The 127,860-nt window shown below is 35.2% G+C and overlaps 4 protein-coding genes across 7 annotated transcripts; 2 read left to right on the forward strand and 2 right to left on the reverse strand.

The window, feature by feature from the left end:
* The first annotated feature begins 27,271 nt into the window (after positions 1-27,271).
* LOC133310859 (two-component response regulator ARR9-like) lies at positions 27,272-39,042 on the forward strand. 3 transcript variants are annotated; one of them, XM_061511864.1, is made up of 8 exons: positions 27,272-27,679; positions 27,836-27,939; positions 28,091-28,159; positions 28,536-28,606; positions 28,840-28,944; positions 35,402-35,586; positions 35,892-37,699; positions 38,581-39,042. In XM_061511864.1, the coding sequence occupies exons 1-8, from the start codon at positions 27,577-27,579 to the stop codon at positions 38,638-38,640; spliced, it is 2,505 nt and encodes an 834-aa protein (XP_061367848.1). In that variant the 5' UTR covers positions 27,272-27,576; the 3' UTR covers positions 38,641-39,042. The 3 variants fall into 3 exon arrangements, with proteins under 3 accessions (XP_061367848.1, XP_061367849.1, XP_061367846.1); XM_061511865.1 differs by lacking the exons at positions 35,402-35,586; positions 35,892-37,699; positions 38,581-39,042 and having other exon boundaries at positions 27,295-27,679; positions 28,082-28,159; positions 28,840-29,462; XM_061511862.1 differs by lacking the exons at positions 27,272-27,679; positions 27,836-27,939; positions 28,091-28,159; positions 28,536-28,606; positions 28,840-28,944 and having other exon boundaries at positions 34,366-35,586.
* Positions 39,043-50,975: 11,933 nt separating this feature from the next.
* On the forward strand, positions 50,976-52,444 carry LOC133310860 (trihelix transcription factor ENAP2). Its single transcript, XM_061511866.1, has one exon. The coding sequence runs from the start codon at positions 51,221-51,223 to the stop codon at positions 52,145-52,147; it is 927 nt and encodes a 308-aa protein (XP_061367850.1). The 5' UTR covers positions 50,976-51,220; the 3' UTR covers positions 52,148-52,444.
* Positions 52,445-74,376: 21,932 nt separating this feature from the next.
* Positions 74,377-74,757, reverse strand: LOC133310851 (uncharacterized). Its single transcript, XM_061511853.1, has one exon. It carries the CDS (start codon positions 74,755-74,757, stop codon positions 74,377-74,379), a length of 381 nt encoding a protein of 126 aa, XP_061367837.1.
* A 9,448-nt stretch (positions 74,758-84,205) lies between these two features.
* Positions 84,206-116,976, reverse strand: LOC133310847 (chromatin modification-related protein EAF1 B-like). Of its 2 annotated transcripts, none has more exons than XM_061511848.1 (23): positions 116,753-116,976; positions 113,878-114,068; positions 113,726-113,780; positions 113,546-113,643; positions 112,029-113,400; positions 111,799-111,918; positions 111,382-111,645; positions 110,963-111,154; positions 110,650-110,730; positions 110,424-110,481; positions 109,834-110,330; positions 109,494-109,544; positions 104,645-104,702; positions 104,344-104,540; positions 104,193-104,246; positions 104,002-104,082; positions 103,526-103,663; positions 103,294-103,410; positions 96,215-96,315; positions 95,898-96,113; positions 95,420-95,792; positions 93,272-95,063; positions 84,206-84,653 (listed from the first exon to the last, which is right to left on the reverse strand). In XM_061511848.1, exons 2-22 carry the CDS (start codon positions 114,018-114,020, stop codon positions 93,354-93,356), a joined length of 5,976 nt encoding a protein of 1,991 aa, XP_061367832.1. In that variant the 5' UTR covers positions 114,021-114,068; positions 116,753-116,976; the 3' UTR covers positions 84,206-84,653; positions 93,272-93,353. The 2 variants fall into 2 exon arrangements, with proteins under 2 accessions (XP_061367832.1, XP_061367831.1); XM_061511847.1 differs by having other exon boundaries at positions 95,420-95,801.
* Positions 116,977-127,860: the final 10,884 nt, after the last annotated feature.

Consider the following 127,860-nt stretch of genomic DNA (forward strand, 5'->3'; position numbering starts at 1 on the left):
GGCCAATGTGGTTGAGAATTGAGCAAAGTCCGACTCCCAGGGAAGAAGCAAGAGTCGGGGTCGTGACAGACGTGATAAATCCATAGGCCAGTCTAGGCCAAAATACGAGCTGGAATGCTTCTATTGTGGGAAGCCCGGTCACAAGAAGACAGAATGCAGGACTTTGCAGAGAGATGAAAAGAATGACGCTGTGAAGCCGAATCAGATCATCCCAAAGAAAAAAGAGGACAAGAACACCACTACAGTAGTTGCCAATGCTGAAGCCAAGATTTTTCTACTTGAAGAATACAATTTCTTGAATGTTGCCTATGATTACTGCGCCTGAATTGTTGACTCAAGTGCCTCTTTCCATGTTACCCCTCACAAATTTTTTTTCTCATCATACAGAAGTGGCAACTTTGGAGTTATGAAGATGGAAAATCAGGCGACGAGCAAAATCGTTGGAGTCGATGATATAACCCTGACATAGGATGTCGGGTGCCGACTTGTTTTGAAGGATGTAAGGCATGTGCCAGACATGAGACTTAATCTAATCTCGGTAGGCAAGCTAGATGTAGGACTTGCGTATGGGTGCATGCCTGGCTAGGCGTGTAAATAAGTCAGTTGGCCTATTATGGGCCTAAGGTCCGGCCTACATCAAGCCAAGTTTGGCCTATTATATCTAGTAAAGTAGAACAAGCTCAAACTTTTAAAATAACTTTTTTAGAAAGAAGACCATAGGTTTTCCTTTATAATGTTCGACCTATAAGCGTATAGGCTGACCTACATCATATTATTTATTTAAAATAAAATAAATAAAATTATTATTTTAATAATTTTGAATAATAAAGTAATATCATTTTAATTATTTTTTAATTATTGAATACCTAATAGGGTTAAACAGGCTAATAGGTCTAGGCCAAGCCTTTTATTTTTTTAAATGTAGGTCATGCTAGACTTATAATTTGGGCATACATAAGGCAAATAGATCAGGTCAGGTCAAAAATATTTTACCCAGGTCTAACCTATTTAAGTCAAAGCCTTGACTGGTCCAACCCATTTACACCAGTGCGTATTCGCCTATGCGAAGGTCGCAATTATCCCTTGTATGGGACTATATTATTTTGATATAATTTTTTAAATTTCACATCAATTCAGTAAAAACTTTCCAATTTTGCATAAGATGGGTCAAAAGGCCACGAGAATAAGAGTGCGTTTGAACTTTTTTTCACCAAGAAATAACTTTTTTTAAAAAAATAAATGTGATTTTTATTACATATGTATGTTTGGATTCAACTTTTAAATATTAACAAAATTCATAAAAAAATTAAAATGATGTTTGTTTTTTTAAGCCTCATTGCTTTTGAAAAAAACAGAAGCCAAAAAAATCAACCATTGTTTGTGAAAATTTAATTTTGGCCCAATCCTACATCAAATACGAGGGTCGCGCACGCCTCCCGTATGCAACTTGCAATGCATCATCCCTATGTATCTCACTATATTATTTTGATAGAATTTTTAAATTTTACATCAATTTGTAAAAACTTTCCAATTTTGCATCAAACGGGTCAAAAAGTCCAAGAGAATATAGGAGTGAATTTGGATGAGCTTTTTTCCACCAAGAAATAACTTTTTTCAAAATAAAAGTGATTTTATTATTATATATCTAAGAAATGACTTTTTAAAAAATAAAAGTGATTTTAATATATATGTATGTTTGGATTCAACTTTTAAATAAATAAAATTCAAAAATAAATTAAAATTATGTTTTTTTTTTAAGCCAGATTCATTGTTTCTAAAAAAGTAGAAGCCAAAAAAATCAAATATTTTTTTGTGAAAATCCAATTTTGCTGCAATCCTACTTCAACCATTCTCATCCTACTACCACCACCACTAAAATTACATATATTTTTTTTAGTAATTTTATGTATAAAAAATGTTTATCGATTTTAGCATCCATTAATTTTTTTACTTAAAAATACTTTTTATGTACTCAATTTGAACCTACAATAAAAATTAAAAATGTCATAAAAATTCCTTATTTCAAAGGCCTATTGCAAACGGCTATAAGTTAAAGGCATTCAATTATATAATTAAAAGACTAATTTAATTCCAAATATTAAAAATCTAAACTATGTATTTACTATAATATTAACACAAACTGACAATGAATCATTTTATTTTTATAACTTTTTATCAAAATCATTAAGCCAAGGCTAAACATTAACTGACACATAGAAGAATGAACCTCCAAATCATAATTTTCCATGATTCAAGGACGTTGATAGGCAATTCAATAGACAAAATGTGCTTCGCTGTGCATTGGATTGGGAAGAGCCCCACAATTCCACTATGTCAATCGATGTAAGATTGCGTGACAGGTTGTACAGTTGAGTATGTATCCAAGCGTGTCGGGGAATCTTAACTGAGTTAGCGACCATACCAGCCAAATCCAGCAAAAACAACGGTCACGGAACATGATGTGTTTATAGTTTATACCATGAGGTACGTTGTTTCATTTTAATCAATAGTTTTAAGCTCTAATTTTGAGTATATACTTTATTAAAAATTTAATAAAAAAAACTTTGTAATCTTTCCCGACTTGACTGAATCAATTAATTAATTCACTAATCGATCAAGAAATCTAAAAAAAAAAATTACCCATAAGCAGTTCCGGGAATATAACATTCTTCTCCTTCTTAATTTTTGTTTATTCCTTCTATTTCTTCCATTTTCATAAAAAAATAAAATCAAAGAAAATAAATAAACTTATAACTTCGGTGCTGTTTTGATTTTAATTCTAGTTTTAATTTTAATTTTCTCTAATATGTTAGAGGATATAATCCATTTAGGATTATAAATAATTTGTTTGATATATATTGGTTTGAACATATGAGGTTCTCGGTATCTGAAAATCAGATTAATTTATGATTAATCCAAGTCGAGTTGGATGAATCCACTTAAAAGGACAAAGCTTTCATAACGTTTATATTTTCTATTCATAAGCTAGAACTTGATACTCTACTTAAATGGAGAACTAACTCCCAAGTAAGAAGTGTTGCTAAATAGTTTGTTTGGTATGCCATGTGATTCTCGAGATTTTGTCTTGTAACTTTTAATATTTAGATAGAGCACACATTCTATATGTAAAATCAACATCATTTTCAAGTGTTTTTTTTTCAATATGTAAGTTATATATATAGGGATAAGATTTTCTTAATACCAAATAATGTTACTACCAATATCACTACCATATTTTAAGCGTTGATTTTCGTCAATCAACGGTTATTATTTTTACAAATCAAACTCATTAATTAATTATTAATTCGCAATAAATGATCATCGTTGATTGACGAAAATTAACGGTTAAGATATAATAGTGACATTAGTAGTAACGTTAGTTGGTAATAACAAATATATATATATATATATATATATATATATATATATATATATATATATATATATATATTAAGAAGTTAATTAAGTTGGTTGCGAGCCATCATCTTGTCATTTACAACACTCACTTAAGGTCAAAGTTACATTAATTAATTAAATTTATTTATAAAAAAAAAGTTACATTAATTTTGATTTTGCTAATAGAATTACTAAGTAATTCTTCTCAACCAGTTGGATGGCCTTACTCGGTTATCTCAATTAGTTACGAGACAAGGCCAAGAATACCTAACACCCAAGAATATTAAGTCCCTTAATACATGTCATTTTTGGGAGTAGATAGATTTTAGGAACGAACTAGGGGGCGAAAATACCAACTGAACCTACGCTTTTTTTCTTTAGACAAGTTATTATTTTTATTTTTATTTTGTTATTTGTTCTTGTTTGACGAATATCTGAATGTCCAAAGCATTAATTCACTCTTTTCTCTCTACATTTTGTGTCTGTTCTCAACTACAATCTTTTCCAAGTCTGCTTTTGTTATTGCTCATTTCCAATTTCTGCTCTTACTTCTACGTTTCCTAATTTCTTTAAGACAAAACTCAAACAACGTTCAAGGGATAAACCCAGTTCTTAGTTATTTCAGAATCATTGACTTTGTTCAATCGAGCTGGTGAGAAGAACTTATTGGCTAACCTTAATCTTAAGACAGTTTGATTCCTTGAAGTTAGTTGCTCTTTATTCTCTTTTGCTCTCATTCGACTTGTTTTTTTTTGTTTACATTTCTTTCGATGCATCTTTTACTACTTTTCCCTGGGATGGTAATCTAGGGCTCATAAAAAATTTATATTACTTTATGTGTACGCTTACACAATTTAAGTAGATTTTCTCTTTAGATATACACTTGCTCCTCAAACATAATACTCGCTCCTCATATTTTACTCTCACTTAACCTTCAGTAGATCTCGGCCCAACAACTATCAATTATAATCTAATTTAAGTTATACTTTTTTAATAATTTATGTTGGTTGTGAGCTATCATCTTATCATTGGCAATACCCAGATAAAGTTTATCAGAATTACATTGAGTTGTGATTCTTGCTAATAGGTTTAAGTAAAAATATTTAAACTTAGATAACTGGTTATAGCTTTTAACTAATGCTAGTCAAGTGTTTAATTCAACAAGAAGAGTTTCTTGTATAGACTTATGTCGTGCTTGGATCAATTTATTTTAGATAGGGTTAAAAAAATCCAATTTCTAGGGAGATTTTTGAAAAAAAAAAGTGTTTATTTTTCCAAAAACTAGTTACCAAATGCAATTAATCCATCCATATTTTGTAGACAAAACTAACAAATATGTAACACATATAATTTTGATTACAAAAATTGTTTGGCATAGAAAATCATACAATAATTATCATTTATTTAATGTAAAATAATAATGTAATTATTTTTTTTAATTTAGTCTAAATAATTGCCCACTAAAAAAAATGCATAATAACTCTAGATTACAATTTCTAGTTCACGAGATGTTTCTACATTTTTTTTCTGTGGAACTGATTTCCACTTAATTGACATTGGCTTGACCCTAAACACAAGATACTTTCACCAATTTCAATTAATTCTGCGAAGTAAATATTTATTTTTGATCAAGTGTTTATCCTATGTCGTAAAATATTATTATTTTACTAAATGATGGTAGCTCAGTTCAGTGGCGGACCGAGGATATTTTTTTTATGTCTGCACAATTTTTTTTATTTTTTATTTGAAAGATCATAATCATGATTCAATTTTTGCTTCTACTTCAAAAGTAAAGCTTTGGTGAATCAACCAAAGTTTTAAGAAAATAATAGATAATGATAATTTTTTTAAAAATAAACACCAAAAAAGACATTTGTCAAATATAGTATAATTATAAGAGTTAATCGATCAAAAACCAACATTTGTCGATGTCTATTTGATCTAAAGTTGGCCACTTTTGTTTCATAAAAAAACGTGAAAAATTCCGTGAGATTCTCCTCCACTTGATGAAGATTGAATTTAGGAATGTTGATGTTTATTAAGATTGGAGCTAATAAGGTTTATATAAAAAAAAAGAGACAAAGCAATGGGCTAGGGTTTAATCTTTAAGCTTTTAATTATAGGAGTTGGTTGGGTTGGACATATTTTTACCTTTTTCCTTTAATCTTCTTTTTTTTTCTTATTTTTTTTACTTGACTTGAAGCACCCATCTAATGTGAAAAAACAAATTTTTCCAATTTTGTGTCTGCAAGTGCAGACACTTGCACTAAGGTGCGTCCGCCATTGCACTAAGGTGCTAGGGGTGTAAGTGGGTCGGGTCGGCTTATAGGGGCTTACGACCTGGCCTATATCAGGTCAGGCTCGCCCTATTACATATATGTAAGAAATTCCATAAAATAGGATTATATGACGTTAGAACACCAAAAGATTTAGGCTTACTTATTGATGATATGATTCTTGATTTCTTGAAGGCTTATTGTTTCCTCTAATGCTCTTGTAATGGAAAGACCATGATCTTCCTCTTCAATTCACACCACTCCCTGATCACAATTGTCGATGGGGCGAGTTGTGGAGTAACGATTTTCTAACACGTTGTGAATGCAGAGGGGACCTAGCCAAACTTATTAACCCTAGTCCCCTTCCCATCATGGGCCTATGGATTAGGCCTACACCGTTACCCACACTAATCAGTTTAAAGATATCTAAGCCCAAACAAAAGGATCACTTAATTAAATAAGCTTTATACTGCACCCCATATGGATCATGACTTAGCCCGATTTTATTAAAACAAGAAAAACTACAATTGATTGAAGCCAACAATTATTATAAAAATTTCTAACATTCTCCCACTTGGGCAAAATCAATTGTAAAATTTTAATTTAAAAGAGAAAAGAAAAACAAGTTATTTGAAAACGACTCTCGGGCTAAGGACTAATTCTTATAATGTGGCCACATTTTAAGAAAACACATGATTCAAGGTGCGATATCTGAATATGAATCCATCCAACTAAAATCAAATAACATTGAATCAGACGGTGATTATACCCTTACTGATATAAGACCTTCCATGGTCACAAATGTTACTTGACTCCGTCGACTAGTCATTAGTGTGGAGTGTAGCAAGAAAATAGCATGCCAATGTGATCCAATAACAGCCAAACTGCTATTTTTTCTGTCAATCCTCAAATTTCTCTCAAATGCCTTAAAGCCAGAGAAATTCCATGGTTTATCAAAAAACCATCATATAATCAAATATTTCGCATTATTTAAAATTTTATCTTCATATAAGTTTCAAAATTTGTTTCATACAACAACCCCTTTGTGCAAGTAATTGCATATAATAATTTTATTATTAAAGAACTCTCACAATTTTTTAAATAACATTACAAATAACATTCTGAAATAATATGAATAACTTTATAACATCATTTTCAAAATTTACAATGCATTCTCTAAACTACAAATTATACCACAAATTCTTATGTCCAACATGAACAATTATACACCTTGACTTAATAATGAAACTTAATTGAGATAGTACATAAAATATATGTTAAATTAGGGACAGTAAATACTGACATTATAATCACCATAATCTATAACAATTTTTTTTAAATAAAGGAGGAACATAAATATTATATGCATCAAAAACTAAAATAAGTATTTCAAGAACATTGAACAAGAAATTATCTAAACACACTTACAAATTGATTCAAGGAAAAATTAATAGAAAGGTATAATCTTAAGGCAAAACAAGAACGTATCAGAATAAATTATAGGGAAATATATACCTTCAATTAAATAAAGATATTATAATGAGATCAATATAATAGTACATTCTCCTTTGGGCAGAATGCACAAACCAAGGTCTAAACCTGGGCCAGAACCTCAGATGAGTTAATCAATGAGCACAACACTGGGTTTGAAAATCTATCCCCTTTGGGCAGATAGATTCCTAGACCAATGGGCCTCCAATAACTTCATCTACAACCTCAAGAAGAAGTTGCTCAGGATGAGTTAATCATTGAGTACAACAGATTGTCATAACAAGGCCAACATAATAGTACATTCCCCTTTGGGCAGAATGCACAAACCAAGGTCAGAACCTCAGATGAGTTAATCAATAAGCACAACATTGAGTTCGAAAATCCATCCCCTTTGGGCAGATTGATCCCTAGACCAATGAGCCTGCAATAACTCCATTTATAACTTTAAAGAAAAGTTACTCAGTGAGCATACACTGACTTCAGAGATTTGTCCCCTTTGGCCAGACCGATTACTTAGATCAATGCACCTCCATTAACTTCATCCCAAACAAGTTTACAGTTATAACATACAATTACCCCATTTGGGTAGGAAAATGCATGAAATAACCAAAATTATTTCTCAAATTTTGCAAAGAAATTTTCACAAATCTTGCACCGAAATTAATTTTCTCTTGCACAAAACCATAACCCAGTCCACAAGAAAGTGCAGTATCTCTACTGATAATGAATCAAAGATAATATCATTTCCAACAAAATTTTACACTCAAATAATTCAAGCGGAAGCATGCATCTCAATAAAAAAATAGTAGAGTAAGCATATAAGGTTTATCAGTTTTTCAGAAAATGATATTTATTACAACAATTTATTTATTTATTTTAAATATATCATAAAATCATATTTAATTATATCACCAGACAAATAATATTTGATAAAATTAGGTCATTATTGGGCTTACAAGTGCCTTGTGCACCATAACCCATGGCTGGGCTTTACTTAAAAAATTCAAATAAATTTTCTTCTCCACAATCAAATCAATCACCACAGAAATAAATTACATCCATAAATAATACCTAACTCTAAACAAAGCAGTTTAATCCAAGATATTATGGATTCGTGCATTTTTATTCATGTTGAATGCAATGTACGTACCCCACATGACTACCAAATAACTTCTATTTTAAATTATTCATTCTAAATGATTTCAAACTAAATATAAAAACACCAAGTGTAATGTATTTATTTTTATCCAAATATTTTCATTAACCCACAAATACGAAATATATCTTGAAGCCTTTCAATCAATTCCATCAAAGGTGTCAAATCAAATAATAATAATAAATTTATCTGAATACAATGTATAATTAATTGATTTGATGACTGTATCATTGATGTTATATTTTCCGTCATATAATCAACAATAATTTCAAATGCAATAGAAATAATGTCATGATATTTCTATCAAGATAAATCACCCAACAAATATTATAATAAAATTTATGTGGAAAACATATAGAAAATCCCGCACTCAATGATAAAATCACGGAAAGAAAACCCCAACGCAAGAATGCACCGAACCAGATTTACAAAAAACGATATCAAATGGTTCAAAACAAAACTTGTAATCGGCTTTACAAAAATGCAATATAAGTTTTATAGATTTTGAAAATCGTGATTAATAAAAAAAACTTTCGAATAAAATTTATGCATTGGGATGAAGAAAGATGCTAATTTCATCCTGAGCATAATCATTTTATCGTCTTTATACATCAATTTTATCACTAACATAATCATGTCTTTCTTGAGCATAACTTTTTATCATCCTGAGCATAACTTTCCAATAATTTTATCATTTTTTTTAAATTCATATATTCAAGGGTAAAGAAGGATGATAAAATTAATCCCAATAACATAATCATGTCTAATAATAAACTATTGGGTCCTAATTCATATAATCTAGGCTCTGATACCAAATGTAATAAATTTCATAAAATATGATTATATGACGTTAGAACACCAAAAGATTTAGGCTTACTTATTGAAGATATGATTCTTGATTTCTTGAAGGATTCTTGTTTCATCTAATGCTCTTGTAATGGAAAGACCAGGATCTTCCTCTTCAATTCACACCACTCCCTGATCACAATTGTCGATGGGGCGAGTTGTGGAGTAACGATTTTCTAACACGTTGTGAATGCAGAGGGGACCTAGCCAAACTTATTAACCCTAGTCCCCTTTCCATCATGGGCCTATGGATTAGGCCTAATCCGTTATCCACACTAATCAGTTTACAGATATCCAAGCCCAAACAAAAGGATCACTTAATTAAATAAACTTTATACTGCACCCCATATGTATCATGACTTATCCCATTTTTATTAAAACAAGAAAAACTACAATTGATTGAAGCCTACAATTATTATAAAAATTTCTAACAATATAGTCAAATAAAACAGGCCCGAGCTTTAAAAATCTTATTTAGAAAGTAAGCCATAGGCTTTTTTTACATGCTGAGTGTAAGAACTTGCACCGTTAAATTAGGAAATTAAATTAATTAAATGTGAAATTAAGAAATAATTCCATAATTTACCTTAATAATTATGAGAAGGATTAAACAATTATAGTAAGTGATTAAGAATGCTGAAAGTCGCTTTTCTGACGAAAAATGCAGATACCAGTTCTGCCTCACAGTATAAATGTGTACCAATGAAGTATCCCGGAAAATTATGAAAAGTATGTATATGTCACTAGAATAATATATAGGACTGGCATAACAAGTTTCAGGTCAAAATAATGAGAACTAGTGTTAGAACTGATACTGGTTAAGTAAAAGCGCATATCGGAAAGGTGCTGCGAAAAATAAAATAAAAATATGAAAAATCTTAGAAAAATGAGTAGGTTCAGAATACTAAGTTTGAGATTAAAATGCTAGGCGAAGCTATTAGTGCTAATACTGCGTGCTTAAGACTTAAACCACTATAAATACTCATTTTGCACAAAACCCTAGGTCATATTGGCTTTCTACGTGTGTTGCTCAGCTGCTGAGTGCCTTCCCATTGCTGTCACCTTCTTCCTCTCCACTTTGTCAGCCAATAGGTCACCTTTCCTCTTGATTTCTTCATCAAATCTCCTAGTGTGAGTGTGCACTAGACTTGTGAGGGTGAGAGGTAGCCTTTTGCTGAGTGCTCAGCCTCTGTTTGTTGGAGTGTGTGGGCTGACTTCATGGTGGGAGTTGAGGGAACCATTGTGGTGGCATTTTGAACTTCAAGAAGCTACCTTTGGTGAGAAAGAACCATTGTGGTGTGCCATTTTCGTGCACCTTCAAAGTCAGAACCTTTGGAGCTGATTGAGAGCTCCAAGAGCCACTTTGCTTCTGTTTTGAACCTTGGGTAAGCTTCACCAACCTTGATCATGAGTTTTCTTAGTTAAAAATAAAGCCTTGGCATGTTTAATAAGAGGAACAAGTAACCAACGTGATAACTGACCAAAAGGGGTTTAAAGATGCATGCTTTAACGTTCTAAGGTGTTAAAAATGGAACCTTAGGAGGGACATCTCGCGAAATGCAGAAATTGCATTCTGTCGCGAAATATCCGGATATGAGACTTGTGATATCCGGATATGATATCCAGATATGTGTATCCGGATATGTCCCCGACATATATCCGGATATTCTGAAAATTTCGAGACAGTAGTTTTACTGTTCATATAGAATGGCATTTTGGGTTTGTGGACCCATGATTGGTTAATGTGGACTTCTGTAATAATTAATCTAAGTCAGAATCAAAGTGATTAAGGGCTTATCGCTTTGTGAGAAGCCTAAAGACATGAAACGTAAAGGGAAAACGTTGTCTTTATGTTATATGCTTATAGATTATGGGGGTTGATATGATTGCTGGTATAAACAGACTGTGAGAGTGATGTTTGTGGACCTTGAGCTTGGTTGGACTCTTATTTGGATAGTTAGCTTGCGAGGTAAGCTTTCGTGTCCTCGGTTTAACCATTGTTGGTTCCACCATACCCCATGGGGGAATGATTTATATGCATGATGGTTTTTCATGTATTGATTTATTGAAATGAATTTGAGCTGTTAAGTGCAAATGTCCTATGATATGTATGTGATGTTCGCCTAGATGAGATTATGATCCTGTGGGCAGGTACGGCATGGGCGTGTATTTTTGTGGGTTGTAGACGTACGTGCATCCTGCATTCCTCTGGCCAGTAGAATAGTTAACACACATGACATGATTATATGCTGCATTGTACTGATTTTGGAACTTATATGATATTATTGCTTGTGAACTTATATTGCACGTGTAAGTGAGCTTGGGTGGAGAAATCCTTGAGGACCCCTTGTCTTACTGAGATTTCTGTTTAGAGATCTCACCCCACGTTTGGGGCACATATTTCAGGTTCAGGTAACTCGGGGGTTGAGACCTCGGGCGGCAGGAGGCCAGAGCTGAGTTAGATATTGCTGATTATACTGTGATGCTTGGATGCTGTTATGTTCTATTTTTATCATTATGTTGTTATTGTTGAGACTCTGTTGGGCTTGTTGCCTTATTTGGTGAGCATGAGAATTGTCCATGCCACATTGATTTTTGCTATGTTAGAGTTTATTCAATTTATATTAATGTATCAGGATTATGGTCCGGACTACGTGTTGTAGTTCCGTGACTTAGATACTCATCTTTATTTATATTATGAGGTTATTCAGTGTAAAGAGATGTCTATTTTGCAATTACTTACAGGCAATATTTTGAAAGTGATTTAAGTAATCAACTTGGTAATTGATAATGACATCATAATTGAAAAGAAAAAGATATTCCGCATTTTTAATTAAGCTTGGCTTAATACGATGACATGATAACAAACCGGGTATACACGGGGTGTTACACTGAGCCTATAAGCCAACAGGTTAGCCTATATCATATTTTTTTTTTAAATAAAATAAAATAATATTATTCATAGTAGTATCAAATGGTGACAGCTCAGTTGGTGCATGTGAGCTGAGTAGATGGGGGAAAGACCTGGTTCAATCCCCATTAATTCCACCTTTGGGAGGGGCATAAGATCTGTATCAATCTCTATAGTAGCATCAAAATCAACGTTTAGTGCTGGAGGAAGAGTTATTGACACTTATCGTTCTGCCTTGGATGAAGATACCATCCAAGCTTTAATATGTGGTGGAGATTGACTATTTTGCATAAATTTAATAATTGAAATTATTTTATAATTTAATTATATTTGATTAAATTTTACTTGAAATCTGAATTTATTTCTTATGCAGGAGGAACCAACATCTCAGCATGTGAGATTGCCTATATTAATATATTAAAAGGTTTTATTTTTCTTAATTTTATTTTTTTGTTTCTATTCTTTAATCTTATTTTTTTTGTTTCTATTCTTTAATCTTATTTTTTTTCTACATTTACAAATTATTTGCCAACTTATGTAACCTTAGAATTGTATTTGCAGAGAAGAGAAGATGATAAGAGGTTTTTGGCTACTACAAGCATCATAATGTGTTTGTTGGATTTATGTAGTTATTTTACTTTACATAGTACAGATTGGTTTGTTGGATCTGATGAAATATATGTTATTTAGTTTGAGCATTTTGCTTCTGAAAGTGACTTAAATGCAGATTGTGACATGATTCTGTTTGGACGTTGAAATTGTTATTTTTGTTTTAACAATTGATTTTGAGTATTTTGTGATGTTGATTCATGGTTTGCTTGGAAGTTAAAAATTAACAAGCCAACTTGTCAGGCTAGGCCATTTGTTTTTTTGTAAATGGGTCAAGGCAGACTAATAGTTAGACTCGTACTATGCTATCGGGCGAAGCCAAATTAAATTTTTTTGGCATAGGCTTAGGCTTTTTGGGACAAAGCTCGGCCGACCCAGTCCACTTTCATCCCTAGTTGGCGTATGAGAGCTGAGCAAGTGAGGGTGAGAGTATGTTTTCGATCCTCCTCAGTACCATCTTTAGAAGGGGTTTAAAGTTTTAATCTTGGACCCGTCCGAAATAAAATTGTCTCCCGTAAAAAGTACTTGTGGTTTATCCAAGAAAAATATTACCATTTTAATAAAAGAGTATAAATGTTTAACCATTTCATAAATAGTAAAACTCTAAGTAATTGATAAATAAATGTTTATTCTGAATATATAAAAGTAAACTTTTTAAACCATAAACCGTATACCTTTCTAGTTCAAAAAGGTAATGGCTACACACAAAATAAGAGTAATAGAAGAACCAAAAATATCTTCTAAGTTCTAATCCAGACCCCATCACTGGGGTGTAAATGGGCTGGGTTGGGTCGGACTTTGGCCTTCCTGGCTCAAGTCTACATCAAAAAAAATTCAGCATATATGGCCTACGAGCCTATTAAAGGCTTTATTTGTAAGCTAAGTCCGACTCATTTTTAAAAATAAGAAAGCTTGACATGGCTTACAGGCCTTGTAGGCCTCCCACTGTAGATACTAAGCAAAAAAAAAAAAGAGTATTATTGAAAGACCTTCATCGGTAACATCATAATTCAGCAAGGTACCTATTGTTCCATGATATTAAGCTGCAACAACATGTAAAATTTGGAGACATTAGATAAATTTTTCTTTCATAAAATAAAATAGCACAAAAAATAAAAAATGACTATAAGTCTATGATGTAACCAATCCAAAAAGTAAGAGCACATGTAGCAATGCACAGACTACGAACCCATGTAGGGAAGATCTATGCACAAAGGATATTATGAATTGGGCCAAATCCCATAACAAAGAAACAGTAGACAACATCACACTTCAAGGTAGAAAATAACATCACAAAAAAGTGCAAAAATTTAAACGACAAAAAAGTGGTGCAGAAATTTAAGGTTGGTATTGGTATTTGGTACTTTTGAATCTTTGCCACATAAAATAACTTTTATTTTATTATTTTATTTTAATAAATTAAATAGGCCAGCCTACAAGGCTGTAGGCCGGGCTTGACTAAATTGGCCTATGACCTATTTGTCAAAAAAGTTTTTTATAAGCCTAAGTCTACTCTACTTTTGCTGGGCTTGGGCTGGGCTTAATGTAGACCGGGCTGAGCCAGCCTGGCCCATTTACCCCCCTACCCACCACAGTATGCTACGAAATTCAAAAAGCATAAAAAAAACAAATCTTTAAAAATCCTGGACCCTTAATTTGTTCATTCATATCTTTTATAAATTCAAAATAATATTTATGCAGTTATTGCAGATAAGTTATCTGCATTTATTCTCAAAATGATGTCATTTTAAAATTGAAAAATAAAAAAATTAAAATTACAAAAACACTATGATTTTCGTCCCAAAACGACATCGTATTAGACTTACTGCAAATAACTTATCTGCAATAACTACAGAAAAAGCTAACTCTTATAATTTTGAGGTTCAGTCTCTTCTAAATTGCTGTGTTATTGGTTTGCATGAAGCCAATAGCAAAATCTATTAATCTCATGTTTTCCCTTATGCTTCGCGAAAACATTTAATAACTCGGCCAAACTAAAGACCCACCAAAAATAAAACAAACTTAATTGGCTGCGAAACCAAAACGCTGTTTATGAAAATCACCCATCAAATCCATTTCAGTGACTTCAATAACTTTAATTGATATGGTGTAATACAATTCAAAGTTAGGTAGCTAATGCCACAACAAAAATGTAAAAAATTTGGTCCCCTACTACATGTAATTGTACATGTGAACATGTTTTTTTGGCTCTAACCTCAAGGGAATTAACGACAAGGGAGGACCCCCGAATATTGAGGAGGTAGACGTCTAAGATTGCTGAAGATTACGTATGGCTAGTTTTAACTTTGGATTAGATTTAATAAGATGTTGACCTAGGTCTTTATTCTTCGTTGTCTATTAATTTTCCTATCTTTTACATCTTATTCTCATCCCATTAAGGATATGCATGATAATCTTTTCAAAATTAATTTTTCTCAATATTTATTTTCGAAAAAAAAAAGGATAGAAATAATTTTTGACAAAATCGATTTTTTTTTCTTCAAGAATGAACCGATTCAATTTATGTGATGAGAAACAGAAAAAAGTAAATTTTTTTTATTTTTTTGTTTCCGGACATAAAATGAAAAATATTTATATCTCTCAATCACTTTCCACCACTATTATCACAACCACTGCCACCATCGTCACCGCCGCCATCACCATCTCCTACAAGCCATCGCCACCACCACTAGCACCGCGACGCAACCACCATCGTCACCACTACCATGTCACCACCATCGTCACCATTATCACTATCATCGCCGCAACCACTGCCGTTATCACCACCACCACCACGTCACCACTACCACTACAATTACTACTACCATCACTGCAGTCACTGCCGTCACCGCCACCATCGCCACCACCACTACTATCACCGCTGCCATCGCCACTATTACCACCATCTCCGCAGACACTACCATCATCACCACCACCACTATTATCACCATGCCACGTCATTGCCACTACCATCACGCCACCACCACTACCACCACCACCATGCCACCACTGTCGCCAAAACCACTATCGTCATCACCACTACAATCACCACACCCTATCAAAAGGAAAGTGATGATCCAAAACTTTTTATGCTTAATAATAATAATTTTTATTCTATTATTTATTGTGTTATCAAAGAATTGTTTCTGTCTAAAAATAATGTCAAGAAATAGAATGATTGTCATGTATACCCAAAAATCAAAACCTACATTAGTAAAATTAGAGTGCTTAATTAAAGATACTTTTAGGTAACTTTTTCTTTAAATAAATGATATACAACAATTAAAATAACTTATAATTAGATTGGTAACTCTTGCATTATTTGCACGGAGAAGGAAAAAAATATCACCATTATTAATATTTATGTTGAATTCTTTTAAGCATTGTTTTATTTCTCAGATGTTATATTCATAATCTTCCCTTTATTATAAGTTGTTATTTGTACATGTCCTTGGTACCCATTTTAGGTACATGCTATTGAAAATGTTTTTGAAAATGCATTCTGTTATTTACGAAAAGAATTGAGTGATAACTAAGCATATTCTTTACCAATGTGTTATTAACACTTCCCCTAGTAGAAGCTTTTCCCTAGCATTTAATAGTCAACAGCATTTCTTGAGCGCACCGAACTTACTTTTTAATTAGCCAGTTTTCATGACATGACACTACTCTTCACGGCATTGGAGCTAATTCTTCACCAATGTGTTATCATTCATCATCGAATCAAGTCATTTGCTCATATCAAGGTTTATTAATTATTGTTTCTCTAATCCTCATTCTGAGCTGTGTAAATAAGTCAGGTAAGATTGGACTTTAATCTAAATGAATTAGGTTTATCTAAAATATTTTAAATATGTCTTAGCTTGTTAGGTTGACACAGGCCAAATTATAGGTTTGACCTTATTTAGTTTTAAAAAATATTTTAAGATATTATTTTATTAAAAAATAAAATATTATTTATTAAAAAATACAGACCAAGTCTAAAGACTTAGAAGTCAAATTTTTAAATTAGATTTGTGGCTTGATTTCTATGAATATCTTTTAATAAATTCAAACCTGTGTTATTTTTAAAATGAGTTATGTCAAGCCATGTCAAAGGCAGGTCAAACTATATGCTCCTGATAAGTCGCCTTAATTCCAACTAAATTGCACCTTTGAGATCCATATAACCTGTAAGAGTTTTAAAGTTAAATACAATTACCAATTAGTTGTCCAAAAATAAAGCAAATTTGTATTATTTTGAGTTAAACAAATGTCCCAACAAAACAATTTGTGGATTTTATCAAAGAATTAATATTTATTTTATGCAAATCATTTCTCGCCCTTGATATGCATCAGACTTTCTTGGATCATTCGAATAAATAACAAGCATGGACAATAAGTTTTGACCCGGAAAAATCAATGATAATTTAGCATTCCATCAGTCGGCTAAGTTAAAATTTTAAAATTAGTGTATGTTATAAAAAAAAAATAAAAAAAATTAGTGTATGGACATTGACTCTTAAATTGGCAAAACGACATAAAACGATGAAAAGAATAAGGGCTCAATGAGGTAGTCCCACGCTTGGTCATAATCATAATTGATGTAAGAAACGAGGAGGAAGAAGACTTAGGCAAATTGGTCCCACTTATTTGTGTCTTTTCACTTTCTCTTTTCCTTTGCATATATGTTCCCCATCTTCTCCCCGCATACACATCAACATATATATGAGCATCGAAGAAAGAAATACAATGTGGAAACTAATGGTAAGAAACAACACATTTAATGTAACAGATATTTTTGTACACTAATGATCTAGTTTTGTTACTGTTACATAACTAGAAAAACAAAATTTCTCTTACCAAGGATTGTATGGCTTTTAATTGTACTTTTGTCCTTCTTCTTTGTTTGGTAAATATCGTACTTTTGTCCTTTTAATTTCTTAATATGTTGGTATCTCTTTTTTTTAATTATAGCAATGCCATCATTCATATTTTCAATCAAACTAATTAGTTCCCGTTCCCTATCTGGTGTAGAATAAAAATAGGACATACAATATTGAAAAACACCTGTGTAATGTTACAACATAGCACAAAATTTAAAAAAATTATGTAACATATTTGTTGTTAATTAGTTAGTTTATCCAACTTATATAAATATTTTTTCATGTAATTTTTTTTTTTTGGGAAAATTCATGTAATTTAAATGACATGTAAGTTTCAATTTTTAAAATGTGTTTTTAGCTAAGTAAATCGGGTTTAGGGCTTATATAATTTATTTTTATGCAGAGTATAATAATCTTGTTTTATGGCTTAAAGCATGTTACACAAGTTTGTTAACTTATTTGAAACATTCGTACAATTCGATTACCACATACTAGTCCACGGTTATAAAATAGATGACTGATCAAACGCAATGCCGGTGCCACGATTTTTTTTATGATAGGGCGAAATTACATATTTTTTAAATTTTATAACTGATCTGATGATAGTAAGCAGGATAAAGGATTCAGTTTAATAATAGTTCAAAGGTCAAACCAATAAACTTTGTCAGTCAGTAAATACGTATGTAATGCATATACATAATCCCAAGAATGCACAATTAGACTGACAACATCATAGGATTAATAAACATCATAGGATTAATAAGCTTCCTTAATAGCCAATAGCTAAAGAACAAGTATAAGGTTCCGGTTATGCCTAACAAAGGCACCATAATCCACCAATGAGAGGCATGTTGTCATACTAAATGGTATAATAAGGCAACAAGCATGTCGTACAGTTACTATAAAAGAGATGCTCAAAGCTGAGGCATGATCATCTTCTTCGAATTTATTTAACCTTATCACTCAAATACATACTTGAATGTTAGAGTATCTTATAAGTACTCACCCCATTGTTCCAGTTGAAGATACTCGAACGACATCATAATCACCATCCCGCAAATATCATCTTGCGTTGCAGAGTAGCTGATCTCGTCACAACCATCCATCAATAGTTTACTTGGATCAAGGTCAACTGTATGGTTAGGCCCAATTTCTCTTAGACTGATCAATAACTAACATAAAATGTCATAAAATTGAATAAAAATACTAATAATATATAACTCACAATACTATTATAAATAATATTATTGTGGATGTGCTACTCTCAAAGAAATAGTGTGTAACTTTTGTAACTTCTAATATGTAATTAGGAGGATTCAATTTTGTCATTTATTTTATTGTAACTCATTATAGTAGAGAGACTATAAATAGAGACCACGTACAGATCTTGTACACAAACAACATAAGACAATGGAAATTATTCTTCTTTCATTTTTTGTCTTGGTTTCTCTCTCTCTCTCTCTCTCTCTCTCTTGCATTTACTATATTCTTAGTTTCATAACACGTTATCAGCACGATTCTGCTCGCGTGACGATTCTGCTCGAATGATTCCTTTACCTTTCTCTCTTATATGTATTCTTCTATTTACTCCTTTTCTTGTTACTTACTTTAATTATGATTATTTTGTAGTTACCTTTTTATTCCGCTAGCATAATGGAGTGAAGTTTTGGGTACAGAGTATAATCAAAAGGTTAAAAGAATGAGAAAACAAGTTTTCTATAAAGCAAGGTAAGATTTTCACATAGCTATGAAGAAATGTTAGTGTTGGTCCTTTAGCACTCAGTCAAGGGAAACTCAATTCGTTCCCAAGATGTTGACCAATTCCGCAAGTGCACGCATCAAGTAATAAATGAGAGTTTTAATGCCCAGATTATCGTTCTCACGGAGAAAGTATTGGTAATATGAATTTTAAGCTATATCAAGGAATAAAATAATGGGTTAACAGTATTGAATTGTCTTGGCTAGTCATTCCCAGATTTCATAGTGGCGTTCCCACTGTGACAAAAGATGCAGATCAACTTAAACAATTTCTCGCGTCGTTATATACTCAAGTCCTACCTAATTCAAGGAGGAACACCAATTCATTGGAAGAGATATTTGTTGTGTGTAGTGAAACAGAAACAATAAATACATAAAATAAATTGAGCATTAACAGGGAACAACACAAGTGGAATGATAAGCGGAACGATAGATAAAAGAAAGAAATTGATACAGTGATCCAATTGTTCAGGTCTCTTTTATTGCCAATGCTGATTCCTTAAGCTCCTGCCTAAAATGGTATACGAAATTCCATATTCCTATGATAACTTCATTCCCAACAATTACTCAGAATAGAACCTTTAATGAATGAGGCGGTCCCTTATTCCTAAGGCAACCAGTGAAAGTATTTCCATACTATTCACCTTCCTTCTATTGTTCAGCAGTATGAAATCTCTTCCTTAAGGAAGTTCCTTTCTCAGTCATGTTCAATTTCTATTGATACAAGATATTAAAGTACATGAACAACAAAAACCCATTAGATTCAGTACAAAAGATTTGATTATAGAGATTTAACAATTTCACAGCTTTTCCATTCCAAAAAGGAATCAGCTCATGTTCAAAGACATAGTCTTAACAACTTGAAATCCCATTGACCAAAAATATAAATTGATGAAGACGAACAGGAAGAAGAGAAATTACAGATTCAAAGTAAAAACAAAGACTCAATAACATAGTTGTAAAATAAAAAAAATGGCTGCTTTGCTCGTGTAGAGTTTTGATGGAGAAAAGAATAGAAAAGGGTGTTGTCCCAAAGTTAAAAGCTCAAGAGAATATTAATTCTTAAAACATTTTTGAATTCCCAAAATCCTCATTTTGCCTTCGTTTAATCTTCTATTTATAGGTTGGAGAAGATAATGGCACTCTTGTGATTCACTCAGGTCGTTCCCTACATCGTTGGATTGAGGATGTCTCCTCCTTTCTTTGATCTAACGAAAAAGAATGCTTTAAGGTGGAAAAGACTAGGGTTGAGCTGTCCCTTATGCTGTGCTTTTCCAAGAATGATCTTCTGACACTCAGATGCATCCAGCAACATTCTCTGCTTTGTTGTGCACATTTGTCTGCTCTACTAAGCGTGTCTGTACTTTCTCTGTGCTTTTCAGTGCGGTACCTACAAAAAGAAAATGTTAGTGGAATCAAAAAGTAAAAGTAATGAACAACCTGTACACTTTACTCTCTCTTTCTTTTCTCACCATTTCACGTTGGCAGTCGTTTCTTCACACAAACCGACACTTATTGCAAACATACTAATATTTATACTAAACCGTACAAAAAAGGGCAGAACGACTGGTGTTCTGCAATAAAAATGTTGTAGATGGGAATGAATTTTCATCCCATCAGTCAGTAACCTAATTCTTAACATTATTTATGAAAGTCGCCTCTTGTAGGCCATGAACACAAAGGAGAGGAAGAAAATTTGTGCAGAAGAGGCAACCTTTGCCCACCCTCAAATATGTTCAACCCAAGAATCATGCAATAGACATGTTAGGGTTTAAAACGTTACCTTTGTTCGGATTAAAACTCTAGATCAAATGCGTTCTTGATCACAGCTTGAGACTTGAAGAACACAAGTCCTCTGATGGAAGTCCATATCACCTTGTTATCTTGTAAGAGAAGAACGCTTCTTCAAACATCCAATATCCTTTAATGAAGGTCGCTAGATTCAAGAGAAGGGAGGAGGATGAGTGGTGCCTATGGTGGCTCCAAGAGAGAGAGAGAGAGAGATATAACCACCATACTAGTGTGTGAGTGTTGGCTAGGGTTTTCGGTGGTGAAAAATAATAGAAGAACCGGTACAAACAAATAAGGAAGAAGGGGACATATATATGGCGCCTAATTAACCTAAAACTAGATCAAATCAACGCCCTAATCAACTCATAATTTCATTGGATAATTTACTTAATTTTATCCAATCAATCCAATTGATTGATTTCCCCAATTTTGGTCAATTAATCTAATTAATTGATTTCCTTAAAATAACCACACAATCAGTACACAATGAGTCTAATATGTACCAATAACATAACCATTAATTTTTAAATTTCAAAAAAATATGACATACCTCATCCCTACACAGCGAGTCTAATATGTACCGATACCATAAGTGCTCATTAGGTTTGGAGCAGGCTAAATTGGTCTGAAGCAGGCTAAAGTATTAAACCTGATATCCAAATATGCACATAAATATTAATTATAATACTTGTAAGAAGATACTCAAAATGTCTACTACAAAACACATATTCGGTGTCCGTAGTGCTACTCCAACTGTACAGGAAGAGGAATAGGGGGAGCAATAGGTGGGAATCTGATCCATGCCTAGATATGAAGAAGAGTGTGACACCCACCAATGTCACCTTTGCCCGAGTCTGTACGCTTGCACATTTGTCTAAACAAATGTACTAGAACCGCAGACCCCCAGGTGTAGACCTGTGAGAAATGGAATATAGTGACATGCAATAGTGCTACCCCCTGATCTGTCGCACAAGAGCCATGTCCCTAATATACGAGCAATGTACGCCCTAGTGTAAACAATAAACTGGTCAGGATGCGAAGCTACCGAACCCCAATGCACATAATGTCTGTCAAATAATCAAGTCGTAGATTGCCTCCCTTGAGCTTGGTGACCTCTTCAGGCAAATGACCAAAAATGTGCTCACACGCGACCGCCCAATCCAAGAAGGTAGAACCAGTAACCACATGACCGTCGGTAGGTAATCCTAGGATAACAACCACATCCTGTAAGGTAATAATCATCTCGCCATGTGTCATGTGAGAGGTGTGTGTCTTTGGTCTCCGCCTCTCGATCAAAGCACTGATAAGGGCAACGTCAATCTGAAATACATAAGACAATTATCAATTTATTTATAAAAAATACACTAATATACAAAGATTGTAATCGCTAACAATATCATATATTACATTCTAAAATACATACCTGAAGATATCGCATACGTGCGATATGTATGGATCCGGCCTGAGTAAGTTAGTCTGCGACCACATCTGGAATGTCATCAAGAACTGGTCCCCCCCGTAGTCTACCCTATCTAGTGTTTAGCCCTCGAATCTTGTCCTCGTTCCATACTGCCTGTGAGATGTGTGTACGCTGCGTCCGCCTACGTAAGATGTCCCAATCGTATGGTATGGGAAGAACGTGTGTCGGGGGATCAATAGGCTTACACTCATGCTCAAATGAAGAAATAAGATACTCAGATGATAATGACTCATAAACTATACAAAAATTACAAATTCATTGTTATAAATAATTTAAATTCAAATAATTTACATGTCTAATACAATATTTAAAATTTTTATTAAATTACAAATACATATTTTTTTAATTTTAATTTATTCATTTTACATGTATAGTACAATATTAAAAAATTATTAAATTACAAATACAATTTTTTTAATTTAAATTAATTCATTTTACATGTCTTGTACAATATTTAAAAAATTATTACATTACAAATACCATTTTTTTTAATTTTAATTTATTCGTTTTACATGTCTAGTATAATTATTAAAAAAATTTAATTTATTCATCATGTATGCCTTAAGTCACTACACAAAATACATTAGACTAACTACGATCATAATTAATAACAATATTAAAAGTATGTATGCATAATTTAATTTATTAACCATGAATAAAATTTCCTATGCATATATTCTAAGTTACTATAATTCTCCTAAGTCACTAATTATAACCTAAATCACTAAACATTTTAACTACATCACTATTTGTACAATAAGTTGCTAATAATTTTCTAGGTCACTAACATATTCCTAAGTCACTAATAATATCCTAGGTTACTAACAATTTTCTAAGTTGCTAACAATTCCCTAGGTCACTAACATCTTCCTAAGTCACTAATAATATCTTAGGTTACTAACAATTTTCTGAGTCACTAACAATGTCCTAGGTCACTAGTATAACATATCTACTGCTGTAATTAAATAATATAGAAAGCAGGTAAATGACTTACTTGACTGATAAAACTTCGTTGTAGAAAAAATTCAAGGATAAATCTAGAAAGAAGTCTCAGAAAAGTATTAGAGAGAAGGTAGAGAAATGATGTGAAATGAAAAAAAATGAAAAAATGGGGATTATATAGGCCAACTAGGTCTCGCCTTTTCTGGGCAATTTCCATGGGGTTAACTCTTTTTTTGGGCGAAATCCACTGCAATGAATTCGTAAAATGGTTCAAAAGATAATATTTTCGTAATTTTTTATTAAAATAATAATATTTTAATTTTTTTTTGCTAGCCTGAAGCATATAAATGTGAAAGGCTTAAAGATCTACGGCAGAGTTGTGGTTGGAATGTGATGTCAACCACTTATTGTGATATGTTTTTTAGCCCATTAATGAAAAAATGGTAAAGTCACACATCAGTTAATAATGAATCAAGAGAGGATTATATAGGTGCAAAAGACTCATTTACCTATAATTATTGATCCAAAACATAAAAAAATAATTTATTTCAAAAGATTAATAAACAACACTAAGAAAGTTGTAAGGCCCGGCCACTTCAAGAATCAACGACTATCCAGCACATACTAACACGAGACTTTTCAATGTGCTTTTTCTTCACTCGCACACTTCCCGGGAAAACTTCTCAGGAGGTCACCCATCCCAGAATTGCTCCAAGTCAAGCACGCTTAACTGTGGAGTTCTTCCGATTCGGGCTACTGAAAAGCAGATGCATCTTGTTAGCGTAGGTAGTACCAATTAATTCTTATAAGCTATCCCAAACTGTGCAGTCTTATACCTGCACAGCCTCTGGAATCCCTCTATTTCGGGTGTCGATTCGATTCATTCATGCATGTAACCCCCCGCTGGAAGCCTGTCAGGAGCCGCTCCTTGTCCATGCCCTTTCGCACCGGCGATCACTCCCCGCCCTCGTCAGCGCTCGGGATGTTACATGCCCACCAGCTTCCGCCTGGTTCGTCCTCGAACCACACCGTACTGGAAGAAAGACCCTGCTCTGATACCACTTGTAACGCCCGACCGCTTCAAGAATCAATTACTATCCCCATATACTAACACGAGGCTTTTCAGTGTGCTTTTTCCTCACTCGAACACTTCCCGGGAAAACTTCCTAGGAGGTCACCCATCCCAGAATTGCTCCAAGTCAAGCACGCTTAACTATGGAGTTCTTCCGTTCCGGGCTACCGAAAAGCAGATGCATCTTGTTAGTATAGGTAGTACCAATTAATTCTTATAAGCTATCCCAAACCGTGCAGTCTTATACCTGCACAGCCTTTGGAATCCCTCTCTTTCGGGTGTCGATTCGATTCATTCATGCATGTAACCCCCGCTGGAAGCCTGTCAGGAGCCGCTCCTTGTCCATGCCCTTTCGCACCGGCGATCACTCCCCGCCCTCGTCAGCGCTCGGGATGTTACATGATCTCTCTCTTTCGAGTATTTTCAGTGGCCCAACGAGAGTTTTCAAGTTTTCCCGAATCTCTACATCATCAGGTTGAACCACATGAGAAGGATCAGCTACATATCTCCTTAGCTGAACAACATGGAATACATCGTGCAAATTGGATAATTGAGGAGGCAAGGCAAGCTGGTAGGCAACCGGTCCACCCTACGAAGAATCTGGTAGGGTCCAATAAATCTCGGACTCAGCTTCCTCACTCCAAGCACACTGAAAAATCTCGTGTTAGTGTGTGAGGATAGTCATTGATTCTTGAAGCGGTCGGGCGTTACAAAAGTCCAATTCAAATCATTTATATTTATATTTTTACACCCCTATATATATTTATTTGATAATTTTTATAATTTACCCGTTCATCTTTAAAATGTAATTTCACTTTTATAATAAATTTGATCTATACTCTTAAAGAAAAAAACACAATAAAATTTCAATTGAGATTATTTTTATATATTAAAATTATTATATTTATGGGACAAGTTATATTTACAAACTTTTTTGTTTACGAACTATACTATCTTCTCTCGGAAAAACACTAATCACGTTATCTTATCCCGGGAGAACATAGTGCAATTTGCAAAAATTTGTAAAAAAAATTTGTAAACGGATCCTTCCCCTATATTTATATATATTTTGTCGTGGTGACATAAATGTTCAGCCAATGATTAGTATATTACTGTTGGATCTATGTGCTTTCTCTCAGGTACCTATAGTGGTGGACCTGTGTATATTTTTTTTGAAGTTAGGATTTCTTGCTTAAAAATAAAAAACCGAAGTCAATACACAGATATTTTTTGAAAACACAATTTTGCCCCAATCTCACTTCAACCACTCCATTCCACTACCCTTACTACTATCACATTATATATAAAAAAATTCTTATTAATTTCAACTTGCAAATAATTTTTTTATTTAAAAATAATTATAATTATATAATCTATTCAAGCACAAAATAATTCTAACTTTAAAAAAGTCATTTTAAATAAAGCAAGTGTAAGAAGTTGTTATTTTAAAAACTCATTCAAACGGATTCATATATAACATTACGTGGATAATTTGTTATTTTCTTCGTTCTTAATTTAGTAATCTTTACCAAATTAATTGATTGATGAATCGATACAGAATTTTAAAAAGAAAAAACCTCTAGTAATCTATCCTAAAATTCGATTCACCCTTTTTCTCAATTCTAGCAAGTCTTTTTTCTAAAAAAAATAAAAATAAAAACAACAAAATTTTAGAGTGTTAAGGGTATGATTTCTATTTACATTGGTCTCAAATCTCAGAAATCATATAGAGTTTGCATAGTACTTCTGTTCCCCATCCACACAAACCAAACCTACCATTAAAAATTTGATATCAAGATAACCATGAGGTTGTTTAAAGTTAATTCTGGCTTAACTTCAAAATTAATCGAATGGTAAAAAAAAAATAGCTAGATAAAGTAGACATGGATGTGTATGACATGGATGATGGTTGTATGCATGAATTAAAATGACACATTGATGAGCATAAGAAGCAAATCTGAAAAGGGAATCAAAAGAAATTGGCCTCTCTTTGCCTCCACTCACCCCTCCACCTGCCCCAAGATATGGTATGCTCCACATGATTTTACACCCAAAGAAATAAAAGGCACCATTGCTGACATCACCTGTATCTCTTGAGAGGATTTTTATGGGTCCCACTCACACCCTTCTATTATACTTCTGAGTCTTTATTTTCTTCTCTCTCTTTCTTTCACATTAATCTTCTCTTCATTGTTAATATTATTATTATTATTTGCATTTTCTTTCCTCTACGTATAAAAATAAGAGTAAATATTTTTTTTGATCCTTAATAAATTTTACGATATTTGTTTTAGTCTTAGTAAATAAAAAAGTCTATCGTGATTTCTAAAAAATTTAAAATGAACCCATGTAATTAAAATTGTGGTCCCTTACAAATTCAAAAAAAATTCATATTAGTTTCTAAAAGGACTAAAATAGGTTTATTTTGAATTTTATAAAGACCACGATGAGCCTTTTTATTTACTAGGGATTAAAGCGAATATCGTGAAATTTGATGAGGACAAAAAATGATATTTACTCAAAATAAAATAAAGCGAAGCCCACCTCCTCCCTCAACCTAAAAAATATTCTCTGGGATTTATTTCTTTATTTTATTCATTAGCTAATTTGTTTTTTAAGTCTTTATCTTCAATTATTTTTTTATTTTTTGCATTGCTTTCACTGTGATTCAATATTGTCAGCTTGGAAATTTTTGCAAGATTTTGGGGTGAAATCTGACTGGATCTTGCTTTGTAGGATCTCTATACAAAAGTTATTCTTCACATTTCCTCATATCATCATTCCCATAAAGAATAACAGAAAAACAAAAAGCCATCTTACCTCAAGGGGAAGGAAGAACAAAGCAAAGAGGGAAAAAAAAGAAAAGAAAAGAAAAAGGAAAGAACCAAAGACCCTCTTTCCAATCCATTGGTTCTTCATTTCTCGTCTCATAATCTATTTGTGTAGTAGTTCTGTGTTTCAATTTGTATCTTTAGTTGGTGCAATGGGGATGGCTACAGAGTCACAGTTCCATGTATTGGCAGTTGATGACAGCATGATAGATAGAAAACTGATTGAGAGACTCCTCAAAACCTCTTCATACCAAGGTAGTTTATTTCTAGCAGATTAAACACACACACCCAAAGAAGAAAAAACCAACAAAATATGAGAAAAATTGTTTTTTTTTTTTTTTATATATATATATATCTTTTCATTTCTAGTATGTTATATGATATTAATGAACTCTGTTTTATAAATGGCAGTTACTACAGTTGATTCTGGTAGCAAGGCTTTAGAGTTTCTAGGCTTGCATGAGAATGACCAAAGCAACCCAAATACACCATCTTTTTCTCTTAACAATCATCAGGTATGGTATGGTTTGGTTTATCTGCTCAAATTGTATAAAGATTCCTTAGTCCCTTGTTTCTATTTTTCATTTTCTTTCTTTCTTGTTTTCTGGGGATCTGAAATTCTTTGGAATTTTTTTTTTTTTTTTGGTAATTTTTTAGGAAGTGGAGGTGAACCTTGTTATAACAGACTACTGTATGCCTGGCATGACAGGCTATGATTTACTCAAGAAAATCAAGGTATGCTCAATTTTCTATTCCTCATATTCTTATCTCTTAACATCAGTATATTATTCACTCTTGTAAGTTTTCCCTGTTGTGATTTATGTTTTTGCCATGTAGGCCAATGTAAAGACTTTTCCATAGTGAAACCATGCATTCTTTCCAATTTGCTATTTCTGAAAGTTGTTTTCTTGGATCCTGAGTTTTATTACCTACCAGAAAACATCAAAGAGAATTTCCTGGAATGTTTTTCCCACCCAAAACAGATCTGGTCCAATATATAAAAATATTATTCATTTGGAATGTTGTGTATGTCTATGAAAGTTATGTACTATGTTCTACCACCTGGAAACAACAGACTTAAAGATTTATAGGATTTTCTTTGATTTTTCAGGAATCTTCATCTTTTAAAAACATACCGGTGGTGATTATGTCATCTGAAAATGTGCCTTCCAGGATTAGCAGGTAATGGAAAGAACTCAGAAAGATTTCATCACATTTTATTCTCTCACTTGTAAGAAAAATGTAATATAAAACTATAAACCTTTTGAGTTGAAATGATTGTTTAGATGGATTTATATTTGAGACATGTGTTAAGGAAATATAGTATAATAACATTAATATGTCCCTCATCTAATAATTTAGGCTTTAGAATTGAAATGATTCTTTATATCTGATGAATATTTAAACTCGTTTAGATGCCTGAATGAAGGAGCAGAGGAGTTTTTCTTGAAGCCAGTGAGGTTGTCAGATATGGATAGGCTTAAACCCCATATAATGAAGACAAAGTTGAAAGATCAAAAGCAAGAAAACCAAGAAAAGCTTGAAAACTCAGAAGCTCAACAACAGCAACATATCCAAAATGAACAGCAACAAGCACAGTTTCAGCCAACAGAAGACCGACAACAGCAGCAATCACTACAACAAGCCATCAATAACAAGAGGAAGACAATGGAACATGGGCTTTCCCCTGATATTGACAGAACAAAACCAAGATACAATGGCATAACCACTTTGGTTGATGAATCGTTGCCAAATAATTTTCTTGAGTTTCAAAATGTAATTCCCATATAACGTGTTTGTTCTTTTAATTAAGTTCAGGGTTGGTTAATATAGGTTCTATAGTAGTTAATTACTGTACTCATTTCATGGGATATATCCTTCCAATTTTGTTCCCGCAAATATATAAAAAAAGGGAAAAGTGTGTGTTATTTTAAAGGAGGTAAAGTTGTATCATTTTAAGAGAGAAAAAGAGATAGATAAAGGAGGAGAAAGAGTTGACAAAAAAAAAAAAAAAAGTGTGGGTCCTACCTCTTTGTGAGATTGAAAGGATATAAGTTGTGTCATTTAAAAGGATAAACACTCTTCCTTTTTTTAATAACATTCAATAGAAAAATAAAAAAACCTATTGTATTTTGTCAGTTATTTGTTTATTTTTTAAGAGTAAATAAATACTCTTTTAGGTCCTCAACAAAAAAACACAGAACTCATTTTAATCTTTTATAAATTTTTTTGACTTATGGTCTTATGAAATTTCAGTTCTTTAAAATTGTGGTTCCTCAAAAATTTAAAGAAGACTCACATTAGTTCTTCAAAAAGGACTAATATAGGTGCTTTTTGTAAGGGATTGAATTCTGTATTTTTTGTTTAAACTTTCATCAAATAATATTGTTAAAGTATTATTTAAAATATGTAAAGTAATGAAATTTATTGTAGAAATATATTTATTTTCAAAATTATACTTATACAAATGAGGTGGTAAATTTTACCCTAACTAGAAAGTTTTCCTCCACCTGGCAAATCCTCACTAGCCAATATTATTTTTGGGTTTTATTTTTTTTATGTTGCATGAGACAAGTTGTCTCATGCAATACAAAAAAAATAAATGGGACCTACTAAAAAGGAAGAGAGAGAAAATAAAAAAGTGGGTTCCACTTACTTTTTGTGTGTTCCATGAGACAACTTATCTCATGCAACATAAGAAAAATAAAACCCATTGTTTTTTAATGTTTTCATTAGTCTATGAAAAACTAAAAGGTCTAACGTAAAGTTTTGAAGTCTTGAAAACATCTATTTTGCTTCATATGAGATGAAAAGATTTATTTTACCAGATAAAAGATGAATGTTTCAACAATATACTTTTGTTTTCCCAATTTCATAAATGAAATATAATATTTTGCTTTTAAAAGAAGCGAGTTGGATTGGAACTAAGAAGGATCCGAAAAATCAAAATATTTAAGTACAAGTTGTTGGGCCTTTTTCACATAGGTTCTAATTGTCTAGCCCAAATAACGAATACTAGGTTTCCACATGCAAAACAAGGGCAGTAGCCACAGTCTAAAAGTGATAGAGAATGAGAGCTCAAAAACGCAAGAGGAGAATTAGGTGCAACATTTTTTGTCCATCTTTTAGATTTTCTTTGTTTTTCCGTTGGGTCGAGCTGAATTGTTTTAAATATATTTAGGACTCATTGACCTCAATTCTAGATGGCTAGATGGTGGTGTCAGGCATCTTCAGGCGGAGTCCGACTTCATATCATTATCAATGAGTTAAGTTAGACAAGTGAATCCCTCATCATGATATTAATATATAGGTGTATCAGAGATCATCTAAGAGTGAAATGGACCATTTACTTCATTATTATTATGAATAAAAATATTTTTATCTTGTTTCATATTGCATGTCTCAAATATTATATATTTATATTGAATATGAGTAATTGGATAAAGCTCTTGGAATGGAACGAGTGTGTTATTGAGAATCTGTGATAGAGATCACGATCATGAGACCCAATAACACCACACGTTCATTGCTAGAAATATGTTCATAATCTAGATATATCGAGAATGGGCATTGGTGATATTGGATAAGACTAGCACAACTTAGCTACTTGCATGGAGATGCAAGATAGAGTTCTCGTGAGCTGCAAACATGGGCGAACCTACATGGGGGGCTAGGGTGGGCCCCCGCTCCCTCTAAAATATGAAAATATGTTCTACTATATGATATTCAACATGGTCTGTAAAAACAAAATTTTGAAAGTGCTTATAAAAAGTGAAAGACAAGCGATACTATTTATAAAAAAGTGTTCCATTCGTTCATTGCACTCAATTGATAACTATTATTTATCAAATTTAACCTGCCAGCATATATGACAGATTTTGTTCTTGGTCTGCTACCCTCCCCAATCAATGTGGAAAGCTTGCTTTTCCGTTGTATATAAAGAAAAGTTTAGTTAGTAATGCATATTCGCTCTACCTATCAAATTTGTCTATAATTTAATTTTATATTGATTGATTATCTAATTTTCTTTTTATAATCATTAAAAATTTGTACAGATTGTCATGTTAGAACTAAGGAGAAGAGTATTTACGTTTTGACTTTGTTGGCAAAGGAAAAATGTCAGTAATAGTTATCAATTATTAGTTGGGACCAAATGCTAAATATAAATAACACATTAATTAATTTACTGTGTCTTATGCTAAATAATAGCTAAGTAAAAAAATAAGATTCTGAAGAAATCAAAGAAAGTGCAACTATAACACTATAAGGCATGAAGGTAAACAATTAAAAATAGATCTTACAAACAAAATACAGGGTCTTAAGACTAGTTCCTCATTGAAATAGAGAGTGTATTGCACCATTGTCACGAGAAGCAAAAAATTGACATTCTAACCAAAAAATTGGCAAAAGATTATGTAATTTTATTAGGTTCTTCTTAACAAGTATTTTTGTATTCTTAGTGTGATCATCAAAGCAAAACTGGCATTGTCTTTTTATAATAGTAAGATAAATTTTTGTCCCCCGTCATATAATTTCCTCGGTCCGCCACCGGCTGCAAACATAAAGATATTTTAGTTGACTCGTGGGTAGATCTATTGGAGAATAGTTCGTCCTGAAGTATGTTTTCTTTTTGGGTGAAGCTTTCTCGAATATATGGAGAGAAACAGTGAATAGAACTTGAGCCCTTGATTTTCATATTTTTTTAACGAACGACAGTGATTAATTTTTATAAAAAGGATGAGATGACTGATGATACATAGGGGGCAGCCATAGAAATACCATTATTAAAAAAATAGACTGTTTAATAAAAATTAAAAAAAATGCTTATTTAAAAGTACAAACAAAAACAATATAATTCTTCACAGATACACAACATTATTATATATATCATGCATGAGATGTTAAACTGAAGCAAGCTTATGATATATAAGATTTGATTGATTAAATCTTATTTAACCTTGAATCTAAGATGTTGACTCCTATTATTCATCAACTCTTTCAATGTTTCTTTGGCACCTGTTAGTTAACAGTGGCTGCACACACCAAGTCTATATCAAATTGGTTGTTCAACAACAAAAAATATATGGTGTTTTCAATGGGAATAAGATACATTCCCAGTTTTGCATGGAATCATGACCGCCAGAGAACTATATCTCTGTTGTATACATAAATTAGAAGTCCACTTAAAAAAGGCATAACTCCTTCAATTCTTAACCAAATTAAACAAATGAAATATCTTTGTAAAAGCGCCAAATATCTAGTTTCTTGTCTCCAAATATCAGAATTTTTGGGGCAGCCAAGCATTCCCAAATTTACATCAATTGCACACTGTCAGATCTGTTTTCCATTACTTTTGTCGTCGGAATCAATCATTGCTGCAATTTTGTTTGGATTTGTTAGATGAGACTTGAATTATTAGTACTAATCAGTTTACTCTCAATTTACTTTAATGATAGCGTTTATCATGATCTTCGAGAGTAAAGTTTTGTATGGGTTCCGTTCTTCCTCATTACTGTAATGAAATCATAGAGTAGTAATGTACCGGATGCACATAGGGCGTTATATATATAAAGTAGGGTGTTATAGATAGAAAATAAACTAAAAAAATTAATTCATTCTAAAATATTTCATAATTAATTTATGAAAAAAATATTTATTCTTTTTTTTTTTTTGGTGAGGAAATATTTATTCTTTTAAATGATGGTTATTTTAGTTAAAACTAATATTTTTTATTTAAAATTTAAATTAAAAAACTTTCATTTTCTCCTTCCATGATTTTTATTATGTATTTCTTTTTCTCATTTAAAATAGTATAACAGAAAAATATTTCTGCAGTTAATGCAGATAAGTTATCTGCATTTACTTCTAAAATGACGTCGTTTTAAGATTGAAATATTATAAAATTATAATTATAAAGACTATAATAATCCTGAAATAAATTAAAATTACAAAAATACCATGATTTTTGCCCCAAATTGACGTCGTATTGGACTTATGCAATAACTGCAAAAAAGTGAATCCTTAGTATAATTATGAGTAAAAGATTTCTCCACTCAATGGAGATAAGTTATCTCCAGTGAGCCCAAAATGACGTCATTTTGGGTGGAAATCAAGATATTTTTGTAATTATAATATATTGCAGGATTATTTTAGTCTTATCATTATAATTTTTTAATCTTATAATACCAAAACGACGTCGTTTTGAGCTCACTGAAAATAACTTTATCTCCCGTGACTGGGGAAATATTTTTTTCTATAATTATATATCTTTTAAAAGGATAAACATCAAACTCTTAATTTATTGGAAAAAGTATGTGTCCTTTTGAATGATATAAAATTATGTCCTTTTAAAAGAAAAAAAGAGATAAATCATGGAATTTTTTTTTTTTTTTATGATATATCTCTTTCTCTCTTTTAAAACGATCATCTTTTAAAAGAATATATACTTTTTCCTAATTAATTATACAAAAATAAATTTTAAAAAAATGCTAGAAGGACTATAAGCAATAATTCTTTTTCATTAGTTAATATTAACCCCACAATTTTTTATTTTCGTGGCAAAATACAAATTGAGAACCATATGATAACTGAAGGCCTATCTTTCGGCGCATACCTCCGCTAAAGATTTCGGCATTGCGGCGTAGGTAATTTATTTTTGGCATCATTTCACGTTTCCTTTTGTTTTTATAAAATACATTTGATTATGAGTTGAAACTCGAAACTTCGTTTAGTCCATCATAGATTCATAGCTGCATGGGACAAGATACAGCTCACTGGGGGAAAAGCTAATAAATGCTTACACATTACACTCCATTGCCACGTGGCAAGTTTGGAAGAGATAGCAAACGACGTCGTTTCTTTCCTGTGGGTAGCTGCTAACTTTCCCTTAAGCAAAAGTCGCAGTCTTTGTACCAAAAAAATGATGAATTTGGTTGGAACGTTAGTGGTTTGCATTAGATTATTCTACAAGCCTTAACATCAAATGGAAATTTCAAATTCTTTCATCAAATCTTTAGTGTTCTTTTGATTCTTTTCTGGGTTTTTTTATTGTGTTTTTTTTTTTTTTTTTTTTTTCTCATCCCTGCAAGTACTCTTGTTAATCTTTAGTCTAAACTTCGAAGTTTGAACCGCCAACTTTATCTCCAAACCAGGTTCCTTTTTCTATGCACCAAGCTTCTGTAATCATTTTCAAAAGTAGGGAGAAGAAAAGGGTTGAGTTTTGATTGTGAGTTGGTAATTTCTTCAAAGCATGAATGCATGATCTTGGGTTTCTTTTGTATTCTTGCTTTCTTCTTCAAGTTGTTCTGCTACCTGCTTTGATCTGAATCCTTTTGTCAATTTGGTTTTTTTGTTCTATGGTTGCTTTTGATTGGGGATTTTTAGATTTGGGTATGTGAAAATTTTGGATTTTGCTTGGTGGGTCTTTAATATGTTCATCAGCTCTTTTGGCACTTGTGATGGTTAATTGCTTCTTGAGAGAGTACTTGGTTTCTGAGTTCTTCAAGGGAAGATGGCTTTGCAGGAAATTCATTCTTGGACACTGGGAGGACTTATTGGAGCCTTTATTGACCTTTTTGTTGCTTATTTCTTGCTCTGTGGATCAGCTATTGCTTTCTTTGCTTCCAAATTCTTCTGGTTTTTTGGACTTTACTTTCCTTGTCCCTGCAAGGGGAGTTTTGGGTTTAAGAGTAGTAACTTCTGTCTGCACAAAATACTCTTTGAGTGGCCTTCAAGGAAGATATGCTCCATTCAAGTGATGGCGGCTAAAAGGTTTCCTTTTGATCTGGTTAGGGTGAAGTGTCATTCATGCAATGCCAATGACAAAATGGTTGCAGAGAAAGTATCTGATAATAGGCTTGTTGATTTGGAAGATGAAGCATCTTGTAGTTCATTTTCAGGACCACGTTTGCTTTCCTTAGTTGATAAGGAAAACGGGTATGATGCTAAGGGAAAGAGGATCATGAGTCTGAAACGAAGGTCTGGGATTAGGCGCAGGAGAAAGGGTAATTATGATTGTGGAAAAGCCTCTATGGTTATTCCTTCTGATAATCTGCAGTCTGATGTTGGCCTCTCTTCCTGCTTGCCTTGTTATGGCAGTATAATTAGAGATAAAATCAGTGAAAGCGTAAATCCTGCTTCAGGGAAAGAAGTTAGTGTGCTCGGTAAGTGAGAAATTATTAACATGATTATCGTTCATTCAATGATTTCAATTGAAGTCACTTATTGTTAATGTGAATTTGCAGTCTTTCTAATATATGCTATACTAGCTCCCACATGTTAGAATATTTATGACTCTTGCAAACTGCCAAGTTCAACATCTTGTGATTATAATGATAAATGATTTTGTCAAGGCATAACAAGTTGAATCTTATATTCGTTTTGAACAAGTATTCAATGTATTTTTATTATTTTATGCATACTAGATATTGGCTTTTAACTTGCTGTATTTTTCCATCCTGCTATTTAGACGATGAAGGTGCCCAAACAGGTCATGATTTGTGTGAAAAGTCCTGTCATAGTTATGAATTTGATGGATCAATGGTTGATAGTCCAGTACTGGAAAAATATTCATCAACACTGGAACACTACATGAGTAATGTGCAACACAATGTCCAGATTGTTCGAAATGAAGAGAAGCGAATCAAGATGTTGGAAAATGAACTCGAAGAAGAGAAAGCTGCCTATGCTGCTCTTTACCTAGTGCTAGAAAAGGAGAGAGCTGCAGCTGCTAGTCCAGGACAGGACAAAAAATCATCTTCATTGGAACACTACATGAGTAAAGAGCAAGACAATGTCCAGATTGTTCGAAATGAAGAGAACCGTATCAAGATGTTGGAAAACGCACTTGAAGAAGAGAAAGCTGCGTATGCTGCTCTTTACCTAGAGCTAGAAAAGGAGAGAGCTGCAGCTGCTAGTCCAGGACAGGACAAAAAATCATCTCCATTGGAACACTGCATGAGTAAAGAGCAAGACAATGTCCAGATTGTTCGAAATGAAGAGAACCGTATCAAGATGTTGGAAAACGCGCTTGAAGAAGAGAAAGCTGCCTATGCTGCTCTTTACCTAGAGCTAGAAAAGGAGACAGCTGCAGCTGTTAGTCCAGGACAGGACAAAAAATCATCTTCATTGGAACACTACATGAGTAATGAGCAAGACAATGTCCAGATTGTTCGAAATGAAGAGAACTGTATCAAGATGTTGGAAAACGCACTTGAAGAAGAGAAAGCTGCCTATGCTGCTCTTTACCTAGAGCTAGAAAAGGAGAGAGCTGCAGCTGCTACTGCAGCTGATGAAGCCATGGCTATGATATCACGTCTGCAGGAGGAGAAGGCATCAGTGGAAATGGAAATGAGACAATACCTGAGGATGATAGAAGAAAGAGTCTCTTATGATGAAGAAGAGATGAATATTCTGGAAGAGATCCTTATAAGAAGGGAAAGGGAGAATCACTTTCTGGAAAAGGAGCTTGAAGCTTATAGGCAGATGGATTTGAATGGAAGTGACCAGTCAAATGACAAGCCAAAGCTGCTGCTTGATGAATGGGGACAAAGACCTCCACTTTCAGTTGAAACACATGAAGATCCACTGCAGAGTGAAAGCACCATATCAATTGTTAAGAAAGATGAAGCATCAAATATTTCCTCAAATTATATGATTACTCAAACTTGTATCGATACAGAAGAGGAAGAAGAGCTGGAGAAAAACACAGAACACAAGGATCAAATGCACAGTGATATACATAGCTCTTTTTATGATACTGAACCTGATGTTCTTGATGTTCATGTTGTAGATGACAACATAAAACTTAGAGAAGAGGAAAATGAAAAGTTAAGCAGCTCTTTATTTAGTACTGTTTCAAATGAATCCAGAAACAGTTATCTTGAATTTGGAATTGTAGCAGTACCGAGCACTAATACAGTGAGTAATTGTCCAAGGACAAGCAAGACAGAAAATGAGAATAGTGATGATGGCCCAACTAGTCAATTATCCATGTTCTATAATTCAAGATGCAAAACTTTGCCTTTTGATTCTGAAAGCGATTCTTCATCAGCAGTTCATAATGAAAAGTTAAAGATTGACAATGAGATTGAAATTCTTGGAGAAAGGCTGAGAATGGTAAAACATGAAAAAGAAAAATTGACTTTATTTGCGGAGAATGTTGAAAGTGAAAAACGTCAGTTTAAGCTTCTGGAGGAGATAGCAAACCATCTTCAACAAATTAAACAGTTAAGAAACCCAGTGCGTGGGGCTTCCTTGCCCCCTTCATCATCTAAGGTATAATTTACTACTTGTTATCTACCATTACCACCATTCAAATTTTTATCAAGAACAACTTAGTCTTAGAAGCATGTATGTGAAACAATTCTCTAGTCATGGTCATCTGTTGTTGTTGACTATATGTGATGATTGTATTTGTACCTTCTTTCTAGTATATAACGGTTTCTTATGCTTGAATTTAATATGATTCCACAACTACAAATTCAGTATGTGGAAAGAGTTTATGATTTCGATTTCCTTTCATTACCAGCCGTTCTTGCACATATCCATTGCATAGCTTTATGTCTGAACCTCTTTCTTAAATTTCCTTTTGTCATTAAGTGTACCTGTAACTCTGTCTGTGCTCAATGCTTCCAGTTCTCTTCTTAACCATCCAACCCTCTACAAAAAGAAAGCATCAAAACTCAAAAGCATAGTTATCAAGGTCGAATTCAAAAGCTGTGGTTACTCACCAGTGAAATTTTTTTGTTTGAAATAATATTCTCTTGTGTATCAACATTTCTTATACATAATAACAACTTAAGATACTTAAGGTCCTGGAATATTTCTTGTATTTGTTACTGTTGTTTAACTAATAACACACTACCTACATAATTAGAATGTGAGCCTTGGAGCAGCGTTAAGGTTATTCCTTGTGACCGGAAGGTCACAGGTTCGAGTCTGGAAAATAGCCTCTTTGCAAAAATTTGCAAAAATATAAGGGTAAGGCTGCATACAATTGACTCTCACTCCAATCGTTGCAAGTCGGGGAGCCTTGTACATCTTTTTTTTTTTTTTTTAATGGTACCTTCATTTTCATATTGATTGGTCATAGTGTAACTACTTGGGGATTGTTATGTTGCTTAATGACCAATACTGATTATCCCATTCATTTTCAGGTGAGCTTGAGGAAAAGACGCTGCCAAAGTGCATCTTGGGAGACATGTGAAAGCAGCTAAATCATGTACAGTAGCAACACTTGTGCCATGGCTCCACAGCCAGCACCCTTGGCAACATGTAAATGGCAACCACCTATGGTAGCTACTAGAATTCACCAGTACTTCGTTTTACAATGTTTTATGTTTTAGCATGTAAATAAACCTTCTTATAGTCCAATGGGGTCAATATGTATTCAAAACAGTTTTGAATCCTATGCCACGTACCTATAGTCTTTTATCCCACATTATGCTGTGTTTTTTTGCCTTGGAGGGATATGACACAAATTACGGGATATGAACTGTAAACAGCCTTTTCGTCCTTTTTCTTGTAGTTTGAGGTATCATGTCCATAGAATATAGAGGACAGCTTGTGAATGTAATTATTGCTTTCAACTTCTTTATGGAGTAATCATTATGTGCTAGTGCGTGTGATTTTGCTTTTAAAAGGATGATGTTTGGAGTTTTTTAAATTAAAGCATGATCATGGGCATAAAAAAATATAGAGACCATGGTTGTTCATTTGTCATTGCTTATTATTATATTCTTGAGATGATAGCGTTTTAGATAATGTCTAATATAGTACCCGAATGCATTTAGTGGCTGGCGTCTCTGGTTTTTATTGCAGGACACTAAAGGAATGGTCCTCAACTCGTCACCAGGGTGTAAATGGGTTGGGCTTTGGCCTTCCTGGCCCAAGCCTACGCCAAAAAAATTTAGCCTATCTGGCCTACTAAAGGCTTTATTTGTAGGCCAAACCTGGCCTATTTTTAAAAATAAGAAAGTCTGACATAGCCTACAGGCCTTGTAGGCCTCTCACTGTAGATACTAAGCAAAAAAAATAATTGTATAGAGCAAAGAAAGTTCTATTCATGCATGCACTAGCACTAGTACTTCTCATAAGAAAAAAATGACAAACAAGAAAGAGTCAACATAATACATCAGCTCTAGAATGTATATCATAGATGAATAGAGTCAATGAAATAGAAAAAATAAGAAAAATACAATTACTGAATGCTGAAATAAAGTCTACAACAGAATGTCATTCATCTAAAAATCTTTAAACCACCATCAATTAGGGTTGGTATTGGTATTTGGTACTTTGCGTCTTTGCCACATAAAATAATATTATTTTATTATTTTATTTTAATAAATTAAATAGGCCAGCCTACAAGGCTGTAGGCCGGACTTGACAAAATTGGCCTATGGCCTATTTGTTAAATTTTTTTTTATAAGCCTAAGCTTACTCTATTTTTCTGAAAGACCGGGCCTGAGCCGGGCTCAATGTAGGCCGGGTCGTTGGCTAGACTGGGCTAACCTGATCTATTTACACCCCTACTCGTCACTTTACACCGGTGGTTTGCTGTGGTAAAAATAGTAAAATTAAATAATTAAGGCAAAAAGTATAACTTTATTATATATTTCATTTTCGTCTTACAATTATATTTGGTTTTATTTTTTTCGAAACCTTTAAAATTCACAAATTTAATCCTAATTGTTCATGTTATTAAAAATGTTGATGAAATTTGTTCATTTTATTGGAAAAATTATTTATTATTTTAAAGGACATAATTTTATGTTATTTTAAGTGAGACTATTGTGTTTTGATGTATTAGTGATTTTTTGCTTTCTCTCCTCTATAAAATTAAGAGGAGAAAGAAAAGGAGTATTGTGGAAAAAAAGAAGATAAAAAACCACCAAAATAACAGTCGTTCCACTTAAAATGTCAACAAACATTTTTTCTATGTTATTAATGCGGTTTAATTATGTTTTTTATCCTGTAATTAATGTTGGGGATGTATATTAAAAATAATACAATAATGTAGCTCGCCTAATCTTTCAAATGCAACTAGAATCACATCAATTGGAGGTCCCTAGATAGAGTTATGCTCTGGGAAAGTTGACTGTTTCATCAGAAATTTTTTGACAGGTAATAGTAATATGCAACCAACTTTCCCATTGAACTGCAGTTGCTAGGGATATTCAAACATTCTGAAAATTTCCAGATTGAAAGATTAGAGAGTTATCTTTGATTTGCAACCAGTTTCACAAAATTCAGAGGACTCCAACTCATGTTATGTTCAAAAGACAGAAGGTGGTCAAAGCTGAAAAGTTGCAGACTGATATATTAGTACTAATATTTTACAACCAACTTCAAGTAGGAGCTAGAGATTCATTTTGGGGCTTAATAAACTTCCATACAGTCCTAGTTACACCTCTTTGCTCAAAATAACATGTCTTACAGAGTACATCAAATCCATGATTTAAACTACAACTAGTTCAGTTCTTTACATCATAGTAGTTAACAAAAAGAAAAATAATCATGGAAAATATGCAGTCCCTTGTTCAATTCTTCACACCTATATTTTTGTCTTTCTTTTATCTTCTCCTGCAGATTGCAGCCCATAAAGGGGAGTGAGATGTTGAATCTCAGTAAGGGGGAACTTGATACAAGATCAGTGTACAATAAATTCATTACAGAACAAGAACGTAAATGAATCCAGCAGTTGGAACCAAAATAACTGCCAACAAGGCAATAATTCAGAGCAGAGGCAGTGCCATTCAGAGTTCCAGAATGGAGTCTTACCTTCTCCATAAACAGAGAACCGGGCCAAGGTTCGTTACTTCCACGTGAAAGACAGAGAACTCATATATTTACAGCGTCAGCAACTCAGAAAAACAGAAATTTTACGGCAAATATATTGTTGGGTATAGCTCATACGTCGCATGCTGATGAATGTCCTTGTTGTCGGGGTCAGCAGAAAGGCAACTAGGATAGAGACTAGGTATTATTGTGGGCCTCTGATTTATTGTAATTTTCTTAGCAGTTTGGGCTTGGGCCCATGAATAGCTGTTATTAGGGTTCTCTAATCCTATTTATATTTTTTTTGTAAATCGAGTGACTTGTAACCAGTGGCGGTGAGGTGAATATAGTACAGACAAGCTGGACGTAGCCTATATTGGGTGAAATAGGATAAATCATCGTGTCAATCTCTCTACTCTTTTCTCTGTTCTGTTTTCTCAATTTTGTGTGATTGTCGATTTCCACCGTATATGACAACACAAATTTGTGATTACCTCATAACTCAATGACAGAATTTGATCCTTTCAATCAGCGGCGGAGCCCGCATAGTAACCCATCCCGAGAAAAAAAATTAGCCGATGCCATACTAAATACTTTCCTGTATGTAGCCTAGTGCTACAGTCATTTAACCATGTATAAAACGTGGCTAATTTTTGAAAATCAGTTAAGGACAAAGAACTGGCTCAAGCCAACGTGGCTCCGCCACTGCTTTCAATAAAATGCAGCAATGCAAACATGTCATTCAGTCTCATACAAACAGATATCAGATTGGTCCCATATTTACTCATGTTACTAGGCTGTAAGAAAATGTATTGTATAACACATTAATTAAGTCCCTCTTACCTAGAGCCGATCCTTCACCACTATTTGCAAGTTGTTGGTCTTTGTTTCCTTGGCTAGGCACCTCCCTTCTTCCTAAACTTGAGGTAGCCGAACCTAAACCGCAGAAAGGAGATTAGTGCTCTCACAAGTGAGGCAATCAAAATGCTCTTTTTTTTTTTTGGAAATATTCCATCGGTTCAGAGCTTCGCGATTAGTCTGATTCGGGGCGGGTCCAGGATTAAGGCTTTAAACTCCTCCCAAAAGTGATACTGAGGAGATTCGAAAAATGCTCTAAAGCTAAAAGAAAAAGAATGCAACAAAAAAGAGATTTCTTACCACCAGACCGCTTCCTCTATGCTAAGCGTGTGGAATTATAAGAGATAAAAATGAGTGTAAGGAAAGAAATAAAAATTAGATACTAGCCACTTGTTTGGGTTTAAGAGGGTTGGTTCTAAATTTTGAAAAGTCTAATTAAATTAGGTAGCTTAGTTTCAGTCCTCAACTAAATAAATCATTGGGCAGGATATATTTACCATCAAAAAAGTTTATCACTCTTATAATCAATTTAATCACCATTGATTTCCGTCAATCTAACGGTTATAATTTATTAGAAATTAATAATTAATTAATAAATATGACACAATAAATGCTATTAATTTTCAATAGATTATAACCGTTAGATTGACAAAAATCAACGGTGATTGAATTGGTTGTAAGAGTGGTAAACTTTTTTGGTGGTAAGTGAATCTGTTCCTATAAATCATAGGGTCAAAGTAATTCACCCACTAATTACTCGACTTAATTCCATAGATTTAAGTGAGTTTTTTTTGTCTGAGTACTAGCAACTACTAATACAAATTCTTAGCTAATTAAACGGGTAATTACTTAATTCCTTCTTCATTACCCATCCGAATTTAATAATCTAAGTAGCTATCAAAATAAATATTTCCATGCTCAAATTAAATTTTTTGGTTATATGGAGTATCACAGATCACATATCTAACTCATAGTCCTTAAGAGTGTGCATTCGCCTACCAACATATTTCAAACTGTTACTACGGATCAAATGTCCCGATGGGATAAAAGATTTGAATTTGTTAAATAAATTAGCTAATATTCTTATAAAATATGTATTTTAATATGTGGATGACCTTTGGCCTTTCATATGTTTTATGATGTGTGGATCATCATTTGATTTTTCATAACTTTTGATATACCATGTAATCACTATACAACTGTATCGAAGTGTATTTACACCTTTATTCATGTACAGAGTCTTATATAAAGACAAAACTTATATGAAAGATTAGTGAATTATAATTTGATAATATTCTTATGGTTTCCCAAGAGTTCATGCTTTGATCTTCATATACTTCCTTTCTTCATCTACCAATTCTCCATTTTTATTTTTTGTTTCTGCTTCTGAAGTGACAATGGGTATTTGACAATATATATATCCTCTTGTTCTTAGAGTATTAATGAGTGTCTTATGCTCCTGAAGTAGTAGTGAGTGCTTGAAAATCTGTATTGGATATTTGAGAAATTATATCATTTTTTTTCCTGAAATAGCGGTGAGTGTTTGGCAATCCTTATTATTAATTTAAAGATTTTTTAGTATAGTGTTGTGGCAAATGCTTAAAAGCCAAATTTCCACATCCGTGAAGTGAATGGAAATAAATATAATTTTAACTCGTTAGTTCAAAAATATTGCTTGAAGCAAATGCCAAATTATAAAAGATTCTAACCATCTATCAGCACAGATAATGATATATCTATTGAAAGGGCGGTAGAAAATCCATCCTTAGGTCAAATCATGAAAAAGAAAGAAGTCAAACAAAGGTGGCTAAATAAAAATAAACTAAGGATAAGCGTCATAAATCTTATGCTATGAAAATTACTCTTATTGTCTTAATCACGGTAGAGGCCAACATTATTTTGTTGAATTTTGCTCTTGAACTAGCAAATACATCTTTACATTAATGATTCCTATTATCTTTTTGGATTGATTCAACTCATTTTTTAATTATTGGTTATGGTTTGCTTTATGTTACTTCTAGAATAAATATTTTTTATGTTTCATTTATAGGAATTTTATTGACAAATTTTATTGATATATTTTGTCTTGCATTGTATAACACCTCACAATTTTAAATCAAGTAATTAAAATATTAAGTGAGCAATCAAGTGAATGATTAGTGAAAATCCAAAAGATTAGGCCAAAATACAAAGAAAGGGCAAAACGGTAATTAGCCAACACGCAACCCTAGGAAGATAAAAATTGAGTAGAAGGTCTCAGATGGTAAAAATAACCCTGGAAATGGGTTCAGAACGAAAAATTGAGTGGACAGGCAAGTTTCAGAAAAATCAGTGAATAGTGTTTTTCGCGGGTAAAAATACCGCGGTACGATTGCACCGTAAAACGTGCCGATTGAGTTTTGAGCTCTAGGTTTCAAATATGAGTTAAAAATGGTCTAATGAGTTAGGAAATATGATTTCTTATAATATTCGATGAAATTAAGACAGTTTGGGGAAGCGTGCCAATGGCGCGCGTAATAGCTTAAAACAGTGTTTTCTCCGAACGAATGGAGGACTCTTAATTCATCTGATCAAGCCTAATTAAAGGGGAATAGTTAATGTTAAAAATTTGAGTTTCTAAATAGGTTGTGAATTTACGGACGTTTAGTGGAATCGGAGGAAAATTCGGATTAGTTTTAAATCGCGTGAGGTGGCGGTGGGACCCACCCCACTTAAGTGACTTAAGCCACATGTGCTTGGCACTATTCATGCATCACTTTCCTCCCTTCTTCTTCATGAAACCCGCAGCCCCCTCCCCCAAAAACCCTATTTGCATTCAAATTTTCTTTTCACCATAACTTGATCATTTCTTAACCAAATCAAGTGATTTTTGTGTTGAAATTTGTTGGAAACAACCTTCTAAACACATTGGTACCACTCTTGAGCCTTGAAACCGTGTATTTGGGGAGATATTGGCCATTTACAGCCACGAAATTTTGGAGAAAAAATGGTTGTCCATGGAGCTTTTTGATCTTCCATTGCTTGGAGGAGTCTTGGGTTAGCTTCTAGCCTTTGTTGTGAGTATGTTTCCATCCCATTTACATGGTTTAATTGTGATTGAATTTTTGGAAACCTAAAGCTTGATTTGATGATGTGTTGTGTTAGAGAGCTCAATTTGAAAATGTGTATTAGATGATAATGTGTTAGAATGATGTATTAAAGCTAGAAATGCGATGAAATTTATTGATGAAAAATGTGAATTTTTAACTTAGAAAATTTTGAGGTTGTCATGACTTTGAGTTTTGAAAATGTGTTAGGATTGGATTGATGAGTTGTTGTATGATTGTATGTTGATATAATAGGATTGTATGAGGTGTGGAATGATTAAAGTTGTATGGAAATTCCTTGGAATGCCATAGGGTAAAATTCGATTCTTTTAAGAAAGATTGAAGAATTGATGTTGAAAAATGATTTGGATGATGATTTGAGTAGTTATATGGTGCTTAGATGGGTTGTGTTGTGCTTGGAGAGTGTTTGAATCAATGGAAAAGAATGAATTGTGTTAGAGACCTAAGTGAGCCCAGAATGAAATATTTCGCAAAACGATGCGTAAATGTCGAAAAACGGAAAAACGACGATTGAACTAGCCTCAAAACAACCTAAGGGAGTGTTATAAAATGAGAAAGAAAATTTAGGAAAATAAATCTCAAATTTACACCTACATGGCCGAACCTCCAAGGGAAAAAGGGGGGATTTTGCGATTTTCGCGTTTTGATGGAATTCGACGCGAAAATGACGAACCGGCACTTGAACTGGCCTATTGACAACCTAATGAGACGTAACAAAATGAGAAAGAAAATTTAGAAAAATAAATCTCAAATTTACACTACAATGGCCGAACCATCAAGGGAGGATGGGGAGGATTTTTGTGATTTTGCAATTTGATGCTATTTGACGCGTACTGATGGATGTACGTAATTGTATAGGTTGCCGTACGTTGACTTGAATCCTGAATCTTGATTCAGTGAGTTGCCATCGGTCTTGGACCAAGTGGATTGAGGTAAGTAATTGGTTCAATGCATGTGTAATTGTAAAGTAGCATGTATTGTTTGAATTGTGAGTGATTAGGAATGTCCTCTGTGTAGGCATTCTGCTGTGTACCAAGTTGAGGGATATGCTGCTGCGGAGCTTGTGGAAACAATATTCCAGGTAACCTCTTGGTACTGGGGCTTGTTCCCCTTTTCTGTTCCACCTTGCCAGTTGATGGCAACGGTAGGAAGTGTGTATGAATAGTATAGAACACATGAGCAAGCATGCATTATTGCTATGGGTACTGCAGTACCGAGTCTCTGGCCAGTAGACAGTTTTATTAGCCTTCGGGCATTTTCGGACTTCCGCTGGATAGGTCTCCAGGAGGGAGTTCCAGTTGACTGCGGTCATGGTGTGTGATCCGGGTAGGAGCACACTAGGAATGTCTTTGGCGTTTTGGTTGGTTTGGGCATCATGGTTGTGGTTTCTGTGAACACACCTTGGATGATACCCATAGGCTTATATATGCCGAGGGCGTACGTGGAATTGGGGTTACCATCCCGTATCGTCGTATTTTGTTTTCTTTATATTCCCAATTCTCTAAATCCCTTGCTATATCATGTTTTCAAAGTGGTTGTTGTATTCTATTGATATGCATCGAAGTGAACCATTGGGTGGAGTTTTCTCCAGAACCTCTTGGTTACTGAGATATATTCGTATATCTCACCCCGTCTCGGGGCATTTATTTCAGGAGGTAGTAGTGGAGCAGGAGTCTCGGGCAAGAGGCCCGCAGAGTGAGCGGTGGAGCGCTTCTTATTTTGCATTTTGTTGGACGTGTGGCCTAGGCTAGACTTAGGGCATGAACATGTCATTTGTATTTATTAGTAGCTTCATTAGCATCTTGTTCATGCCATTTTTCCTAAGTCTAGTAGTGATGTATTTGGTTATGTTGTCTTTTAAATTAAGTTGAAATTTTAGAAGAATGTAATTTGAAGTTTTAGTTTCAAGTTGTAAATTGTAAAGCCATATTGTAATAGTATTGATGCATGTCTAATTATGATGGAAGGGCCTTAGGCCTATTTTAGGTTATGATAATATGTATAATGGAAATATGCATGAAAAAGGTGTTAGTGATTGCAACTACTTAAGAATGATTAATATGGACTCTATGTTTAATAACTATAAACTGGATTGGGTTGTAAGTGCCCCAAGGCGTTGTTGGTCCTTGTGTGTGCCACCCATTGGATTATTACTGTATTATCATGTGTTTATTAGGTACATTGAGGTTTAAATGATCTTTTACAAATTTGGGATTATTGGAAAAACAAAGGAAACTCTGGCGAATTTTCTGTAGAATTGGCAGATTTTAGGCGAACTTCGGAAGAGCATATCTCCCTCCATAGAAGTCCCCTAGGGACGTGCTATACGCCATTTTGAAGGTTGTGATGTCCTATACCTTGTGTCAAAATTTGAGGAAATTCTGGGTTGATCTTCGGCCTGAAAAAAATAGATAAACACGGACTGCCCATGTGCCCCTGCACCTGAGGCAGATTCTGGACCGGATTTGGGAAATTAATTCCCGCTTCGTTTCTCCGCCAAATTAAGCGTGTGATATATCAAAATGAAGTTTTAGATGTCTAGTTTGTAGGATAAAAATTTGAGAGCAAATGGTTGAGTGGATTGAGTGCAGTAATTCGAGAAATGTGAGTGGTTTGGAGCTGTTTTTGGGGTTGTTTGGGCTAATTGCTTATCCAACTTCAAACGGCGATAACCGGAGCAAATGAGCTCCGAATTGAGCGTATGATAGCTTGTTAAAAAGGGAATTAAGTAATACAAAAATATAATCTGAGAAGAAGGGTTGGTTGCGATCGTTTTGGTCGCAGAAAAATTTAGAGTGAAACATGTTCGAATTGGTAAAAATGTAAAGTTGGATATAGGCTAAGTGAGTTTATGGGAACTCCTTAGTAACTCATAATGAATGATGTAAGTTATAAAAATAGTTAAAATAAGTCTTCCGCAAGAGTTTACGGTTACGGTCACAGCTTTTAATTATTACGCTTTTTATGATTTAAATGCTCGCGTAATAGTCGGAAAAAATTTATTCTCGTTTTTTTAAATGAACTGTTGTGATTGTAACTGCGCTTAATATCATAATTAATGTTAACAATACCGGTACGTAACGGGCTGTTACACATTGAGTTTGTTAATTATGTTGACTTCCTTAAGAAAGCAACTAAGGAAGAGCGAGGGTTTTCGTAGAGACCCAACATTAATTACGATGTTTCTTACTCTCCCATACTAGATTTTATTACGTTCTGTTACTTGATCAACATGGCAACTAAAACGTATCGTTAGATGATTTTAATGGGCATCGTGATTGTAGGTAATTTCACGATGATATTTAATTGAAAATCCCTAAAGGATGGAGCCTTGAATGTTTATTATTATACTCCTTTCTCTTTTGCCAATTTTTTCCCTCAGGGTTTTTCTTGGCCAAAGATTTTTAATGAGGGAGTTTGTCAATGCTTTAATAGTGCATGTCATGTACTTTTTTTCCCTTGCTAGTTTTTTTTTCTTATTGGGTTTTCTAGAAAGGTTTTGATGAGGTATGGATGTTACTAACCCAATTGAATGGATACTACAATTTATTTCAGGAGAAGATTATGAAATAATCATTATGGAAAATTATAACTGTTGCTCCACTTCTTTAGCTTCAATAATAGCTATATGACTCAATTGAGGGAGAGTTATATGCTTTACTCTTTTCCCCTTTAAAATTTATATAAACCTTTGAAAGTGAACATTATTTATTATTTTTTGTCATACATCTAATTGGTCGTACATCTAATGCGTGCCTCCCTTCAAAATCTACAGAAACCTTTAGTTACAAGTACCATTTCTATTTTTTATCATATAAATAATAAGATAAGTTATTCTGCCTATTCTTCTTTTGCCTACCTTTGCCTACCTCTCTAAACACCGTTAGATTACAATTTCATTTAATGATAGAGATTTACGGTATAAAATCAACCCTTTTACCCCTTCCTCTCTCCCATTGCCTCTCACCCTTTCTCCCTCCTCCTTTTTCTCTTCCTCGTTGTGGCATCAGAACTGAAACGATTCTACAATTTCTGTACACCAAAGCTAAAGGGCGTCAATCTTCGCTAATTCAATCACTCTTTTCTTGTAATTGACAATCTGTTGCTCTTTGATTTTTTATAAAATATTATGTTATATACAAAATAAGGATCAGATTCATGGCTTCATGCCATATCATTGTTTTCTGTGAGGGTATGAATTAATAGAACTTAACAATTATGAATAAATATATATTGATATGTTTCATTTGTGAATCACAAGAAAGGATAGTCCAATTTATCCAAAAGAAAAGAAAAAAATCTGAATCCAGATTTAAGGTTCCAAACCATTCTTAATCATTCATACCCCCCATCTAATTCATACGTTTATTCATGCTTGTTCCAGAACTAAGAAAAAACTTGGCTGTACTTTTACGATTCACTACATGGGCAAAGAGCTAAACGGATTATGACATCTTGAATCAGCGTATGAAGTGATATTCTTTTGGCCCTTTTATTTTGAATCTGTCAATTTCATCTAATTTGAATCTGTCATTCATATCGCCCGAAGGATGATTGCAATTTAAAAAAAATGATGGATCCGAGAAAGAGAGAAAGGGGAGGAAGAGAAAGGATGAAGGGCAGTGGGAGATAAAAAGGGGTAAAATGGTTGATTTTAAACAGTAAATCTTTATCGTTGAATGAGATTGTAATCTAACGATTTTGAAAGAGGTAAGTAAAAGTAGATAAAATAAGAGTAGAGAGAATAACTTTCATAAATAATTGTAACTCGAACCGGTCGTTGACTCGGTTAAAGTACCTGATCAATGGGTTACTGGTTCAATCATTGAATCATTAGTTGAATCACTTAAATTGAATATATGTAAAAATATAAATATAAAAATACAAATAAAATTAATATAAGAACTATAGGCACCAATTATAAATCCCAAGAGTGCAATTGTGGTGGAATATTTTGTCAAAATAATTTTGGCTTAGTGGAATTATTCAAAATCCAGTTCAACCAGAAAACCGGTACCAGTTGAACCTAATTTTTGATCGGTTGAAACCAATTTTTGACTAGTTGCATACTTGACCGGTTAATTGACTGAACTGGATCGAATTAAGAAACTCGAATTAGAAAAAAAAAAAAAAAATTAAGAACCGGAATCCAAATCAAACGAAAAGTATAAGACCGTTGTCTATTTAAAATAATAGGTTAGTTACACACGTAATATATAAGAACGGAAATAGATTATCTCGTGATAAAAAAAATATGACATCATCACGTGAGAAAATTACAAGTATACGAAGGTAAATCAACGGTTATGATTTTGTAACTATCTATTTTAATATTTTTTTTCTCTTTCTTTTTTTATCACCTTTATATAATTATGATTTCATATATAACTATGGGAGAAGTTATAGTTACAACCTTTTTTTTTTTTACAACCATATATTTGATTTTCGCCAATCAACGGTTATGATTTTCGCAAATTAAACTCATTAATTAATTATTAATTTATAATAAATGATAACCGTTGATTGCCGGAAATCAACGGTTATAATATATGGGTAAGGGGTTGTAAAAAAGAGACTTATAAGTATAACTTTCCTCTGTAACTATATCAATTTTTTTTTAACACAGAAGAATCTAATCGTACAGAACAATTAGTCTATCATTACTATTGTCAGTTTTGAATTATCGTTGCCTAACGGTGGTTTTGTTTCACAAAGTAATCTACAGTCAGACTTTCAAGCCCATTCAAGCCCAAAAATTGCAACTTCTAAAAAAACAAAAAAAGTCTAGTCCATCAGCCTGTGCCCGGTAGTGACCACTGACACAGGCTGGCGCACTTACATCGACCGAGCCCACTATGTCCCCTGTCACTCTCCACCATCACCACAACCACCTGCACCGCCACACCAACCACCGCCATCAAATGTCAACTACACCACCCAATACCCACCACCAAAATCACATAAAAACACCACAATAACATTAACTCCCAACAAAAGCAAAAAAAAAAAAAAAGAAACACCAAATAATCAAATACCCTAATCGGCTAACTCCATCATGGCAACCCCTTCCTCACCGAAACTAATTTCCCCAATCGCCACAAACGACGACGCTTCACCCCCGAAGAGACCCCAATCGATCCCATGGACCCACCAAGAGACGGTGAACCTCATCAGGTCTTACCAAGAGAAATGGTATTCCCTCAAGCGGGGCCCACTCCGGTCCACCCAGTGGGAAGAGGTCGCCGTCGTCGTCGCCGCCCGATGCGGCTACGACTCCAATCACGCTTCCAAGTCCGCCATCCAATGCCGCCACAAGATGGAGAAGCTCCGCCAGCGCCATCGCGCCGAGAAGCACCGCCTTTCCACCGGCGCCGCCATGGCCCGCGGCGGCGCCTGGCAATACTCCGGCCTCATGGACGAGTTGGAACGCGGTCCTCTTCCTATTTCGGCTCGACCTTTCATGTCTATGGCTCCTTTAGGTTACAACAACGAGAATGATCATGATGAAGATGATGAAGATAATGATGATGATGATGATGATGATGGTGTTTGCTACTACAATGATGATGATGACCAGAGGGAGAGTTATATCAAGTCTAAGAGTATTAATTACATTGTTAAACAGAGACCCAAAGCAAACAAGTATGGAGGAGTTTTAGGGTTTTCAAGGGAGCGTGATTGCGATGATTATGATGATGAGGATGAAGATGAGGATGATGATGATAGTGATGATGAGGAAGGAGTGGTGGTGAGAAGGAAGGGGTTGATTTCAGGGTTATCAGCTGAATTGAGAGGTTTTGCTGAGAGGTTTATTGGGATGGAGAATTTGAAGATGGAGATGATGAAGGAAACACAGAGGTGTAGATTGGAGATGGAGAAGAAGCGGATCCAAATGATTCTCGAATCACAGAGGAGGATTGTTGATTCAATTGGAAGGGCTTTCGGGTCTTCCAAGAGGATGAAGATTAGTCAACAAATCTGAAGGTTTCAATTCTTTTTTAATTTTTTTTTTTCTGTTGTGTTTTTCTACTCCTGTGAAATCTTTGTCCTTGCTACTATTATTCTGTTATAGGGTTATTTATTTAGATTTTCAACAAAGTTTAGCTTGAAACTCACTTTGCAGCTGTTGAATTATTCTCCAATGCTGAGTTGTTTCCACTCTAAGCATTTAAGTTTTTATTGCAAGGATTGTACCTGGTTTACAAATTCATACAGTTTAATTTGTATTATAAGGTTCCTAAGAAGGATTATACCTGCATTATAAATTTACAATTGCATGGTGGGTTTGAGGGTTTGCCTGCAGAATGTGAAATATAATGATCAAAATAAGCTCTGGTTGCTTTCTATACCAAAAGCGTAAAGAGAGAAAAAATAAATAGTGGCATGCTATGCTGCAACTTAATGATTCCTATTTCTTGTTGCTTTGGAAGTCCTTACCTCCACTTGAATATAAGATTTTTACTCAAATCTCCACCTACCTCAGCCGCTTGAGTGTAAGTTAATCTCTTGGCAATAGTTTATTATAATGCAACTAATATCTTGACAGTATTAGTTTTATCTTCTATGTTTTCGGTTGATCCCTATGAGGAAGTCATCTACCACAATAGCTGTTTATTGTTGCTAAATGCAAAAGTATTAATACATGCATTTTCCTATATTACATACCGATCAACTTAACATGTATGTGTGTATGCTGTGTTTTCTTTCTTTTATACTATAACTTTGTTGCAGAGAAGGTCTCTTAGGATGAATAAAAGACTATAAAGCTATTAGCAAACATACCAGCAAACTATCACCTTTAACCAAGAGTCATCTGTTAGGGCCGAAAATAATAACCCCATAATTAAGGCAGACAAGATGTCGTGGAGAGTTTAAAAGCTAATATGAATTAAAGCTGGATCATATTACTATGAATCAAAGCCGGAGCAAATACCAGCAAATTTCAAGGGATTACGTTATAGTATTGTGTCTGTGAATTTAAGTATAAAAAGGCTGGGTGAGTGTGTGTGACTGGGGGAGGAAATAAAGTTGTCCGTTTCTGAGTGTTGTGAAGAGCTTGGTTCAGTGTGAGGATGAGGAGAGATACATCTCTCTGGTTGATTTTTGTTTTTATTTTCTTGTTTGTTATTTGTAATAACAGAACACCTCTCTGTCCATTAGAGATTATTCTATTCAGTAAAGCAACATGATATAGTGGGAGACGGGAATCCTAACATTTACCTTCTCTGTTAGTATTGTAAATCTTCAAATCTTAGTGCACAAGGCTTCTCGATATTGCGAGGATGGGGTGAGGGATGATAGTATACAGTCGTATCCTTGTTTTCCATACCCCAAATGTGACGATTCCGGTCATAAAGGAGTAACCTTACCATTACTCTGAGGATCGCCTTCCAAAATAATTGAAGAATTCACTCAATGGGAATAGAACCACTGACCTTACCACACACCTATCAACCACTAAGCAAAGTAGGAATGAACAGAATTCTAAATCTTTTTTCAATTTGAACTCAACACCTTTCACTCACGCTCTCTTTTAATTCTTCTTTTCTATGAAATAGTCCAATAGATTTCTGGTAACCTATGATAAAGTTTCAGATCTTGGGAGTAAATATGTATGTGAAAAACTGATTAACTTAGGGCCTGTTTGGTGTGACGTATAAGGTATGATAGTATAAACTTATACTATATGTTATGACATTTTCAGTTGTTTGGTATGACCATCGTATAGTATAAACTTATACAGCATAATTCCTTAATACATCAAAACGATGTATAACTTAATACGGCCTAAGGATGAGAGATAATGCCTGATAAGAGATTGATGTATTAACATCGTTGACCAATGTAATTTTTAAAAATTAATATATTATTTTAATATTAATCTATTAAAATAAAAATTAATTTTTCAATATATTAATTTTTAAAATATTGACTATTTTATTTTTGTAAAAATTAATTTATATTTTGGACACACTGATCAATAAATTTTTATAAAAATTAATATCATATGCAATTTTTTGAAGAATTATATAAATTATTTATTAAAGGATATTTTTATTAAAAATATTTATTTTTATCATATATAGTATTATACAGTACATTATCAAATACTAGATGATATTATCTTATACAATATATTATTTTATACAATACCGTGCCAAACGCTGGATAGTATTAAAATTCAATCAGGTCTTATACTATCAGGTCTTATCCTATGCTATGCACCAAACATGCTCTTATGTAGTTAAATACATAGGGGCGTGCTCAGGAATGATTATTATATCTAACAATATATTTAACTGAAATTGGAGGTTATTTGTTGGTGATTGTATCTGTTATTTTTCTATGTATTTTGTGGTTATGCTAAAGATGAGAAGTTATTTTAGTGCTAATGAGCTTGTAGCTCAACTGACTCTTCAGACCCAGTTTGTATGAATGGGGCGTAGGTTCAATCATCTATTATGCCACCTATTCCCTCCCCAATCTTGGAGGCTGGTGCTTGCACCACCCAATATTGGGCCTTCTACAGGTTGGGCCTGTGATCTCACATAAGAAAGATCTAGACTAGGATCATTTTTATTTGGGAAAACTTCAAAAAAATTTGTGTAGCTTTTCTTGTAATCATTTATTCCCTTTTCAAAATTTTGAATCATTTACTCCGTTGACTTAATTTTTTTTTTTTATCATTTAGCCCCCTAAATGAAATGGGTAAATGATAAAGAAATTTTAAATCAGGGAGGTAAGTGATAAAAAAAATTTAAATAAAGATGTAAATGATTTAAATTTTTTGTGAGGGGTAAGTGATAAGTCAGAAAACTCATAGGGGTTTTTTTTTTTGAAATTTTTCCTTTTTTATTTTAATATTTTGTTGTTATTTTCTTCCATTTTTATCTCTTGCTTATGCAAGTTCTACATATCTTTGTGTATTCACGACTTTGGGGAGGAAAAAAAAAAATTATGCTACAAAGTTTTGGGTAAGACTGCCAATCATACCATTAAGAGTACCGAATTTAAAATTCTAACAATTTGATTGAAAGGAATAAAGTTAATCCACGTGGATAAAAAAGCCGGGGATTAACTATGTTTTGCCGTTTAGGACATTTTAACCTAATGCTATTACAAAAGTGCATTAAATTAAAATGTTTTTTTATTTTTATTTTTTTTTAAAAAAAATAGCTAAGATGCATCTTCCTCCTAGATGGAATGATAGCAATACAGCTGAGCTATTTTAAACTTAAAATAAATTCTTACCACAAAATACACTTATTCAAACAGAATATAGAGAATTCATTCATATAGTTAATATTTCGGTGCAATTAAATTTACTTAGAAGCTCAGTTGGTAATTTGGCGCTGAGTTAATGGGGTTGGATATGTGTTCGATTCTCGCTGAATGCATTCTTGGGGAGGGGGCTGAACCTTTAGCCATCACTGTTCCTCCGCACTCCGGATTAGTTCCATAGCCGGCTCAAAGAGTCGAAGCTCGTGGGGATACCGGAGGGAACCAACTCGTCTCAAAGAGATAATTAGGGTTGGGTAACTCCAAAAAAAAAGAACTTAGATGACGAGATTTGGCATGAGGTGCAAGTTAATGATACTTTTTTTTTCAATATATGCAGCTTTTTTTAATAGAACGAAATGAATGATTTTCAAGGATGGCTTCATTTCACGGTTGAAACTCCAAGCATGTTAACAATTTGTAATATTAACTCGTTTTTCTTTCTCTAATTGGCGGGGGAAATAGAGATAAAGGAACTAAAGAAATTTGCTTTATATATATATATATACAAAAGGATCAGAATGTTATATATTGTGATGCTTTCAAGACTCAATCTGTCAATCTCACGAATAGCACTTGTGAAATTTTATTTCAAGCAACACATAACCATAACATTGCACAATATAAATACATAGCACATAGATATAATATAGATATCCAGGACTGGAAATCGCAAAGCAGCTTGGGTGTGATCAATTGTTAGCACTAAATTATTTATATAATTACTGTTTTATTTTATATTATTTTATATCTTTTTAGGTTGACAATTACAGGAAAATGGACTGAAAGAATATGAAATATGACCCAATTCAAAAAGAAATTAACCAAGTCCAAGTTAATTTATTTTTGCCGATAATTGTAATTATTCAATTTTTTTAGGTGTTTTTCTTGGAAGCAGCCATGTGGAGCAATTTCATGGAAGTAAGAACATTTTCACCATTGGACTAACAAGAAGAAGGGACGGCTACTAGCTTTTAGAATTTTTAGTTTTTAATTATTTTTGTGGGTTGTAAAAATTTAGACGAGAATAGAGATTTAAAAATTTAATCTTCGTTATTCCTTGTTCTTAGAAGACTCTGAGTGTTGTTAGATTTTATTAGAAAAGCTGAATGCATTATTCTTTTCTTCTTGAACTCGAAGTACAATGACAAAGTATCTTCGTCGGAAGGAAGAATCAATGGTGTATGCAAGTGAAGTTTAAATCTTTCCAATCCTAATTTAGTAATCGGTACTTTGATTTGTACGATTAACCTTGATTTCATTTCTTAATGCATGTTTCTTTTTCTGATATCTCTGAATTGTTGTTTCTAAAAATGAGTTTTTAATTCCTTTCTTTTTCTGGGTATTCAAAATGATTGGGTAAAATTTCTTGATGTGCATTGTTATTGTTTCTTTAATCTTCATTCGTTTGATACTTTTATTTTTTAACTCAAGAACTCCATGTGAATGAGACTTGAGTATTTCAACAAAAGAAAATTGGGAAATGGAATTTTGTTAAGTGTTAAATGAACCCTTTTGGTTAGGAATAATCGAAGGTGTTTTGATACAGCTACTGCAATCCATGACTCAATATCATGGATTACCCAAGGAAGACCCCCACAAGCACATCACAAAATTCATGAAAATCTCCTATACTTTTAATATTCATGGAGTATCCATAGAAGCTATCAGGATGAGGCTATTTCCTTTTTCTCTAGCTGGGGCAGCAGAAGAATGGATCGAAGATCTGCCTGCGTAGTCCATCACCACGTGGAAGGAGCTTGGGGAAGCCTTCCTTATGCGGTTTTTCCCACCCACAAAGGTGTGTGATTTGAGGGATGACATCACATGGATTAGACAGTATGTTGATGAGTCAATCCATGAGAGCTGGACTAGGTTCAAGGGGTTGATCAGAAGGTGTCCTACACATGGTCTTCCTAAGTGGGCCACCATTCAAATTTTCTATAGAGGATTGAATAACCAAGGCAAAACTCATTTGGATTCTACTGCCAATGGTGCATTTTTGTTGAAAAGGTATCCAGAGGCTTATGAGACACTTGAGAGAATAAGCCAGAACAGTTGCCAATGGCCTGAACAGAGAGATGAAGCTCCAAAGAAGGCAGCTAGACTTTATGAGGTGAGTGAAGTCACTTCCATGGCAGCTGAGATGGCAGCACTGCATAACACTGTCAAGGTTTTAGTCAAGCAAATGGCTGAAACCAAACAGCAGCCACCTGCCCAAGTAGCTGCAGCCACACTAATCTGCTCACTTTGCTATGATTCCCATTTGTTTGAGGAGTGCCCAAGAAACTCCTCTTTAGCCTTCTATGTTGGTGACTATAATAGAAACTATAATAATAGAGGGAATTACAACCAAGGTAGATGGCAGCAACAAGGTGGAAATTTTGGCCAGAATCAGGGCCAAAATTACCATCAAAATGTTGGAAATAGAAATCAACATCAGTCCTTCCAAGGATGGCAGCAATCTTATCAGCCAAAAGTTCCTTTTCCACCTGGTTTTAACTCACAAAATCCTCAAGATCAGCAAAGGCAATTTAATGCAGAAACTCAACCTCCTCCAAATGAGTAGTGGTCAAATCGAATGTTGCAAAGTCATGAGGCCATGCTTCAAAGTCATGGAGCAATTTTAAAGAGCTTAGAGACACAAATGGGGCAGATTGCATCTTCCCTTAGCAATAGACCAGTGAGGATCTTCCTAGTGATACTGAAGGACCAAGGAGAGATGGAAATGAGTTTTGTAAAGCTCTCCATTAGAGAAATGGAAGAGAGGTTGAACAACCAGAGCATGTTATTAGGCCTTCTACCTCGAGGAAGTTGGCAGAAAAAAATGTTCAACAAAATGAAGGGGTAGAGTATACTGTAATTGAAGTGCAAGATTCAGAAAACGACAAGGAGCATAGTGATTTGAGCAAAATAGAAAATCAGCACCTAAATCAAAGGAGCCAGCCAAACCTATGCAGAAAAATGAAGGCATTCAACCAATATCAAGGGCAAGGAATGTTCCATTTCCACAAAGGCTCCAAAAACAAAACCAGGAGCAGCACTTCAAGAGGTTCTTAGACATCCTCAAACAACTCCAGATCAACATTCCATTTGTGGAGGCCCTTCAAAACATGCCAAGCTACATCAAATTCATGAAGGACATCCTATCCAGGAAGAGGAGAATAGAGGAGTTTGAGACAGTGGCACTTACTAAAGATTGCAGCAACATCCTCTCCACCAAAGCACCTCCTAAGTTAGAGGATCCAGGTTCCTTTACAATTCCTTATATTATAGGGGATAGGTATATTGGTAGAGCTTTATGTGATTTAGGCTCTAGCATTAATTTGATGCCTGCTTCCATTTTTAAGCAACTAGGAATAAAATCTGCCCCACCACATTAACTCTCCAACTAGCTGATAGGTTTATTGTACACCCTGAAGGAAAAGTGGAAAATATTTTGGTAAAGGCGGAAAAATTTATTTTTCCAGCTGACTTCATAATCCTTGATTGTGAAGTTGATGAAAACATTCCTATTATAGCAGGAAGACCATTTTTAGCTACAGGGGGTGCAATGATAGATGTTAGAAAAGGAGAGCTAACAATGAGGGTAAATGATGACACTATGACCTTTAGTGTTTTTAAAGCCATGAAATTTGTGGATGATGATGTTGATGATTGTCCTTCCATAACTGTCATTGATCACTTGGTTGCTGCCCATGTTCAAGAAAATCTTGAAATTAACGAATCTGCCGTTTTTGAAATTAATGAGGATGTTGCATCTGAACATGATCATGCATGTGCATTCACATCTTATCATACTAAGTTCTTTGGTGATAAACATTTTGAGTCCCTTGAACTTCTTGAAAGAATCACCAAACCTCTTAAACCATCCATTATGGAACCACCTGAAGTGGAGTTGAAAGAACTCCCTACTCACCTCAAATATGCTTTTCTGGGAAGATATAACACCCTCCCAGTAATTGTTGCATCTGCCTTCAAAGGCAATGAGGAAATTCAGCTACTAAATGTGCTTAAAAATCACAAGAAAGCCACTGGTTGGACCATGGCTGATATTAGAGGCATTAGCCCTTCTTTTTGTATGCATAGGATAAGGCTAATTAATGAAAATAACAGTTCTATTGAAGATGCTGGTGTGATATATCCCATTTGTGATAGTAGTTGGGTAAGTCCCTTGCACTGTGTCCCTAAAAAGGGAGGTATCACAGTTGTGCTCAATGAAAACAACTAGCTTATTCCAACTAGGACCATAACCGGTTGGAGAATTTGTCAGGACTTTAGGAAATTAAATGCAGCCACTAAAAAGACCATTTCCCCTTACCCTTCATAGATCAAATGCTTGACAAGCTTGCTGGCCAAGAATACTTTTGTTTCCTTGATGGGTATTCTGGTTACAACCAGATACCTTTAGCTCCAGAGGACCAGCACAAAACAACATTCACATGTTCATATGGCACATTTGCATTTAGGAGAATGTCTTTTGGGCTTTGTAATGCCCCTGCCACCTTTCAAAGGTGCATGACTGCCATTTTTAATGACATGATTGATGAGTATGTAGAAGTCGTCATGGATGACTTCTCTGTATTTGGAGACTCATTCAAAAATTGCTTGCTAAATCTGTCTAGAGTTATACAGAGATGTGAGGAAACTAATTTAGTTTTGAATTGGGAGAAATGTCACTTTATGGTGCAAGAGGGTATAGTCCTAGGCCACAAGGTTTCTAAATCAGGCTTAGAGGTAGACAAGGCTAAGAGTGCACTCATTGAGAAGCTACCACCACCTAGAGATGTCAAGGGAATTAGAAGCTTTTTAGGCCATGCTGGGTTTTATAGAAGATTTATAAAGGATTTCTCTAAGGTGGCTAAGCCCTTAAGTAATCTACTGGAGGTGAATAAACCATCCAATTTTGACGCGCCTTGCATGAAGGCCTTCGAAGAGCTAAAAACCAAACTAATTTCAGCTCCCATAATTGTGGCGCCAGATTGGTCCGTGCCTTTTGTGGTGATGACTGATGCTAGTGAGTGGGCCCTAGGTGCTGTGCTAGGGCAGAGGAAGGAAAAGATTTTCCATTCCATCTATTATGCAAGCAAAGTCTTGCAAGGTGCCCAATTGAATTACACTGTGACTGAGAAAGAACTCCTTGCAGTGATATTTGCATTTGAGAAATTCAGGAGTTATTTGTTTGGAGTAAAGGTGATTGTACGCATTGACCATTTTGAAATAAAATATTTAATGGAAAAAAAGATAGTAAACCAAGGCTTATTAGATGGATGTTACTCCTACAAGAGTTCCAAGTAAAAATTGTAGATAATAATGACACCCAAAATCAAATAGCTGACCATTTATCTAGGCTTAAGTCCAATAAAACAGAGCAAGATCTTGAACCAATAAGGGACATGTTCCCTGATGAATCTCTGTTAGCCATAAGCTCTTCAAACAGCCCTTGGTATGCTGACTTTGCCAATTACTTGGCAGCAAGTGTGATGCCTGAGGATTTGAATCCGCATCAGAGAAAGAAATTTCTCCATGATGTACAATTTTATTTTTGGGATGATCCACACTTACTTAAAAAAATATGCAGATCAGATTCTGCATAAATGTGTACCAGAAATGGAGCAAGAGGGAACTCTGCACAGCTGCCATAATTCCCCATATGGAGGTCATTATGGTGGTGTAAGGACTGCTTCCAAGGTATTGGAAGCTGGCTTTTATTGGCCAAATTTTTTTAAGGATACATATACAATAGCTAGTAAATGTGATAGGTGTCAGAGGACTGGCAATATCACATGTAGGAATGAAATGCCTCTAAATCTTATTCTTGAGGTGGAAGTGTTTGATGTATGGGGGATAGACTTTATGAGTCCCTTTCCCCCTTCAAATGGTAATAAGTACATCCTTGTAGCTATAGACTATGTATCCGAGTGAGTGGAGGCAGTAGCCTCTTCCACTAATGACACCAAGATAGTGTGCAAGTTCATAAAGAGTTATATTTTTACAAGGTTTGGTACACCTAGATGTATAATAAGTGATGGAGGAAGCCACTTCATAAGTAGACAATTTAAAAGTCTCCTGACTAAATATGGTGTCAAACATAGGGTGGCAACACCCTACCACCCATAAACAAGTGGTCAGGTGGAAGTTACTAATAGGGAGAAAAAGAAAATTTTAGAGAAGGTAGTTGGTCCTTCTAGAAAGGACTGGTCACTGAAGCTAGAGGACTCCCTGTGGGTATATAGAGTAGCTTATAGAACTCCTATAGGTTGCTCACCTTACAGACTCATTTTTGGCAAAGCATGTCACTTACCATTGGAGTTGGAATACAAAGCCTATTGGGCTCTTGCAAAGCTAAATATGAACTACAAACAATCTTCTGAGAATAGGTTTCTTCAGTTAATCAACTTAGATGAATTTAAAATGAACTCATATGAAAATGCTAAGTTGTACAAGGAAAAAATGAAACGGTGGCATGATAATCTAATTCAGGAAAGAGGTTTTGAGCCAGGACAAAAAGTTTTGTTGTTTAATTCTAGGCTAAGGCTATTTCCTGGCAAACTGAAATCAAGATGGTCTGGTCCCTTTGAAATTGTAGAAGTTTTTCCACACGGGGAAATAGAGATTCAGTGTGACAAGGATGGTAGAAGGTTCAAGGTGAATGGACAGAGATTAAAAATCTATCAAGGTGAACCAATAACCAGAGACAAGGCAATCGTTCCTCTGGTAGAGCCTTTTTAATCACTCAATATTTTGCTGCAGTAGTTTTAGTTAGTTAAAGTAGATGTTTATCTGTTGTATTTTGTTTAAGTCTTCATGAGTCTGTATTTTGTCACATAGGTGTTGTAGTATAGATGCTACGTAGGAGTCTTGCTAATTTTTTTATTGCCCATGTGTTAGTACTATCTTCTTAAAGCCAATGAAAATTTGTTCTTTGAAATAAAAAGGGAGTTGACTGAAGAGTTAAAATGGTCCAAAATTGCTGAGTGTGAACTGTGAGAGTGAGCAAATAATTAAGTTTGGAGTGAGTGACTATTTTAAGTCACACATGACTTGAATGGAACCAAATTGAGCAGAGAAAGGAAGGAGAATAAAAAAGGGATGGTGTTATGGGCTTGTGTCCAGGTAATAATAATAATAATAATAATAATAATAATAATAATAATAATTGAGTAATCACATTGTGCGTGAATTAAAAATATTGGATTTTTTTGTTTTTATCTGAAAGTTAACATAAAATGGGTAGGGAGTAGAATTGTTGATCGGGAAATTTCAACTTGATGAGCCCAATGATTTTTTTACGGTGAGTAGAATTACTTGTGCATTGAGTTTCTATAGATTAATTAGGCCCAAATAATAAACAATTCAGGGGTTTAATGAAATAAATTGGGCCATTTTTGTGTACCAGCCCAATTATATTCAACCCATTATACTCTGACCCAATTTATTTATTTTAAATTTGATAAGGTCAGAATATTTATTTATTTATTTATTTATTTATTTTTCTCATCTTCCCTCAAATCTTCTTCTTGCCCAATGAGATGCGCATAAATAGTCTCAGCTACTAGTTTCAATTATGAAATTAGCTGAATAGAGATTGTAGAAGCTGATATGAACCATTATTGCACCTCTGAAATTGTCCAGTAGATAGTAAAAAGAGGAACTTTTCATAAAGTAATGATGTGACCATACCCTGCTATATCAGCTTTTACCTATTCTACCCCAATTTAAAAAAAAAAAACAAAAACACTATTTCTTCTTCTTTTCGAACTCTTCTCCACCGTCATTTGTACTCCTATTCCTTTTCCTAAATCCTTTACAGACCCATTTCAAACTCCAAGGTGAAGCTCCATTTTAATCATCATCGTCTACAGCTGTTTGAGCGAAATCCATTAGTTCATCTATTTTTGTTCGATTTCTCACACCAACAACGCGCTCCCTTCATCAACCTCATCAATCTCCGCCGCCAGAAAGGAGAGACATACCTCTTCGTCAGTTTCGCGACAACCTTGTTGAGTGTCACTCATCGTCGTTGGTTTGGTCCGATTCGATTTCAGGTATGGTGTTCTGAAGCCTTAACTCTAACTTATTTTGGACTCTCTGTGACCTTCTTTTACCCATTTCTCAATCTGAGTTTCCTATTCTCCCACATATCATTTTGTTCCTCATCTTCTTCCACCTCCACACTGGTCGTTGTTGAGCAAGACCGAATCATTTTGTTCCTCATCTTCTAAACCCAAAACACAATTTTTATATTTTCTACAAACCAGTTTTATAATAATTAAAAATTAAAAAAATATAATAAACATGTTTGAACTTTAAACTTTTAGAAGTGTGAAATTTTCTTTTCTTTTTTCTTTTTGTGTTATGGGGATGGTTATCTGATTTTCATTGCTGTCTCTACAAATTGTTGGTTCAGTATTTTTAATGCTTGAATATATGAGAAACTATTGTAGTGCATCGAATATAAATAAAGATAAGTTTTATACTGCATATATATATTTAATGATTTTTGTTACTAGGTGTGCGATCTGGGTTTTTACACAGTTTTACCCACTGATGTATGTTTATTCGGTTGAGTAAAAGTTTTACTATACAAGCATCTCATTGATATTGCAACTTGTCATTACTGCACTTTGACCAATTACCATCACATATTTTATTCCAATATTTGGTTGTGCATTTGAATCCCTTTATATAACATGTTGGATTGTGACTTATATTTTTTGATTACATAAGCAAGGAGATTGTCAGATTTTGTTATACCTATGTTCCTCGGTTGATGAATATATTATACACACCAGAATTGCATGTTAACTACTTTAATGATGAACCTGAACAACCTTTGATACTCTGTGAGAGTTGAAATGTTATATGATTGATCTTTTGTATTATTTGTGGCTTCTATTTTCTGGTGTTGTAAACAAGTCAATTTTGGGTCTTTTTTTCTTCTAATTTCTAGTTCCTATTATATAGATTATGACACTGCATTTTTTTTTCTGCGAGTTGAAATTTACCTTCTGCCAAATATCACCCTTGTTTGCAACCCGTTCCCTTACACTTCTGTTAATGATTGAATTTTCATTGATAAATTATATATATATATATATATATATATATATATATATATATATATACTTATAATCAGCTATGGATTTCATTGATTGATTTAGTTCTCGTAGACTTGTTATTGCTGTCATGAATGAAATAGTATATAGTACGTGAGCTACTCTTGTAATTGTCCAATTACTTTTATGAAACCTATGATGATTATAAAAATTATGTGTTGTAAATGCGTTTATTATATTCTCTAATCTTTGATACTGGAATTTGTGGGTATAATTTATTTGCATTATTCTATTTATTTATTTTATTGTTGATTCCTTTTGATATTTCTGAGTTGCCTTTATTTATTAACAGACCACTTTTGTTTCGATTTGCTCACTGATCCATATTGCAGTACAATGACACCCAACAATAATAATAAAATTAAACATGGTGCTGAAAAAGGGAAGGCAGTTCAGACACCAACAACAAGAAGTACAACAACAGCCCAATCTTCTTCCACCCCTCCAGTTTCGGAACGAGTATGTCAGCGTCTCCAGGAGCTGGATGCAGGCAGGTTAAAAATACATTATGAAAGAGGATTTGACCTGTCTCATGAAGTGGGATACACAGAGCTGTATGTTAAGGAGCATGTCATGCCATGGCAATGGGAAGTCTTTGCAAGCCACCCATCTGTTAAGGCGCCCATGAAGTTGGTCCATGACTTTGTGGCCAACTTCCCTGATGAAGATTCACCACTTGTAGTTCCTATAAGAGGAAAGCTGGTTGACATATCCCCTGCAAAAATTAAGGAGGTATATAACCTCAATAAAGGTGGGGATTACAATTGGTACTTGAAGTTCCTTTTTGACCAAACTCAGGAGAAGGTCCATTCCATTATAGCAGAGAAGCTTACTGGAAATCCTAATACATAATGGGATTCTGAAAAGATGTTGACTACCGAAATGACAAAAGAAGCACAAATTTGGGCCAAATTTGTTAGATATCGCATATTTTCAAAGCTTCACATGAATCACCTGTCCACCAGAGTTGGTGTAGTGGTATATTGTATTCTGCAAGGTTTGTCCTTCTACCCTGGGAGGCTCATACATCAAGAGTTGTGTGAGAATGCTAAGAGATCATCAGGGCCATTCTACTTCCCATGTTTGGTGAAAATATTATGTGATGCAGATGCAGTTCCTCCTTCTCCTCAAGATGGAGCATTGGTTTCAACTTTTAGTTCACCAATCAATGAAATCTGCCTGAAGAGGATTGCTGAATCTAGTCTGAGAAAGAAAAGAACACAATCTTTAGCTCAACCTTCTCAAGGAGCAGCTAAAGGGCAGGTGTCTGAAATGACAGATCAAATTAAGGAGTTGCATCAATGTATGAAGAGGATGATTCAATACATGAAAACCTCTAGACAATGCTGTATAAAATCTTACAGAGAAACCTTTCCTCACGAGGAGTTTCCAGCAATTCCTTCCTATCTTTTGCAACACCTTGGTGATGAGGGAACTTCCAATGCTGCAGAGCACAATTCAAATGAGCTGGTTGATTTGGATGACACCTTCTCTGAGAGTTAAAATCTCGTGTTGGTAACCAGGTTCTTAATTTATTTATTTATTTTTCAATTTATTGTTTATATATGTATTTATGTTCTGCCATTTGCTGTGAGGACACAACTATGTATTAAGTTTGAGATGGTATACAGGGTAAACATGCTGCGTTGATTAATTTTGCATGCTGAGTTTAAGAAAATGATAAAAAAATTGGAATTTTTTAACTTGAAAAGTAATAAATTTTCTGATTATCTATACATGTGACATCCATTATCATGAACTCAATTATTTTGATCTTGCATATCTTATTAGCTCTATGTCTATGTCATTCTAAGTTGGTTAATTAGAATATGAAATAAGGTTCCTCAATCCAGAGTTTTAGAATATGAAATAAGTTGGTTAATTAGAATATGACATAGACATAGAGCTAATAAGATATGCAAGATCAACATAATTGAGTTCATGATAATGGTATGTATAGATAATCAAAAAATTTATTACTTTTCAAGTTAAAAAATTACAATTTTTTTTATCATTTTCTTAAACTCAGCATACAAAATTAATCAACACAACATATATACCTTGTATACCACCCCAAACTTAATACATAGTTGTGTCCTCACAGCAAATGGCAAAACATAAATATACATATAAACAATAAATTGAAAAATAAATAAATAAATGTTATAATAAAAAAATTAAGAACCTGGTTACCAACAAGAGATTTTAACTCTCAGAGAAGGTATCATCCAAATCAACTAGCTCATCTGAATTGTGCTCTGCAGCATTGGAAGTTCCCTCATCACCAAGGTGTTGCAAAAGATAGGAAGGAATTGCAGGAAACTCCTCGTGAGGAAAAGTTTCTCTGTAAGATTTTATACAACATTGTCTAGAGGTTTTCATGTATTGAATCATCCCCTTCACACATTGCTGCAACTCCTTAATTTGATCTCTCATTTCAAACACCTGCCCCTTAGCTGCTCCTTGAGAAGGTTGAGATGAAGATGTTGTTCTTTTCTTTCTAAGACTAGATTCAGCAATCCTCTTCAGACAGATTTCATTGATTGGTGAATTAGGAGTTGAAACCAATGCTCCATCTTGAGGAGAAGGAGGAACTGCATCTGCATCACATAATATTTTCACCAAACATGGGAAGTAGAATGGCCCTGATGATCTCTTAGCATTCTCACACAACTCTTGATGTATGAGCCTCTCAGGGTAGAAGGACAAACCTTGCAGAATACAATATACCACTACACCAACTCTCATGGACAGGTGATTCATGTGAAGCTTTGAAAAAATGCGATATCTAACAAATTTGGCCCAAATTTGTGCTTCTTTTGTCATTTTGATAGTCAACATCTTTTCAGAATCCCATTCTGTATTGGGATTTCCAGTAAGCTTCTCTGCTATAATGGAATGGACCTTCTCCTGAGTTCGGTCAGAAAGGAACTTCAAGTACCAATTGTAATCCCCATCTTTATTGAGGTTATATACCTCCTTAATTTTTGCAGGGGATATGTCAACCAACTTTCCTCTGACAGGAACTACAAGTGGTGAATCTTCATCAGGGAAGTTGGCCACAAATTCATGGACCAACTTGATGGGCGCCTTAACAGAGGGGTGGCTTGCAAAGACTTCCCATTGCCATGGCATGACATGCTCCCTAACATACAGCTCTGTGTATCCCACTTCATGAGACAGGTCAAGTCCTCTTTCATAATGAATTTTTAACCTGCCTGCATCTAGCTCCTGGAGACGCTGACATACTCGTTCTGAAATTGGAGGGGTGGAAGAAGATTGGGCTGCTGTTGTACTTCTTGTTGTTGGCGTCTGAACTGCCTTCCCTTTTTCAGCACCATGTTTAATTTTCTTATTTTTGTTGGGTGTCATTGTACTACAATATGGATCAGTGAGCAAATCGAAAGAAAAGTGGTCTGTTAATAAATAAAGGAAACTCAGAAATATCAAAAGGAATCAGCAATAAAATAAATAAATAAAATAATGCAAATAGATTAATACTCACAAATTCCAGTATCAAAGATTAGAGAATATAATAAACGCATTTACAACACATAATTTTTATAATCATCATATTTTTCATAAAAGTAATTGGACAATTACAAGAGTAGCTCAGGTACTATATACTATTTCATTCATGACAGCAATAACAAGTCTACGAGAACTAAATCAATCAATGAAATCCATAGCTGATGATAAGTATATATATATATATATATATATATATATATATATATATATAAATTTATCAATGAAAATTCAATCATTAATATAAGTGTAAGAGAACGGATTGCAAACAAGGGTGATATTTGGCATAAGGTAAATTTCAACTTGCAGAAAAAAATGCAGTCTCATAATCAATATAATAGGAACTAGAAATTAGAAAGAAAAAAGACCCAAAATTGACTTGTTTACAACACCAGAAAATAGAAGCCACAAATAATACAAAAGATCAATCATATAACATTTCAACTCTCACAGAGTATCAAAGGTTGTTCAGGTTCATCATTAAAGTAGTTAACATGCAATTCTGGTGTGTATAATATATTCATCAACCGAGGAACATAAGTATAACAAAATCTGACAATCTCCTTGCTTATGTAATCAAAAAATTTAAGTCACAATCCATGTTATATAAAGGGATTCAAATGCACAACCAAATATTGGAATAAAATATGTGATGGTAATTGGTCAAAGTGCAGTAATGACAAGTTGCAATATCAATGAGATGCTTGTATAGTAAAACTTTTACTCAACCGAATAAACATACATCAGTGGGTAAAACAGCAAGGGGTTGCCTGTGTAAAAACACAGATCGTACACCTAGTAACAAAAATCATTAAATATATATATATATATATGTAGTATAAAATTTATCTTTATTTATATTCGATGCACTACAATAATTTCTCATATATACAACCATTCAAACATACTTAACCTACAATTTGTAGAGACAACAATGAAAATCAGATAACCATCCCCATATCACAAAAAGAAAATAAAATAAAATTTCACACTTCTAAAAATTTAAAGTTCACTCATGTCTGTTTTATTTTTTTAATTTTTTATTTTTATAAAACTGGTTTGTAGAAAAGATAAAAATCGTGTTTTGGGTTTAGAAGATGAGGAACAAAATGATTCGGTCTTGCTCAACAACGACCAGTGTGGAGGTGGAAGATGAGGAACAAAAGGATATGTGAGAGAATATGAAACTCAGATTGAGAAATGAGTGGAAGAAGGTCACAGAGAGTCCAAAATAAGTTAGAGTTAGGGCTTCAGAACACCATACCTGAAATCAAATCGGACCAAACCAACTACGATGAGAGACACTCAACAAGGTTGCCGCGAAACTGACGAAAAGATATGTCTCTCCTTTCTGGCGATGAATGTAACACCCCGTAGTACTCCGGTTGTTAACATACATGATATTTAACATTCACAGTGGAAGACTTTATTTGAAAAGGAATAAAACATCTTATAAAAATACGAGTAAAATTTTTCCAAAACATTTTATAAAAATATTTCTAAAAACGTTCACGTGAGATACTGCGAAAGCGTAAATTTAAACATACATCTAGTAATTAATCCCATGAGCCAGTATTAGTGGCCATTGACCATCAAGATATGACATCAAGTGTCATTCCTGACGGAGTCTCACGGACAGCATAGCAGCTGTATTTTGGATAACTGAGAACCTGGTCCCACACATACAGTTAACCTGATAAATATAATAATTTAAACAGACAGCTTGCAAGTCCCACACGAACTGCAATCCCCTCAATGGGTCAATACAAACAAGAAGGCTCCATGCCCAAATTAACTGAATGCATACATCAAGTCTATATTAATTCAAATTATAAAAATATCAGTAATTAATTCATAGCTCTAAGGATACAATCATAAGCCTAAATAAACACATACAATAATCTCCATAAAATAATTCAGCATGTTAACAAGTCTACATGCTAACATTAAATCTAAACATAATATAAAATCATCAGCTACATCATCATCTACTCCAATGCGGGGGCCTTGCCCCTAGAAGCATCACCACTACTTTGGGTACCTGAAATGATGTCCCCAAACGGGGTGAGATAACAACATCTCAGTAAGCTCAAGGTTCATAGAGGATCCTCTAATCCTCTAATCCCTTGAGCCCACTTCCTGCATGACAAGTCAGATATAAAGCATATAATACAAACATACAGCAAAAACATAGCATCATCATATCATCCTTGTGTAACCCCAGGGTCAAAGCCATAGACGGTTACACATGTGTGATTTCCAGGGTCAAGCCATAGAAGTCAACACAACCTCAGTATGAAATAGCTCCCAGAGTCAAGTTATAGGCAGCCTACATACCATGATCACTGGCTAGGATCCTCATAACATATATCATCAGTGCATCATCATAACATCAAGATCATATAACAACTATATGAATGTGAATGAATGCACATATACATAATACCATATACTTTCATACAATATAACCATAATGCCCACCATCATGGTGGGGCCACAAGAGAGAGGAGTCAACTATAACTAGGAGCTTACCTCAGGGAGCTTAGCACAAGCACACACTCCAATAGTATACATATGCTCCAACAAAATCCTCAAGTGTATGGTTCTCTAGGCACACCTAGAGTAGGAACCATTCATATCATTAATTACATATTAATTAATCAAGTCATATCCACGACTTAATCATTTAATGATTCCACTTTTCATACTCATATGCCAATAATATGTCCATTACAAGTCTAGACCAATTATTACATAATTACGTATTTTAGTGCATTATTACAAGCTACCTAAATCTTCAATTAATTACATAACTTAGAATCACATGCAAGGCTCACTTAGGTAGCTTAGATTATTTTCAACTCATCCAAGCCCTATTTATGATTATTATAAGTTACTAAGGGTTCCTCTAAGCCCACTTAGCTTAAATATCACTTTTACGGTTTTCCCATAACTGTACATGCTTCTATTTTCTAGTTACTGAGCGTAACTCACTTGTTATAAAATTCTAATATTTTAGTATGTTAATCTAGACTCAATTAAATTTCCCACAAGATATCACATGCCTCATTTGGAGTTTCCTAGCTCCGGTTATCACCATTTGAAGTTGGACAAGCAAAACTGTTTGCCAACTCCGAACAAAGCCCTAAACATTCTTTACCATTTCTGCGCTTCTGGAAAATATACTAAACCAATTGCTCTCAAATTTTTATGTAGACAACTAGACACCTTTAGCTTTAATTCGACATATTATTAGCCTGATTTGAGTAAGTACAGAGGGAGAAATAATTCGTAGAAGTTGCAGCCATGTACAACACCCCTGCATATGGCCTCCCTGTGCAGTCCTCACTCAAACAAACATACAGAATGGAATACATATTCCATTGATACCAAATTTTGACACCACATAGCTAACATCGCAAGCTTCAATTTGATATAAGGAACAACCCTATATGACCTCTGTGGAGGGAGATATGCTCTCTCCAATTTTGCATAAAGACTGGTTACTTAGCCTTAAATGTGTTTAAGATTTAATTAATCAATTATGCTTAATCCACCTCACTTGGTCCCTCCATTAGTGTCCTAATTAAGTCTTAGAACCATTTTAAGACATCAAACCCTAATATATATCCATATGGTTGAATTGCATAGTCATAAGATTAAGGTTTTTACTTGTCTTTTTAACACACTTTCATGGTTTAATTAAGTCCTTTATGTCTTTAGTCCTCAAAGGTGTCACCTTTATTAATTTTAACCCTAAACCCTAATATTAATGAAGAGGGAAGAATCAAAGCATGGAGTTTTTAGGGTTCTTAGTTCATCCACATCAAGAACAACTCACACACAAGCCAAATGTGACACTTTTTCTTACAAGTCTTCATCTTTCTTGAGTTTTATACCTCTACCACACATTTAACCATCAAGACCCCATTTTTAATAATTTACAACATCATTATCAACATATAATTATTATGGACGAAATGGAAAGTGGGAGGAAGAAGGGTTTGGATTTATCTTTTCCATGGATTCAAGCCTTACCTCTCCAAGATGGCTCCTTTAGGTCAAGATCCAACCTTTACTTACCAAGAATGCTTCTTTTTTACTAAGAACCCACCTTCATGAAATATTCAAGGATTTAGAACCAAGAGCATGAATTTAAAAGAGAAAAGGTAGGGTTTTTCAAGAAGAAAATGTAAGGAACTTACACTAGACTCAAGAAAACAAGCACCAAGGAGTGTTCTTCCAAGAGAACTCAAAATAACATCTCCATGGCATGAAGAAGCTCCAAAATCGCTGTTGTATGGGAAGGTTTTCCCCACGAAAATTTGTCTTTTCAAAATAAAAAATAGGATATTATTGAAGAGGATGATGAGGGGAACAACTTTGGTGAAGAGTGTTTTGGATTTTAATGAAGTTTAGGTGGTGGGATCTTAGAGAGAAGGTGGAGAAAATTTGAAAACCTCCAAGGTAGAGAGAGAATGAAGTGGGCTGCTGATGGGAAGGGAAGGGGAAGAGTCTTCTTATATTTTTAGGATTTTTGCCATGTCATTAAGTGACTTTCTGTCATTTAATGACACCCGGTGTAATTTTTCTCTGAACGGTTATCAAATTTTTACCATGAAACACCCAAGACTCTAACTTTAACATTAACATTTTTGGTCTAATTATGACTTGTTAGGCATATATTGGTCTTTATTTCCATTTTCTCATCTTTTTCCCGTTTCGGGATTCTACCGGCTGCTGCTACAGCAGTACAAAATATTTGGCAGAAGTGACTTTTGAAAAATACCCCAATATGGGTATCAATCTTCATCAAATCATATCCTAACCTAATTCATGATGTTTATATCATTAGATTAGCTCTCTAACTATAATTTGCTAATTTGGAGCTATTCTACTGACTGTTATTACGTCAGCAGTCAAAATTAACAGATGGAAATTTATCTGTGCATAATACCCTTAATATGGGTATCAAAATTCTTAGAATTTCATTCTCATTCTATTTATGACCATAAGATCCTCATCATCACCCTCAAATTTAAGATCACATAATTATGGTCATTATAGCAAAGATTGATGAGGTTGATGAAGGGAGCGCGTTATTGGTGTGAGAAATCGAACAAAAATAGATGAACTAATGGATTTTGCTCAAACAGCTGTAGACGATGATGATTAAAATGGAGCTTAACCTTGGTGTTTGAAATGGGTCTGTGAAAGATTTAGGAAAAGGAATAGGAGTACAAATGACGGTGGAGAAGAGTTCGAAAAGAAGAAGAAAGAGTGTTTTTGTTTTTTTTAATTGGGGTAGACTAGGCAAAAACATATATAGCAGGGTATGGTCACATCATTACTTTATGAAAAGTTCCTCTTTTTACTATCTACTAGACAATTTCAGAGGTGCAATAATGGTTGATATTAGCTTCTACAATCCCTATTCAGCTAATTTCATAATTGAAAATAGTAGCTGAGACTATTTGTGCGCATCTCATTGGGCAAGAAGAAGATTTGAGGAAAGATGAGAAAAATAAATAAATAAATATTCTGACCTTATCAGATTTAAAATAAATAAATAAATAAATTGGGTCAGAGTAAAATGGGTTGAATATAATTGGGCTGGTACACAAGAATGACCCAAATTATTTCATTAAACCCCTGAATTGTTTTATTATTTGGGCCTAATTAATCTATAGAAACTCAATGCACAAGTAATTTTACTCACCGTAAAAGAATCATTGGGCTCATCAAGTTGAAATTTCCCGATCAACAATTCTACTTCCTCCCCATTTTATGTTAACTTTAAGATAAAAACAAAAAATCCAATATTTTTAACTCACGCACAGTGTGATTACTCTATTATTATTATTATTATTATTATTATTATTATTACCTGGACACGAGCCCATAACACCATCTCAGCTAAACTCTCCTTTTTTATTCTTCTTCCTTTCTTTGCTCAATTTGGTTCCATTCAAGTCACGTGTGACTTAAAATAGTCACTCACCCCAAACTTAATTATTTGCTCACTCTCATAGTTCACACTCAACAATTCTGGACCATTTCAACTCTTCAGTCAACTACCTTTTTTTATTTCAAAGAACAAATTTTCATTGGCTTTAAGAAGACAGTACTAACACATGGACGATAAAAAAATTAGCAAGACTCCTACGTAGCATCTATACTACAACACCTATGTGACAAACTACAGACTCATGAAGACTTAAACAAAATACAACAGACAAACATCTACTTTAACTAACTAAAACTACTGCAGCAAAATATTGAGGGATTAAGAAGGCTCTACCAGAGGAACAATTGCCTTGTCTCTGGTTATTGGTTCACCTTGATAGATTTTTAATCTCTGTCCATTCACCTTGAACCTTCTACCATCCTTGTCACACTGAATCTCTATTGCCCCATGTGGAAAAACTTCTACAATTTCAAAGGGACCAGACCATCTTGATTTTAGTTTGCCAGGAAATAGCCTTAGCCTACAATTAAACAACAAAACTTTTTGTCCTGGTTCAAAACATCTTTCCTGAATTAGATTATCATGCCACCGTTTCATTATTTCCTTGTACAACTTAGCATTTTCATATGAGTTCATTTTAAATTCATCTAAGTTGATTAACTGAAGCAACCTATTCTCAGAAGATTGTTTGTAGTTCATATTTAGCTTTGTAAGAGCCCAACAGGCTTTATATTCCAACTCCAATAGTAAGTGACATGCTTTGCCAAAAATGAGTCTATAAGGTGAGCAACTATAGGAGTTCTATAAGCTGTTCTATATGCCCACAGGGAGTCCTCTAGCTTCAGTGACCAGTCCTTTCTAGAAGGACCAACTACCTTCTCTAAAATTTTCTTTATCTCCCTATTAGTAACTTCTACCTGACCACTTGTTTGTGGGTGGTAGGGTGTTGCCACCCTATGTTTGACACCATATTTAGTCAGGAGACTTTCAAATTGTCTACTTATGAAGTGGCTTCCTCCATCACTTATTATACATCTAGGTGTACCAAACCTTGTAAAAATATAACTCTTTAGGAACTTGCACACTATCTTGGTGTCATTAGTGGAAGAGGCTACTGCCTACACCCACTTGGATACATAGTCTATAGCTACAAGAATATATTTATTACCATTTGAAGGGGGGAATGGGACCAATGAAGTCTATCTCCCACACATCAAACACTTCCACCTCAAGAATAGGATTTAGAGGCATTTCATTCCTACGTGTGATATTGCCAGTCCTCTGACACCTATCACACTTACTAGCTATTGTATATGCATCCTTAAAAAAATTTGGCCAATAAAAGCCAGCTTCCAATACCTTGCCAGCAGTCCTTACACCACCATAATGACCTCCATATGGGGAACTATGGCAGCTGTGCAGAATTCCCTCTTGCTCCATTCTGGTACACATTTACGCAGAATCTGATCTGCACATTTTTTAAATAAGTGTGGATCATCCTAAAAATAAAATTGCACATCATGGAGAAATTTCTTTCTCTGATGCGGATTCAAGTCCTCAGGCATCACACTTGCTACCAAGTAATTGGCAAAGTCAGCATACCAAGGGGTGTTTGAAGAGCTTATGGCTAACAGAGATTCATCAGAGAACATGACCCTGATTGGTTCAAGATCTTGCTCTGTTTTATTAGATTTAAGTTTAGATAAATGGTCAGCTATTTGATTTTGGGTGCCACTCCTATCTATAATTTTTACTTGGAACTCTTATAGGAGTAACATCCATCTAATAAGCCTTGGTTTACTATCTTCTTTTTTTCATTAAATATTTTATTGCAGAATGGTCAATGTGTACAATCACCTCTACTCCAAACAAATAACTTCTGAATTTCTCAAATGCAAATATCACTGCAAGGAGTTCTTTCTCAGTCACAGTGTAATTCAATTGGGCACCTTGCAAGACTTTGCTTGCATAATAGATGGAATGGAAAATCTTTTCCTTCCTCTGCCCTAGCAAAACACCTAGGGCACACTCACTAGCATCTGTCATCACCTCAAAAGGCAAGGACTAATCTGGCACCACAATTATAGGAGCTGAAATCAGTTTGGTTTTTAGCTCTTCGAAAGCCTTCAAGCAAGGCTCATCAAAATTGAATGGTTTATTCACCTCCAGTAGCTTAGCCACCATACAGAAATCCTTTATAAATCTTCTATAAAACCCAGCATGGTCTAAAAAGCTTCTTATTCCCTTGACATCTCTAGGTGGTGGTAACTTCTCAATAAGGGCAATCTTAGCCTTGTCTACCTCTAAACCTGATTTAGAAACCTTGTGGCCTAGCTCTATACCCTCTTGCACCATAAAGTGGCATTTCTCCCAATTCAAAACCAAATTAGTTTCCTCACATCTCTATAAGACCCTAGACAGATTTAGCAAGAAATTTTCGAATGAGTCTCCAAATACAGAGAAGTCATCCATGAAGACTTCTACATACTCATCAATCATGTCATTAAAAATGGCAGTCATGCACCTTTGAAAGGTGGCAGGGCCATTACAAAGCCCAAAAGACATTCTCCTAAATGCAAATATGCCATATGGACATGTGAATGTTGTTTTGTGCTGGTCCTCTGGAGCTAAAGGTATCTGGCTGTAACCAGAATACCCATCAAGGAAACAAAAGTATTATTGGCCAGCAAGCTTGTCAAGCATTTGATCTATGAAGGGTAAGGGGAAATGGTCTTTTTTAGTGGCTGCATTTAATTTCCTAAAGTCCTGACAAATTCTCCAACCGGTTATGGTCTTAGTTGGAATAAGCTCACTGTTTTCATTGAGCACAACTGAGATACCTCCCTTTTTAGGGACACAATGCAAGGGACTTACCCAACTACTTTCACAAATGGGATATATCACACCAGCATCCAACCATTTATTACTTTCTTTTTTACCACTTCTTTCATGGTTGGATTGAGCCTTCTTTGAGGCTCAATAGAACTGTTATTTTCATCAATTAGCCTTTTCCTATGCATATAGAAGGAAGGGCTAATGCCTCTAATATCATCCATGGTCCAACCAATTGCTTTGTTGTGATTTTTAAGCACATTTAGCAGCTGAATTTCCTCATTGCCTTTGAGGGCAGATGCAACAATTTCTAGGAAGGTGTTATCTGTTCCCAGAAAAGCATATTTGAGGTGAGTAGGGAGTTCTTTCAACTCCACTTCAGGTGGTTCCATAATGAACGGTTTAAGAGGTTTGGTGATTCTTTCAAGAAGTCCAAGGGACTCAAAATGTTTATCACCAAAGAACTTAGTAGGATAAGATGTGAATGCACATGCATGATCATGTTCAGATGCAACATCCTCATTAATTTCAAAAATGGCAGATTCATTAATTTCAAGATTTTCTTGAGCATGGGCAGTAACCAAGTGATCAATGACAGTTATGGCAGAACAATCATCAACATCATCATCCACAAATTTCATGGCTTTAAAAACACTAAAGGTCATAGTGTCATCATTTACCCTCATTGTTAGCTCTCCTTTTCTAACATCTATCATTGCATCCTCTGTAGCTAAAAATGGTCTTCCTACTATAATAGACCTATCAGCTATTGGAGAGTTAATGTGGTGGGGGCAGATTTTATTCCTAATTGCTTAAAAATGGAAGCAGACATCAAATTAATGCTACAGCCTAAATCACATAAAGCTCTACCAATACACCTATAACCTATAAGACAAGGAATTGTAAAGGAACCTGGATCCTCCAACTTAGGAGGTACTTTGGTGGAGAGGATGCTGCTGCATTCTTTAGTAAGTGCCACTGTCTCAAACTCCTATATTCTCCTCTTCCTGGATAGGATGTCCTTCATGAATTTGATGTAGCTTGGCATGTTTTGAAGGGCCTCCACAAATGGAATGTTGATCTGGAGTTGTTTGAGGATGTCTAAGAACCTCTTGAAGTGCTGCTCCTGGTTTTGTTTTTGGAGCCTTTGTGGAAATGGAACTTGCCTTGCCCTTGATATTGGTTGAATTCCTTCATTTTTCTGCATAGGTTTGGTTGGCTCCTTTGTTTTAGGTGCTGATTTTTCTGTTTTGCTCAAATCACCTTGCTCTTTGTCGTTTTCTGAATCTTGCACTTCAATTACAGTATGCTCTGCCTCTTCATTTGGTTGAACATTTTTTTCTGTCAACTTCCTCAAGGTAGAAGGCCTAATAACATGCTATGGTTGTTCAACCTCTCTTCCATTTCTCAAATGGAGAGCTTTACAAAACTCTTTTCCATCTCTCCTTGGTGCTTCAGTATCACTAGGAAGAGTCCCCACTGGTCTATTGCTAAGGGAAGATGCAATCTGCCTCATTTGTGTCTCTAAGCTCTTTAAAATTGCTCCATGACTTTGAAGCATGGCCTCACGATTTTGCAACATTCGATTTGACCACTGGTCATTTGAAGGAGGTTGAGTTTCTGCATTAGATTGCCTTTGCTGATCTTGAGGATTTTGTGAGTTAAAACTAGGTGGAAAAGGAACTTTTGGCTGATAAGACTATTGCCCTCCTTGGAAGGACTGATGTTGATTTCTATTTCCAACATTTTGATGGTAATTTAGGCCTTGATTCTGGCCAAAATTTCCACCTTGTTGCTGCCATCTACCTTGGTTGTAATTCCCTCTATTATTGTAGTTTCTATTGTAGTCACCAACATAGAAGGCTGAAGACGGGTTGCTTGGGCACTCCTCAAACAAATGGGAACCATAGCAAAGTGAGCAGATTGGTGTGGCTGCAGCTACTTGGGCAAGTGGCTGCTGTTTGGTTTCAGCCATTTGCTTGACTAAAATCTTGAAAGTATTATGCAGTGCTGCCATCTCAGCTGCCATGGAAGTGACTTCACTCACCTCATAAAGTCTAACTGCCTTCTTTGGAGCTTCATCTCTCTGTTCAGGCCATTGGCAACTATTTTGGCTTATTCTCTCAAGTGTCTCATAAGCCTCTGGATACCTTTTCCAAAATGCACCGTTGGCAGTAGAATCCAAATGAGTTTTGCCTTGGTGACTCAATCCTCTATAGAAAATTTGAATGGTTGCCCACTTAGGAAGACCATGTGTAGGACACCTTCTGATCAACCCCTTGAACCTAGTTCGGCTCTCATGGATTGACTCATCAACATACTGTCTAAACCCTGTGATGTCATCCCTCAAATCACACACCTTTGTGAGTGGGAAAAACCGCATAAGGAAGGTTTCCCCAAGCTCCTTCCATGTGGTGATGGACTGCGCAGGCAGATCTTCGATCCATTCTTCTGCTGCCCTAGCTAGAGAAAAAGGAAATAGTCTCATCCTCATAGCTTCTGTGGATACTCCATGAACATCAAAAGTATCAGAGATTTTCACGAATTTTGTGATGTGCTTGTGAGTGTCTTCCTTGGGTAATCCATGATATTGAGTCATGGATTGCAGCAGCTGTGTCATTCCTGGTTTGAGATCAAAATTCCCTTCCACTCCTGGCTGGACTATACTAGGAATCACCCCATCAAGTGATGGAATAGCATATTCAACAATGGGAAGCTCTTCATCCACCATAACTAGAGCATGGTTGCCATTCCCATTGCCATTGTTGTTTTCTCCATTAACAGATTCATTGTTCGATTCTGCCATTTTCAAGAATTCAGCATCAAATATGTGTAATTTGCTGGTTATTGTAATTAGAATTGAATTCTGCAAGAATCTAGTAGGATCTTAAAATTGGAGTTAGCAGATAACAAGAAAAATATGTGAAAAAGAAAAAAAAATTAAGAATTCTAAAACAGAATCACAAAAGGAAAATAAAATCAAACACCGTTCCCCGGCAACGACGCCATTTTATTGGTAGTAAATTTCCGAAGATAGAGTTATCGTTCTCAGGGAACAGGGTGAATTATTTTTCTTTGTATTTTTCTGAAATAAGGATTCTTGAATTGAAATTTAATTGGTTTTAGAACAAGAATTTTTTTTTTAGTCTTTATCAATTATTAAAACCAATGTTGTTAAAATCGAGATCTTAAGTAAGATCGGAAGATGATTAAAAAATCATAAACCGTAAAATCATAATGTAAAAAAATCGTAAAAACGTGAAAGCGTTTGGAATATTAGTAAAATCGTTTTGATGACAAAAAATCGTAAAAACGTAAAATCGTAGTGATAAATCGAGATTTTAACAACAATGATTAAAACTGATCTAAAAGTAAAGAATTGGTTTATCAATACTAAAGGCTTCTGGGTATATCTCAAATCATGGGTAACAGAAAATATTTGCATTCCTGCAAAATCGTACATTGCTATAGCAACTTTATCTAGCTACTTTATCTCAGTTTCTGAGTTACTACGGCAAATTTAGCTGAAGTTTTCCAGATTCAACAACAATAAGATTCAAGAAAGACTTTTCCCAAAGTTTCTTTAATCTTTATAGAAATTTATATCAGAAAATACCTTCGATTATTCTTAACCAAAAGAATTCATTTAACACTTAACAAAAGTTCATTTCCCAATTTCCTTTTGTTGAAATACTCAAGTCCCATTCCCATGGAGTTCTTGAGTTAAAAAAAGTATCAAACGAATGAAGATTAAAGAAACAATAACAATGCACATAAGAAATTTTACCCATGATTTGAGATATACCCAGAAGCCTTTAGTATTGATAAACAAATTCTTTACTTTTTAGATCAGTTTTAATAATTGATAAAGACTATAAAAAATTTTCTTGTTCTAAAACTAATTAAATTTCAATTTAAGAATCTTTATTTCAGAAAAATACAAAAAAAAATAATAATTCACCATATTCCCTGAGAACGATAACTCTATCTTCGGAAAATTACTACCAACAAACCATGAAATTTATTTAGCTATTTCTTTTTTTGTTGGGAAAATGGTTATTTTTTATTTAACTATTTTGATATCACTTTAACACAAAGTGATATCTATAACACGTAGGCTCCATCTCTGATCATGGAATAGTTGGGGCATTGGGTGGACTTTAAACTTTAGGACTATCATTATAAGTTTGGGTGGTTTTGTGACCATTGTGGCCCCAACAAGTCCAAGGAAATAACCAACAAAATTGCGGAGGAGTATTATTTGGTGGTGTAGGAAAAATTGGCGGGGGAAAATATGGGAAAGGTGGGTACATAAAAGTTTGGGATTTGTACACATGACCCTCTTTCTCTGGGGAGACCTCTCCCTGCAGCCTCAGTACTATTCAGAATTGCCATAACAATCAGAACTAAAAGCATTGAAGCAGTAGTGGTTTTCTCCATAGTATTATATGAGTTACTCCTTAACTTGTTTTTCTTTGTTTTGTATGAAAAATATTGGCTCCAAATTACTCCAATTTATAGAACAAGAAGTCAAGAGGGATTGTAACTTTTTTTTTTTTAACTGAAACGGGAATTGAATTAATTGGCCTTTCCGTGACGAAATTGATTTTAGGAAAATTAAGGTTTTTAAATGTTTAGGGGGACGGTTTCCTTATGTTGTTGTTGTTTAAGGTTTTAAATTGAAGTTAAGTTCATTGATTGCATAACTGGCTAATGAATTAATTTGTTCATGATCTGTTTTATTCTGTGAATTAGTGAGATATTGTTAAGGTGTCGTAATCTGAAGATAGAGTCAATGGGCTATGCAATTAGTCTTTGAAATTTTTTACTTCTGGCGGTGGATGAACGACCTAATATTTATTGAGAAGAAAATAGTTTGAAGGTATAAAAGTTTGAATCAGAATGATTTTAGCAAAAGTTAAAAAAAGTTTAAAAAGGTTACTTTTTTATTTCCTTTTTAATAATCTGCTGTCGAACCATTTGAAATTTATTTTATCACTTATACAAAATTCTCATTATTTAAGGGGAAAATTTAAAAAAAGCTCTATAAGTTTCTTCTAGAATTACTTATCCTTCTTCCAAAATTTTAAACCATTTACATCTTTATTTAATTTTTTTTATTATTTACCCTCTAATTTAAGGAAATAAGTGATAAAAAAACTTTAAATTAAGAAAATAAATGATTCAAAATTTTAAAAAAGGATAAGTGATTACGAAAAAACTTACAAAGGCGTTTTCGAAGTTTTCACACAATTTGATATGAGTTATAATGCTGCAATAGACCTAAGAAGATTGACAATATAGGTCCACGTAATATAACTTGTGTTGGGACAGTTATTCTAGGTGAAATCAGTTGCATTACAAAAGGAGGAAAAATACTTGAAAATAAAGATGAAAGTTGTTATTGACTTAAAAATTTGAAGAGTAAATGTACATGTACTATTTTTTCTCTTCATTATATTATATAAAAGAAAATTTCTTCCACTACTATATAAATATGGATTTTTTTTCATTTTTAAATTTTTTATTAACTATAACTCCATATTATATTTTTGTTTTTTTACTTTTCATTACTTATATATTCATATATTTTTTGCTTTTTTTAAATCTTTTTATAGCCTTTTAAGTTTTTTATTTTTGCTAAATAAATAATTGAAATATTTTATTTTTAATATTTATTTATTTATTTTTCTTTTCCCTCCATCTTTTCTTGACCCAACCCCAACTAGTTTAGTTGAAGATGAATAGCTATGGTTTCTATCATTTGTAACTTGTTGAAGAAGTTATGTGAGATAAGGTCCACGGTACTCATTTACAACAATCCAATCCAATTTTTTCATGAATGAACCTAACATATAGAGATTATTTTTCATTATATATATATATATATATATAGAGAGAGAGATTATTTTTCATTATATATATATATATATATATATATATATATATATATAATATAATATAAACGGTTGACTATTTTTGTACTCATCTCATCGTTTTTTAGCACATAATCAAATTTGAAAAGAAGTGACAACAGTTGCCATGAATAAGGCGTGCAGATATATCTCGTCTCTCCCCTGCAATTGAGGAAGGTAGGGCTGAAAAACTCAGCCATAATTCACTATTCTTCATATGAAGAAGGGGATAATTGTAAAATGACTAAAACATCCTCGAGCTTAAAATATTTGTAGGGGAGGCAAAAATACAACAATATTCTTCCTTATAACTTTTATAAAAAATAAAGATATACTTACAACTAAAAACTTGAAGAGTTTTGATGTACCACCGTCTACCCTAATTCCTCCCCCCACTTCACCATTACCCCAAGATAATGTTATGATTGAAGTTTCGTCAAGCAAACACCAATGTTGGGCTAATAAGAGCTAAGTTCCTACCAATTCTTGGTCAAACGAGATTAAAAACCTTAATTAATGGGCTCATATACAAAACATGGAAAGTTATACAAACTGATCATCAACTTAATAAAGCATAAAACGCCTTGGTATAAAGTGAAAAGTAACATAATATGAAGAGTAAATATGTAAAGCGCGTCCTTCTTTAAACATTTACCACCTAAATCAGCTGTTGAAAAACAGTGACACTAAACATGTAGACTATAATATTCAATGGGATTCACAGCTTGGAATACATATCAGCATTGATTAGTACTTCTTATCAAAAATAATGTTAGTACTGGAAACAACATTTAAATCTTTAAAATACTTAAAATGGAAATCATTAATCTCAATCAATTAAGGAATTCCAGCGTGGTTGATAAATATACTCAACATAGATCCTGTAAAGCGAGCAACATGACTCATCACATTGACTAGATGGGCAGTCTCTACATCCAACAGAAATGGAGTTCTCCGGTCAATGCAGATACTTCAACAACTCATTTATTTTTTTAATACAACAAAGAAAATACATTCTGATAAGTGGTAACAAATGAAAGGGTAACTATGTCTTCTGGAATAAAACAAACTTCACAAAATGAAATTGTTTCATCAGAGCATAATACTATCCGCAAGAATACAAAGCATCAGCTCCATCTAAGCACAAAGAAGCATAAACTAGAAACAGTTACATTGTAATGACACCTTTTGAAATAATAAGGCCTAAAATCACCATTCCTGTATTCATATCCCAAGTCATGATAATGGTTCTAAAAGGCAAAAGCTTCTAACTATAAGCATTTTATACTGAAAATTTGAATACTGTTCGCTCATACACATAAGGATAAAAGGATCAGACTGTACGCATTTCAGAAACTTAAAATGATTACCATTTTGGAAAATTCCACATGTGCAGATGGTAGTACCAAGATGAAAAACTACATCATTGGCTGGTTCAAACAGCAGTAAACTTGTATTCACAAAACCTTCAATCGGCTTTCGCCTCAAAAAATGATTTCTATCCAATTATCTAAAGGGTAATAAAACATCCACTAATCTAGTAGAACAAAAAGGAAATGTTCCTCTGCACATGAGAAGGTAATACAAGGCAAAAGCGAAAAGGACAAGGGAAATAAGAGACAACCCTATACAAAACATCTATATTCTTCTCTTTCCTAAAAAGAAAATTGGAGGATGAAGGGGGACCTTCTAAGAACAGCGGTAATGTACAAGACTTGCAAAACAAGAACAAAATAAGTAATGATGCATGCCTGCCTATGTAACTTTGGTTAATATTTTAACAGGACCTGCACAGAAATAATGGATATCTGCTTCCCTATTTCCAGCCATCATGAAAACCAGCTTCATCTGCACAAAACCCCATGACATAAATGAGGTCTTTATTTTATTTTATTTTATTTTTTCATTCTAGTATGAAAAATAGAAAATTATATCCAGCAAAAGGTCAGATACACATATACAAGACCAATATGATGCCCAATTCTTAAGAAACTTGCAACTTAGGCAACACTTAATAACACTATCATCACTGGATATTATTCATGAGAAAATTAACAGGGATCAGACCTCAACATACATGTTAGCCAAGACAATTGATTTACATAGGTATAAGACACACCAGAATTTCCTTGCATCAGATACACATATACAAGACCAATATGATGCCCAATTCTTAAGAAACTTGCAACTTAGGCAACACTTAATAACACTATCATCACTGGATATTATTCATGAGAAAATTAACAGGGATCAGACCTCAACATACATGTTAGCCAAGACAATTGATTTACATAGGTATAAGACACACCAGAATTTCCTTGCATCAGAACATATATCATTAACCAATTTAAACACGAGATGTAATAGAATCATCTATATGCCTTCATTTCATAGCTTAAGCTTTTGTGAGGTTTGGTTTGTGACATGATATCAAAGCCTCCTTAATCAAGTGGTCAAGAATTTGATCCTTAATGTTCAGAGTCTTTTTAATATAAGTCAAATATAAGCACATGGTAAAAATGAGTAGGTTCATAGTTAAATTTCACCACATGGTAAACAAGAACACACATGGTAAAAATGAGCCAATACATTGTACACGCATCAAGCCCAAATCTTGCATGAGGAAACATGTTGTCAAGAGATGTAATATAACCATTTGGGACAGTTGGTTCTCGGGAACTCTACCAAAAGCTTTATTGTATAAATGGGACATCTTTATTGTATTTACAAAATATTTCTATACGTCTTTATTGTATCTCTGAATAATTTAGAATGTCTTGCATGATTTTTAGAATATATTGCGGGATCAATTAATCATCTCATTGAGAAAGCAAACTTAGGAGTTACTTTCTATTGATGATATTTCCAGATTTATTTTCTTATTTAATTAGGGTTAGTAGTCTTATTGTATTAGTGGGCTTGGGCTTGCACTTATAATACTACACTACTATGTGATCTAATTACTAGTATAAAACAGACCATTGGAACTATATTTTGTATCACATTGTTAAGAAAATAATATTATGAAGAAGAAAGAATACTTGAAATGTTCGGCTCAATTGCTTGGCTTGAAATATACTGTCACCAACTTGCCACATAAGAAGTTTGGGCAGGTGTATGTAAGGAGGAAGGGGAATAAAAGTAGAGAATCTCAGCTCATAACTAATTGTGCTGAGTCAGCAAGGGAAATGGGAAGCAATTCGGTTGAGCCTCAACCGTTGAGGGAGTCACGCAGGATGCAAATGAAGAGATTGTTATTAGCAGGGGGGGTGAGAAATGGGAAGGGCATTCTGGAGCCTAGTGAATTTGGGACTTGGAACTTAAGAGGGAGCCAGCCTCTCCTAAAAGCTCTGGGTTGTAGCTATCTCACTGTCTCTTGTTTTAATTTCCATTTCCATTTTGTTTCATTTTGACTGTAAGCTCAGAACAGATTGTAAACGTTGCTAAAAAATCAATACAGAGACCATATTTTACTTTCATTTTCCTTGAGTTCTGACTTACTGTTACAACTGGTATCTGAGCTTCGATCTGGGAGCTCTATGGATGGTGGTAACGTGAAGTATGGAGGCTCAATACGAAGAATTGGTTGCGAGGGTGAGGAGGACGGAAGAAGGTTAGATGGAGATCCTCAGGAGGTTGGATATGGTTCTTCAGAACACTCAGAACGAAAATCTGGAAGACGAAGATCGAAGGAAGAATAGAGGAAATCTTGGTGGGGGTTCTCAGGGGTCGGATGGTGGAGTTGATGGGAACCAGGGGCGAATCCGACGCATGGAATCCCATGGACGACGACTAGAATTACCCATATTCGATGGCATAAATGCTTATGGATGGTTGAACAAAGTGGAACGCTACTTCCTAATCAATGGAGTAAGAGACGACAAGAAGGTGGCGGCTGTTTTGGTGGTGTTAGAAAGTGAGGCTCTCAATTGGTTCCAGTGGTGGGAGATTAACACCAAAAACGCCACTTAGGAAAACTTTCAATCGGAGCTTCTTAGTTGATTCCAACCGGAAGTGGTAGATAACCTACTACGTTCGTTGCTCACTCTGCGACAAACCGGCACCGTGACACAGTTTTGAAAGGAGTTTGAGAGGGTGGTGAGCCCCTGAGATACGAGGACGAGGAGCTGTTGAAAGGAGTATGGCTAAATGGGCTTTGCGACAATGTGAGGGAGGAACTGTTGATGCATCCCATGATTCGGCCAAGTGAAATGATGAAAATGGCGTTGAAAATCGAAAGTCAGAATCAGGCTTGGATGACGGAGGGGGTGAAGAAGCCAGGATTGGGATTGGGCTCAAGCCTAGGTAAGTCCAGTTGGACCCAAAATAATAGAAACCTAATAACTCCAGGCCCACAAACGATGAAGGGACCAAAATGCACACAAATAGACAACAAACCCTAATCCCCAAAGTTCTCAAAGTATGACTAAGCCGCAAAATGCTGAGAGCCAAGTGACTGTTGTTGGAGGTGGTGATGGCCGTCGACTGACTCAGGCAGAGTTATAGGAACGTTCTCGCCTCGGTCTCTGCTTCAAGTGCGACGAGTGATGGAGCCCTGGACACCATTGTCCAAGGTTGTCAAACTCGAGAGTCTACTCAAACTCGGAAGGGTGAACCAAAATCGTAAATCGCAGAATCGTAACATGGATCGTAGAATCGTAACACAAGATACAAATTATATTTATATATATTTATATGCATATAAAGTAATGTAATAAGCAAATTTAATTCAACCAACTAGCAAAATAATGTCATACAACAATAGTCATAATCACATAATGTCTCAAACACATAAAGTCATAGCACAAAAGATCAAAATCCTAAACAAAATATCAAATGTTTTACTTAAAATCCATATTCAGAGTTATGTTAGTTATATTAAATTTTTTTACTTAAAATTTAGGAACAGGATTCGTTTACAAACTTTTTTGAATTTTTTTACAAATTACACTATATTCTCTCGGGAGAACATAGTGTAGTTCGTAAAAGTTTGTATTCTCCCGGAAGAATATAGTGCAGTTTGTAAGAGTTTGTAAACAAAAAAGTTTGTAAATATAACCTGCCCCTAAAATTTAACATCAAATATGTTTTATTTTAATATCACAATTGATTTTTAAATAAAAAATGAGTTATTAATATAGATACATAATGTTAAATTTAACTTTTATGTATTATAAGTGTAAAATATTTTACATTCAAATTTCATATAATTATTAATACAATTGAATAAAGTAATAAACATGATTCCTTACTAATAATATACTGTGCATATTTTAGAGAGAAAAAAGTTTTAAATGAATCGAGAAACAGAGGCACAAAAAAAAAAGAAAAAAAGAAACAGAGGCAAAAAAAAACAGAAACGAAACAAAGTCGAGAAGAGATTGAGGTGGTGGTGGAGCATCATCAGCTTGCTTGTGATGCTGAGAATCTTTGTTGGAGGAGACCATCAAGTTCAAGCGCTTCATGAACTCGTCCAAATCAGCCACCTCGCATGACTCCAGGGCTCCCAAATCCTCCATGGAGAAATTGGAAGAGAAGAAAGTGGAGAAGCGGAAGGACGACGACGAAGCACGTCGGGAAGACGGTGGAGTAGGAGTCGCGCGACATCATCTCTCACTGAGCAAGGAGTTGGCGGCTGAAACCAGGTATTAGGATTTTTTGTGTTAAAAAACCCATTTATACGATGGGTTTTTCTCCATTTCCTTGAAATTGTTAAACTCGTAAGAGTTTACGAGTTTGCCAAAAAACACAGCGCTTCTTCTGTTTGAGTGCCAAAAGAGAGTTTGCAGTGAAACGGGAACGTTAAGGGTGACCAGAAGCGTAAACTCGTTCGAGTTAGCGAGTTTACTCGCGAGTTTGACAACCATGCCATTGTCAAGTTTGACAGCTTCGGTTGGTGATAATCGACAAAGAAGACGAAAGGGAAGAAACCCAGATCGAGGAAAACATAGCGACAGAGGCGGTGGTAGATGACGGGGAAGTAGCAGTGGCTGTGCAGTTGTCCATGCAAAGCCTAATGGGTCTCACCTCGAGCCAAACTATGCGTTTGTGGGGAAAGGTGAACGAAGAGCGAGTGGTGGTGCTAATCAATTGTGGTGCCTCTTACAACTTTATTGGGAGGGAGATAGCAACGCGACTAAAGCTGAAGATGGAAGACACACCTAAGTATCTAGTGGAAGTGGGGGACCGACATCGGGTTTCTTGCCAAGGGGTTTGTCCAAGGCTTGGAATAAACATCCAGGGGCAAAAGATTTGTCAAGATCTTCATATTTTTGATTTGGGAGGACGGGACATCATTTTGGGGTTGTCATGGCTTTAGAGGGTTGGTTGAAGTCAAGGTGAACTTTTAAGGAAATGATGTTGAAATACGATCAGGAAAGAAAATAAGTTGTCATCACGAGAGACGCTTCATTGTCCAGAACAATGGCGTCATACAAGTCCATTGTGAAAGCGTTGCAACATAACGACGAAGGTTTTTTGGTGGAATCGAGAAGAATCCAGTTGGAAGGCAACAATCAAGGGTGGAAGGAGCTAGAGGCATTATTAGAGGTAATGTTATCAAACCCGGACCGACCTGGGTTCTGGTGACCCGGCATATTAGAAGGGATTGCCGTCACCTTCTCTCTTCTCTGCTAAGCACGATTTTCTGCTCTGTTCTCGCCGTCGTCGGTGCTGGTTGTCGCCTTCTTTGTTCTCAGCCTTTTCGGTAAAAAAGCGAGCGGCAGAAGACAATGAAAATTCAGAACAACCATTTAAACTGAAACCAAGATCTCTGGTGACGATCTTGTAAGAAAAAATGTGGAAGATGAGAAGAGAAAACAAAAACCCTATGCTTTTCTTTGTTACCCATTTTTCCCTTCTCTGATGCCTATCACACCGAAAAGATACTGCTCTTATTGGTCAAAGAGAGAGAAAAAAAGAAGACACATTTGAGGTCGAGACATTTTGGTTCATTTTGGCTCTTTCTTCTCTACTCTCTAGAACTGCGTGTCCTTTTCTCTACTCCAAAAAGTAGCTCACGTGATACATCAGAAAGAGAATAAACTTAACAAAACATTTATTTCTTTTCATTAAATCATTTTATTTAAATAAAAATAATTATTCTACAAAATTGGAGATAACGTAAACTCGTAATTTTTTTTTGTTTAACAAATTTTATTATTAATACGTTAGCATATGTCCTTGCAACTTTTTATTGTAAGATATTAGTTGTACCCAAGTTTTGATTGGCATATAAGAATAAGGCAAGGACGTCTACCATAAAAATATTTGAAAATATACGATGAGTTCAAATAATTAGTATTTTTCCTTTTCATTATTAAAATACTATTCTCTATTTTAAGTATCAATTATTTAAAATAAAACATTGTTTTATAAAAAAGAAAAAATATATATATATATATATATATATATATATATATATATATATATATATATCCGGGTTAACCGGTCGGACCAGTGACCCAGTACCCCGACCAGGTTGATGCTCGGGCTGGGTCTGATAACACATTTAGAGGAGTATGAAGACCTCTTTCAAGTGTCAATGGTTTTGCCATCGGAGAGGAGCTGTGACCACATGATTACTCTCAAGCCAGGTAGTGTGGTCATTAATTCTCATCCATATCCCTTCTATGAAAAGACTGAGATAGAGAAATTAGTCGATGATCTGTTGAGTCAAGGCATGATTAGACATAGCATAAGCCCTTATGCAAGTCTGGTAATTCTTGTAAAAAGAAAAAAAAAAAAAGATAGGAGTTGGAGAGTATGTGTAGATTGGCATTAAATAAATGTACAATCCCCAACAAATTTCGCTTACTTGTAATTGATGAATTGTTAGCTGAATTGGGGGGTTATGTAATTTTTTCTAAGTTAGATTTAAAATCTGGGTATCACCAAATTAGGAAGAGGGAAGATGTGCCTAAAACGACTTTCAAGACCCATGAAGGCCATTATGAGTACTTGGTGTTTCCTTTTGGCCTCACCAACGCTCCTGCTACCTTCCAGGCACTGATGAATGATGCGTTGCGCCCATTTTTTAGGAAATTTGTACTGGTTTTTGGATGATGTTTTAATTTACAGCAAGGATAAACAGGAGCATGCGGAACAACTAAGTTTGTGAAGGATTATAGTAAGGCTGCCATACTTGTGAAGGGTTATGGTAAGGTTGCCAAACCCCTTACCGAGCTATCGAGGAAGGATAAATTTAAATGGAGTGAGGAAGCACAACTGGCCTTTGAGAATCTGAAAAAATTGATGAATGAAGTTCCGGTTTTGGCCTTACCGGACTTCTCCAAAGAGTTTACAGTTTGTACCGACGCTTCCGGAAGGGGAATAGGGGCGGTCCACATGCAAGGAGACAGACCAGTGGCATTTGTTAGCCAAGGGTTCTCTCAAAGGGTAATGGCTAAATCTGTCTATGAGAAGGAGCTTATGGCGACAGTGTTTGCTATACAAAAATGGCGGCAATATCTGATGGGCAAGCACTTTAAGGTGAAAACTGGTCAAAAGAGCTTTAAGTTTTTATCAGAACAATCAATGTTGACTGAGTAACAGCAAAAGTGGACTTCGAAGCTCTTAGGATTTGATTTTGAGATTGTATATCAACTTGGGAAGGAAAATAAAGTCACGGATGCTCTCTCACGCATTATGCAGATGACTTTGGTTACCCAAACTGAATGGGGCAGCATAGCTGACTTGGAGAAGGAAGTTCAGGCAGATCCTAAGCTGAAGGTTGTGGTCCAGGAGTTGGTGTTGGACCCTCAGTCCCATGAAGGATTTAGCCTGGTGGGAGGACGATTGCTGTATCAACCAAGGGTGGTGCTACCAAAGGAATCCAGATTTAGCCTCTACCCACCACAGCTGGTTCAACAACTCATCACCAACTTAAACTCTATCTTTGCTCTGAAGCAGCTTGGGACCTTGGATTATTTTTTGGGAGTTAAAAGTCAAGCACATGCCTAAGCCTAACGTGGCAGTATTCTCTAAAGCAAGTACATTCGTGATCTATATAACAAAGCCAACATGGAAGATGCAAAGGGAACTTCCATAGTGCAAACAAAGAATAGAGGATGCAAACTGACTAAGCATTGTGCTAATTATGGTCCTCTGCAGTATGCTACTTTGACCAGACCAGAAATCAGTCATGGCATTAATAAGGTCTGACAGTTTCTTTCAGAGTCTCTTGACGAGCACTAGGAGGTCAAAAGATTTCTAAGGTACCTTAAGGGTACTTTAACCATTAGCAAGTCAATCCTACCTGATTCTATCAGAAAACGACTTTCTTCCGATCTGAACGCTATGGCACCAAAAAATGTAGGATCGAACGATCCTACAATTAAAATCGTGATTTTAACAACATTGCTCAGCAGTCTCCCTTACTCAACCCTGTGCTGCACTCCCGTATGAAGCATAAGGAACTGGACTTATTTTTTGTTAGGGATAAAGTCATTAATAAGAGCCTTGTAGTCCGCCATGTCACAGGTCAAGATCAACCAGCAGACATCCTCATTAAGCCTCTCTCTACTTCCAGATTTTGTGACTTGCGGGACAAACAAAGGGTCTTGGACCAATATAACATTACTCCATTGACCTAGTTTGAGGGGGGAATTAGTAACACATGCAGTTACTGCTGCTGTCACAATTGTATTAGTTGTTGTCTGAGTCAGAAAGTTAGTTATTCAGATGGTTAGCTATTAGTTGTACCTATAAAAGACTCTCATTTAATGTTCTGAAGGCTAGGAAAACAGAAAGATTGAGAGTTTCTCTCTCAACCATCCTCTCTTTCAACATTTTCTCTCTTTCTACCACTTTCTTTTACTTTGTATTAGCAATATTCTTATTAATTTTACCGGGTTCTTTTAAAGTCATTTTAGGTGAATACTGTAGAGTCCTGTGTGCTTAATGCATGGATTATGAAAGGTCAAACAAAATGTTTACCTAAAAGGGCCTCCTGCTATGTGTAAAGTGAGATACAAACTTAAAACTTAAAAAAAATTAAAACAATAGAGGATAAGGTATCCTCCTAACAGACAAATATCATTCCAGACATTCCATGAGTACTTTTGGCCTATCGATATTATTCAGTATACTTGCCTGCTTCCCAGTAAATTCTAGAGTTCCTATGTAGTGGATTCTAGGTCATGGTCTAAAATGAAACCTAGCCTGCCTCTTTATTCCTTTCTCATTACCATTCAACATAAAAGTATTGCAGAGCAATAAAATTCAAATAACAATCTGCATCCATTGTGAACAAAGTCAATATTAATTACTTATATGACCATTGAGAAGAAAAGCTTTCCTCTAATGTCAACACCAGTTTAGAGAACCCTGTATGATGCATGCAATGTAAGTGTTTCATATGCCTGCAGTACAAAAATGGCATGACCCTGCCCTCTAAGAAACAAACAAATAAGTAATTCAATGGTCGCTATATTTGTACATATACAAGGAAAAACAGATAGAAATACCTGTACACTGCTGTCGAAACGGCATGCAGACTCCATTATGACAGAACCAAGCACACATGGCTGCTCCATCTGTTAGAACGCATTATTCCACTTGAGAATTAGGCGCCTGGATAAACAAACTGCCCTGCTCGGATTGCAGATGCTTCTCATGCAGCTGGGGTTTATGTTCTAAAGTAAGATCTTTGGGAGAATGTTGTTCGGGCTCCTGTTGCTGCTGCTCATGCTGCTCTGGTGCCTTATATGGCTGCTGAGATAGAATGGGTTGTGATGATGACTGTTGAAGAGGTTGTTGCCGCTGCTGCTGCTGCAACTGCATCCCAGAATTATGTACATGAGAAGTCGAGCTAAATGATCTTGGGCCTAACCCTTGACTAATTGTTGGGGGCTCATTTCCAGTGGGATTCCCAACAGGTGCACTCCCCAAGGAGCTCACTTGAGGGGCTTGATTGTTCGTATTGGAATCAAAAGGTGATTCTGATGTTTTCCACTGAGAAGACACAGTAGTAACAACTGGTACCATACTAGTTGAATCCATACAACCTTGAGTCATTGTAGCACTAGTACTGACCAGAGAAGCACTACACGCAGGCTGTTGATCATCTTGAGTTGGATCAGATTGAGACTTGCTTGGTGACTCGGAATTCACCTGACGGTTTTTTGGCAACATTCTCTGAACATATGATTGATTTTGATTAATTTTCTTAGACGGATGCTGAGACTGTAGCTGCAACTGATGGTGGTTAGAAGCAATAACAGCTGGCTGTGGAGGTGACAACATATGACCTGGTGAAACTTGCGAAACCTGTCCTTGAGCACTAGTATCAGAAGGAATCTGAAGTTGCTTTGATGAAGTGGTTGGCGATCCAGAATTTAGCTTCTGTTGCAATTGTGAATGGTTTGAAGAATGGACATGACTCAATGGCTTTGATGTTTGATTTGGGTTTAAACCAGATCCAGGATATATATTTTGTCCTTGCATCATGTGCATCATTTGGTCCCCTTTTTCAGCAGTTTGACTTCCCAAAGGTGTGGAGAGTCCATTTAGAAGAGAAGGATCCCCAGAGAGGTTCTGATGGACCATCATGTTTCCTCCTCTTCCAATTCCCTTTAGAAGGTTAGCATGCTGTTGAGACTGTCCACTATGCTGCTGATTAGGATGCTTCCTACCAGGCTGTTGAAACTGCTGCTGTGGTGGCTGTCGTTGCCGTTGCTTTGCTGCTTGATTGGTCAACACACTAGCAGTGGGCTTCCTGCTGAACCCATGTTGTGGGTGGTGAAGTTTCTGCTGTTGGTGCAGAGATGACATAGGAGTCAAAGGAGATGATGGTGTTACAGGTGAAAGAGGTCCTTGCTGGGATGAATTTTGTGGTTGAACCTGGGAACTGTTTTGCAATGGTGATGATGATATGGGAAGTTGAGACTGTGCCTGGACATGTGGCATCAGTGCATTTGATGCAGCAAACTGCTTCTGTTGCTGCATATATCGCTGCTGTTGCTGCATTTGCCTTTCCTTTGCCAATCGGACTGCATAGGCTTGTTGCTGTGAATTTGTAGCATGATTCGAACCTTGGAGATGAGAATGAGGATTGCTGTGATGGGACTGCTGCTGGGACAGTTGGTGTGGCAGCTGGGTATGTCCTTGATAAGGCTGAACAGGTGATGGAGTTGTCTGGTTACCAAAGGCAGAACTCATTCCAGAGAGAGCAGGAATACCTTGACTGTTCCCTTGGGTGACCTGCTTCTGAAGCTCTGGAACCATCATTTGCCTTTGATGATCTGGGTTATGGCCAGGCTAATTGCAATGGGGAAAATCATCAAATTGAAATGAAATATGATCGCAGTAAATGTTAACAAATAAACCAATCTCCTAACAGAGTCCAAGTGAGGTATTGCAGACATAGTTAAAACTAGGATGCTGAGTTGGTTGGAAAAAAAGTTTCTTAGCCACAAGTGGAAATTCCAACTATGCACATCTTTTTAATTCTTTTTTTGACATTTCCGCTAAGTTTTTATACAAAAATGGATTTTCAGCTAAAACTCTAGCAATTTGAATATAAGCTTGTGTACACATGATAAGACTCAAACACACTAAACAAAATTTATACAATCAATTAAATCATAAAAAGATGAAACAGTAACATTTCTCACCCTCATCATATGTATAGCCTCATGAGGTCTCAACATTGAGTTGCCTTGTCCAGAACCAACTCCAGACTGCATATTTACAGTGCTTGGCACCCCTATCATACTAGAGGGATGCATGCTTCCAGAATTAAGCATAGATGGCGATGCCATTCCTTGTAACCCTGGTCTACACTTCGCCATGCTTCTACTAATTCCACCCATCAAGCCCATACCATTTCCACCAGGCAGCATACGAACTCCACGATCACTTCCAGAAAGAGTCCCTGATAACGACATGCTAGACTGCTGGACGTTTCTTCCAGATAACATCTGATTATATTGTTGTATTCTCTGCTGCTCTTCCACTGATAAAGGTGAATTTCTTGGAACCCCATATCTAGTATCCCTAAAAAGAAATGCATCAATCGAGAGTAGAAAAGCAAAAGACGTTAATGCAAATTTAATTGCAAAGCAAGAATCTCCAGCAATAAAAAGCGCATACCTGACAGAGGGGGAAAGTGTACCAGATGGTGATGTTAAGTTATTGCCAAGAACCATACCAGAAGACCCTGGTAGTGAAGAATTAACCCCGGTATTAGGAAGTATTGATGGTACAGAACCTTGATTTGATAATGCCAAACCACCAGCATGAGAACCTTGATACCCAAGGGCTAGGACATCAGGGTTCGATGCATTCGTATCACAAAGATCAAGTGGCCTTCATTGAGAATTCAAACATAATTAAAATACTTGTGCCAAACAAACAAATCAGGTATACCAAAATTTCAAAACTACCGAAAAAAATAAAATAGAACTTACGTTAAAAGACCTCCATTCAGGTTGTTGGGGCAGACTTGGGAAAGAGCAATCACATGTGAATTATGGACAGGTACTAATTGTTTTAAATCCTTTTTATCAATCTGCAGTAAAACCAAACACTTTCTACTGAGAATCACGTCATAGAAACTAATGACAAAATGGACAACTTTGTTGATTTGTAATTTTCTATTGCTACAATTCTACTCCACACAGAAAATATATCCTTTAGAAATATTCAGAACAATAAGCAGTCATTTAGGTGTATTAAATCAGTATGCGATAGGAAAAAAAGGAATAACTTAAAAAAAAAGGTTGTACTGTGATGGAACCCAATTTATCAGATTAACACTAAACAGTGGAAGACTTTTTCCTTACACAGAAAACTCAATTGAAGACTCAAACAACACAGACTCAGAGAAACAAATGATACTTTCAATAATGGAAAATAATAAAAGACAACACACACAGGTGAACACTCTCCTTCTACTTGAAATAACTGATTCAATTACATAAAACTCTAAATGACTCTGATACTAATCCAGTCAGCAAATTAGTGTTGTAAGTCAATTCGTCAATTCACCTTGTTGTGAACATTGTGATGTCATGTTTCGTACCTTAAAATATGTAAAAGGAGCTCCGAGAAAATGCTTTATTTATGAAGATAAAGATCACATTCAGATTGTTAAATACTCAAATGCTGATTAGACAAGTTCCCCGACTAAAAAAAGGTCCAATTTGGGAATTGTGTTCATAAAAAATAATATAATATCATTGAAAAGTAAGAAGAAAGATGTGATCACAAGATCAAATGCCACAACAGTGTATCCAACCATGTCCTCAGCCACGTGCAAATTAATAAATTAAGTATAGTAAATTTAGTATAATAAAATTAGTAATCATAGCAATAAAAAATAGTATAATAAATTAAGTATATCTTTATGTATATTATATGAAGTTAGATATATTGGGTCTAGTATGAAGTGATGGATATTGATTGTCGTTAATATTGATTATTATTTAATTGGTAATGTAAATAATTATTTTGTAATAATAAGTTATATCAATTGTGATAATCCAGAGAAAAATAATACTAGTAAAATTATATTTATCCCTATGAGTATTATAATATTAAATGCTTTGGATTAGGATGAGTCAGCATCATCCTATAAGTCAGTCATGAGTCAACCATAAATCAACAATATCCTATCATAAGCCCATAAGAAAACTAAAAAGAAAGAAATCCTAAGAGGAAAAGGAAACAAATAATTCTAGGAAGAAAGAGGAAAGAAATTCTAAGAAGAAAAAGGAAACAAATGCTTATAGGAAAAAAAGGGAAACAAATTCTTTAAGGAAACATTTGCAACAAAGCGCATAGTCTAACAAAACCAAATCATTTCTAATTCCCAACATCTCTCCATTTCTCTTCTCTTCTTCTCATATTCTCTTCTTCTCTTTCTTCTTAATTAAAATTTTATTTTATTTTGAATTATTATTTCTTCTCTTCCAAAGAATTCATTAATCACGGAGACCAGGTAATTCTAATCCCTAGGTGATCTTAGATTAGTTTTGTATGAAAAATTGTATATCATGATCCTTAGGATATCATAGGTAATTTTTAAAATTTAAATTACTACATGTGATATTTAGAGTGTTTTTGGAAACTTTATTGGAAAAATAATAGGATTATTATTTTGGGAATAAATAGATGATGAATAATTTACAATATTTGATTAAATGATATAAAAATTATATGCGAATAAATGTGGATATTATGATTATGAAAAACTTTCCAAACATGTGATTTATGATTGAATTTGAAATTATGTGTGATTGTGATTAATTAATAATGGGAAGATAGTGTTTGGGATGATACCTCCTAAAGTGATAAACACAACCTTTGGACTTTATGCCTTCGATATTTATATGATGTGAAAAGATGTTATCCATTTTTCTCAAAGTGGTATCTGGCAGGGTATCCCGGGGTACTAGTAGCAACTTTGGAAAGAGGTGTGCACACTAGGAAGAGATGTTTTGATGATGGCCAAATTTGATTATATGTCATTGGCAGGGTTTCTCGGGTCACAGGATAGACTGATAGAGTTTACCATGGTTCTCTTCCCACTAGTGAACTAAATAAAGATAAATATAATGAATAATGAAATTAATATTTGATTTGATTATTATGTTTAAATAAAGATAAATATGATGAATAATGGAATTAATATTTGATTTGATAATTATGTAAATATTTGAATTATATTTTGGATTGGGATTACCAGCTTTTGCTGATTGTTTGTCTTTGTGTTTGTGTGCTGCAATGATCCTTCGAGGGAGCAGATTTTCAGTAAAGCAGGTTTCAAAGGTTGGGGCTAGCAGGTAGCAGTAAGAATAACGATTCGCACATTTCAAGCTAGACTTAGGATTTAATAAATGTATGAGATATTTATAGATTTTGGATTTACATTTTAAATTTTTAAATATTTACATCGAATATATTTTGGAATAAAATTATGATAAAGTTAGCTTTGCACTTGTCCCTATTATAGGTGTGGCGGTAATATTTCCCCAAATCAGTTATAGATTAGCTTTCGCAGTATTTATAAGATCCTAAATAATAATTAAATGTGAATTTTGGCAAATATATTATTACAAAAATGTTTATAAAAATTGTTAGAAATTTGGGGGTGTTACATTACCCAAATGAAATCAGTTTGTGATAACCAAATTGCATTGCACATTGCCTCTAATAGAGTGTTTTACAAGATGATCAAACATATTGGGATTGATGGTAACTTCATTCACTACACATTGCCTCTAATCAAGGTTTCATGATATGATCAAACAAATTGATTTTGATAGTCACTTCATTAGAGAGAATATTATTTGAAGCCATTGCCACTAGTTTTGTCTACTTCAGTGATCAACTTGCATATGTTTTCACTAAGCCTCTGAGAGGCCCTTACATATGTAAAAAGTTTGGTGCATATGATTTTTTTATATGCTCCAGCTCTTGAGGAAGTGTAGGTAACTGCAGGTAAGAAAGTAAATCATATCTTGGCGATTATGTAAATAGGATAGTCAGAATTTTGTAATTATGGAAATTAGGGTAATGTTGGTAAAGAATTTATTTTGTATTTATTATGTTTTGGCTATATAATCCTGTAGAAAATCTTTCTGCTTTTATTTCCTATTAATTAGTGATTGATTTTTTCCTTTAATAGGAATTTGATAGGGCTGATAACTCATGTTGAGCCATTCTTATCCATTTTTTTCTCATTTACTATTATTTAAATACCCCCTATCAGTGTAATTCAAATGTATCAATTTAGAAAACCTTTTTTTTTCATATTTCAATATGGTATTAAGAGCTAAGTTTTGTTCCATCCATAAAAAACCCTAGGCCAGCTCTAAAAATCAAAAGCCCTTCATTTTTATTTTATTTTTTCAATTATGTCTCAGCCAAACACGCATTGTTGCTACCGGAAACACTGTTCGCGCACTATTCACGTTGTTCGCCAGAGACACTGTTCTTCGAATCTCACACAATTTGTTCTACTATTCTCAAGCCATTTAGAAATTCCTTTCAACATAAAAAAAAACCCATTGTTCTTCACTAAAAAAACCCAAACTTGTTGTTTATTGTCGAAATCTTCATCTGCTAAGGCCGAATCACCAAAGTGAGGGCACCAGTCACCACAGAATCAAATTCTAAGCAGAAGCCAGCTGGTGGTCACCACAGTCAGAGCCTTCGGAAAATTTTTCCGACGGCTTCTGTTTTTCCTGGCAACTTTTTTGGGTGAACTTTTTTTTCTCTCAGGGCTTCACCTGTCTCTTCCGCTACGCCCAACACACAGTCATCTGAAAAAAGTTTGGCATTGCAAATCACAAGCTGTGTGGCCCTACAAGGTATTGCATTTCATGTCCACAATAACACTCGTTGGATTCTTGGTTCTGGTGCATCCGATCACATGACAGGTGATCCAACATTGTTTTGCTCTTACACTCCATGTTATTAGACTTCTCGAGTAAAACTAGCAGATGGAAATGTTTCACAAATCGCAGGAAAGGGGTCAGTTAAACTTTCTGAGGATATTACATTGACTTCTATTCTACATGTGCCGACTTTGGCGTGTAACCTCATTTCTATTAGTAAATTCACATCTGAGCTTGATTGCATTATAACGTTCTCAATTCATAGGTGTGTTTTTTAGGAACAAGGCTCCGAGCGGATGATTGGCAGTGCTAGAGAGGACGGAAGAATTTACTACTTTGAGGAGCTAACTCTTGTGAAGACTCAAACTGCCTTCGTGGAAAGCCGCCTCCCTAGTTTTCTTTCTGATTCTAGTACTAATGCAATGTTGTGGCAATGTAGATTAGGCCACCCCAATTTTTATTATCTTCAAAAGATGTCACCAAATATTCTTTGTACTAGTAATGTCAGTTCTTTCCATAGTTATCAAATGCGGATTGCGGCATGTCGCGGCCAACCCTGAAAAACGCTATAGCGTTATAGCGGGTTGCAGTTGCGAAAATAGCGGAATAGATATATGACAGAAATAATGACAAAAAGAAACATTTTTTAAAGGCAGAGATAGTAAAAGTGACAAAGAGAGACGCGGATAGACTAAAAATCCCTTAAATTTTTTCTGTTACACATTTAAATTTAGGACAAAGTTGACATTTTGCCTTATGATAGCAATATGGCCGCAAATGTGATGGCAATGGCCGCTATTGCGTTCCGGTGTGGCGCGGCGCGGTTTCTTGTAGCGAGGCACCGCAATGCCCATACGGCGTGGCTCGCGACGCTATTGCGGCGCAATTAACTACTATGGTTCTTTCTCTTGTGATATTTGTCCACTCGCAAGACACTCGAGTCATATCCTCCCACGGCTTATAAAGAATCTTCCCTTTTCTCCCTCATCCATAGTGATACATGGGGACCATCTCGTGAAAAAAACATTTCTGGTGCTCGGTGGTTTATCACCTTCATGGTTTATCAACAAGTACAAGGCAAGATTGGTAGCAAAAGGTTTCACCCAAACATATGGGATAGACTATCAAGAGACATTTGCCCGAGTAGCCAAGCTCAACACTGTCCGAGTTCTTCTGTCCTTGGAAGCTAATCTTGATTGGCCCCTACAGCAGTTGGATGTGAAAAATGCATTCTTGAATGGTGACCTACATGAGGAAGTGTACATGGATCCTGCACCCGGTTTTGAGAAAGGAGTTGGCCAAGTGTGTAATTTGAAAAAGTCTCTCTATGGGCTCAAACAATCTCTTAGAGAATGGTTTGAAAAGTTCACTCAAGCAGTCAAGAGGAAGGCATTCCTACAGGCACAAATTGATCATACCCTCTTCTACAAGCACTCTAAGGATGGTAAGTTTGCTATTCTTATAGTTTATGTGGATGATATAATTATTACAGGTGACGATCATGAAGAGCTAGATTCCTTAAATTATCTAGCAAATCAATTCAAATTGAAAGACCATGGAGACCTCAAGTACTTTCTTGGCATGGAAGTGGCACGAAGTAAGATTGGGATCACTATCTCCTAGAAAAAATACATCCTAGACCTACTTCAAGAAACAAGCATGTTGGGATGCAAACCAAGTGACACCCCTATGGAACCCAACATTAAGTTATGGATCAAAGATGGCAAAGAAGTAAATAAGGAACAATATCAGAGATTGGTTGATAAACTGATGTATTTGTCTCATACCCAACCTGACATCGCTTTCGTTGTAAGTATGATCAGCCAATTTATGCACTCACCAAAGGAGAAACATCTTAAGGCAGTTTACAAGGTCATGAGGTATATATCAAAAATACACCTAGTAGGGGACTCTTCTTTAACAATGGATACAACAGGATGGTTGAAATCTACACTGATGCTAGTTGAGAGAAAACCTACTTCAGGATATTGCGATGTATGGGGCAACCTGGTAACATGGAGAAGTAAAAAGCAAAATTGTTGTTGCGAGGAGTAGTGCCGAAGCAGAATTCAGAGAACTCGCTCATGAAGTCTATAAAGGAATTTGGCCAAGAAAACTTTTTGAAAAATTGAAGATCTGCTATTCTCTACCCATAAGGCTATAATGTGATAATAAGGCAGCTATAAGCATTGCTCAAAATCCAATTCATCATGATAGATGGAAGCATGTTGAAGTCGATCGTCACTTCATCAAAGAAAAATTAGATGATGGAAGTGTGTGCATGACATACATACCCACCAAAGAACAAACTGCTGATATCCTCACCAAAAGTCTGCATAGACTAGCATTTGAAGATCTGATTGGCAAGTTGGAAATGATCAATATCTATCTCCCAACTTGAGAGGGAGTGTAGAAAATCTTCCCGCTTTTATTTCCTATTAATTAGTGATTGATTTTTTTCTTTAATAGGAATTTGAATTTTGAATTTGCTTCTATAGATAGGATAGGGCTGATAACTCATTACTGAGTCATTCTTATCAATTTTTTTCTCGTTTACTCTTGTATAATTACCCCCTATCAGTGTAAATTAAATGTATCAATTTTAGAAAACCTTTTTTTTCATATTTCAATAAATCCATTATCTGATACATAGTTTAGACACACGGATTTCACCAAATGTCTCTCTTTCTCTCCTTCCTTAGCAAAACTGTTGGCTCTTGAAGTGGTATTTATACCACTAAACGGAATTCTCATTTTGAAGTTGCACTAACCAAATTCCATTGTTCATTAGAAGCACTAAAATTAACCATCTATCATTGAAGTTTTATTATCTCAAATAACCACTTATCATCTTATTAAACCACTAATATGAGTGGTTAACATAAAATAAAAATAAAAAAGACAAACTTTGGTGCACAAGGCTCCCAACTTACGAGACAAGGGGTGAAAGTCGATTTTACGCAACCTTATCCTTGCATTTTTGCAAAGAGGTTGTTTCTCAGACTCAAACATGTGACCTTCCAGTCATAAGAAACAACCTTACCGCTCCAAGGCTCACCCTCTACTAGTTAACATACAATAAATTCCAATTTTAAATGTCACTGCATAATAGAATCTGTTCCGACATAAATGCTTTGGATTCACACCTGATTCTTAAGGTAATGTTGCTTCTGCCCAATGTTTATAATTTTCTCAAAATGAGACTTCAGGGTATCCTCTTCCTTTGGCCCTTGCAAACGTTGAAACAACTGCCTGGCACTACCCTGCAGAAAATACAAAAGAACCAATCAAAGCTGGAAACTGTAGGACAACCATGAAGTTCTCCTAATATGTCCAAATATAATAAATGATCAAAAAATTAAGAAAAACATTTCATGCCTTAGGAATTCCAGGTAAAGTAGAAGGGTAAGATTGTGGAGACCCTAAATCTTCAGCGCTATCTGCATCATCCCCAGCATTTCCATCCATTAAAAACTTATGACGCTCCTTGCACTCTTTTGGATTGCGAAAGATACACTGGAAATATTGTAAAATGTCATGCTGTCAATGAAAATGTAATTAAATCCCAAATAACACACCAAATTAAAAATAAAATAAAATACAGCAGTTAAAGCTTCATAATGACACAGCATTACAAAATTTAAAAAATATGACAAATGTACACCAAAGTTCTCCCACTTGCTAAAATTTTGTTCATACAAGTTATATGATAGCTGTTATCCTATGAAGCTGGAGGTGCAACAAGTGGCAGTCAATGATAAGATCTTTTAAGTTGAATGATTTTCAGTAATGTATAAAACAGGTCCTGCAACTGTGGCACATTTCTTCTTACACCATATTTGCATATTATTTACCTTGATTTGAAGAGTACTGTTGATAGCATCACTCACAAGCTCCCAGTTTGGACCCATATCATGCACCAGGACAACAAGAGCCTGAAACCGGTAGGACAGTAAGGATAAGCCTTTTACATGAGTATTGAAGTTTAAATATTTATTACAAGTGCAAGAAAAAAAATTGAGACAGCTAATGATCTCCAAAAAACCTGATCTTCAAATAGTGACCAAGGACGTCCAGAACCAGGCTGTCCAGCAGAAACCTATTAGGAAAAAAAATAATAAAAATATAAACAAATCGGCAAAACCACATAAGAAAATTTGCCAGCATATGATCATCTAAGTTCACACCAAAATTACCTTCAGTGATTTAGCTTTCCGGCCCCTATCTCGCACATTAATGATCTTAATAAATTTACTAGGATTGGGCATGTTACTCATTTGCGAAGCAGCTGGGGAAGGAATAGAATTAGTCATTGAAGCAATATTGTCCAAAGCATTATCAAGTGATTGCTTCATTATCTTAGGCTTCTTCCCATTATGTTGCCCGTACAGACCTACAGAACAGGACAGTTGAATATGTAAAGCATGAAGAAAACAGAATACTAATTGTATATAAAACAAATATCTAGAGCTATAATCAGATAACAAGTAGTTTTACCACTACTTCCATAAGATTCAAAGTGATGATAATCCAGTCTCTTCTTGGAATGATCTTTCTGCATTGAGAAAACATCACCAGAACAACTAATTAGAAAATAATAATCATAAACAGAGTATACAATATAGTTAAAAATACCTACAGAGAGTAGGGGATTTAGGTATTATCCTAGGTTCAAATTAATATAACTTTCAAATGTACCAACCAAAAAAAAAAGACAAGACACACAATCTTCTGATGTAAAACCAGATTTATTTAAAATAATTCAATACAAGCTCCCAACTAGTGCTATCAAACCCGGCTCAGACCAGCTGGATCAGCTGGGAAAGCCATATAACTAGTTCGGGTTGCACAATAAATAGGACATGTATGTGAACAGGCATGAGCCAGTTTGACTTGGCCGGTTTATTAATAAACCAGTGGACCGGTCAGTTCACAAAAAACAAGGTCATTCATTAAAACAAATGAAACAACATCTTCCTGTCTGACAGCTTGGTGCTTGTTCAAGAGAGACATGCAACATGGTGGTGGGGCTGTCTAGTTGAAGTGGATGCAGAGACCTTTAATGGATGTCCACCGAGAGAGGTGGATATATTCACTTGATGATGGATAGACCAGCAAACTTCAACGGATGATGGTGGAAGGGATTTCTCTCGGTCACATGAATCATCTATCACTGGTTGTCGTCCAATAGGGAAATTACGATGCTTTGCTTCGGATCTAAGGAGCTTGTGGAGGAATGAAAACCGAGTTGAGTCATTGCGACAAGGGTGACTTCTTTGATGCAATTTCTAAAACCAACGGCAACTCTACCTATGGTAGTTTTGATTTGGGTGATGGAGGCTATGGTTTTTTGTGAAGTAGGAGCAAATAAAGTTAGAGGGTGTCTTACTTGGGGGAAGGTAGTAAAACAAGATTTAATAGAGAGGGATATAGATTGGCGGACGGTGTATCTTAGGACGGAATGGAGAAAAGCTATAAGCATGGTGGAGGGGTAAAACCGTTTTTACTCCTATGTTCCAGACGATCCCTTTTTAGTCCTTTTTCTCTTTATCTCCCCCCTCTCTTTTATTCCATTTTTCCTTTCAATCATTTTATCTTACCTATTTATTTTTGTGTTTTTCTTTTTCTTTATTCCCTATTTCCTTTTTATGTTATTTTTTTTATTTTTTTATCTATTTATTTTTTATTTTTTATTTCTTACCTTCTTATTCTTTTCTGTCCCCTATATATCCTTATTTGAATTTGAATTTAATTTATTTTTCTTTATAATTGTTTACTACTTTTGTATGGATAATATATATATATATATATATATATACATAAAAGTTTATTTTTATCATTTTTTTTTCTTCAATCTTTCCGTACCTTTTTTTTTGGGTTTCTCTGCCACCTACCTCAACTAGTTTGGAATAATGGTGTTATTGATGTTGTTATTATTATCTATGTTGGTTTATGTTATAATATTTCTTTTTCAGATTTAGTATGAATTTTTATATATATATATATATATATATATATATATATATATATATATCCAGTTCAACCTCGTTGAACTAGGAACCCAGTACCCCGGCCGAATCAGTATTGAGACAGAGTTTTATAACATTGCTCCCAACTCAACCCACAATACTTTATTTGGGATAAAATTAGGCATTTGGCTTCTATCTGCTGCAAAAGCACATGGCCTTTATAAAGGGGTTTGCCTAGTAAATATGTATAGGGACTGGGCAGCTTTGTGTTCGTAGCAGGGCCCCAAATTAGGAAAGTGAATGAGAGAAAAATAAGGGTGCACCTAATAATCTAGTTGGGCCAGGTCTTGTTAGTAATAATAGTTAGAGTTATTGATATTGTTAAATATATTAGATATAGTCAAATGATATTAATGATATTGTTAGATATAGCAGATAGAGTTACCAGATATTAATTAGAATTAACCACTGTATCTAACATGGTTAATTAATATTAGTAACTCTATATACAATATCTGACAATATCAATTAAAATCGTGTAACTCGATCTACTAAATCTAACAATATCAATTAATATCAGGTTACTTTGTATAACATATCTAACAATATCAATAAATATACAGTAACTTTATCTATCTAACAATATCAATTAGCTCTATTATTAGCAACAAGGCTAGCCCAACTAGATCATCGGACCAACCCATATTTCCCCTCACATTAACCTCTAAAACAGTTTGGGATAAAGGTATTACTGATTTTGATTCACCTCTAAAACAGTTTGGGATAAAGGTATTATCGATTTTGATTCACCTCTTAATCAGTGTCAATCTAAAATTCTATCCAAGAAGGACTTTGCAGAATCCTGATACGAACCTTGGGAGAATCTCACCCCAAAAGCTAGCTCATAAGGTAGGAGAGCCTAAAGCCCATACAAACCCTGCACCAGAACCTTATATTTTCAATGTGGGACTCGAAATCCCATACCTTGCAATTTTATCGTAACATCTCACCACGCTCCACAGCCCCGGCGCTCACGTGGCCTGGCTTTGCGCTAGTCTTTTACTAGCCCAAGGCCAAACACTGCAATGCCAATATTGCGGTTGGGAGACATAGTGGAAGACTTAAATACCAATTAATACGAAACTTGGGAGAACCTCACCCCTAAAGCTATCTTATAAGGTAAGAGAGCCCAAAATCCATATAAACCTCACACCAAAACCTTATATTTCCAATGTGGGACTCCAAGTCCCATATCTCGCAATTAAATCATAACAAATCCCCACCATCGAAACGAAGAAAGGGACTGAACCTTCATTGGTACCATCACCTCTTGTATTTTTTCCCCGTCCACTACTCCTTTGAGCTCAAAAAAGATCTTCACTTTGATCATCAATCCATTTGCGTCCTCTCCCCCTCCCTCCATAAAAAAGGAGAAAATCAAGCTTCCTCCATCAATCTTCTTCGACTTCTAATATTGAACCCACTATCTACCCATTACTCAACCCATCTTCTGCTCCTTTGTTAGACCCATGCACTAAACTGCTATTTCTCGAGGAATTTGTGCCTCTGAATAAATGCCAAGATAAACCTTCCAACATCTCTTCAAGTTCCTTGAATTTTTCGGTCCCTTCTTGCTTGGACCCAATCCTCTTTAATGCTTTTCATCCTAGAATCCTCTTTCCAAGAATTCCAAAAGGGCTTCCATTGTATGCACAATGAACAACTTCGTGAAGTTTTAATATGAGAATATATGACCACAACATCTTGGTTGCAATGGCCGCCTCAACCACAGTAGGCTGTAATTGTAGACAGCATCAGCCACATTGACCTGCATCAGCCTCCAACACAACCACTACTTCAAATTTTACGCCTGAACTCCCTAAACAGGGAAGTCTTATACCAGTCAATATGACCATAGTTATTAATTGTTGTTAGCAGCCCACCCCAAAAATGCTATAGCAGTATAGCGAGTAGCAGTATAGCCCCTACAATGAAATCCATTTATATTGGGTATAATAGGCACTAACTTAAATTAGATAAGTATAATTAACTTACAAAAATGGTAACTAAACTTAAAGGATCAGTATACTTACCTTAAAAAAATATTATTGAGTAACTATAATCTATACATCATAATTAACACATTATCACTTTAAATTAAAACAATTATGTAATATAAAATATATAAAATAATATATCAATTATTAATTTAATATTTTCACAAAATTTACCTAACATAATATGCACTAGAAAATGGAGATCGAAATTGAGTCAGAATATGAGATGTTTTTTGGCCTTGGCTTGCTGCAAAATGAGTGAGAGAAAGAGATACCGAAATATTCCTTAGCTTCACTGAAGATTGAAACAGTCCAAGAGTTCATAATATTTCTTTGCTTCCCACTGGATATGAAAACAGAATCAAAGAGCAATGGAAATTGTTCCATAGTCGAAGAGATTGTACCGTAAGCTTGCTTGAAATGGGAGAGGGAGTTTCCGGAATATGAGAAAGAGAGAGACTGAAATAGAGGCGGATGCCGGAGACAGAAATTTAGAAGGAAAGTGTCGAGATGGAAAAGTTTGTCCATTATACCCTTAAAATTAAATGGTTAGACTATTTTACCTTTAAAATTTCATCTCCTTCATCGAAGCCGTAAAATCGTGCCCCTAATACTGCAAACCGCAACTTGAGAAAGCGGCCGCTGCGGCTGCTACCGTAAATAGTAGCATTGCGTGCGAATTGTTGTGGCTGGGTGCCACTAGCCGCTACCAGTGCATTATAGCGTGGATAGCACCGCTATTTGCATCTATGAATATGACTAAGCTATAATTGAGATAAATGATGTAATCTTTATTGATAGAACAAAATGTCTAAATTGGTATCAAGGTGATAACAAACAGTGATATCGAACTATATATAGAACATAGGACTATAATCACTCCTACTCTTACTCTACCCTAACTTCCTCTCTCAATCCATCAATAACTGTCCTAACTAACTCCTCACCTCCCCTTTTATTTCTATTTACACGTGTAAACAGTCCCCTTCTCTCTTTTCTAATTACGTGTGGTCCCTAACATTGACCTTTTCTTCTGCAAGCCCAAGATCCAAAAAATATTGCTTGGCCCAGCCCACAATAACCAATGAGTTATTAAAATTAAATCCAAGTCTAGTGGAAGTTTAACAGCAATAGCTTCACATCATATATCCAGAATGTGAATATTCTTGCCAAAATAGAGCTATCATGTTAATTATACATACTTATAAATACAGCTTACTCATGCCAAATACACACGGTCAGTGATTCAAATTTTGTTTCATAATGATGAAAAGGGAAGATTGCTATTGCATTAATGAAATTTCATTTACAAAAAGTTACCTGTTCATTTAGAACAGAATCCAACTGCCATCCCTGATCATATGCAGAACCCTGTAGAAATAATTGTTACGAAAATACAATTCCAACTTTAATAAAAAAAGGGTGTTGTTTTTCTCCTGTTTGTTGGAGAAAACAACATTTACCTACAGACTCAAACTTCAAGTGGGACCCACCACTAAAGAAATTTAAAAAATAAACTCAACAAAAATTTCGATGAGTCTATAGTAGGAGAGTTCAATTTTCCTGTTGCATAAGAATTGATTTTCCCATAAAAAAAATACCCATACATGTTCAAAAATAAGTATGCCTTAGAGTAATATATATACAAATTGATGATTACCAAAATCTTTGCCTTCTTCTTCTTCTTTGTTTTAATGTATGTTTCTGCACAGTCATAAGATAACCGCTTTTCAAAATCTGTTACTGACTCCACCTCCATACTTTTCTGGATCAAGGGTCCAACATGTGAAGTACTCTGGTCATCGTGAAAGGAATTGGTATCTCCGCTCGAAGCATCTGTCTTGGCTTGTGATTGTAGTGTCCCGGTGTTGACTGTGAAAGGACTTACAACTCTATGTCTAGTGGTTGTACGCATGCGTTTTGTTGGTATTGACCCAACATTTAAGCTAGCAGGCCTTTTTTCAAATAGCATGGATGGTCGAGTTCCAGTTGTGTACTGTACATAAGGCAAATCAGTCCTAGCATCACCAGAATAAAACTTCAAGTTTTTATGTTTCTTCAGCACAGATTTTGATGACTTGCTACAGTCACTAGGCAAGTAATAAGCGCTGGTTTCTCCTTCTTCCTCGTCATATGTATTCTCTTCAGACCCAAACTCTACATTTCAATTTATAAAAAGAAAATTGTAACAGGTTCCAGACTAACCAACAATGCACTCAAAAATCTGAACGTAAGTAGTCTCAATAGTACCTGCTGCAGTATCATATACAGATGTTTCAAGTTCCTCTTGAATGCTACTCCCAGTTTTCTGAAAAATTTTAGTTCATTGTCACCAATAAATTAAAATAAAAGATAATAGAAACATGTTCACATTCAAATTTCAACCAGTAAGACTAAAACCTCATTCCCGAAACAGCTATACCATCCAGGAGGATATAAAAGACAGTAAATGGAGTATCTTTGATCATAAAGTTACCTCGTACTGTAGGAAATGAAATTCAACAGATTTTCTGTATGTTTCCATCCCGGAATGAGGAACTTCATAGAAGAGGCTTTCCTATAATTTTGAAATGACATGTGAAATAGTTATTTGCTTACATCGATTATAATATATTCACAAAAATCATCTATTAAATCATAAATTAGATTAAAAGGTCACATCCAATGGACTTCAAAAACAATATAGGATTTAGCTAACATCATGTCACAAATGAACATGTGACACACACACGCATGGTAACTTAAAAATAAATATTTTAACCAGAATCAAACAGTAACTTGTCTCATACTTCATTTAGATGCTCCTCCCATGACATGTCCACAGTGCCTGAGTCAAAATTCTTGTCAGGTGTTGCTGGTGCTTCTGCTTGGGAGGAAATCCCATGAGATCTACTATCCTTTAAAAACCTTAAAGCATACGCATGAACTTTCAGTGCTGTATGTTTTATGGGATTTTGTCCCTCCAAAAATTTGCTTGTGTCCTGACCAAAACCACCAGCATTCAAGTATCAATAACAAAATAGCTAAAAACAATGGTGTACCTTAAGTAGCACCATTTGACTTCCAAGTTAATGATTTCCTGACAGCAACTAATTAAACAGGTTAAAAAAAGAAGAAACCATAAGAGTGAAAACCTAGCAAAACATTGACCAAATTCATATATTAGGTTCCTTTTGTAGATAGAGTAAAAAAGGACAACGAAAATAACCTGCATCACATTGCTATTTCTTCTTTGGTCCTCAGAAGCTTCATTTGCATCAACTTTCCCAGATTCAACAACACAGCTAATGTCAGGCTCATCATTGTCTAGACGAAGCTCAGCTGAATCCCAAAACTGCATGACAGCCTTTGCAATCCTGTGAGCCAAAATTTTTACCCCCTTATGTTTGTCTAGTTTTTCAAATCTTAACCGACAATTAAAAGCTGCTCGATGACCCAATTGTGCAGCAGCAGTTACCTTCCAAAGACGCTCCTATAAATACATTTTTGGGGGGAAAAAAGCATTTTAAGAGTCAAATATAGAAATTCAATTAAGGTTTGGTAACTTCCCAGCTTGTAAAAGAAAAAGATTTGTGCAGAAGGTATGGGGGAGCACAATATCATTAAAAGGTTTAAAAGATAAAACCTGTGCAAAATCATTTGCCAGCCATGCCATTTCCTCAAGGACAAAACCCCAGTGTGCCTTTATGTGGTTCCATGTGGGTAATGTGCAAATAGATAACTCCAAAATTCTCTTCCGCTTGGCCTGTTTAGTGTATTATGGTGTCAGACCTTAAAAGTTTACTGAACAAACATCCAAAATTTGACAAAAAATGTACACATTAATCACTACAACTGGAAATAGAAAATGGAGACCTCTATAATTCGAGCTTCTTCCAAAATAGAATCTTCATGAGCTCTGTCTGCTAACTTCATATGGTGCGCAGGACATGGTTGACAGTCAGAGGTCGCATTCGTAACCTTTACAGCCGGAGCAGTCTCAGGAGGTTCTGAAATTGACACATCCACAGAAACCTGATGTTTTTCACAGCTGTTTTCCTTGACAGATTTGGAATGATCCAACAAGACAGTATATTTATCAGCTTTTGATATGGTACTGTCGTTTTGATGCACTCCCTCGATATTTGACATGCAAGAGCTGTTAAGATTGATATCTTCCTCGGCTTTGACAATATCACCACTACCAGAATGATTTTGATAACCAGCATCATGTTCATTGCTAACAGTAGTACCATTTGCACTTATGGTCTTATTCCTATCTTTCACAACTTCACAACCAGCAAAGTTTAGTTTCTTCTCTAATGCAAATGTTTGCTGCATAGTATTTCCATTAGCATCAACCTTCTTTGTATTAGTACATATATCACTATCATTATTTACATCTCTACCTAAACTAGTTTGTGTGCGGGAGGGCTCTGAATAGAAATTCTTCAAGCCCAATACAGCAATGCTATTTTGGCATTCATTTGGTACACTTTTCCTGTCTACTTCTACGTTGTCAAACCCATTTGGCTGGCCATAATACGTTCCATTTTCGGGTTTTATAGTAACTACATGAGGTGGAGGCTCATGATTGACTGGAGCTACAGGCTCCCTTACTTCAACTACATTAGCTTCTCCAAAAGCCATGAGATCTGGGTTTTGTACAATTTCATGTTGAGAACGTAAAGTTTCATGACTTTCTTTTAAGTTTCGATTCAGGATAATGTCCAATTTATCTTCGGGAACACTAGCACTGCCACTAGTGGATTGATGATCTCGGATCCCAACCAATTCATTATTCAATGTATTAGTTGACAGATTCTTAGTAACAATATCACCATTTAAACTAGTAGGCTTTGGCTTAGAAACAGAAGGTATATTATGGTCCTTTTGGTTATTTGTTTCAGAGATTAACCCCATCCCTTCCCTTGAAGCTCCCCGAGGACCATGATTTGGTCTGGATCTGTTCCTTCGCGTATATGGCCGGAAAATAGCAGAATCTTCAGTCTCCTTAGCATTTTGACTTCCATCAATTTGAGAAGATTGTTCTGATGGAGCAATAGCATTCCTTGTATTTGAATGCAGGCACCTTTTTTCACTTTCAGGCAACTCATTTTCACCATCAAAAAGTAGGAGATTATCAGCAGTATTAGGTTCATTAACCGAAGGAGCCCCTGGTCTAGCACTACTGTCAACCGAGTCACCATGAGGGGAGGCAGCCAATGCAAAACTATCTTTTCTTTCACTGAGATCATGTTAAGAGAGAAAGGACAGGAGAAAGAAGCAATCGAGAATCATTAAGAAAATTAATACACAAAAAAGATAATCATGGACAGTAGCACACATACATGTGAGTAACACAAGGGGAAATCAAGATATGAAAAGCCAACCTGGTCACAAACTGCTCGTGATACTGATCAGCGAGTGAAGTAGACTGGACACTAGCTGAAACAGCATTCCCAGACTTGAAGTCTAGAGGATTCCCACCCTGCACTTACAAAGTACATGTGACCATCATTTACATTAAAGTATTGTGGGATATAAAGTGAAAAAGATCAAAACTTTCATACTTTTTCAAGAAATTCTAGTTCTCTTCTTCTTTCTTCACGAACATCATACTCCTCTCTGATATCAATATGCAATAGTAAAGCATAAGAATGGATTGGCAGTGAAAAACATAATTAAACATATAATGCAACCTCATGAAGGGTTTTCCCATCACCTAAGCTCTGCTTGAGCTTTCTCAATTGCTACCCGGTGCGGAGAGATCTTCAGACCTATACCAACTCCACCGTCAACCACTCCTCCCATGGAATCAACCTCAGCATTTACAATGACAGCAGATCCTGAGTTATATCCATGCATTCCCAACCCCTAATATCTAAGACCTTCACTTCCCATCCATTAATGAATCTGCCAAATTTGTGAAGAAAAAAGGGCAAAGAAGGCATAAAATACAAAACAACTCCTAATTATATTAAAAAAAATCATTGAAATATTCAGAAACAAAGACTTCCCATTAGTCAAACATTAGAATGTTAGTATGTTAACACTATTTGATAGCAATACACAACGTAAACCGACATGAACTGAAATAAATTAATTAATTGTTCCGAACAGGATTTTGACCCTAGGCCCAAAGGCAAGGAAGCATGCAGTTAAGGGACTAGCAACCTCGGCCTCACCAATTAGTTAATGCATATTTCTGTAGAATCTTTAGAGAATCAGTTATAAAGGATCACAATCCTTGATATCCTCTCCCGATCAGTTGTCAAGGGATAGAAGAATCTCTCTAAATCCCATATTGACAATCAATTACTTTCTAAGCAAGCATCTCTCCACTGTATAAAAGGGACTAGGCCCTCAGGTACTGGATCTAACGTGGACTTTTAGCCTCCTAATACATATACTAACTCAAGTGTCCAAGTGCCTTTGCAATTACACCCTCACTGCTCAGAACAGCCACACCCGGAGCCTCTAGCAACCATCAACAGTCTTGCCCAAGGTCAGGTAACCTCCAACCCCAAATCTTGGCAGAACATAAATTTACAAGAAAGATGCTCTTTAAAAAGTTTGAAATAGGTGACCTGCTTTTCATTAGGTTTTAGTTCACTATCTATTAAAGTGGACTAGACTTTACTCAAGGCAAAACCATTTAATTAGGATGTCAAAAGGACCAATGGTCGTGACATTCCTTGTTGGCTATATATAAAAAGGGGAAGGATGTAGAACTCTAAAGACCTAAGTTATGCAACTATTATGTATCAGGAAGGAAGAAAATCATGGCATGTTTATATTTTGAAATGCAAGCTAGTGTATTTCCGCAGTTGAATGAAACAAAAAATCAAGATGATCATAAGTCAGAAGATAACATCATTATATTTAAAGCAAGGGTATCAGATAACAATTCAAATCTTTAATTGCCAAACTAATTTTGAATTGTGAATCGTATATCATATTGAATCGTAAGATTCAGAAAGACAACAAAAAATAGCTTGAAATATACAACTTAAATTATGAATAATGCTCAATATAATAATTTTTACTATGAACTACAAATAGAAAAAACAACTTAAGCACTATCACAAAACAAAATCTTAATCATAACTGAGTCACATAACGTGACTGCATACATGTTTAAGAAGGAAAAAAAACAGAACAATGATAAAGCCAAATGTGGTAAATATAGAGCAAGCGAGTGTTGTGCAAAGCCTCTATTTCTAAAAAATGATACATATGGATGGAAGAGCCAATGGAATAATCAAATAAGGTGCATTCCATAGCACTCCTTTAGTTTCTTTACATTTATATTAAAAGATTATTTGCCTTTGCAATTTCTTTTACAAGTCAATAAAAAAAAAAAGCAGAAAAGGAAAAAAAATTAATGAATTGTTGAATCGTGCAAATCATATCGGTGATACGAAACCACACCAAGTCATGCATGTATATACGATTCAAAGCCATTTTTGATTATTCATATAATCCAAATAGCTGGATTGCCAAATCGTATTGAATCGTGCAATTTGAATATTGAATCATGCAAATCTAACAACTATGGTTTAAAAGTAAGAACAACATATACAGTCCTATAGACAAGAGGAACATTTATAGACTAGGAAGCACCACAGAGGGGGACAGAAAATATCATCATGACCTGTCCACTGCTGACTAGGATAAGAATTAAATTCTCTCCATCATGCCCTACCCATTGCTGACTAGGATAACTTCTTGATGAAATAAGGATTCGGAAATCTTGGGAGAGAATATTTTTCAGTTTTCAAGTATTCTAATTATATAGAGGGTAGGGCTGTATTGGTGTCAGGCAGATTATTGGATATTGGCTTATTTTGGGAGAGGCCAGAGTATGGGAATTTTATTTATCTTTACAGTTTGTTTTACTTTTCCCCATATTTCATTTCCATTTCCGTGTATTTCTGTTTTATTGTATGAACTTCAGTTCCAGTAATAAAATTACCCGCATTCATTCCATTTCCTTTCTTTGTATTAATTGTTTGAACTGAAAATCCATCAAAGTCCTATAGACAAGACGCACATCCAAAATAATGTCCAAGTTGAAAGCACAAAGGCAACAAGCAAATGCATAAGCAGATAGAAGTAAAATGCCAACTTCTAGCAACAAGCAAAGAAGTATGGTAGTTAATACTAAAGTACTATTCTCTATACTTAAAAATATATATATATTGGGAAACTATTGCAATCATGAAGGTTGCCGCCAATAATTTTTTTTTTTTTCCATCAAGTTAACCCACATCACGAACCACACTTTTATGCTTCAAATTACTAGCCTGCCACTCAAAAGATACGCATTCTATTTAGTTTTCCAATATGGGTACACAAATCCCCTGCATTTAATAGCAAATTAATGCCTAGCACCCATAAACATACAAACCTGAATGCATTTCCAACACAATGCACAACACAGTCCCAACGAGACAACCATCCAGCACAATTCGCCCCATAAAGTGAAGACCTAACAACACCAATTTCCACGAATTCCCCCAATTTACACGATTCTAGGGTTTCCATAGGAATAGACGAAAATGCCAAAAACACAACAATTAAGGCAAGAGAAACACCTTATTTCACAAAAGGGTCGCGGAAATGGATGGTAGGGCACAACATGAGACCCCAAAGAGGCCAATTCAACTCGAAATTATTCTGTCCTAGGGTTTTGGAAAAGGGAAACTTTGTTCACGAATTGGCCCTGGAACCTAACATGTAGCAGCAAATGTCAGCGATGGAAGCAATTCTGAGTGTTGTTGAGGAATCCAAGATCACCAATTTGGGTTATCGTGGTGGTGATTTTGCTCCTCTATACGCGCACGTTGGTTGTTCTTCGTGCGTGTGGGCGTGCAGAGGACTATGCGAGTTGTGGGCTAAGCATGAAGACGACGACGTAAAAGGGGGCTTTTGAGAATTTAGAATTCCATTTTAGGGCCTTCTATTTAGTGCATTTTTCATTTTCAAATAGTTCAATGAGCTATTTATTGTTTTATGTTTGTGGAATAAATTTTCGGTGCTACTGTTGCAACAAAGATTCAGTACATCTCACCAATAGAAATATTACATGTCAGCTAAAGTTTTTTTTTTCTGCCAATTTTTTCTCTCTCATGATGTGTAATGTTCCCATTAATAGAATGCATTGAATCTTGGTGAGTAACACCAAAAATTTATTCATGTGTTTAACATACCTTGCATTGATTTTCGGATGATGATAACCTATGTAGCACCGATACGACACGCGACACGTGACACGACACTCCGACACGTCAATCCTAAAAAATTATAGATTTCGACAAGTAGGGACACGTTTTAATATTAAATAATATTTTTAATTTATATAGTGTATATTTCATTTAATATTTAATAATTTAACAAAAAAATAAAACTAAATTAATAATACCCATCAACACGTTATAAAGATGGAAGCTTTAATAAAAAAAATAAGAACTGGGATGAGAGAGAGATCTAATATCAGATAGAGAGATCAAATCATATTAGAGAGAGATCAGAGACAAGAAGATACAACAAGAGCGTGACAGTAATTGACAACAATGATGCTGAGATGATCTCTTATCTACTTAAGGAGAAAAAGACAAAAAAATAAAATTGATATGATCAGGTGGAAGCTTTATTAATATATTTTAATTTTAAAAAAAAATAATTTTTTAAAAAAAAAATTTAAAAAATTTAAAAAATACGAAAATGCCATTTGACCGTGTCGGACACGATCAAATTCGCGTGTCGGAATGGTCATCGTGTCGGAAAAAGTTGACCGCGTGTCCGACACCGAGTCGGAGCGTGTCCGACACGACTCTCCCTATTTTTACAAGTGTCCGTGCTTCCTTGTTGATAACCAAAGGTTTTTCTTTTTTTTTTCCTTTTTTTTTAGATTTCCTTACTTTTTGCTTAAAGTTGGAAAAATGTTAAAAGTTAGTTGATAAATTGTTATGTCATCATATTTAAGTATTTGTAAATTGAGTGCACAAAATATGTGTGTTTGTCAATTGGAGCGTGTAATTGCATTGTAATATTATATAATGCATAATATGTGAATATGCTTTGTGGGATGCAAAAGATGAAAAATGCCTTGTGTGATGCATATTTGTAACCCCTCGTAGTACTCCGATTGTTAACATCATGATATTATAGCGTACACAGCGGAAGATTTTATTTAAAGATTAATAATTTATCTTGTAAAAATACGAATAAAATTTTTCCAAAATATTTTCTGAAAACATTTCTAAAAACATTCACATGAGATACTGCGAAAGCATAAATCTAAAACATACATCTATTAATTAATCCTATTAGCCAGTATTAGTGGTCATTGACTAACCGGATATGACGACAACTGTCATTCCTGCCAGAGTCTTACGGACAGCATAACAGCTGTTTAACGGATAACTAGGAGATAAGAATCTCACTCACAATCACCTGATAAACACAGTTAAATAACAGATAACTTGCAAGTCCCACACAGACCGCAATCCCCTCAATGGGTCAATACATAAATAATGGCTCCGTGCCCGAATTAATAAATCCAAACATCATATCTTTGCGAACACATCACATGCATCTAACATAACTCATAATACATACATCCATAATCCTAAAGTTCAAATAATAATAATCATGAGCATTATTACATACGTCAACAGAGTATCAACATAGTCTATCTAGGCATGTCAAAACACTACACATGCTATATAATCAAATAACAGCATGACATCAATAGCAGCATCAGTCCACTAGTCCGTAGCTGGGCCCTTGCCCTTAGACTGCACACTGCTAACCTAGGTACCTGAAATGATGTCCCCAAACAGGGTGAGATAACACATCTCGGTACGCTCAAGGTTCATAGAGGATCCTCTAATCTCCTGAGCCCACTTCCTGCATGAGAAGTCAGATACAAAACATATAATACAGGCATACAACATAAACATAGCATCATCATATCATCCTTGTGTAACCCCAGGGTCAAAGCCATAGACAGTTACACATGTGTGACTCCAGGGTCAAGTCATAGACAGTCAACACAACCTCGGTATGAAATAGCTCCCAGAATCAAGTCATAGGTATAAAAACTCGTACCGTTAAATTAGGAATTTAAATGATTTAATTATGAAATTATGAGATAATTCCATAATTGACCTAGAATAATTATGAGAAGACTTAAATAATTATTATAAGGGCTTAATAATATTGAAAGTCATTTTTCTGACGAAAAGTGCAAATATCGGTTCTGTTTCACGGTATAAGTGTGTACCAGTGAAGTATCCCGAAAAATTATAATAAATATATGAATATTCCTAGAATAGTATTTAGGACTGGTATGTCAAGTTTGAAGTCAAAATAATGAGAATTGGCGTCAGAACTAATACCGACAGCGTGAAAACACGTACCGGAAAAGTGATGCGAAAAATTAAAATTAAAATATGTCAAATCCTAGAAAAATGGCTAGGTTCAGAATATGAAGTTTGAGATTAAAATGATTAGTGGAGCTATCAGCGCTAATACTGATGCTTAAACTTAAGTGCTTGTAGCTGACTCTTGGTGAGTTTTCTGACTCTTGGTGGTTGTCACCTTCTCCCCTCTTCAAAAAACTTGGCTTTTTCCTCCATTTTTAACCAAAGACTCCACTTTTCTTCATGAAAACCTTCCTCCATCATGGTGTAGGCTTGTAGCACGCATTGGGGAAGTGGAGAGTGTGTTCTTGTGTTTTTGAGGGTTTGTCCTCTGAGCATTTGGGCGCTGAATTCTTGGGGTTCTTGTTGAGGAAGCCTTTTCTTGTCATTTGAGGCTTCAAGGAGCCACCTTTTGGTATAAAGGGCCAAGCTTGGTGATCATTTTCGTGGCTTCACTTGTGCAGCATATTTGGGTAGTATAGAAGCCACCAAATCACCTTCTTTTCTGAGTTCTTGAGACTCCATAGGTATACCTTGAACATTCCCTTTGAAATTTCATGAATTTAGCTTGTTTGTGTCATAAAAAGAGATAACTTTAATCATTCAAGCTAAGGGTTGTTAATCTAGGTTTAATAAGTGATAATGGACTGCTGTTTTGAGAGAAATCGAACCTTGGACCATCGGAATCCATTGCAACCTTGGATTATGCAGAAAAATTCAGCAGATTATTGTTCTGTCCGCGTGGTAATCGATTACCTTTCACTTGGTAATCGATTACCATGTGCAGTAATCGATTACTTTGTTTTGGGTAATCGGTTACCATGTGCAGTAATCGATTACCAATGTTTGGTAATCGATTACCACCTGTCAGAATGACCAGAAACCAGTTTTAATGCGTGGGAGAGTCTCCATTTGGGCATGATGTCCTAGGAAGTCAGTATTATTGATGGGGAACGTTAATACCTTTAATAGCGGGACTTAACACTTAATAATTATGAATTAGAAAGGATGAAAACGAAAGAGAAGACCTTGTTTAATGATTATGAAATTAAGATTTCTGATTATTAAATTGTGTATTCATAACGAACAGATTGCAATTGACTTGTGGTGAGACTGTTAGGTTGTCTGTTTTTACCGAGCCTTTGGATAGACATTTTGGCACTACAGGTAAGTTTTCGTGTCCTCGGTTTTGCCCATTGTTGGTTCCACCATACCTCATGGAGGGATGGTTTATATGCATGATGTGTTTTAATGAAATTATCTGATGATTACTGAAATGCTATTGAGCTGTTTATTTACGTGCAAGTGCCATATGATATGTATGTGGTGTTCCACCTAGACGGTAAGCCTGAGTATGTGGTGACATACAAGATGGTGATTCTGTGGGTGAGGTACAAGCGGTGTTCCTTGTACTGTAAGTTGTAGACATATGTGAAAGTTCGAAATGGCCTTGAAGGCCGATGCATGCAAGAGGGAAAAACAAAATTTTTCTTTGCGGAATATACATGCACATCAAGATCATGCTTTAGGAAAGCATGATGTTACCTTATTCGTGAAATCACCAGATGATCAAGGCAGGTCTGAAGGGTTCAGACCCTCTAACGTTGATCCACACCTCCCACTCGTCTAGGTGCAAGAACTCCTTCTTGTGAAGCCACCGGATGATCACCACAAAGAGGTTTGCTAGGCGCTCTCTATATGTGAAGATGGAGGCTAGGTGACAGTGTTTGAAAAAGTGAAGCTCTCAATGTGAAAGCTTCACAAGTGGCGCAGGAGAAAGGAGAGAATAGGCTAGGCTTTTCAGAAAAACCCTTGGAGGAACAACTGATCACATAGGCGCATAAGAGGAGAGTATTTAAAATAAAATACCAATCAGATTTTTCTTTAGGCGTCAGATTGGAAGAGAGAAGTGGAGCTGTTTTATTTCAAAAATTGCTAATAGTCTCCTAGAATATTCTCTTGAGAATTGGTTCAAAACCTATTCAAAATTCTAATCAGAAATCTTCATAAGATCAGCTATATGGTACGCCCCATATAGCCCAAAAAGGTGACCAGATACATCTGAGTAGTTGCATTCAAATTTGAATCAACTCACTCAGATTTTCTCCCAACTGACTGAATCTTCTGGAGCTGATTTTGATGAGCAAATCTTGCTCACCAACAACCCAAATCAGCGCCATATATGGCCTTGGATCTTGTCCAAAAGATTCTCTCATGATACTAGTGATTTGTTCCAACAAGATCTCATCTTATCCTTTTGTTATGAAACAACCTTTCATAGGCAATTCAAATTCAAATATTTGAATTCAAACATTCAAATATTCAAATTCAAATGTTCAAACATTCAAATTCAAAATTCAAATTTTCAAATTTCAAATTTCAAAATTCAAATTCAAAATCCAAATTTCAAAATTCAAATTTCAAATTTCAAATTCAAAATTCGAATTTCGAAATTCAAATTCAAAATTCAAAATTTCAAAATTCAAATTTCGAATTCCAAAATTCAAAATTTAAATGTTTGATAATTAATTTACCTAATTAAATTAATTAGTAATGTCTTGGACTATCCAAGCCCATTACAATGAGCCATGCACCCTCCACCCCTTTAGGTGGAGTTCCAAACAACTTCTTGGGCTAATAACTATTATTAGGCCCAATACCTTTAATGTTAGAGCATCTAGACAATTAGGTGTTTGTGTGTGACCCATTAGGTCTAACTTAGCCACTGACATAAATGGGCTTGGGCCCAATAAGCCCACAACTCATCTAATGACAACACAGAGCACTAGCAATGCTTTGTTGCCCCAGAACTAGTTAGATTAATGATTTGATCATCCTATTAAACATATTTTGTTGCCGTATATATTTCCTTTCGTCTCGGTTACTTTCCCATAAAACCTAGGGTAAGGAAGCGTATCAACCCCTGCGGTTTAGGGTAAGCTTTATTCGAAATAGGGAATCTTCAATTTACAGACTCTAAAGGCAGATCATCTCATGATCTCTTTTACTATGCATAGATTCCCGAGTCCCTGTAAATGTCATCCCGATTTCTCCGGTTTACAGATAACCTAATCTCTCACAGAGATTTGACGAATTCCTTCAGCTTATCACCCTAGCCCTGTGTTCTTTCTGGACAAGCCCAACAGTATACCTATAAGTCTCCATGTTTCAGGCAGACGAGGTGCACAATCAAAGCATGCCTTCTAGAACACAATCTAGGTAATAACTTCTGGTCTTAGGAAAGACATACCCAAATATAAAGAGACTACTGCAATGATACTCTCTGTGAGAGTTCCTCATAGAGTCTCTTTGTAGGTCCGTTCAGTGCGAGCTATACCCTTATAGGTCCACCCACGACTTTAGCTAAGACATCTCCATATCTGTAGCACATGAGGTCTATACCTTGTATCCATATACAAATAGATAAGTCGTGCTAGTCTTACCTGAGATTACTGACCCCATTCTCAGTATCTCTAGACTAGGAACATAAAATTAGGAATAAACATCCGGTATTCTTGAATTCTCATGATTGTGATCTCATCACAGATACTCAAGAGATACCTATTTTATTCCACGGGGTTTATCAAGTTATTCATAATATATTAATATTAATATCGAGACATAATTATGAAACAAGATAGAGAGTGCTTTTATTTATTTGCGACAATATTAAAAAGGTCTACATCTCTGTCCTTATTTAATCATAAGATTGTCTCTGGGACACCCAAATACTAACAAGCTCCCACTTGGCCTAGAGCCAATCAGACCTAAGTCGTATACCCAAAGCCTCATAATGACTATCATGTTTTCTCTGAGAAACAGCCTTTGTCAGAGAATCGGCCAGGTTATCATTTGTGGGAACATAATCCATCTTTACATCCATTCTATCAATGATTTCTCTAATCAGGTGATATCTGCGGAGCACGTGCTTAGATCTTTGATGAGACCTAGGTTCCTTTGACTGCGCAATGGCTCCAATGTTGTCGCACAGCAACTGTATGGGCTCATCCACGCTTGGAACCACCCTAAGTTCATATATGAACTTCTTGATCCACACGGCCTCCTTAGCCGCTTCTGAAGCAGCTATGTATTCAGCTTCTGTCGTTGAATCTGCTGTTGTCTCCTGCTTGGAACTCTTCCAAGATACTGCCCCACCATTTAAGGTGAATACGAACCCTGACTGTGACTTGCAGTCATCTTTGTCACTCTGAAAGCTGGCATCAGTGAACCCTTTCACTGTAAGCTCATTAACCCCACCATAGACCAGAAACACATCCTTAGTTCTTCTCAAGTATTTAAGGATGGTCTTGACTGCCGTCCAGTGACCCTCTCCAGGGTCAGACTGTTATCTGCTCGTAATGCTTAAAGCATATGAGACATCTGGTCTCTTACATATCATGGCATACATGATGGACCCAATAGCCGAAGCGTATGGAATTCCACTCATGCGATCCTTCTTAGGCTGTGACTTAGGACACATAGCCTTTGAAAGATGTATCCCATGACTGACAGGTAGAAAACCCCTTTTCGACCCTTCCATGCTAAACCTCTTTAGCATCTTGTCAATGTATGTGGATTGAGATAAACCCAGCAACCTGTTTGATCTATCTCTATAGATCTTTATACCAAGTATAAAGGCTGCCTCTCCCAAATCCTTCATGGTGAAGCTTTCTGAAAGCCATTCTTTCGTTGTTTGTAAAGTGGGGATGTCATTTCCTATAAGCAATATGTCATCTACATAAAGTACTAGGAAGACAACATTACTCCCACTAACCTTCCTGTAAACACAAGGTTCATCCTCGTTCTTGATGAAACCGTTACTCCTAACGACCTCATCAAAACGAATATTCCAACTCCTTGATGCTTGCTTTAGCCCATATATCGACCTTTGAAGTTTGCATACCATATGCTCCTGATCTTTGATTACAAAGCCTTCAGGTTGTGTCATGTACACTTCCTCCTTCAAAAACCCGTTCAAGAAGGCAGTCTTGACATCCATTTGCCAAATTTCATAGTCGTGATATGCTGCTATCGCAAGCATGATCCTTATAGATTTGGCAACTGGTGAGAAAGTTTCATCATAGTCAACTCCTTGTCTTTGCCGATATCCTTTCGCCACCAACCTAGCTTTGTAGGTTTGAACGTTGCCATTTGCATCAGTCTTACTTTTAAGGACCCATTTGTTACCGATAGGAACTATTCCTTGTGGTTTAGGAACGAAGGTCCATACCTTGTTCTGATACATCAAATCCATTTCAGATTCCATGGCTTCAAGCCAACTGGAAGAGTCAACATCCTTGACTGCCTCCTCGTAGTTACTCGGTTCATTATCCTCAACGGTTTGTTGATTCTCAATCACAAATCCATACCTCTCAGGTGGATGGATGTCCCTCGTAGACCTACGGAGTTGTGTGTTTACTTCTCCATCGGAGAACGTCGCCTGCTAAGCAGACTTGGGTTCCTCAATCTGTTGATGTGGTTCTTGAACTTCTTCAAAATCAATCTTACTCCCACTGGCTCCTTGAGAGATCAAATCCTTCTCAAGGAACTCAGCATTCTTGGATACAAACACTTTGTGTTCATCCATAGAGTAAAAGTAGTATCCTTTAGTACCTTTAGGATACTCCACAAAAGACATTTAGTACTCTTAGCACTAAGCTTGTCTGATGCCAATGTCTTGACATAAGCAGGCGATCCCCAAACCCTGAGATAACTCAGGTTGGGTCTCTTACCATTCCATATCTCATATGGTGTGGTCTGAACAGATTTAGACGGTACCCTACTTAGAAGGTATGCCGCTGTGTTTAAGGCATATCCCCAAAACGATTTTGGAAGTTGAGTCTAACTCATCATAGACCTTACCATGTCTAACAAGGTCCTGTTTCTCCTTTCGGAGACACCATTTTGGTGTGGTGTGTAAGGAGCAGTAAACTGCGAGAGAATTCCATTCTCTCTCAGATAATCCTGAAATTCATGGCTCAAATATTCACCACCACGATCTTATCGTAATGTCTTAATTATCTTGCCACGATGTTTCTCTACTTCACTCCTAAACTCTTTGAACTTTTCAAAAGCTTCGGATTTATATCTCATCAGGTACACATACCCAAATCTTGATTTGTCATCTGTAAAGGTAATGAAATAGGAGTATCCTCCTCTAGCCTCAATAGACATTGGGCCACATACATCAGGGTGAATGAGTTCTAATAACTCACTAGCCCTATGAATCTCAAGCCCTTTGGGCGTGTGACGAGTCATTTTCCCAGCTAGACAAGATTCACATTGTCCATAGGATTCCAAATCCAAGGAATCTAGGTATCCATTTGCATGCATCCTAGACAATCTTGTTTCATTTATGTGCCCTAGTCTACAGTGCCAAAGATATGATTGATTATCCATCCTAGGTCGTTTCACATCTATTTTGAGCACTTCAGTTCCCATTTCTAGAACATACAATCCATTTATTAAGGTAGCAATACCATAAACAATATCATTCATAAGATAGAAAATGTATCATTCTTAATACTGAAAATAAATCCATCTTGTTCTAAACAAGAAATTGAAATAATGTTTCTAGAAATACTTGGAACATAAAGACATTTATTCAAATGCAGAAAAAGGCCTGTAGGCAAAATGAGGTCGGCTTCTCCAATAGAATGAGCAGCAACTCTTGCTCCATTACCAACGCGGAGGTCCACCTCGTTCCTCTCCAATCTCCTTGGGCTCCTAAGCACCTGCAACATATTGCAGATGTGAGAACCACAACCGGTATCCAATACCCATGAAGTAGGATTAGCACATGAATAATTTATCTCAATCATGAAAATACCTGAGGTAGAAGCATCACCATGCTTCTTGTCCTTCACACTCTTCAGGTAGTCTGGACAGTTCCTCTTCTAATGGTCTTTCTTGCCACAATGGAAGCACTCAGCATCGCCTTTGTCCTTGGATGCTTTCTTACCCTTCTTGTTTCCCTTCTTCTTCTTGGATTTTCCTTTGGGCTTAAGGGAGTCACCTTTAGCAGGCCCCTTACCCTTACCCTTGGCCTTGCTAGGCCCACCAATCAGAAGAGCTTGTGTCTTATCCTTCTTGATAGACACTTCAGCAGTTGTTAACATACTTAACAACTTAGGCAAGCTCACTTGCATCCCATGCATGTGGTAATTCATGATGAATTGACTAAAAGAAGGTAGAAGTGAGGTGAGCACTAAGTCATTACTTAGTTCGGCATCCATGATAAAGCCTAGATTTCCTAGCTTCTCAATCAGACCGATCATCTTAAGAACATGACTGCCAACAGGCATGCTCTTAGACATCCTGCAAGAGAACAATTCTCTTGAGGCCTCATACCTCTCATGCCTGCCTTTAATGTCATACAACTCCTTGAGATGTAAGACAATAGAGGGAACATCCATATGCTCATGCTGCTTTTGCAGTTCAGGCGACATGGATGCCAACATGATGCAGACAGCCAACACATTGTCATCCATGTGCTGTTTGTGGGCCTCGAAATCAAATTCCGCGAACCCATCTTCCCCTTCCCTAGGAGCTACGGGTAATTCAGCATCTAGGACGTAAGCAATCTTTTCGGCCCTTAGAACAATTCTTAGGTTCCGATACTAGTCCATAAAATTTGGACCGGTCAGCTTGTTCGTATCAAGTATGGAGCGCAGTGACAGTGTATTAGTCATACTAATTAACTGAAAAATGTAAAGATAAAATTAATTAATATTCGGTCATGTAGTAAAAACAAATTATTAAAGACTTTAAATAATTTTGCCCCTCCCACTATTTTATCTAAGTCAATGACCCTTCCTTTTGACTTAGGGTTATTCTACTTTTAGAATTTACCTTAGTGGGATTAAGAATGCGATTATTTATTTTAACCCCCGTCTGAGACCGCAAGATTAATTTAAATAATGGATTGATCTTTATCAATAGTATCTCATACCCTTTCTTAACATTAGGTTGACAACTCCTTGTCACTTAGTGGTGCATCTCATGCAACCAACCTAGCACTATTACCCTAAGCACATAAGCTCGGCTTGTTTATTCCTTTTAAGGGTTCATTTTATTAAGGGTTTATTAAGTCTCATCAAACGCATTAATATATTATCATGCTAGTCGTAACTTATGTCATACATCTAACGGTTTAAACTAGTTGCAATTGGACTTGCATAATAATCATACAAACGCGATTTAGTCCAACTCATGCATACGAGACGTCATAAGTCATAAAGCATACATATCGCGATACTCTATCTCATGCATACTAG

This window comes from Gastrolobium bilobum, unplaced genomic scaffold, assembly GCF_033153095.1.
Source record: "Gastrolobium bilobum isolate Gb01-03AN ecotype WA unplaced genomic scaffold, APGP_CSIRO_Gbil_v1 utg1262, whole genome shotgun sequence".
Lineage (NCBI taxonomy): Eukaryota > Viridiplantae > Streptophyta > Magnoliopsida > Fabales > Fabaceae > Gastrolobium > Gastrolobium bilobum.

What these genes read in the sequence shown, in the direction of transcription:
- LOC133310860 (XM_061511866.1), top strand. Translation starts at nt 51,221, where the DNA reads ATGGCAACCCCTTCCTCACCGAAACTAATTTCCCCAATCGCCACAAAC.
- LOC133310859 (XM_061511862.1), top strand. Translation starts at nt 34,935, where the DNA reads ATGGCTTTGCAGGAAATTCATTCTTGGACACTGGGAGGACTTATTGGA. An exon ending in GAAAGAAGTTAGTGTGCTCG is followed by an intron (nt 35,587 to 35,891) that starts GTAAGTGAGAAA and finishes CCTGCTATTTAG; the next exon opens with ACGATGAAGGTGCCCAAACA. An exon ending in TGCCCCCTTCATCATCTAAG is followed by an intron (nt 37,700 to 38,580) that starts GTATAATTTACT and finishes ATTCATTTTCAG; the next exon opens with GTGAGCTTGAGGAAAAGACG.
- LOC133310847 (XM_061511847.1), bottom strand. Translation starts at nt 114,020, where the DNA reads ATGCATGGATATAACTCAGGATCTGCTGTCATTGTAAATGCTGAGGTT. An exon ending in CACGAGCAGTTTGTGACCAG is followed by an intron (nt 113,401 to 113,545) that starts GTTGGCTTTTCA and finishes ACATGATCTCAG; the next exon opens with TGAAAGAAAAGATAGTTTTG. An exon ending in GGTCACTATTTGAAGATCAG is followed by an intron (nt 104,083 to 104,192) that starts GTTTTTTGGAGA and finishes TACCGGTTTCAG; the next exon opens with GCTCTTGTTGTCCTGGTGCA.
- LOC133310851 (XM_061511853.1), bottom strand. Translation starts at nt 74,757, where the DNA reads ATGAACTACAAACAATCTTCTGAGAATAGGTTGCTTCAGTTAATCAAC.